At 42.3% G+C, this 144,179-nt stretch overlaps 6 protein-coding genes across 12 annotated transcripts; all 6 read left to right on the top strand.

Annotated features, from left to right (window-relative positions):
• The first annotated feature begins 7,949 nt into the window (after positions 1-7,949).
• On the top strand, positions 7,950-23,667 carry LOC135520460 (uncharacterized). The gene is made up of 2 exons (XM_064946044.1): positions 7,950-8,541; positions 22,284-23,667. The coding sequence occupies exons 1-2, from the start codon at positions 8,170-8,172 to the stop codon at positions 22,434-22,436; spliced, it is 525 nt and encodes a 174-aa protein (XP_064802116.1). The 5' UTR covers positions 7,950-8,169; the 3' UTR covers positions 22,437-23,667.
• Positions 23,668-33,409: 9,742 nt separating this feature from the next.
• On the top strand, positions 33,410-44,660 carry LOC135520459 (potassium-transporting ATPase alpha chain 1). Its single transcript, XM_064946043.1, has 19 exons — positions 33,410-33,563; positions 35,347-35,460; positions 35,791-35,925; positions 36,280-36,397; positions 36,937-37,205; positions 37,298-37,606; positions 37,731-37,865; positions 38,037-38,229; positions 38,983-39,158; positions 40,907-41,043; positions 41,224-41,374; positions 41,469-41,637; positions 41,807-41,961; positions 42,051-42,174; positions 42,394-42,539; positions 43,014-43,147; positions 43,336-43,437; positions 43,545-43,636; positions 43,842-44,660. The coding sequence occupies exons 1-19, from the start codon at positions 33,486-33,488 to the stop codon at positions 43,868-43,870; spliced, it is 2,766 nt and encodes a 921-aa protein (XP_064802115.1). The 5' UTR covers positions 33,410-33,485; the 3' UTR covers positions 43,871-44,660.
• A 1,451-nt stretch (positions 44,661-46,111) lies between these two features.
• On the top strand, positions 46,112-67,530 carry LOC135520455 (glyceraldehyde-3-phosphate dehydrogenase). The gene is made up of 11 exons (XM_064946035.1): positions 46,112-46,211; positions 60,166-60,219; positions 61,353-61,449; positions 61,625-61,731; positions 64,328-64,418; positions 64,684-64,802; positions 64,942-65,023; positions 65,196-65,347; positions 65,604-65,766; positions 65,966-66,063; positions 66,212-67,530. Exons 2-11 carry the CDS (start codon positions 60,191-60,193, stop codon positions 66,279-66,281), a joined length of 1,008 nt encoding a protein of 335 aa, XP_064802107.1. The 5' UTR covers positions 46,112-46,211; positions 60,166-60,190; the 3' UTR covers positions 66,282-67,530.
• Positions 67,531-67,633: 103 nt separating this feature from the next.
• Positions 67,634-71,511, top strand: LOC135520458 (BOS complex subunit TMEM147-like). Of its 5 annotated transcripts, none has more exons than XM_064946039.1 (7): positions 67,634-68,184; positions 68,767-68,883; positions 69,246-69,315; positions 69,704-69,906; positions 70,098-70,182; positions 70,347-70,468; positions 70,865-71,511. In XM_064946039.1, the coding sequence occupies exons 2-7, from the start codon at positions 68,807-68,809 to the stop codon at positions 70,983-70,985; spliced, it is 678 nt and encodes a 225-aa protein (XP_064802111.1). In that variant the 5' UTR covers positions 67,634-68,184; positions 68,767-68,806; the 3' UTR covers positions 70,986-71,511. The 5 variants fall into 5 exon arrangements, with proteins under 5 accessions (XP_064802111.1, XP_064802113.1, XP_064802110.1 ...); XM_064946038.1 differs by lacking the exon at positions 67,634-68,184 and adding an exon at positions 68,191-68,481; XM_064946042.1 differs by lacking the exon at positions 67,634-68,184 and adding an exon at positions 68,998-69,161 and having other exon boundaries at positions 68,810-68,883.
• A 3,655-nt stretch (positions 71,512-75,166) lies between these two features.
• On the top strand, positions 75,167-78,192 carry sult2st3 (sulfotransferase family 2, cytosolic sulfotransferase 3). The gene is made up of 6 exons (XM_064946037.1): positions 75,167-75,414; positions 76,203-76,411; positions 76,635-76,761; positions 76,870-76,964; positions 77,074-77,254; positions 77,419-78,192. The coding sequence occupies exons 1-6, from the start codon at positions 75,276-75,278 to the stop codon at positions 77,532-77,534; spliced, it is 867 nt and encodes a 288-aa protein (XP_064802109.1). The 5' UTR covers positions 75,167-75,275; the 3' UTR covers positions 77,535-78,192.
• Positions 78,193-112,518: 34,326 nt separating this feature from the next.
• Positions 112,519-137,858, top strand: LOC135520454 (neural cell adhesion molecule 1-like). Of its 3 annotated transcripts, none has more exons than XM_064946033.1 (16): positions 112,519-112,683; positions 116,979-117,050; positions 119,140-119,334; positions 119,746-119,883; positions 120,328-120,465; positions 120,607-120,724; positions 121,063-121,217; positions 126,328-126,470; positions 126,602-126,740; positions 129,831-129,998; positions 130,250-130,370; positions 132,012-132,141; positions 132,262-132,427; positions 135,538-135,742; positions 135,874-135,999; positions 136,419-137,858. In XM_064946033.1, the coding sequence occupies exons 1-16, from the start codon at positions 112,623-112,625 to the stop codon at positions 136,456-136,458; spliced, it is 2,115 nt and encodes a 704-aa protein (XP_064802105.1). In that variant the 5' UTR covers positions 112,519-112,622; the 3' UTR covers positions 136,459-137,858. The 3 variants fall into 3 exon arrangements, with proteins under 3 accessions (XP_064802105.1, XP_064802104.1, XP_064802106.1); XM_064946032.1 differs by having other exon boundaries at positions 120,325-120,465; XM_064946034.1 differs by lacking the exon at positions 135,874-135,999 and having other exon boundaries at positions 120,325-120,465.
• Positions 137,859-144,179: the final 6,321 nt, after the last annotated feature.

Here is a 144,179-nt window from a genome sequence, read left to right as displayed (position 1 = left end):
GACTCGGGCAGCGCCGGACAGGTGGGAGACTCCGGCAGCTCCAGAGTGAAGGGCCATTCTGGCATCGCCGGCGTGACAGGCGGCTCTGGCAGCTCCTGGCTGACTGACGGCTCTGCCAGCTCCATGCTGACTGACGGCTCTGGCAGCTCCTGGCTGACTGACGGTTCTGGCAGCTCCTGGCTGACTGACGGCTCTGGCAACTCCTGGCTGACTGGCGGCTCTGGAAGCTCAGGACAGACGGGTGGCTCAGGCAGCTCAGGACAGACGGGCGGCTCTGGCAGCTCAGGACAGACGGGAGACTCTGGAAGCGCAGGACAGACGGGAGACTCTGGCAGCGCAGGACAGACGGGAGACTCTGGCAGCGCAGGACAGACGGGAGACTCTGGCAGCGCAGGACAGGAGGAAGGCTCTGGCAGCGCTGGACAGGCAGGAGCATCTGTAGGGAGAAGACGGAGAGACAGCTTGGTGCGGGGGACTGCCACCAGAGGGCTGTTGCGTGGAGTTGGCACCGGCTAGACTGGACCATGAACGCGCACTGGAGCTCTTGAGCACTGAGCCTGCCCAACCTTAACTGGTTGAATGCTCCCAGTAGCCAGGCCAGTGCGGTGAGGTGCAATAGCCCGCACTGGGCTGTGCTGGCGAACCGGGGACACCATGCGTAAGGCTGGTGCCATGCACACCGGCCCGAGGAGACGCACTGGAGACAAGATGCGCTGAGCCGGCTTCATGGCACCTGGCTCAATACCCACTCTAGCCCGGCCGATATGAGGTGCTGCAATGTACTGCACTGGGCTATGCACGCGCACCGGGGACACCGTGCACTCCACCGCATAACACGGTGCCTGCCCGGTCCCTCTCGCTCTCCGGTAAGCACGGGAAGTTTGCGCAAGTCTCCTACCTGCCTTCGCCACACTCCCCGTGTTCCCCCCCCCAATAAATTTTTGGGGCTGCCTCTCGGGCTTCCAGCTGCGCTGCCGTGCTGCCTCCTCATACCGGCACCTCTCCACTTTCACTGCCTCCAGCTCTGCTTTAAAGGCGGCGATATTCCCCTGCTTGTGCCCAGGGTCCCTTGCAGTCCGAAATCTCCTCCCAAGTCCAGGAGTCTTGTGTTTTCGGCCGTTGCTGCTGCTGCCCGTTAACACGCTGCTTGGTCCTCTTGTGGTGGGTGGTTCTGTAACGGGTGTCGTCGGTGGAAGAAGGTGAGGACCAAGGTGCAGCGTGATAAGTGTTCATGATTTTTAATAATAATCAAAACTGAACACTGAATAAAAAAATAACAAAGTAACAACCAAAACAGTTCTGTCTGGTGCAGACACACAAAGACTGAAAATAACCACCCACAAAACACAATTGAAAACAGGCTCCCTAAATATGGTTCTCAATCAGGGACAACGATAGACAGCTGCCTCTGATTGAGAACCATATCAGGCCAAACACAGAAATAAAAAATCATAGAAAAACTAACATAGACAACGCACCCAACTCACGCCCTGACCATACTAAGACAAAGACAAAACAAAGGAACTAAGGTCAGAACGTGACAATATCAATGATGTTGCTCTTGCTGCGGACGATTCCCTGATCCACCTCTACGCAGATGACACCATTCTGTATACTTCTGGCCCTTCCTTGGACACTGTGCTATCTAACCTCCAAATGAGCTTCAATGCCATACAACACTCCTTCCGTGGCCTCCAACTGCTCTTAAACGCTAGTAAAACCAAATGCATGCTTTTCAACCGTTCGCTGCCTGCACCCGCACGCCCGACTAGCATCACCACCCAGGATTGTTCCGACCTAGAATATGTGGACATCTATAAGTACCTAGGTGTCTGGCTAGACTGTAAACTCTCCTTCCAGACTCATATCAAACATCTCCAATCTAAAATCAAATCTAGAGTCGGCTTTCTATTTCGCAACAAAGCCTCCTTCACTCACGCTGCCAAACTTACCCTAGTAAAACTGACTATTCTACCGATCCTCGACTTCGGCAATATCATCTACAAAATAGCTTCCAATACTCTACTCAGGAAACTGGATGCAGTTTAACACAGTGCCATCCGTTTTGTTACTAAAGCACCTTATACCACCCACCACTGCGACCTGTATGCTCTAGTCGACTGGCCCTCGCTACTTATTCGGCGCCAGACCCACTGGCTCCCGGTCATCTACAAGTCCATGCTAGGTAAAGCTCCGCCTTATCTCAGTCCACTGGTCACGATGGCAACACCCACCCGTAGCACGCACTCCAGCAGGTGCTAAAGCCATCACCTCATTTGGCCGCCTTTCCTTCCAGTTCTCTGCTGCCAGTGACTGGAACAAATTGCAAAAATCGCTGAAGTTGGAGACTTTTATCTCCCTCACCAACTTTAAACATTTGCTATCTGAGCAGCTAACCGATCGCTGCAGCTGTACATAGTCCATCGGTTAATAGCCCACCCAATTTACCTACCTTACCTACCTTTTTTTCCTACTGTGTTATTGACTTGTTTATTGTTTACTCCGTGTGTAAGTCTGTGTTGTTGTCTGTTCACACTGCTATGCTTTATCTTGGCCAGTTGTAAATGAGAACTTGTTCTCAACTAGCCTACCTGGTTAAATAAAGGTGAAATAAAAAATAAATAAAAAATAAAAACCTCACTCAAATTACAAAAATATTGCATTATTGGATTGATATCTGAGAGCCATTTACTATTCACTTTGTTACTTTCACTAGTCTCCATAACCTGTTTCCTTCAACTTAAACACTTCTTCTCTTTCTGTAAGGGGTGCGTACTGGTGGCAGAGAAGTCAGGCGCAGGAGAGCAAAAACTGATTTACAATGGCTCAGTTTAATAAATAAAACCACTTTTAACATTACAATAATCAATGGGTAAAACCCGTCACACACCTGTAATGCACAAGCATTACAATAAACAATTACAGAAAAGGACATGGGTGGAACAGAAGGTTAAATACACAACCCGTAATGATGGAATTTAAACCAGGTGTGTGGGAAGACAAGACAAAACAAATGGAAAATGAAAGGTGGATCGGCGATGGCTAGAAGACCGGTGACGTCGACCGCCGAACGTCGGCTGAACAGGGAGAGGGACCGACCTCGGAGGAAGTCGTGACACATTCCAGTAGAAAAAGAAACATTCTCAATCACTACTCCTAATACAAACGTACCACTCTCAAACAATGTTCTGCTTTTCCCCCTATTGCAAGTGATACAATAAAACAAAACAAACATGATAACTTTCTCCATATCGGAAGTATACCTTCGTATACCTTCAAAACATTGCTCTGTATTTGTATTACCAATCTCTGTTGGATATTCACTTTCTGCTTCTATATTTATTAACCTCTCTCGTGAGATTGCAGAGCGCCAAATTCAAATACAGAAATACTCATTTTGCCCAGCAGACAAATAATTACTAACAGTAACCAGCCAAGTAGAAGAGTTACACAAGTCAGAAATAGAGATAAAATTAATCCCTTACCTTTGATGATCGTCATATGGTTGCACTCAGAAGACATTCGTTTACTCAATAAATGTTCCTTTTGTTCGATAGTCTCTTTATATCCAAAAACCTCAGTTTTGTACACGCCTTTTCTTCAGTAATCCACAGGCTCAAACGCAGTCAAAACAGGCAGACGAAAAAAATCCAAATTGTATCCGTAAAGTTCATAGAAACATGTCAAACGATGTTTATATTCAATCCTCAGGTTATTTTTAGCATAAATAACCTATAATATTTCAACCGGACAATAACGTCATCAATATAAAAGGTAAACAAGAAAGGCACTCTCTCGGGATTGCGCATGAAAAAGCTCTGTGACACTGCAGGGTCCACTCATTTCGACTGCTCTTACTCCCTCATTTTTCAGAATACAAGCTTGAAACCATTTCAAAATACTGTTGACATCTAGTGGAAGGCATATGAACTGCAATTGGAGTCCTAAGTCAATGCATACTTGTAATGGCATTGAAATAGAAAACTACAAAACCCACCAAAAAACTACTTCCTAAATGGATTTTTCTCAGGTTTTCACCTACCAAATCAGTTCTGTTATATCCACAGACACTAGTAGCAGGCGGTTTAATTTGGGCATGCTTTTCATCCAAACTCTATCAGGAGTACAATAAATTGTAGCCTTTTAAGTTTAGATGACAGAAAATCATGTTCAACATTGATTGGTTCTATTTTACAGGGTATGGGCTTATTTCAAAATGCATTGGGGGCAATCTTCTAATAGCTTATAGTTTTTATTGGTTAGGGGTAAGTCAAGACCCGTATAATTCTTGAACCTTATAATTTCTCAAATGATCCATAAAGGGACCACTCTAAACATTTCTCAGAATACTTTTTTCACCACTTGCGAGTGAGTGTGCTAGTTGTATATTATTATTTTTGTTCTATTCTTAGTTCATCAGATAATCATAATAACACATTATACAAATATTATGTTACTTTATCTCTAGTAACTTTCATATGTACATACATTATAACGTTATACATTAAACTCCACCTGTAGATCGAACGGCTGTGTTGGACAGACCCATAGTTAACATTACAGATGGAAAACCTCAGCTCACAGAAATGTTGGGGGCATTCATTAATCTCTTTCACACATGAGCTAGTCCCCTGAAAGCTCTCATTCATTCAATACTTAATAGCTCAATTTCAAACCTCTTACATCCAAATTTCAATCAATCATTTTATTATCCAAATTCCAAAGAGCTTAATAAAACCCACATTTCAATCAATCAGCTTGTTATCTAAATTCCACGACGAGCAAACCCGTATCCGGGAGCGTAATCATAGCCTCAAATGCATTAGCATAACGCAGCTTTTCCTATTCATGAAAATCGCAAATGAAATGAAATAAATATATTCAAACACAAGCTTAGCCTTTTGTTAACAACACTGTCATCTCAGATTTTCAAAATATGCGTTACAGCCAACGCTAGACAAGCATTTGTGTAAGTTTAGCATGGCATAATGCTATGCTAGGATCTGCTGGCAGCAGGCAACATTTTCACGAAAATAAGAAAAGCAACCAAATTAAATAATTTACCTTTGAAGAACTTCAGATGCTTTCACTCAGGAGACTCCCAGTTAGATAGCAAATGTTCCTTTTTTTCAAAAATAATATTTTTGTAGGCGAAAAAGCTCCCGTTTGTTCATCATGCTTGGCTGAGAAATCGTACTTAGTACTATTCCCAAACACACTCAGTATTCTCCTGCATAACTCGGTGTTACCTCCTGTGCATACATATGTATCTTCTGCGGTTCCTCTATAGTCTACATAGTAGCCATAGTCTCTACAGTATCAATGGTACCTGAGCATCAAGCATTAATAGTCCCAATAGCATCCATAGTCCCTATAGGTATAGCAATGGTCCCTACAGCATCTATAGTCTCTCAGCATCTATAGTCTCTCAGCATCTATAGTCTCTCAGCATCTATAGTCCGTCAGCATCATAGTATCAATAATTTATATAATCTTAAATGCTATGGTCTCCATAGACTCTATAGTCTTGAAGCTTCCCATACATATAGAATAGCACCTTGTGCACCTTATGCTATTCTCAGTGGTTCCACAACCGCATAGACACATAAATGCCTAAAATAAGACCTTGTGCTATTACCAGTGGTTCTCAGACCACGTAGACACTTCTCATATAAATGCCTACAGAAAATTGTCAGTGGGGCCTCTCCTGCCCTTACTCTAGCCTTCCTTACATTTCATTATTTACATTTTTTTAAATGTATATACAGATTCATTTAAATGGATTTACTGAAATCAGTTGCCATCCCTCAATTGTTTGTAGAGGATGTGTCTTCTCCTGGGCATATCAAAGTAAGGGTCTGGTCTGGATGGGTCCTCATCCTCTTTTGGTCAGACGGGAATTTCTTTCACGCTTTATAAAATTCGCCACCGGTTTCGCTCGCAGACCCCCACTGGAAAGCTCCGCAGGCAGAATCAATCATGTTGTTCGTTGACTGCAAATTGTCATGGAAATTCTACCATAGGGACACTCAAAGTCAATCTTAAGTTAATCATTGTTTATTTGTCAGCGCACTGAAGAGGTTCCAACCAACTCAATGCATCATAGAACACATGTCAATCAGGAGCACTGCCTGGGCAGACCCAATAGTTGTCTTATGTACGGCTATACGCAGACAAGTTATATTTGCATGATTTGGCATAATTCATGAATCATTACTGTTTTATTTAATTCATGTGACAGACCAATACTGGTTCATAACGGGTGACAGACCAATACCTCACAAGGTTAGGTTTCTTCTCTCTCAGCTGAGACTTTGAAACTGAAATATCTTTCAAAACAAGGTCTGTGCGAACTTGCAGCTACTGATAGTGAGCATTTGTACAGTCAACCACTTGCATGAACACATAAATTGGTTTATAGAACAGCACATGAATAGAACACAGAAATTAGTTATAAGAAAAGCACAAAAACATTAAAATGTCCATTACAGTTACATTATTAAGGCAAAAACAAAAGTAGGGTGGTTGTTCAGGGTGGATGGATGGATGGATGGATAAGGTTACGAGTTTGAATCTCGTCAACAACAACTTTATCATTTTAACTAATTAGCAACTTTTGAACTACTTACTACATTTGAACTACGTATTAGCATGTTAGTTAACCCTTCCCCTAACCTTAACTCTTTAACCTAACTCCTAAACTTAACCTTAACCCTAACCCCTAATCCTAACCTCTAGTTTGGCTAATGTTAGCCTGCAAGCTAACATTAGCCACCTAGATAGAATTGGTTACATATCATACAATTTGCTAATTTATAACATATAGTACGTTTAGCAAATTCGTAACATTTTATATATTTTGCAAATTCCTAAGATATCATTTGAATTGTAATTTGTAACATATCATATGAAATGGGTGATGGATATTCACAAATATTCACAAAATGTAACGTATCATACTAAATGGAGTGTTTCGGATTTACTTACAGAATAATAGCAAGCGCTCTGAGACCAGGATGGTTCCAAAGGCCTAGACCATAATGACTGAACGCAGCCACACCCCATTTTTTCAAACCTGGCAGACAGGCCCGGCAGGACCTACCTACCTGGCCAGCTGGCCGGACCTACCAACCTGGCCGACCGGACAGACCTACTTAACTGGCCGGCAGGACCTACCTACCTACATGGCAGTCAGGCCAGACCTACCTTAATGGCCGGCTTTACCTATCTTTCTGGCCGGCTGACCATACCTACCTACCTGGTCGGCCGACTGGTCTCATCTGGCCATCCGTGCGGTCCTATCTGTCCAGTAGGCCGACTGGACCTATCTATTTATGTTACATTTTCACCTAGGTTACATTATTTTCTGCATTATCAAAATATTACATTGTCTTGTTGCATTGTCATTTATGTTACATTATCTTGTTACATTGTCAATGTTACATTGTCTTGTAGTTTTACTGTTTGTTACATTATGTGGTTATATTGTTATTATGATACTTTATCTTGTTACATTATCATGTGTGTTACATTATCTTGCTGCATTGTCATTTGTTACATTATCTTTGATACTTTATTATATTCTTATTCTTCAATCAACAGTCTTTACTGTTTTTTCCTGTGTTCCCTTACCATAAATAAATCCTTTAAGCATCTATTTTGTTACAGTTTTACCTTATTACAGTATCAAATGTACAGTTTTGCATCATATCAAAGAAAATAAGTATTTGAATTTCTCTGAAAGTTTTGCACTGAAGAGTCATCAATAAGTGCAATAATTCAATGTGACTGTTACTGGTGTAGTTCAAAATATCACCATGGGGTTGCGCCCAACTCCTATGCAGACTATGGACAGCATTTCTGCCTGACTGCTAGACTTGTTATTTGACTCTGGTCAGCTACTCAGTCTTTCCCCACCCCTAACCATTCCCTTTCAGCTCACCCACGCAGGCTTCCTCTAAGCATAACAAGCTGCCAGGGACGGACAGGGGAGGGGAATAGAGAGCATAATTGCTTGCTTTACTCAGCTTGTAGACAGGCAGACAGCTTAGGCAGAGAGACACAGAAGAACACTTTGAGAGATTGAGAGGAGGCACAAAATAAAGAAAGAGAGAAATAAGATAAAAGGGAAACAAATCACCAACAGCAAAAAAAATTGATCCCAACAAGATGCCAAACGCCCCACCACCAGGCTGGAACCCAGATGAGAAGTCTGGGATGGGACAACCAGCTCCTCCACCCTACCAGGACCACCCCTACGCAGGATACCCCGCACCAGCAGGCTGCCCCCCCAATCCCCAGGGCTACGCACCACCGCCACAGTATGGAGGAGCTCCCGGGGCCCCTTACAGCCAGCCATACCCCCAGGGACAGTACTCCCCGGGACACTACCCCCAGTCCACCGTCACAGTTCAGCCTACGGTGTTTGTGACCCGTGGAGCTCTGCCTTACCCTCTGCCAGACTACCTGGGCTACTCCATTTTCACCATGCTGTGCTGCTGTCTGCCACTTGGCATCGCTGCACTTATCTACTCCATCTCGGTGAGTGGGTCTTTTATTGCTGTTTTAAGAGTATTCAAATGTAATGTAGACTAATGTGTTTCTAGTAGAGATGTATCCTAAATAATCCTCAGAACATAACTTGTTTCATTTTGTAGAGTAGTCAGTAGTGTATTTCTCACTCTAGTCTTTTTTTAGCATTATCCAAGAAACCCAGTTACCGGTTTTGTTTAAATAAGGGCCTGTCTCTCTCTATCTCGCTCTTTAGAGTCAGTGATCTGAATTTTGACTTGGTGGTGGGCTGCATAGCTGGGGAGAGGGACATGTTTGTGATAGTTTAGGCCTTACAGTGTTGGTGTCTCACAGTCTTGAGTTCTGTTTTGAATAAGGTCCTGAGGATAGGTTGGTTTGAGGGGATCGGGGGAGAGGAGATGTGGTGCTGAGTAGGAATCAGGGAGAGTGTGTGTAAGAAAGGGAGGGACCCTTCCCGGAATATGGGTGATTAAAAATAGGGACGTGACAATGCGGGTGCCTTGACTGTGAGTGACGTAAGAGGGGGAGGTATTCAACATTTAAAAGGTATTCTGAAGACGAAAGGAGAGCTCCATCAATCCTCCATCTTGTCCTTTGCCAAACCTCACCATCGAATGGACAGACACACTGAGAAGAGGGGTAGGAAAGGGCTGAAAACCCTGAAATATCCCTACATGCTCCAAGTCTATTTCAATTTAAGGGGCTTTATTGGCATGGGAAACATATGTTTAAATTGCTAATGCCAGTTGAATAGATAATAAACAAAAGTTGAATAGACAATAAAAAATGTACAGTAAACATTACACTTACAAACGTTCAAAAAGAATAAAGACATTTCAAAAGTCATTATGTCTATGTACAGTGTTGTAATGATGTGCAAATAGTTCAAGTACAAAAAGGAAAATGAATAAAACGTAAAAAAATGGGTTGTATTTACAATAATGTGTGTTCTTCACTGGTTGCCCTTTTCTTTTGTCAAATCTTGCTGCTGTGATTGCACACTGTGTATTTTACAGATTGTACACTGTGGATTGTACACCGTGTAATCTGAGGGAAATATGTGTCTCTAATATGGTCATACGATTGGCAGGATGTTAGGAAGTGAATCTCAGTTTCCACCTCGTTTTGTGGCCAGTGTGCACATAGCAAGTCTCTTTACTTACTAACTGGGATTACAAACGCATATCAGATTAGGCAGCTAATTGTTGACTGGGTATGACTCATATAGATCAATGTGGGTAATGGAGGAAACATCCGGGTCAAAGCCTGGTAAAGAGAGAAAGGAGGTTGAAGACCTCTAAGATGCTATTATGGGCATCTTCAAATCACAATGAGACAGTGGCTTATTATCAAGTATCAAAACCCAGTGGATGATTTCTAATGTAATAACAACATCAACGGAGGTTGAACAATGTGCTGGTGAATTGACTTCATCCACATCCATCATAGACATAGTCGCTCAGTAAAGTTCCTCCTCTCCTGGGCAAGTCAAGAGCTATTATATACTGTAAAATATTTCATATTTTCATATTTGTATCATATTTGTACTGTGTACTTGAGTTTATGTCCTCAAAAGTGACTACACCTCAGCAACTATATTTGCCAGAAAGGTGAGATGTTAACCTTTCTTTGAGTATGTAGGTTTACTAGTTATTGTTGATGGCCCTCTCATGATAAATAATTACTTTTGGGGCCACATGGAATATTCAATAAATTTGATTTTATATATAAATAAAGACTTGCTAAAGCGCAAATGTTCTGTGTTTTGACCCTTCCCTCTGTGCAGTTTAACCCACTTAATGGCAACATTTCTCACATTTTTCACCATTCTAAAGCTCTAATTATTTTGTTACTTTCACAACGTCATTTTTGTAGATTATTATTTATTTCGTGATTAGTGATTCATTTTAAGTGAAAAAAAACAACAACAACAACAATCCCTCATTTAAAGGTCAAGCCTGTTACTTGAACTGAACTCTTGTTTTAATATGGTGAAACTATTCCTTTTTAAATATTATTTTCAAAAGAAACATTGAACATCTAATAGTCAAATAATAGTGTAAAAGCAGATGATTCCGTCTACTCTTTTTGACCATGTTCTGGTGTTTCGTGGTGGAAAACTGAGTGTGTTGAGCATAATAGGTCGACCCTGTTACACATAGATAGACAGGCTAGAAATGTTTTCACAATAATAATAAACATTGTGAAGCTTGCATTCAATTGCCCCACCCTGTTGAACACAACAACCTTCCATTTCCCCTGCAACAAGGGGATTTATGGTTGATCAACAGTGTTACGAGCATACCTGTTGTCACTTAAAGTATATTAATAGGAACTGTTAGCAGTTGATATTATTCTTCAATAACACAGACCCCAAAGCAAAAAAGAAGAAAAAAATAACACATCATAGTTGTTATGCTGGAAAGTAGATGACAGATGTTCCTTCTTCCCTGTCTTCAGTGATTCACCACAGAACAAAGAGACATGATGTAATCTATATCCCAACCCTTGTCACGTTCTGACCTTTATTTCCTTTCTTTTGTCTTTATTTAGTATGGTCAGGGCGTGAGTTGGGTGGGCAGTCTATGTTTGGTTTCTGTTTCGGCCTAGTATGGTTCTCAATCAAAGGCAGGTGTCGTTAGTTGTCTCTGATTGAGAATCATACTTCGGTAGCCTGGGTTTCACTGTCGGTTTGTGGGTGTTTGTTTCCGTGTTAGTGTTTATCGCCACACGGTACTGTTTCGTTTTTTTGTAGATTTCACGTTATCGTTTTTGTTTGAGTGTTCATTTGTCTTTATTAAAAACATTATGGACACTTACCACGCTGCAGACGAAGAGGAGATCTGTCGTTACAACCCTAGCCTGTGGTTGACGAATTAGAATTCCTTGCAGTAAAATTGGGCCAATGGCCAAATAACAAATACCTCGTGTATAGGCAATTTTAACCAATTAGAATTTGCCACAAGTAGCTATGAGTCCCAGACTGAAATTCCTCCCATGTCTCTGACCCGTTAATCAATGTTTCCCTATTACAGAAAAACAGCTATTTCCATTGATCGTTAATTCCCTCTTCACCTTTAGTCCTCTGCGTTGTTTATTTATCTTAAAATATTCTTACAGCACTTACTATAGTATTTTTTTTATTTAACCTTGAGGTGGGAAAACATGTTTTATATTAAGTTGAACATGTGCTCATTATGACAATGTTAAAATTAGGTTTAAAACATTTTTGGTGGAACGACCCACATCACAGACTAAATCATCTTGGCATGCTCTTGTAATCCCATATCCATGACTCACTGCCATGAAGTTATGTTTCATTTTCCCCTAAACTGAAGCATCTCATATCCATGATTCACTGCCATAAAGTTATGTTTCATTTTCTCATAAACTGAAGCAACCAGAGCTGATTCTTATCTGTGCAACACCCTAAAGTCATTGGGAAAACACATTCATGCCTCCTTATCTTTTGGGTATCAACGCAAACAATAGACTGTTGTTTCTTTTTTTTCCAGTTTTACACAACTGAAAAGGCTATCTGGGGACAGATAGCCTGAAAGCATCCAGAAGATACTCTGGAATCAATCTGTCAGACCTAGGTTTGATTTGGCTCTTAAAACCTCTTAAGGATCTGACCCTTTAAAAAAAGAAAACATCTAAAATGACATACCCAAATCTAACTGCCTGTAGCTCTTGACCTGAAGCAAGGATATGCATATTATGGGTACCATTTTAAAGGAAACACTTTGAAGTTTGTGGAAATGTGAAATTAATGTAGGAGATTATAACACATTAGATCTGGTAAAAGATAATGCACTAACTAGAATAGAAATTGTGATAAATATAATGGGATAATGACCTACTTATAGTAAACAGTTGAGCACCTGTCACATATACGCCAGGAGACAGAAAGCAGGTGCAGAAGTTGATTTTAATAATGAAGAATGCAGATAAACAAAACATGAGAAGTGTACAGACCGTGAATGAAACAAAACCAATACTGCCTGATGACAAAGGCTACAGAGGGCTAAATAAAGGGGAGGTAATCAAGGTACTGATGAAGTCCAGGTTTGCATGACGATGGGAGCGGGAGACCGGGAGTAGGCGTGACCACACCCAGTTCAGACCTGGAGGAGACATAATGGGTGAGTGGTGTATTATCTCTCTAAGAAGCTACTTGACGCTCTGCCAGGAAGCTTGGGCATGACTATCCCACACCGAGCTCTTCCCACCCTGACTCAGTTGCGGCAAGCTGCAGTTGCCAGTTTTTGGTGGATACTGCGTACAGAAGTGACAAACCGCACTGCAAACACGGTTTTCTCTTCTGTCTCTTCCAGTCAGCAGCACTGTCTGATTAGCACATAGACTTAATGACCACTCACATAGAGTACACTACCGGCCCATCTTAAAACTATTCCCAGACAGGGAGAGATACAAAGGAGTTATGTATCTAGGAAAATGTATGTTCCAAGAAATGTGTTACTGTACTGTATATGTAGAAAGAAAAGGAGATATGGAGATATGTCCTGTATGAGAAAGAATTATGACTTCCTATTTGCTACCGGCTACTGTTGTGGAAATGATTCCCTTGGATTACATACAGTGCATTCGGAAAGTATTCAGACCCCTTAACTTTTCCCACATTTTGTTACATTACAGAGTTATTCTAAAATGGATTGAATTGTTTTTCCAGAGAATCTTGTTTTTCATGGTCTGAGAGTCCTTTGGGTGCCTTTTGGCAAACTCCAAGCGGGCTGTCATGTGCCTTTTACTGAGGAGTGGCCCGATTGGTGGAGTGCTGCAGAAATGATTGCCCTTCTGGAAGGTTCTCCCATCTCCACAGAGGAGCTCTGGAGCTCTATCAGAGTTACCATCGGGTTCTTGGTCGCTTTCCTGATGAAGGCCCTTCTTCCTCAATTGCTCAGTTTGGCCAGGCGGCCAGCTCTCGGGAGAGTCTTCCTAGAGCTGGCCGCCTGGCCAAACTGAGCAAACTTCTTCCATTTAAAAATGATGGAGGTAACTGTGTTCTCAGGCACCTTCATTGCTGTATAATTGTTTTGGTACCCTTCCCCAGATCTGTGCCTCGACACAATCCTGTCTCTGAAAAATGCTGCTCTGATATGCATTGTCAACTGTGGGACCTTATATAGACAGGTGTGTGCCTTTCCAAATCATGTCCAATAAATTGAATTTACCACAGGTGGACTCCATTCAGGTTGTAGAAAGATCTCAAGGATGATCAATGGAAACAGGTTGCACCTGAGCTCAATTTGGAGTCACATAGCAAAGGGTCTGAATACTTATGTAAATAAGGTATTTCTATTTTTTATTTGTAATAAATTTGCAAACATTTCTAAACCTGTTTTAGCTTTGTCATTATGGGCTATTGTGTGTAGATTGATGAGGAAAATGTTGTATTTCATCCATTTTAGAATAAGGCTGTAATGTAACTAAATGTGGAAAAAGTGAAGGGGTCTGAATACGTTCTGAATGCACTGTAGATAGTTGCATTCCCTATTTTATTGAGTTTGGATTGTTTGAGGTTAGTTCGAGATCTATGCAGGATATTGTTATGTTTTGATTTATAGGATTTTCCAAGTCTCAGCATGTTTTTCCTGGCCTAACCCACAAGAGGGGGAGTTGCTTTATAGCTGAGCTGAGAGTCTGTTGTGTTTGGGATTCGCGCCAGGTTGTCTGGGAAGGGTAGGAGGAGGGGAACAGTCCTGTGGGAGAGTCAACAGAGGTACAGGCCTGGGCAGGGGATTGCAACTGGAATCTGCCTCTTGGAAATTCAACGTTCACAAAGTGGGGCCTTTCTAACATGGTGGACAAGAGGGCATAATCAGAGAGCAGAAAGAAGCTATTGTGTGCGTGTGTGTGTGTGTGTGTGTGTGTGTGTGTGTGTGTGTGTGTGTGTGTGTGTGTGTGTGTGTGTGTGTGTGTGTGTGTGTGTGTGTGTGTGTGTGTGTGTGTGTGTGTGTGTGTGTGTGTGTGTGTGTGTGTGTGTGTGTGTGTGTGTGTGTGTGTGTGTGTGTGTGTGTGTGTGTGTGTGTGTGTGTGCTCGTGCGTGTGTGCCTTTGCTAGTGTATGTGCTCGTGCTTGTGTGTGTGTGTGTGTGTGTGTGTGTGTGTGTCTGCTCGAGCTTGGTTGCGTGTCTGTGTGTGTGTGTGCTCGTGCTTGTCTATGTGCGTGTGTGCTCGTGCTTGTGTGTTTGTGTCCTCGTGCTTGTGTGTTTGTGTCCTCGTGCTTGTGTGTTTGTGTCCTCGTGCTTGTGTGTGTGTGGTCACGTGTCTGTGGCTGAAAGTGTTTTTAGATTTGTGTCTGTGTGTCGTAGGCTGTGTGTTTTCCAGTCAGTATGTTGTGAAATGTTTTAATGTGATTTGCCATGAAATAAGAACAGGACGATGAACAGATCCCTTTAGGAGATTGCACACAATTTCCTGGTAATTGTCTTCGAAAGAAGTAGCGTGTCTGTTGTTTCCCTTGACAAGTTTCAAGTTCATTTAGTAATCCATTAAGCATATTTTCCTGTCTTTGTAACACTCTGAAGAAAACGGTGCTTAAACAGTTATTATTTTAATACTATTTATACTATACTCTGGCATTATCAGAAAATGATTACACACATTAACTATTAACACCACTTGCTAGGATACCCCAGCCTCCTTTTATGAAGCGGCCCCTATCTAGGCCCCATGGGTTGTTGGGAATGAATAGGGCCATTACCACAGGTCCAAATAGAATGTTGCTTACGCTGTTGGTATTTGCTCTAAACCCTGAACTTCATTGTGAATGTTATCTTTATTGTGACTGTCATGATATGTTGAGAATGGTACTTCAATATTTGGCAATGTCTGAGATAAAACTGTTTGCTTTATCTCAGACATCCGTTTATGACATGTTCTTTTTCATCAGATTTTTTGTGTTTAACGTTACAGAGTGCACTTTGAGGAAACAGAGATGTGTAAAATAAGTTATAGTGGCCATGCCTTACACGAGAAAAACATAAGCAATCACAACTAACAAATCTATGAATTTGAAACATTGTCGAACACAGCTCCTTTCTAAGCAGTACCGTTAGGGGCATGAATCCGCCATGTGTTAAGCTGAACCTATAAGCAACATGTGGTGAAAAGGGAAAGTGGCTGAGAATTAGGTCATTTAAGGGAGAATCATTTAAGAGAGAGCACAGGTGCACCAAACACCACAATGTCTGTGTTCCACTCCCAGTAATTACACAATTAATACAGTCCACACTCCAAATGTTTCTGTCATTTTTTAAGTGTAGAGACTTAGCTGTCAATGAAAATAGCAGCAGCATTGTTTCAGTTAACCCTTCGATAGCCACTTTATCTATCCATCCATTGTTTATACACACTCATCCCTCTTATCCCCATTACTGACAGTACCCTACTGTCACGTCGTGTATGTCGGTGGCAGGGAAGTCAAGCGCAGCAGAATTGAACTTGGTACAATTGACCTTATTTTAGAACCCCCAAAAAGTCATAAATAAAATAAAATGTTATTTGTCACATGCGCCGAATACAACAGGTATAGTAGACCTGTAATTTCCGTTTGAGTCTCCATACGCAGCGTTTACCGTGAGCGCAGTCTCTCTGCAGTCACAGGAACATTGCCTTCCACGCTACGGATTGAATCTAGCCCTAAAAGTACAAATAAATTGCAGGGCTGTTCCAGTTTGGCCTTACAGTTGATTCATTTGGTAAAAATGTCCACACTATCAATGTCATTTAGAGTCACATATTGCCAGATTATGTATAACACTGTAAATGTTAGGTATATATTTTATTTGACTATGTATTCAGTGTTTCTCAACTCTTCTATTTACCAAGGGGTTGTACTTTATCCTTCTCTAAGTGTGTAGTTGATGGAAATAGTGTTTGCCTTGTATCATGTCTGTATGTTTGTGAAAACACAAAGGAAGAGACCATTATAAGAATGCAGATATTTAAACCAAATTTGTTTTAAAATAAAGTTCAGTGTAAATAAAAATCACACACCGACTTCAGAAACTTTTAGATCAAACGGCCTTTTGACTGGTGGCAGGGTACAACTAATAATCCTAGAGCAGGTTTTCATCAAGGATATCTCTGTACTTTGCTCCATTCATCTTTCCCTCGATCCTGGCTAGTCTCTCAGTCCCTGCCGCTGAAAAACATCCCCCCGGCATGATGCTTAAGGTCTTGAGGTGCCTTTTGGCAAACTCCAAGTGGGCTGTCATGTGCCTTTTACTAAGTGGCTTCCGTCTGGTCACTCTACTATGAAGGCCTGATTGGTGGAGTGCTGCAGAGATGGCTGTCCTTCTGGAAGGTTCTCCGATCTCCACAGAGGAACTCATCGGGTTCTTGGTTACCTCCTGACCAAGGCCCTTCTCAACCGATTGCTCAGTTTGGCCGGGCGGCCAGCTCTAGGAAGAGTCTAGGTGGTTCTAAACTTCTTCCATTTAAGAATGATGGAGGCCACTGTGTTCTTAGGAACCTTCAATGCTGCAGAATTGTTTTGTACCCTTCCCCAGAACGGTATTTCGACAAAATCATGTCTCTGAGCTCAATAGAAAATTCCTTCGACCTCAGGTCTTGGTTTTTATTCTGACATGCACTGTCAACTGTGGGACCTTATTTAGAAAGGTGTGTGCCTTTCCAAATCATGGTCCAAGGTGAACTCCAATTAAGTTGTAGAAACATCTCAAGGATGATCAATGGAAACAGGATGCAACTGAGCTCAATTTCGAATTGAATAGCATAGGGTCTGAATACTTAAAAACCTGTTTTCGCTTTGTCATTATGGGGTATTGTGTGTAAATTGATGAGAAAACAACAAATGTAATACATTTTAAAATAAGGCTGTAACGTAATGTGGAAAAAGTCAAGGGGGTCTAAATACTTTCCGAATGCACAGTACAGTACCAGTCAAAAGTTGGAAACACCTACTCATTCAAGGGTTTTTCTTTATTTGTACTATTTTCTACATTGTAGAATATATAATTCTTCAAAGTAGCCACCCTTTGCCTTGATGACAGCTTTGCAAACTCTTGGCATTCTCTCAACCAGCTTCATGAGGTAGTCACCTGGAATGCATTTAAATTAACATGTGTGCCTTGTTCCAAGTTCATTTGTGGAATTTCTTACCTTCTTAATGCATTTGAGACAATCAGTTCTTTTGTGACAAGGTATGGGTGGTATACAGAAGATAGCCCTATTTGGTAAATGACCAAGTCCATATTATAGCAAGAACAGCTCAAATAAGCAAAGACAAAATTACAGTTCATCATTACTTTAAGACATGAACACCGGCTAGCACCACAGCCACTGCTTCTCTCAACCCCAGCACCCAAAATCATCATAACCTTGACCACATACAATAGGTGCAGGTGACAGGCACTTTCCAAAGAGATACATCCCACTGGGGAGACACTGGTTGAATCAACGTTGTTTCCACGTCATTTCAATGAAATGGCGTTGAACCAACGTGGAATAGACGTTGAATTTGTCAGGACCCGGAGTGAGAAACAGTCACTTAACCAACTGAGCCACGAATAGTCAGCAGAACCCAGAAGATGAGGCAGACACAGCAGTACTTAAGACGGTGTATTTAATAAAGTAAAAAGGAGAAGTCCTTAAATACAAAAATGGCAAATCCAAAAGGTGGTAGGAATAGCACAAAAAAGCCTCAAGAGATACTCAAAAACAAAAACAGAATTCCACAAGAGCATCCACCGGAATCGACAAGAATACACAGAACACTAGGGCTGGGTGCTAACATACAAACACAGAGCACAGAACTGAGGGAAACTAAGGGTTTAAATACAATCAGGGGAAACGAGGCACAGGTGCAAATAATAATGGGGAACAAGGGAAAAAACATAAGGTCAAAAAGCACAATGGGGGCATCTAGTGACCAAAACCCGGAACAACCCTGGCCAAATCCTGACAGAATTGACGCCTGTGCACTGTGGGATATATCATAATGTTGTTTATTCATCAATGTTTATGACATACATTTTGAAAAACTACATCTAATGACTTACTTTTTTAAATGCTGCAGAACGGATTGTTTAAATCATTCATTATTTTGCCTGTTTAATTGTATATTTAATATACATAAATAAACACCAAATTATGGACACAAATTGTATTTTGGAATATTTCTAATACATTTCTGAAGGATAGTGTATGTACATTCAGTGTGTATGGATAAGTCATATCAGAGTTTAAAGACAGATTTGACAATGTTATGAGAATGCAGCAGAAAGAGACTATTCTTAAGTCTGAAATGACATGTATTACTGGGTGTCATTACACAGAGTGCCAGTGAGGTTACCACTCACAAGAGTAAACATTTTACAACTCAATGTCAAATATTTACTTCTTGTTACACGTGTATCAGTTTCCTCAATTCAGTGTTCTTTGCTGTCGGCAATGACACAAGCAATATCTAATTCAACTTATTTCTGACAACTGTGGAGACTAAGGCCTACATTCCATCTGTAGCATGGAAGGTCCGTTGTATAGCACGATTGAAATGTTAAGGTAATTTCCAATTGACTCAACATATGCAACATTTACCGTGAATGCAGTCTCCTCGAACGCAGGAACATTTCTTTTTTTCCTTTTGGTACGGATTTAATCTAGCTCTTAGTAAGAGATAGACATCTGTTAGCCAACTAGCTCTGTTTAGCTTAGCATTTTAACTCTCCATAACTCTCCATTTTTTTAATTTCACCTTAACATTTCAACAAAACAAATGTCAGCTGACATACGTGTAGTCTATTAATTGAACTTAATTAGCTAAGAGGTTGCTAAATGCTTATCAAGCGAGCTTGCTCTGATTAGCTTAGCATGTTGCTGCTAGCTTGTTACAATTTACTCTTTGCTTCACGTCTAAGAGATGTTGTCACATTTGTCTGACTACTGTATCACAATAATTATTTCAAAACGTTACAACTTTTAACTCCAAGTTTTATTTACAAGATGCTCAGGTCAAACCTCCGCTATAATTTCAAATTGTGCATCTGTTAAACTCCGCCCATTGACCTTTTAGAAACCAATCGTATTTGTTCTTCCCTAAACCAATCAGATTCTTTCTGCCCTTAGAACAAAGTTGACAAACACGTTGACAACCTTCTCTTCAGTCACAGAGAAGAGCAGAAATCTGTTGATAGTGTTAATCAATAGTAGTCCCGTGTGGCTAAATTGGTAGAGCATGGCACTTGCAATGCCATGGTTCTGGGTTTCATTCCCACCGGGGACCTGTACGAAGTCACTCTGGATAAGATTGTCTGCTAATTGAACCCAAAAAATATACAAATGCTCCCTGGGTCACTCAATGGATGGCCCATTCACCAGTATTTCTGTACTGTCACTGAGAAGGCCCTTTATGTCACAGAGTTTAGAAAGACAGACTCCCACAACGATCTGATTATGTTTGATCTTGGAATTTTCTCACATATCACCCATCTCACATCCTGCCCCTCCCTCTCCATGAGGTCACAAACCAGTTATAGATCCTCCACAAAAAAACAATTCATGAAATGTTCACTTTGTAGTCCGATTGCACTCAACACATTGCTTAGAACATATTGCAGATACAGTATTTTATATTTTATAAAACACTAGAATAACCAGTTAATTGTTCAGAATATTTTATTTAGGTTTTAGTTGGTTTTAAATGTAATGTGGTTTTCAAGGAGCCTGACCCGACAGATTATATTATGATGAGTCATATGGACAATATGCTGCAGTGCTGATATAGACCCATGGGGAAATTAGTATTACGTGGGTAAGTGTGTGGAATCAAGCTTCCAGTAGGTTTCTGGGGTCTCATTTATAAACCGTGCATATATACAAAATATACCCCAAAATGTGCATGTGCAAGTTTTATTTTAAAAAAGTACTTGATGTGAGAATGTACTCACCTCCCTGCAAACTTCAGACCATGCATACTTACATCTGCTAGTGGTTGAAATATTGTACTGCAAGCTTGCAAGTGAGTACTTTGTGCGAATGGGGGATATGATGAAAATAAAACAAATTTAAGAGGAAAACATATTAACAAGAACGCAACTATTTGCCATTAGTGAGAAGAGCAAAAATATGTTTTATTTTCAGAATCTAAAATAGTTAGACATAATCTTATAATTAGATAAAGGAATATTTTTCCTATTTATTTTATTTTCATAACCATTGCAGAATATACAGTGTTCCAGAATACACAGTATTCCAGAATATACAGTAATTCTCACCTTTTCTGGCTGTGATGGTTTCATATTCCATAAAACAAATTACCAAGCACATCTCTCATTCAATTGTCCATAGTAGCCTAGTAAATGGATAGGCTAAATGTATTTCAAGTTTTGTAATATCATGGCAAACAGAGCATACAGACAGACAGATGGGATGGAGGAAATCTTCTGAACCTCAAGGAAATGGAAGAAAACCATTTGGTGGAGTGCCCAGATAATTATTCAAGACACGCAAATACACAAACCCTCAGAAATACAACAACTGTCCAGTGCTGAGAGAGCCAACAAGCCCTTCTCCTCCAACTAGCCGTGTGGAAACAATTATGATCCAGCTGTCAGTAATCAGGAGGAGGGTTTACAATAGCAGGCAGGCCTTCTCACGCCACACTACCCTAAATGAACACAGAACCTCTCTGCCTAAAGCCTTCTGTCAACCCTCGCCCAGCTGTGGAAGCCAACTCAATAATTTTACCAGAGAACAGAAACAGATTGAGGCTATGTTAAAACGTCATGTGACTAGGGGGAGGTTGATTCAATTGAGACTTAAATTAAATTGAGTCAGTCACTGTTGAGTGGGAGAGATCTTATAGGGGGTGTGAGGTCATGTTGTTATTCTTTAAACATAGACAAAGGTGGCAGAAACACTACATTTATTTCACTATGAGAATTTTAGCTCTGCTGCTTACCCAATAATGCTTTGAGTGGGAATTTTGGTGCCTGTTGTTTGTGTTTTACAGCCACTTCATGTTTGGCACAAGACTCTTCCTGACTTGGAGAAAGAAAGTAATCCAAGACCACATGTGACACACATATACTGTTCAACTTTTTCTTAGAGCTTTACTGTTGCTTAGTGTGTGACTCATACTGACTCTTGTAGTCAGCTGCTCGGAGATGTCTATAGTGTAAAGTCAATGGCAAGGAGAGTCACGGACACTGAGACTTCAGTTAGTTGACTCAATGTTTAGCATCGCCTGTCATCTCTTGTTCTTCCCCCAAGAGAAATAATAACAGGTGTCAAAAAATGTCTTACAATATAGCATCATTCTTAAGACTGTAGCTAGGGGAGAGAGCTCCAGGTTTGTGCTCCATCCACAGCTGTTTCAATTTAGTGCTGCTTGGGGTGTGGCCACAGGAAATCATTTTAGTTGTTTTTCATCACTAGTAGGTATTAATATGATATATTATAAATGCTCTGCAGTGAGAGAGAAAAATGTCCCTATTTGTTTTTTATTTTCTGACTTTGTTGGCATGTTGGCTGAGTATTGTGTTTGTGAATTAATACTGCATCTCGTAAAATAACTCCAATCAAATAAGAGCATGGCACTGAATCATCGTTGAACTCTCCGTTGAAGTCTCTTCCTCTTTTTCCTGAATGACGATTACAACAATTACAACTCTCTCTCACTCTCTCCCTCCATCCCTCTGTCCTTCTATCCTTCTGTGCTCCCTCCCTCCCTCACTCCCTCCCTTCCTCTCTCTCTGCTCTCAGACTAGAGACGCCAACAACCAGGGTCATCAGCAGATTGCTGAGAAGAATTCTCGTCTAGCGCGGATACTGAACCACACCGCCCTGGGTATCGGCATCACCGTCATCGTCCTGTACATCGTCTCTGTCATCATCCTGGGCAACCGTATCAACTGATCTGACACCTCAACACCGGCTAGCAGCACAGCCACTGCTTCTCTCAACCCCAGCACCCAAAATCATCATAACCTTGACCACATACAATAGGTGCCGGTGACAGGCACTTTCCAAAGAGATACATCCCACTGGGGACACACTGGTTGAATCAACGTTGTTTCCACGTCATTTCAATGAAATGAAGTTCAACCAACGTTGAATAGACGTTGAATTGACGCCTGTGCCCTGTGGGATATATCATAATGTTGTTTATTCATCAATGTTTATGACATACATTTTGAAAAACTACATCTAATGATTTACTTTTTTTAATTCCGGCAGACCGGATAGTTTAAATCATTCATTATTTTCATTAATATAAATAAATAAACACCAAATTATGGACACAAATTGTATTTTGGAATATTTCTAATACATTTCTGAAGGATAGTGTATGTACATTCAGTGTGTATGGATAAGTCATATCAGAGTTTAAAGACAGATTTGACAATGTTATGAGAATGCAGCAGAAAGAGACTATTCTTAAGTCTGAAATGACATGTATTACTGGGTGTCATTACACAGAGTGCCAGTGAGGTTACCACTCACAAGAGTAAACATTTTACAACTCAATGTCAAATATTTACTTCTTGTTACACAAATGTATCAATTTGCTCAATTCAGTGTTGTGGGCTATCAGTAATGATACAAGAAAGACTCAACGCAACTTATTTTGGTCAACCATGGGGACTAATGCCTAGATTCAATTTGTAGAGCAGAAGATCCGCTGAAATGTAAAGGTAATTTCCGTTTGAGTCTCCATACACAGCGTTTACCGTGAGCGCAGTCTCTCTGCAGTCACAGGAACATTGCCTTCCACGCTACAGATTGAATCTAGCCCTAAAAGTACAAATAAATTGCAGGGCTGTTCCAGTTTGGCCTTACAGTTGATTCATTTGGTAAAAATGTCCACACTATCAATGTCATTTAGAGTCACATATTGCCAGATTATGTATAACACTGTATATGTTAGGTATATATTTTATTTGACTATGTATTCAGTGTTGCTCAACTCTTCTATTTACCAAGGGGTTGTACTTTATCCTTCTCTAAGTGTGTAGTTGATGGAAATAGTGTTTGCCTTGTATCATGTCTGTATGTTTGTGAAAACACAAAGGAAGAGACCATTATAAGAATGCAGATATTTAAACCAAATTTGTTTTAAAATAAAGTTCAGTGTAAATAAAAATCACACACCGACTTCAGAAACTTTTAGATCAAACGGCCTTTTGACTGGTGGCAGGGTACAACTAATAATCCTAGAGCAGGTTTTCATCAAGGATATCTCTGTACTTTGCTCCATTCATCTTTCCCTCGATCCTGGCTAGTCTCTCAGTCCCTGTCGCTGAAAAACATCCCCCCGGCATGATGCTTAAGGTCTTGAGGTGCCTTTTGGCAAACTCCAAGTGGGCTGTCATGTGCCTTTTACTGAGTGGCTTCTGTCTGGTCACTCTACTATGAAGGCCTGATTGGTGGAGTGCTGCAGAGATGGCTGTCCTTCTGGAAGGTTCTCCGATCTCCACAGAGGAACTCATCGGGTTCTTGGTTACCTCCTGACCAAGGCCCTTCTCAACCGATTGCTCAGTTTGGCCGGGCGGCCAGATCTAAAAAGAGTCTAGGTGGTTCTAAACTTCTTCCATTTAAGAATGATGGAGGCCACTGTGTTCTTAGGGACCTTCAATGCTGCAGAATTGTTTTGTACCCTTCCCCAGAACGGTATTTCGACAAAATCATGTCTCTGAGCTCAATAGACAATTCCTTTGACCTCATGGCTTGGTTTTTATTCTGACATGCACTGTCAACTGTGGGTAGCATAGGGTCTGAATACTTAAAAACCTGTTTTCACTTTGTCATTATGGGGTATTGTGTGTAGATTGAGAAAACAACAAATGTAATACATTTTAAAATAAGGATGTAACGTAATGTGGGAAAAGTCAAGGGGGTCTAAATACTTTTCGAATGCACTGTACTGTACCAGTCAAAAGTTGGAAACACCTACTCATTCAAGGGTTTTTCTTTATTTGTACTATTTTCTACATTGTAGAATAATAGTGAAGATATCAAAACTATGAAATAACACATATGGAATCAGGTAGTACCTAAAAAGGTGTTAACTAAATCAAAACATATTTTATATTTGAGATTCTTCAAAGCAGCCCCCCTTTGCCTTGATGACAGCTTTGCACACTATTGGCATTCTCTCAACCAGCTTCAGGAGGTAGTCACCTGGAATGCATTAAAATTAACATGTGTGCCTTGTTCAAAGTTTTTTTGTGGAATTTCTTACCTTCTTAATGCGTTTGAGACAATCAGTTGTTTTGTGACAAGGTATGGGTGGTATACAGAAGATAGCCCTTTTTGGTAAATGACCAAGTCCATATTATAGCAAGAGCAGCTCAAATAAGCAAAGAGAAACGACAGTTCATCATTACTTTAAGACATGAAGGTCAGTCAATGTGGAAAATTTCAAGAACTTTTAAATTTTTTTCAAGTGCATTCTCAAAGACCATCAAGCGCTATGATGAAACTAGCTCTCATGTGGACTACCACAGGAAAGGAAGACCCAGAGATAGCTCTGCTGTAGAGGATAAGTTCATTACATGCTGACCAGACCGGACACGTCGCGTGCACGAGCGTCGCAAAATAAATGGAGAAATCCATGTTATTCAATTATTGCACCCACACTGCTCGCGTGCCAACGAGTGTCTGCGATGCCAAGGGCTAAAATAGAACTCCTTTCTATTTCTGAACCTCATTGATTATACCCATGTAGGTGATTGAAAGACAAAATGTTTTGCCGGTTGTCGTGGTAATACTATGAAAGTGTAGATGCCAATCACCATATAAGTTCAAAGATGAAAAGGTCTGGAAGGAGGAGAGATGACTAGAAATGATTCAGTTGGCCGTTTTATGTGTAGATTAATTGTCGGAGTAGAGGACCTTGTGCATTTCAGGTAAAATAACAACTCAATGTTTACATCCCAGGACAAATTAGCTAGCAACAGCAAGCTAGCTAAATAGGACAAATTAGCTAGCAATTGCAAGCTAACTAGCTAAATTGCCATTCATGTTTAATGCTTTCGAACTGTCCCCAAATTAATGTCATTGGTTCAGAGTTTGTTTTGATATTTTAACCTGTGTGTCTTGATCACGTTTGTTGTAGGGGGACAAAATAAATGTATGCACGATAGCGCACGATGGCGCACATGCGCAGCCGGTTTGTGTTCCGTGTTAGAGTTACCAGCCTCAGAAATTGCAGGTCAAGTAAATGCTTCACAGAGTTCAAGTAACAGACACATCTCAACATCAAATGTTCAGAGGAGACTGTGTGAATCAGGCCTTCATGATCGAATTGCTGCAAAGAAACCACTACTAAAGGACAGCTATAAGAAGAAAATACTTGCTTGGGCCAAAAAATACAATCAATGGACATTAGACCGGTGGAAATCTCTCCTATGGTCTGATGAGTCCAAATTTGAGATTTGTGGTTCCAATCGCTGTGTCTTTGTGTGACTCCTCCATGATTCCCACCGAGTCATTTTTTTTAATACCTGCAGACCGGCTAGTTTATGTATTTTCAGTGTGTATGGATAAGTCATATCAGAGTTTAAAGACAGATTTGACAATGTTATGAGAATGCAGCAGAAAGATACTATTCTTAAGTCTGAAATGACATGTATTACTGGGTGTCATTACACAGAGTGCCAGTGAGGTTACCACTCACAAGAGTAAACATTTTACAACTCAATGTCAAATATTTACTTCTTGTTACACGTGTATCAGATTCCTCAATTCAGTGTTCTTTGCTGTCGGCAATGACACAAGCAACATCTATTTCAACTTATTTTGGACAACTGTGGAGACTAAGGCCTACATTCAATCTGTAGCATGGAAGGTCCGTTGTATAGCACGATTGACATTTTAAGGTCATTTCCGATTGACTCAACATATGCAACATTTACCGTGAATGCAGTCTCCTCGAACGCAGGAACATTTCTTTTTTTCCTTTTGGTACGGATTGAATCTAGCTCTAGAAGTCAAAAGGAATTGCCACGCTGTTCCAGTTTGGCCTTACAGTTGATTAATTTGGTAAAAATGTCCCCACTATCAATTTTGTCATTTATAGTCACATATTGTCAGATTATGTATAACGATGTATAGACATATATTTTATTTTACTATATATTCAGTGATGCTCAACTTTTCTATCTACCTCTTCTATTTTATCCTTCTCTAAAGTGTGTAGTTGATGGAAAAATGTGTTTTGTTTGTGAAAACACAAAAGAAGAGGCCATTATCAGAATACAGATATGTAAACCAAAATATTTTTAAATAAAGCTGCAAGTGTAAATAAATCACACACTCTAATTTCAAACACATTTAGATTAAATGCCTTTTGTCTGGCAGCAGGATACAATTAATAGTCCACTAAAAAACATGATTCATCTTAACACGGAATATTTCTCTCTTTACCCTCTGATTTATGTATATTAGCATTTGTAATATCTATACAGTACCAGTCAACGGTTTGGACACACCTACTCAATCAAGGGTTTAAGTAGGTGTGCCTGGAAAATTGAGCATGCCTGGAAAATACAAAAGGAAAATTAAAAGTTATATTACAGATACATGGATTATCTCTTGAAAATAACGTACTGCCTGAGCAATCAGTGCACTATGAACTGAACAAAAAAGGAGAACCTAAACGTAATGGTAGAAAACAAGCACAGATTCAATACCAGTAAGTCTGCTCACCCACATGGGAGAGTCTATTTACACACAAAGCCACACAGCGTCAATGCCAGTAAGCCTTGCCCAAGGGGTGCAATGCACCCACATGAGAGAGTCCATTGACCTGCTTTGGATGGGGGTGTGTCCTGGTTTATCAGTGTTGCCTTGGCTAACCTCTGTTGGTTTGTGTAGACAACTGTATTGCTTAGCTTGCCAGGTTTATGTGGAAGACATGGCTCGGAACAATACTCACTGCAATAATACTAACTACAGTAAAAAGGAGGAAAAACGTATTTGGGAGATTGCTGCCCCCCCCCAACCTTATTGTTCTGTAGGAGAAAGGAAGTGCAAATATAGAAGTGGAACATGACATGACAGACGTGAGGTTAAAACAGCTTGTAGAGGTTAACCAAGGCTACTGTGTTTGTGTGCACTCTTTCTCTCTCTCTCTCTCTCTCTCTCTCTCTCTCTCTCTCTCTCCCTCTCTCTCTTTCTCTCTGTCTCTCTCTCTCCCTCTCTCTCTCTGTCTCTTTCTCTCTTATACCTCTCTCTCTGTCTCTCTCTCTTATACCTCTCTCTCTTTCCCTCTCTCTCTGTCTCTCTCTCTTATCCCTCTCTCTCTCTTTCCCTCTCTCTCTCTGTCTCTCTCTCTTATACCTCTCCCTCTTTCCATCTCTCTCTCTCTCTCTCTCTCTCTCTCTCTCTCTCTCACACACACTCTCTCTCAATTCAAATAAAGCTTTATTGGCATGGAAAACATGTTTACATTGTCAAAGCAAATGGAATAGATAAACAAAGGGTGAAATAAACAATAAGAAATTACCAGTTAACATTACACTCACAAAAGCTTCAAAATAATAGACATTTCAAATGTTATATGTACAGTGTTGTAACAATGAGCAAATAGTCTCTCTCTCTCTCCCGCTCTCTCAGTTAGTGATAACACAACCTCTGTGATCAGATAGCAGGACAAAGTGCCTGGTAGACTTACAAACTCAGGCCCAGGTCTTACTGTATGTCTGTTTACCCACAGTATGCAGGCTAAAGGAGTCCCCATAGGCCTGCATGGGAGGGGTCACCACCACCTTAGCCAGGATATTCTGACCATTTCACATTAGGTGAAACTTTAGGTGAATGTGCTCACCTATTAGTGAAAAGCCTACATTTCACAGAAATTGTTTTTTAATGTGTTTGCATATATATATATGTGTTTGCATACATATATGACCAACCTAAAATAGAGACATAACAAAAGGAACTAGTGTCATGACGTGACAAACCAAAACTTAACGGAGGAAAACAAACACAGAGGCAATGCCAGTAAGTCTGCTCACCCACATGAGAGAGTCCATTGGCCTGCTTTGGATGGGGGTGTGTCCTGGTTTATCAGTGTTGCCTTGCGTGTAGACAACTGTATAGCTTAGCTTGCCAGGTTTATGTGGAAGATATATGGCTAGGAACATAGGAACAATACTCACTGCAATAATACTGACTACAGTAACAAGGAGGAAAATATTATTTGGGAGTAACATAGATTTCCCCCCCCCCCCCCCCCACACACACACACACACACACACTAATATGCTCTCCCTAACCTTATTGTTCTGTAGGAGAAAGGAAGTGCAACTAGAGAAGTGGAACATAACATGACAGACACGTGGTTAAAACAGCTTGTAGAGGTTAACTGAGGCTACTGTGTATGTATGCACTCTTTCTCTCTCTCTCTCTCTCTCTCTCTCTCTCTCTCTCTTATTCTCTCTCAATTCAATTCAATTCAGAAGGCTTTATTGGCATGGGAAACATTTTTAAATTGTCAAAGGAAGTGGAAATTATAAACAATCAGAAATTACTAGTTAACATTACACTCACAAAAGCTTTGAATTAATAGAGACATTTAAAATGTTATATGTATATGCTCTCTCAGTTAGTGATAACACAACCTCTGTGATCAGATAGCAGGACAAAGTGCCTGGTAGACTTACAAACTCAGGCCCAACTGAAAGTGTGTTTACCCACAGTATGCAGGCCTAAGGAGTCCCCATTTTTTAACCTTTATTTAACTAGGCAAGTCAGTTACAAACAAATTCTTAGTTTCAATGACAGCCTAGGAACAGTGGGTTAACTGCCTGTTCAGGGGCAGAACGGCAGAACCTTTCGGTTACTAGTCCAACGCTCTAACCACTAGGCTGCCCTGCCGCCCCCGAGTTAACATTACACTCACAAAAGGCCTGCATGGGAGGGGTCACCACCACCTTAGCCAGGATATTCTGACCATTTCACTTTAGGTGAATGTGCTCACCTATTAGTGAAAAGCCTACATTTCACAGAACTTGTTTTTTAATGTGTTAGCATATAGTACATTGTATTTAAACATATTAAACTCTACTCACAATTCTGTATTGTCACAGTACCAGTTTGTGCATTTATCCAAGCCATGCAGCTATTAAGTGATTGGTGTAAGTGTGTTCCAAGCGGTGGGCACTCCACTCAGAGCAGTTTATTTTTATATCTCGGACTTGTAAACTAGAACACATTCCAGCTCCAGCCCACTCTACCTTACTGAGATTAGGATGTTAGTGTCCTGTTTGAAAGCAACTCCATGTTGTTTCATGTCGTTCTAAAGACCCAGAAATTTCACCGGACATATAAATGTGAAGCATCCGGTTGGCGTTTCCACTCACTACCAAATATGGTAACAAGAAGAAGCCCAGTGGCTGACAGTGTGATATGATGGAGCTAGATGGATTTTTGCTTACATTTTGCACATTTTCTACATCGGTGAACAGCAGCAGTGTGTGGGTAAAATCTCTGGGGAAGTCCACAAAGCATATTGCATGTAACAGACAGTTACATGACCTAGAGCATGGTCAAGCAAGACCACTAAACCACTATTGATTTAGAACCACAGAGAGTTACCACAAGTCGCAAAGAAAACAGGAGCTGCTTCCCCTATTCCAGTACCATTTCAACCTCATAATATCAACATCATCAAATCACCTCTGCTTAGTCTAATACAGTGACAACTAATATATACCTAAAACAATTTAGTTCAATCAAGGTAAGCTAACTAAGATGTGGCTGTCCATGGTTCTGATTTCTGTGTGCGTGCGACTGTGTTCGTGCAAGTAGAAACTACTGCACTTGTAGAGAAACACCATTGCAATCCTCCTCTCTTTCATGTTGACGAAACTGTCTATCACTCTGTCATACAGTACATGCTTTTATTTTTTGTTGTCCTAGGCTACCTGGCTAAAATTCTTGCTTGCTAGCCTGACTTCCATTCATGGGCAACGTTAGGTAGTTAACATTAGCCTTCTACATCTAGTTACATATTGAACTTGCATCCTGTCAGGGCAGAGGCACAACAATGTATGAATTAATGGTTGGATCAGAGTTGCTTATAATCATTGGCCTGCACAGAGAATTTAGTAACATCACAAGTCCAAATCCCTATCTCCATCAATGGCTAATTTAGGAAAGGGTCCATTTAACCTAGCTAGCTAGCTAGCCTCCAGAGTACAAAAACAAAACAAGATTCAACTATTCAAATTTTTCTGACAATGACGTATGCTCTCAATGGGATTTGATAGGAGTGACGCCAAAATCCAAGCTGGCTTCCCATTACATTTTTTTGTTGGTGTGCCAGGACCATTCACAGTTGAGCTCGCTCAGTTTAGCTCAACACTGATTGACACATTTTTTCTACTTTTCTAGGGAGGCCAAATGCTCGCTGGCTTCCCTTGCCTTCAATGCTACGGGTGGCAACAATTTTATACTCGTTTAGACCAGACAGCATCAGATAGATGGCCAACAGTTAGAGAGACAGAGGGGCATTGTTTCGCTCGCTCGGATGCTTTCTCCTGTGAGATACATTCAGCCTCTTGAGAATTGAAGGAAAATTATGAAACATAGAGACAAAATATAATTTATTAGGATTGCATTTTGTAGACTTTACCCTGTGCCAAAGTTTCTAAAAATTGTGTTGTTTAGAAGGAGTGCAAGGCCGAATGGAGTTATTACACGTGCACACTTCACAGAGCAGGCATTCCCTACGGGAAATATGCAAATAAATGCCAGAATGTGCCAATAGGATCTCACTAGCTCATGCTTGGCTCTGCCCACCTCCTTGCTTGTTCTGCCCCAATGATTCATTTGCTCCCATTGGAAACAACAGGCTCTGGTCTAACTTGGATTAGTTATAAAATTCACCTGTTCAGGGTGCTTACAGTATGTGTCTTACAAACATGATGGAAAATTATTGATAAATTGGCAGATGATAGAATTCACTGTTGAATGGATATTGCCGTTGAATAAACATTATTTCACTTAACACTTAGTTCAATAACAGTAATAAAAGTATTATGTCAGTTCATCTCCTGCCCACTGGTGTCTTTGTGATGGGAACATGGTGCAGTACAAAAGAGGTTGTGATTGTCCATTTGCTTTTAATGTTCAACTGTCTTTTCCTTATAAGGGCAGATGACGCAGCAGTGACGCCAATGTGGAGTGTGCCACCATCACACCTGTCAGCAGTCTGAGGCACAAATAAGTATTTACACACTCTTTCACTGATAAGGGGTTCTCACACAAACCTGAACAGGAAATGTAGAAAAACAGTCTGCATTTTGGCAGGCAGGGTAGCCTAGTGGTTAGAGCATTGGACTAGTAACCAGAAGGTTGAAAGTTCAAACCCCCGAGCTGACAAGGTGCAAATCTGTCGTTCTGCCCCTGAACAGGCAGTTAACCCACTGTTCCTAGGCTATCATTGAAAATAAGAATTTGTTCTTAACTGACTTGCCTAGTTAAATAAAGGTCAAATTAAAAAAATCTAAACACTTACAGCCCTGAAATGACCATACTGCAGAATTTTATTTGAATTGACAATTGCATTTTTTTTACACTGATATACACTGTAAGTTAGGCCCTCCTGGGGGTAGATAATGAACTATAGTATAGACAAGGCATTTGAATGTACTTTTCACTAGATGTGTTTCATTCAATTCATGTCTTATATATCTGTACCAGTCATTGAATGGGATGAACCAGTCATTGAATGGGATGAACCAGTCATTGTCTCAGTGTCAATGTGTCAGTCAATTAATGTGTATCTGAGTTGAGAAGAAAATCACCCTTGATGTAATACTGATTTGTCCTATCACAAGTGAAAGAAGTAGTTGTGACTTTGGTATGGCATTGACGTTCTTGATAGCTTTACAGTTAATCAGGGAACGTAGAAACGTGTGTATTCTGATAAGACAGGTACAAGCCCTACGCACAAGGCCATTGGCACTGATATGAAAGAGCCACCAAAGTGGGTAGGGGACGCTTTGCCACTCACCTTAATAGGGGTGACATTGGCTACTCTTAAAATAACACTGCCATTTTGGGGCGGGTAGAGAAGGTGAAGGTGGTGCAGTAGTATATAAAGCTGAGCCAACAGTCTGGTCCTGCTCTGGAGGTTGGCGATTTTACTGTGAGGAAAGTCCCTAGAGTGGCTAGAAAGACGCTTCCAAGATTTCGGGGGAAAATAGGACTGAGCGTTGGACTTCAATAGATTTGGGCAGGCCCTCCACCATGAGTAAAGGGGTAGGTGACCCATTTATGTGATTTATCAAAGCTAGGATCAAATTGCCATGAATTAAATGAGATTTTCCTTCAATGATCAAGGATATTGTATATTCACCCCCGAGCAAGATGATACAGGATGTCATCTCTTTGTCTCCAGGACTCTTACGACATGTTTGAGATGAATGGAGAGGTGGATGTCAAGATGAAGAAAAAGAAGAAGATAAAGAAAAAGGATAGGCTCGAGGGCATGAAGAAGGAGATGGACATTGTGAGTGTGATTCACAAGACCAGAAGGAGAGAGAGCTGGAGAGAATATGCCAAATTAAATTAAATGGGACAGAATTGCAGCATAAATACATTGCAGCTTTTACAGTCTGTCAATCTTTACAGGATGACCACGAGATCACAATAGAAGAGCTAGAGATGAGGTATACCACCAGTGTAACCAAGGTAACTAAACTACCATGGGGTTTCTGTCTGTCTGTCTGTTTGATGAAACAGACTGTTGCTAATATAGAGTAAATGCCCCCTCTCTCCCTCTCGCTCACTCTCTCCACCCTCCACCTTCCCATTCCCTCCCCTCAGGGCCTGACCTCCAGCAAAGCCGCGGAGGTTCTGGAGCGGGACGGCCCCAATGAACTGCTGCCCCCCAAAGGGACCCCAGAGTACGTCAAGTTTGCCCGCCAGCTAGCCGGAGGGCTGCAGTGTCTGATGTGGGTGGCAGCCGTCATCTGCTTCATTGCTTTCGGCATCGAGTTCTCCAGGGGAACCCTCGGCTGCTTTGACGATGTGAGGAGGATGGGGCGGGGAGAGAAAAAGAGGGAGGAGAGAGGAAGGGTGGGAGGAGGGGGAGGAGAGAGGTGGAGGCAGAGGTAGAGTAAGAGTAGGAGACTAAAGTTACACTGGGAGGGTGAAGGAGATGTTGAAGTTACACTAGGAGGGTGAAGGAGATGCTAAAGTTACATTGGGAGGGTGAAAGAGATGCTAAAGTTACATTGGGAGGGTGAAATAGATGCTAAAGTTACACTGGGAGGGTGAAGGAGATGCTACTGTTACAGTGGGAGGGTGAAGAAGATGCTAGAGTTACACTGGGAGGGTGAAGGAGATGCTAAAGTTACACTGGGAGGGTGAAGGAGATGCTAGTTACATTGGGAGGGTGAAGTAGATGCTAAAGTTATATTGGGAGGGTGAAATAGATGCTAAAGTTACACTGGGAGGGTGAAGGAGATGCTAGTTACATTGGGAGGGTGAAGTAGATGCTAAAGTTATATTGGGAGGGTGAAATAGATGCTAAAGTTATATTGGGAGGGTGAAATAGATGCTAAAGTTATATTGGGAGGGTGAAATAGATGCTAAAGTTACATTGGGAGGGTGAAATAGATGCTAAAGTTATATTGGGAGGGTGAAATAGATGCTAAAGTTATATTGGGAGGGTGAAGTAGATGCTAAAGTTACACTGGGAGTGTGAAGGAGATGCTAGTTACACTGGGAGGGTGAAATAGATGCTAAAGTTACATTGGGAGGGTGAAATAGATGCTAAAGTTATATTGGGAGGGTGAAGTAGATGCTAAAGTTATATTGGGAGGGTGAAATAGATGCTAAAGTTACATTGGGAGGGTGAAATAGATGCTAAAGTTACATTGGGAGGGTGAAATAGATGCTAAAGTTACCCTGGGAGGGTGAAGGAGATGCTACTGTTACAGTGGGAGGGTGAAGAAGATGCTAGAGTTACACTGGGAGGGTGAAGGAGATGCTAAAGTTACACTGGGAGGGTGAAGGAGATGCTAGTTACATTGGGAGGGTGAAGTAGATGCTAAAGTTATATTGGGAGGGTGAAATAGATGCTAAAGTTACACTGGGAGGGTGAAGGAGATGCTAGTTACATTGGGAGGGTGAAGTAGATGCTAAAGTTATATTGGGAGGGTGAAATAGATGCTAAAGTTATATTGGGAGGGTGAAATAGATGCTAAAGTTATATTGGGAGGGTGAAATAGATGCTAAAGTTACATTGGGAGGGTGAAATAGATGCTAAAGTTATATTGGGAGGGTGAAATAGATGCTAAAGTTATATTGGGAGGGTGAAGTAGATGCTAAAGTTACACTGGGAGTGTGAAGGAGATGCTAGTTACACTGGGAGGGTGAAATAGATGCTAAAGTTACATTGGGAGGGTGAAATAGATGCTAAAGTTATATTGGGAGGGTGAAGTAGATGCTAAAGTTATATTGGGAGGGTGAAATAGATGCTAAAGTTATATTGGGAGGGTGAAATAGATGCTAAAGTTACATTGGGAGGGTGAAGTAGATGCTAAAGTTACATTGGGAGGGTGAAATAGATGCTAAAGTTATATTGGGAGGGTGAAATAGATGCTAAAGTTATATTGGGAGGGTGAAGTAGATGCTAAAGTTACGCTGGAAGGCTGAAGGAGAGGCTGAAGTTACACTGGGAGGCTGAAGGAGAAAATACTGTATGTGAAAGAAGGGGAATACATACGAATACAACAAGTATTACAGAGTGAATATAATGTGACTGTTTGTTTCATCACTATTTCTCTGTGACCACACCTGTCTACAGCTGTACCTCGCCATCACTCTGATCACTGTTGTTGTGGTGACTGGCTGTTTCGGTTACTACCAAGAGTTTAAGAGCACCAACATCATCGCCAGCTTCAAAAATCTAGTGCCACAGGTAAAGATATGGAAATACATTATAACTAAATTAATACATTATAACTAAGGAAATACATTATAACTAAAGAAATACATTATAACTAAAGAATACAGTATAACTAGGGAAAGAAATTATACATTATTAACAGACCAGGAAAAACTCCTGGCCCTAAATAGCCATACAACAGTTATTTTGTTATTGTAAGAAATTGTTTACTTTCATGACAAATATATTCCTTTCATCAAGACTGATCATAATACACTCACTACTGCACTGAGGCAAGGCAGTCAGTCCATCAATCAATCATTGAAATACAGGGATTTGGTATAAACATCTATCTCGTTCTAGCAAGCCCTGGTGATCCGTGACGGGCAGAAGAACCAGATCAATGCCATGGACCTGGTGGTGGGAGACCTGGTGGAGATCAAGGGTGGTGACCGTGTGCCTGCTGACATCCGCATCATCTTTGCCCAGGGCTGTAAGGTAGGTACACTAGGCCACCAGTTCCCATTATAGACCACTAACACACTTTCAACCCAGAAGTAATGGCTAAGAGTGTTGAAGCAGGTTGAGCAGGAATGTGAACATAGAGCTAGGATTCCGGTTAGGATTAGTGTTAGGGTTATAGTTAGGGCTGAAGCTAGGATTAGGGTTGATCCAGGATGCGGACATGAAGCTCGGGATAGGGTTAGGTTTACGGTTGACCCGGGGTGTTGGCATGAAGCTAGCGTTAGGGTTAGGGTTAGGGTTAGGTTATGCAGAAGACCCGAGCTTGAACCCTGGTTGGTTTCATATGTTATAACCCTGTCAGTTCCTTGATCTCCTCATCCTCTCCAGGTGGATAACTCATCCCTGACAGGAGAGTCAGAGCCCCAGAGCAAAACCCCGGAGTGTACCCACGAGAACCCCCTAGAGACCAAGAACATCGCCTTCTTCTCCACCACCTGCCTGGAAGGTAGACACATCACCGGAGGCTGCTGAGGGGAGGACGGCACATAATAATGGCTGGAATGGAGTAAATGGAATGGCATCAAACATATGGAAACAATGTGTTTGATGAGTACGATACCATTCCATTTATTCCGGACGATGAGCCCGTCCTCCCCAATTAAGGTGCCACCAACCTCCTGTGCTACCTAAACATACGCACATGAACACACACCTACACATACACACTGCCACCACTGCCTGAAAGGTACTACAGAAGGACACCAGAGGAGGTTGGTGGGAGGAGCTATAGGAAGATGGGCTCATTTTAATGGCTGAAATGGTGTAAATGGAACGGAGTCAAGCATGTTGCTTCCATATGTTTGATGTGTTTGGTAGTATTGGTACCATTCCATTGATTCCACCACCAGCTTCCTTTGACAGACACACCCCTTATTCAATCACACACAGAAAAGATTCACACAGAAACACACATTTGCAAAAACATCAACATAATACTCATAGTGTAATCTAAAATCCCCTTTCCTCTGCTTGGCAACCAACCAGGAGTGGCCACAGGAACGGTCATCAACACGGGTGACCGCACCATCATTGGCCGCATTGCCAGCTTGGCGTCAGGCGTAGGCAATGAGAAGACGCCAATTGCCATAGAGATTGAGCACTTTGTTGACATCATTGCTGGGCTGGCCATCTTCTTTGGCTTCACCTTCTTCGTGGTGGCCATGTTTATCGGCTATGCCTTCCTGGAGGCTATGATCTTCTTCATGGCCATCGTGGTGGCCTATGTACCTGAGGGGCTGCTGGCTACTGTCACTGTGAGTCAACAATGAGGCTCTGGTCTGTCTAGGCCTATATCAAGTTGGTTATTAGCAGTTTTCATCAACCATCTCCCTCTCTCTCCCCCCAGGTGTGTCTGTCGCTGACGGCCAAGCGTCTGGCCAGGAAGAACTGTGTGGTGAAGAACCTGGAGGCTGTGGAGACACTGGGCTCCACCTCGGTCATCTGCTCTGACAAGACGGGCACTCTGACCCAGAACAGGATGACCGTGGCCCACCTGTGGTTCGACAATGTGATCCATGCCGCAGACACCACAGAGGACCAATCAGGTCAGAGCTTTGACCAATCATCCGAGACGTGGCGATCATTGGCAAGAGTGGCAGGACTCTGTAACCGGGCCATCTTCAAACCCAACCAGGAGTCTCTGCCTATTCCTAGGGTGAGCTGATAGACACTAGCCTCAACACACATATTGGCAGACACATTCATTCACAGACACAGCATCAATGAAAAACTATATGATTTATGAGTTACCTTTATTCCAATGCACCTATGTGCAACAGAGAATAGTGGTGGGCGACGCCTCAGAGACGGCTCTGCTGAAGTTCACTGAGCTGGCCATAGGGAATATGATGGAATACAGGGAGCGATTCAAAAAAGTTGTTGAAGTACCATTCAACTCCACCAACAAGTTCCAGGTAAGAGGCCTGATTTTCTGATCTGATTTCAAGTCAGTCTGTTGAAAGTGTTTATATAATCTACCATATGTTGTATAGGTGTATCATGTGACTATGATAAATACTTTAATGGCATGACCAGAATGAGCTATTTGTGTTTGAATTGTACTGTCTCCCCCCGGTGGCAAGTAGCTGTCAGTGCATGAGTTGGAGGACCCCATGGACTTGCGCTACCTGCTGGTGATGAAGGGGGCGCCAGAGAGGATCTTGGAGCGCTGCTCCACCATCCTGATCAGGGGCCAGGAGATGCCCCTGGATGAACAGTGGAGAGAGGCCTTCCAGACCGCATACATGGACTTGGGGAGCCTGGGGGAGAGAGTGCTGGGTAAGGGACAGTGTTTGGGAATAGTGAACTACATGTAATTCAACTAGTAATTGAACTACATTTTGCAGTAACTTGGTGGTAGTTGAACTATATTCAAATCTTGGAAGTGTTTTCAGTAGTTTTACTTTTTTAGTGTTACTTTTTGGGCCATGTAGCTTTGTAGCTAACTACTGGAATTACACTGTACTTTTTTGTCTAAAATAAAATAAGTAGGCAAACATGTCCTTTCTTTTTCAGCATCAGACCTGCCAAATATTCTGTGTTTAATAGGTTAAATGACACATTCTGTTAACATCTGACTGCAAAGTGAACTGTTATTGCAATTTGTAGTCTATGACATTTCAGATTTAGATATGATCATTTATCACAAAGAGGTTATCACGACATTAATTACTTTCTAAGTAACTTTAGTTAAATAAACAGTTTTTATGGTGGCTTTAGTGTAGCTTAACTTAACTATTTTGTAGCTTGGTAAACAATATTTTCAGAGTAGCTTCCCCAACACTGGTAAGGGACCGTACAAGGCTATAGGAAACCATGCACGAATGTTGAAGGAACAAGCAAAGAGAGAAAAGCAACAGGATCAATTGACTACAAGAGAGGATGAGGGGAGAAAAGTCACATCTAGAAAATGTGAAAATACAAGATAGTACCACAGAAGCTTTATAAGCTATCAGGGAGAAAATGGTATCTCTTCTTTGGGCCCATAAATACCCACTAACCCCTCCAATCTGTCCAAACATTTATCTCCAGGTTTCTGTCACATCTATCTAAATGAGAATGAGTTCCCTCGTGGTTACAAGTTTGACTCCGATGAGATGAACTTCACCACGTCTGGTTTGTGTTTCGCTGGACTCATTTCCATGATCGACCCGCCCCGCGCCACTGTGCCTGACGCTGTCATGAAGTGCCGCACGGCTGGAATAAGGGTACGAGGGTAAAATGGGGGAGAGTTTGGGCATAGGAGAAAGACAGAAAGAGAAAAATGGAGAGAGAGAGTTAGAACGTACAGAGCCTTGCAAAAGTATTCACCACCCTTGGCGTTTTTCCTATTTTGTTGCATTACAACCTGTAATTTAAATAGATTTTTATTTGGATTTCATGTAATGGACATACACAAAATAGTCCAAATTGGTGGTGAAATGAAAAACAAAAAGTGGTGTGTGCATATTTATTCACTCCCTTTGCTATGAAGCCCCTGAATAAGATCTGGTGCAACCAATCGCCTTCAGAAATCACATAATTATTAAATAAAGTCCACCTGTATGCAATCTAAGTGTCACATGATCTGTCACATGATCTCAGTATAGATACACCTGTTCTGAAAGGCCCCAGAGTCTCCAACACCACTAAGCAAGGGGCACCACCAAGCAAGCGGCACCATGAAGACCAAGGAGCGCGCCAAACAGGTCAGGGATAAAGTTGTGGAGAAGTACAGATCAGGGTTGGGTTATAAAAAAATATCTGAAACTTTGAACATCCCACGGAGCATCATTAAAACCATTACTAAAAAATGGAAAGAATATGGCACCTCAACACACCTGCCAAGAGAGGACCGCCCAACAAAACTCACGGACCAGGCAGGAGGCCATTAATCAGAGAGGCAACAAGCAGACCATCTCCACAGCGGAGATTGGAGTATCTGTCCATAGGACCACTTTAAGCCATACACTCCACAGAGCTGAGCTTTACGGAAGAGTGGCCAGAAAAAAAGCCATTGCTTAAAGAAAAAAATAAGAAAACACATTTGGTGTTCGCCAGAAGGCATGTGGGAGACTCCCCAAACATATGGAAGAAGGTACTCTCATCAGATGAGACAAAAATGTAGTATTTTGGTCATCAAGGAAAATGGTATGTCTGGCACGAATCCAACACCTCTCATCACCCCAGGAATATTATCCCCACAGTGAAGCATGGTGGTGGCAGCATCATGCTGTGGGGATGTTTTTCATCGGCAGGGACTGGGAAACTGGTCAGAATTGAAGAAATGATGGATGCCGCTAAATATAGGGAAATTCTTGAGGTAAACCTGTTTCAGTCTTCCAGAGATTTGAGACTGGGACGGAGGTTCGCCTTCAAGCAGGACAATGACCCTAAGCATACTGCTAAAGCCAGCAACACCTGAGTGGTTTAAGAGGAAACATTTAAATGTCTTGAAATGGCCTCGTCAATGCTCAGACCTCAATCCAATTGAGAATGTGTGGTATGACTTAAAGATTGCTGTACACCAACAGGAACCTATCCAACTTGAAGGAGCTGGAAAAGTTTTGCCTTGAAGAATGGGCAAAAATCCCAGTGGCTAGATGTGCCAAGCTTATAGAGACATATCCCAAGAGACTTGCAGCTGTAATTGCTTCAAAGGTGGCTCTACAAAGTATTGACTTTGGACGGGTGAATAGTTATGCACGCTCAAGTTTTCAGTTTTTTTGTCTTATTACTTGTTTGTTTCACAATAAAAAAAAATATTTTGCATCTTCAAAGTTGTAGGCATGCTGTGTAAATCAAATTATACAAACCCCCCAAAAATCTATTTTAATTCCAGGTTGTAAGGCAACAAAATAGAAAAGTACCAAGGGGGGTGAATACTTTCGCAAGGCACTGTAGCTTATACAAGGTAACAGGCCATCACAGTCTCACGTCAACCTATATCAAATCATTCCACTGTGAACTCCCTCAGGTAGTCATGGTGACGGGTGACCACCCGATCACGGCCAGAGCCATCGCTGCCAACGTTGGCATCATCACAGAGGGCAGTGAGACAGTAGAGGACATTGCGACCAGGAAACGCATTCCAGTGGAGCAGGTCAACAGGAGGTGGGTCTTGTTCTCCAACACCAACACAGTCTGGCAGGGTTAGGATTCTGACTCTCACTGTGGTTGATGAATCTCCTGTGACAGATTTGACTATTTATACAGAGTTTGTATATCAAGTAAGTGGATTAGACATGTATATTCTATTCTATCATATTCTAATCTATTCAATATGGTCTTCAGGGATGCCCGGGCCTGTGTGATCAGTGGTGGTCAGCTGAAGGACATGAGCAGTGAAGAGCTGGACGAAGCGTTGAGGAGTCACCCTGAAATGGTGTTTGCCCGCACCTCCCCCCAGCAGAAACTCATCATCGTGGAGAGCTGTCAACGCCTGGTGAGCTTACCCTTATTTTTTGTCATGTTATCTCTCTCAAACCCTCTCCTCCCCTCTCTTTCTCTCTCACTCTTTCACATTCTCTCTCACTAAGGGCTCCATTGTGGCTGTGACAGGCGATGGGGTGAACGACTCCCCTGCATTGAAAAAGGCAGACATTGGTATTGCCATGGGCATAGCTGGCTCTGATGCAGCTAAGAATGCAGCTGACATGATTCTGCTGGATGACAACTTTGCCTCCATCGTCACAGGGGTGGAACAGGGTGAGTGAGAGTGTCTTAGCAAATCACAAAACACAACAGCCATTTTAACAGGCTGATTACAATTGAAATGTATCCTGTGAACCAATATTTGGTTTCACAAAGTTAAGCCTTCGTGATATTAAATAATACTGATATTGAGGGATTGATTTCGACCATATCTGACACCAAGGTCGTCTGATCTTTGACAACCTGAAGAAATCCATTGCGTACACACTGACCAAGAACATTCCGGAGCTCACACCGTACCTCATCTACATCACTGTCAGTGTTCCTCTGCCATTGGGCTGCATCACCATCCTCATGATTGAGCTGGCCACTGACATTGTAAGTCTCCTCCTCTTCCTCACCCCTCATTCCCCTGCACTATAAGACCATTCTAGAATGATGCTGATTATCCTTTTTCTATCCTACAGTTTCCCTCTGTGTCTCTGGCCTATGAGAAAGCAGAGAGTGATATTATGCATCTGAAACCCAGGAACCCGCGTAAGGATAGGTTGGTGAACGAATCTCTGGCTGCCTACTCCTACTTCCAGATTGGTGAGGGTTCATGTCTGCTCCTGTAGTATGTACATGTCTGGAAAAGGCCTTTCTATTTCACTCGGCCCTTTGAGTCCAATTGATCCTTGAAGCTGAATGATTTATTGACCAATATTCAAGGTGATAACCTACAAATAGTCTATTAGTACATTTTTCATGTCCAATTTTCTCCTCCCTCCCTCTATTTTGATTTATCTCTCCCCCTCTCCCCTTATCCAGGAGCGATCCAGTCTTTCGCTGGTTTCACAGACTACTTTACAGCGATGGCCCAGGAAGGCTGGTATCCCCTGCTGTGTGTGGGGCTCAGGTCCCACTGGGAGAACGTCCATCTGCAGGACCTGCAGGACAGCTATGGCCAGGAGTGGGTGAGTGTGTGTGGCTTAAGGTAGGATAGATATGACCAGGAGTGGCAGAGAGTGTGTGACTTACTGTAGGATAGATAAGGCCAGGAGTGGGTGGGTGTGTGGCTTACTGTAGGATAGATATGGCCAGGAGTGTTGAGTGTGTGTGGCTTACTATAGGATAGATATGGCCAGGAGTGGGTGAGTGTGTGTGGCTTACTGTAGGATAGATATGGCCAGGAGGGTTTGAGTGTGTGTGGCTTACTGTAGGATAGATATGGCCAGGAGGGGTTGAGTGTGTGTGTCTTACTGTAGGATAGATATGGCCAGGAGTGGGTGAGTGTGTGGCTTACTGTAAGATAGATATGGCCAGGAGGGGATTTGTGTGTGTGTCTTATGGCCAGTACTGTATGAGTGCGTGTAGCTTTACAGCTCCCTTACTTACCTGTAACTCCTGAAAATGTCTATCAAAAATCTCCTGTCTTCTCTGTTCTGCAGACATACGCCCAGCGTCTGTATCAGCAGTACACCTGCTACACTGTCTTCTTCATTAGTATCGAGATCTGCCAGATCGCTGACGTGTTGATCAGGAAAACTCGCCGTCTGTCCATCTTCCAGCAGGGCTTCTTTAGGTCTGTGGATGTTGACTGCATGGAACAAATGTCTCTTACTCCCTACATACAATCATATACTCCATGTTATGCATCGTTCATCGTAGTAGCAGAGAAGGCTTCCAACAAAATTGCTTAGGATGTATCAATCTTGATGGGACTAATAAAACATTGTTTGACCATCCTCCATGTTTTCCCTTTGTGTGCAGGAACAAGGTGCTAGTGAGTGCCATCGTCTTCCAGCTGTTACTGGGTAACCTGCTGTGCTACTGCCCAGGGATGCCCAACATTTTCAACTTCATGCCCATTCGGTACTGTTACACTCTGTTTGACTTGAATGGTTATCGATTAGTCTTCTCTGTCATTGTTTTGATGGCTTTCATGTTGGTTTGTTCATGCGTAAAACTCCCCATTACAGGGGCCAATGGTGGTTTGTTCCAATCCCATACGGAATTCTAATCTTTGTCTATGACGAGATCAGAAAGCTGGGGGTCAGAAGACATCCAGGAAGTAAGTAGCCTTGCTTGCTTCTGTCTTATCCATCCATTCATCTATCCATCCATTCACCTACCCATCCATCTATCTATTTATCATCCATCTATCCATCCATTCACCTCCCCATCCATCTATTTATCATCCATCTATCCATCCATTCACCTACCCATCCATCCATCTATCCATCCATTTCTGATTTATTTCCATTCCCCTCTCACAGGTTGGTGGGACCAGGAGCTGTATTATTGAGAGAAGAGGGCAGATATCTAGACCAGAGCCATAGGTATAAAGATGCAGGTTAGCGTTTTCCATCATGAATCTTGTTCTGGAGGCAGCTCTGCTCTGCAGTGGTCACTAGCTGGCACAGCCACAAAGTCGTAAAATCTGATTTTAATCCTAAATCTAACCACACTGCTAACCCTAGCTAATGGCTAACCCTAAATTTAAATTCATTTTTGTTTTCATGAATTTGTACAATAAGTCCAATTTGACTTTGCAGCAGGCCTATGAGGAAATCGCTCAGTTCTGCCTCGAGGACAAGTCACATAACAATAAACGTCAACCTGTTATACAAACCTTTTCTGGCTAGCAAACTGTCCTCCATCTTGGCCCCAAACATTCCATTACAAACATTGGTGCCATGGTGTCCATTACAATCTAAATATCAAACAAGGTTTGCCAAATTCTATACAAGTGTAGCTCTGAATATCCTAAACCATTTCTGATATGGAACCAAATATTATACATTGAAATAATAACCATACATTCTTTTTTTTTAAAGACACACCTCCATGTTCTAATACAAAAAAATAAGAATTCTTGATGTGAGTTTGTCATATCAATTTTAATTTAGAATTCTTTCCTTTTGTAAATCCAGTATGCATATGTCTGTGTGCGATTGCCTTTTGCTTCTGAATTCCATTGCCTTTTTATGTATGACATCAAACATATTTGCCGTTAAGGGTTCTTTCTTGGTGATAATGTTGGAGGTACAGTAGCTTATAACAATTGTATTTCTGTATTTGTATGAATAAAGTGTGTCAAATATAATGTATTGTATGACTTCATATTCTAGAGAGATATCTGAAATGTTTCTTCACCATACTAATTTCCATTCTAATGAATGAATCACTTTTATTAAAAGCCCGACACTCAGGGGGTTTGTACATTGTGTAGCTCAGTCTACCTCTGGTTGATCTAATCTTATCCTGTCCACACAGATAGTAATATTGCTTTGACACCTCCATGGAGAAAAAAGTTGACCAATATTGAGGGATATGACGTCATTGATGTACTTCCTTTACTTTTGGGTCATTTCAACGCACGATGGCGCCATTGTGAAAAGTAGGCTACAACGTGTTCAAGGTTTGACACAACGACTGTATGGTTTGACAGCTTCCTATACATATATTTTTACGCAACTCACCATATGTGATGTAACATTTAATATACACCATGTTCAGTCAGATTAGAGAGTAATCTAGTCGATTTAAAAACTCAAAAGTTTAGGTAGCATACCACCATAGCGGTTAAGAGCTTTAGGCCAGTAACCAAAAAGTTGCAGGTTTGAATCCCCGAGCCGGGCAGGTGGAAAATCTGCCATTCTGCCCTTGAGCAAGGCAGTTAACCCCAACAATATCTGTTCCCCGGGCGCCGATGATGAGTGAGGCAGAACTCACAACTCTGATTCAGAAGGGTAGGGTTTAATGCGGAAGATACATTTCAGTTGAACACATTCAAATGTGCAACAGTAGGTATCCCACATTCCACAATATATTTATATATTTTAAATGTTTTTTCCCCAGAGATATTATTTTACACTGAGAAATTAGATTAGTTAAATTCGCTATTACATTGAGATCGTGTGTAACTATAATGGATGGATGATGATTCATCAAAATGTGGTCTCATACGGTTTATATCCATGGGGTTTCCACAGAGGCACGCATCATATCTCACGTAGCCCAGCAGCCGGATGCTCTGCAGAACACTAGCCCAGATAGTCACGTGCTGCAGCATGTGGAATTTTCGAGCAGTACTCAGATTTTTTAATCAAATTAGGCAAATTAACGACTTTGCCATTACTGATCCGTTATTATGGTTATGGTTCCGTGTGTGAAAATAATATAAAATACACATTTCAATTTCTGTCCATAAAAAACAAACATTCGTAGCATATTTTGATTATATTTCTGAATACTCTTGCATATTGATGCATTATCAGGCTCCCGAGTGGCGCAGTGGTCTAAGGCACTACAGACACCCAGATTCGATTCCAGGCTATATCACAACTGGCCGTGATTGGGAGTCCCGTTGGGCGGCGCACAATTGGCGCCACGAATTGGTTCATAATTGACTTGCCTAGTTAAATAAAAGTTACATTTAAAAAAAAAATCTGCATTTTGTATCCTCCCATGGTTTGGCAACATCCCCAGTTTCTCTATGGTTTCCATGGCAGCCGTGCCCCAGCAAAAGATCACGTGACGTCATGTTTCCAGGGCGATTAGACCAATGCTCGTGTCACGTGTCTGCTATAAATTCGGAAATTGTACTCTCGGTTTGCACAGACACTGCAGCATCTCCCTTCAAGGTAGGTATGAACGACAAAAAGGGGTTATTATACAACAAAAATTGTAATACTTATTGCTTAATATGTGTCTTTTGAATGCCGTTGTAATGGTGTAGCAGTAGCTACTTTTGAGCCTCTCCTTTCTCTTTAACATTACAAAGCCAGGAAATAAATGATGGAGGCGGGGAAAGATGCGCCCATGGCCTTGTGTAATAATTCGCGTTTCAGTACAACAATTTCTGAAAATAGGAAGTGTAGTTTGCTAACTAATGCATAGCACGTACAAATCTTGAGCATTTCGTGAGAACACCAAGATAATGCATTATTCATTCATTAGAAGGCAAAATGTGCAGAGGTTACGTGACACCGTAGCTTGAACGATGATGCATTTTGCGGAAGACTGTTGTCAACGAATATTGTGGCTTCATGCAACATTTCAGATTATGTCTTCATGAACCTTAAATAGTTGTATCAATTGGTCGATGTAAATCAAGAGTTCTGGCGTAGTTGACTGTACAGGAAATCTCAGAAATGTTGCTAGAGCTACGTGCCTCTCACCACATACTCATGATGAGTTATTTTGATTGCGTCACAGCATTCTAGAACGTTACGGTCGAAATGATAAATCTAAACAAAAAAATGTAGCAAAATTAAGCCGAGTCCACTTTTTTGGATGTTGATTTGTAATTGATACATTCACGTTGACCGTTTTTAATTTTGGGGATGAGATTAATGATGATTGAACATTAATTGTATTGTTCCATTGATGTGCTCTCTCTCTCTGAAGGTGGAAGAAATGGCGTGGTGTGTTGCATCAATGTGCCTACCGATTAGGTTACTCTGTCCGAATTGTTGCAAATTGTATTCGTATCTAAAATATACATACTTTAATCAAGATGTCAACCGTTTGCAAAGACCATTACAACAGGTTTCGGCTCGGTGTCACTAAGGAGGATGGAGAGGCAGCCATCTCCAGATGATGGGATGGCCTTTTTCATCACTGGGATGGTGAAGGTCGTATGATACTGTAAGGTCATTTGACAGACCCGGCCTATTTTCCAGGAGATGCCATAAAGAGTGACTAATTCCCTGCTGCATTAGTTGCCTCACTCATAAAACCCTTATTATATTCTGGATATAAAATTATTCCTCATCTAAAAGGACAGAAAAATGGCATGTTAGAGTTGTTGAAATAATTATATATTTCAAAATGAAGTGATTTTTAAAGTTTAAAATATGTAATGCACATCAGTAAACTGCTCTTATCTAGTTTGGCCTGCTGATATGTGCACTGTGTCAATTATCATTCTGGAAGAATAACTGCTAATGACATTGATTGCATAGGCCTAATGTAAACAAGCTGATGTACTGGTTAGGTCGTGTGACTACAAATAAGGCCTAATCCTATTTTCCTGCTTGAAAGTGCCTGCAGCTAAGAGACTCTGACTCAATGGCCATGTTCGAGTTAATCAAAACTGTGATGTATCATGGGAAAATTTAGACTGACTGATTTACAAATACTATTGAAAAGTTATGTATGATGCAAGTTCATCAGCCAGTCTGCAATGTCGAACACGACCAGTCTCTTCCTGGGTAAAAAGAGGTGGTTCCCTCTAACTCTACTCCCTCTCTCTGACCTGCTCAATGCGCTTTCCTTTTTTTGGTATGCACTTACCATCACCTTGAGGTTACCATGGAGATATTTCCCCCACCATTATTTGCAGTACCCGTGTGTGAAGAATCCTATCCGTGTGTTCTTTATACCTGTATGGCTGTTGAATCAGTTTTATCTGTGAACACATTGTTCTTTACCTGCCTTATGTAGGCCTATTTTTGTGCAGATCCGGCTTGTATAGCGGCGAGAACGTGGTAAGCACTTCTGATGCAACATGCAGCCCATCACTAGCTGTATAACTGCCTGGGTTAATAGTCAACCACACCTCCTGGCTCAACTCGGCTTGACTTTTGCATTTGATTTGTGCTGACAGTCCTCTCTTGACGCTGGGGTTAGCGATAGCTATCGCTGCCCCAAAGATGGCATAAGTAAATGATCACATGGATGTCGTTGTGTTTCTCTTCCCCCACTTGCACAGTTCAGGCAGTCAGACAGAGCACATTCTGGCAGGAGGTGGCCCCTCCTTCATCGATTCACTGCAGTTTGATACAACAGTTAATTTATTCATGGCTGTTCTGTTCTGCAGCGGCCTTTCCCTTCTCTGTTAGGTTTCACAGCTCTAACAGAACACAAAAGTACTTAAATGTGTTGTCGCCTTGAAGATTTAGTCTGACATGACACAACAGGGTGACAACTTGATGTTCTTTTGTCAGCACAGGACAGGTGACTGGCTTATTATGCATTTAGCAGGTGTCTGGTTTTGTCCAGACAAAGCTGACTACGTTAGTCTATTACTAGGCCTTGATGGAGTGATATTTAGTGGCGTGAGTTGACTGGCTGTCTGCAGTCGTGACAGTAAATAGGCAAGGTGCTGAGGCTGGCTGGTCCTGAGGCTTGTAGAGGAGGACTGGATATCATACTGCTCTCTCTGACGACAGCTGTCCAACCATATTAGACTGATAACATTCTCAGATGAGAACCAGTAGGCTACACAGAGGTTAATTGTATGTATTTGAGATTAGCCCACATACTCTAGTTTAGCTGCAGGCAATAAGATCAGATTATTTCCAGACAAATCAGAATGATCTTGAAAAACATGCTTTTGCCCATAAGTGGATTTCTTTTAGGTAATCATGTTTGATGTTTCATAAATACAGAAAAGGTTTGATACATTGATTTACTGAAAATATTATTCTAGATGTAGTTTTGTGAGACTTAATGTAGTTTATTTTCCAAAGGGGCGTGGCAGTCAGTGAGCAGGTTGAATGGTGAATACTGAGCTGTGTCTTCAGTCTCTAGTATCAGGGTCTGCCCCTCATGGCTCAGGTCTCAACAGTGGAAAACTACTGAGCTACAATCAGTACAAGACATGCCTGGGAATGTAGAAAATGCCAGTGAGAGGGTGGGTGTGTGAGGCAGCACGTTTTCATTCTCTCTCTCTGCTGAGGTTATGACAGCTTGTAGAGGTCAACAGAGGTTACTGTGTGCTCTCTCTCTGCAAATGACAACATTGGTTTATAGTATATTTGTTGTTATTACATTGTAAATATCTATATATTGTTACCTACAATTACTCAGCCTGCCTCTTGCATCATATTTGCCTGGTTGTGTCATTCTTCCTGTGTGCAGCACAGTAAATGGACGTGGTGGAATGACACAGCACTTGCTCAAAATGGCTCCCAGGCTCACCTCTGCTAACAGGAATGGTCTCCATCTGCCTCATCCCTCAACACAGCCACACACTGGTTTTTGCTTTGTTTCTTGATGCCAGAATTTCTGTGAATACTGTAGTAAAAGGCCAACTCGTTCATAAACGCTTCCATATTGAGATGCTCCCACACTACACCCACTTTATTTTTGTCCCATTGTCTGGGCCATTTTCTGCCTGTGTGGGTATCTGTATGCCCCTGGGGTGAATGACCCACTTACTACAGGCACCCTGTTTCTCCCCAGTAATTGGGTTGGTGCTGTAGCTGTGGACCATTGCCTGTCTGGGTGAGTGGAGGGGTGGACGGCTGCACCCCAACAGAGGAGTAGCCCCATAGCACTTGACTGATTGGCTAGACAGACTTGTGACAGACAACTACCATGGTGGATGTTTGAAACAAAGTAGTCATTATTGAGATTTGTTACCTCAGGCATTTTTAATACCTTGCTATGAAATATTATTGCTATGGTGGTCAATATACCTGGGATATGACGGTCAGGTCATGGAATTTTGGATGGCGGTTATTGGTCAACCAAATGACCGCTGTCACCAGAATAGATATGACGCACATTTTATCCTGTCCTGGCTGGTTTGTTCTGCTGATGGGAGGGGGGAATCACCTAGACAACCAAAGATTAGTTTGCTACAGCATCTTACTTGATTCAGGAAGGAGCAACAAAGTTGAATTAAGTTGTAGAGTCCATGTTACAGCAGACAGTCAACCGCATGAATGCCCAGCTCTCCTGTTTTCAGTCAGCTGTTTTTTCCAAACACCAAAAACATGTAAATATATATATATATACAGTACCAGTCAAACATTTGGACACACCTACTCATTCAATGGTTTTCTTTTATTTTTTTACTATTTTCTACATTGTTGAATAACAGTGAAGACATCAACACTATGCAATAACACATATGGAATCATGTAGTAACCAACAACGTGTTGAACAAATCAAAATATATTTTATACACTGCTCAAAGAAATAAAGGGAACACTTAAACAACACAATGTAACTCCAAGTCAATCACACTTCTGTGAAATCAAACTGTCCACTTAGGAAGCAACACTGATTGACAATAAATTTCACATGCTGTGTGCAAATGGAATAGACAACAGGTGGAAATTATAGGCAATTAGCAAGATACCCCCAGTAAAGGAGTGGTTCTGCAGGTGGTGACCACAGACCACTTCTCAGTTCCCATGCTTCCTGACTGATGTTTTGGTCACTTTTGAATGCTGGCGGTGCTTTCACTCTAGTGGTAGCATGAGACGGAGTCTACAACCCACACAAGTGGCTCAGGTAGTGCAGCTCATCCAGGATGGCACATCAATGTGAGCTGTGGCAAGGTTTGCTGTGTCTGTCAGCGTAGTGTCCAGAGCATGGAGGCGCTACCAGGAGACAGGCCAGTACATCAGGAGACGTGGAGGAGGCCGTAAGAGGGAAACAACCCAGCAGCAGGACCGCTACCTCCACCTTTGTGCAAGGAGCACTGCCAGAGCCCTGCAAAAGGACCTCCAGCAGGCCACAAACAGACTCCATGAGGGCCCAACGTCCACAGGTGGGGGCAAATTCGCCTCTGTGCTCTTCACAGATGACAGGTTCACACTGAGCACATGTGACAGATTCTGGAGACGCCATAGAGAACGTTCTGCTGCCTGCAACATCCTCCAGCATGACCGGTTTGGTGAGTCAGTCGTGGGGTGGCATTTCGTTGGACTGTGCGGCCCCCATGTGCTCACCAGAGGTAGCCTGACTGCCATTAGGTACCGAGATGAGATCCTCAGACCCCTTGTGAGACCATATGCTGGTGCGGTTGGCCCTGGGTTCCTCCTAATGCAAGACAATGCTAGACCTCATTTGGCTGGAGTGTGCCAGCAGTTCCTGCAAGAGGAAGGCATTGATGCTATGGACTGGCCCGCCCGTTCCCCAGACCTGAATCCAATTGAGCACATCTGGAGAAGAAAGTAAAAGTGCAATATGTGCTAACGTTTAAGTTCCTTGCTCAGAACATGAGAACATATGAAAGCTGGTGGTTCCTATTAACATGAGTCTTCAATATTCTCAGGTAAGAAGTTTTAAGTTGTAGTTATTATAGGACTATTTGACTCTATGCCATTTGTATTTCATTAACCTTTGGCTGTTCTTATAGGCACTTTAGTATTGCGAGTGTAACAGTAGGTTCCGCCCCTCTCTTCGCTCCTCCCTGGGCTCGAACCAGGAACACAACGACAACAGCCACCCTCGACGCAGCGTTATCCATGCAGAGCAAGGGAAACAACCACTCCAAGTCTTAGAGCGAGTGATGTTTGAAACGCTATTAGCGCGCGCTAACTAGCCAGCCATTTCACTTCGGTTACACCAGCCTCATCTCGGGAGTTGATAGGCATTGCGCTGTTTATGACTTTAAGCCTAACGCACAATGAAGTGCTTCTGGCAAAACGCACGAAAGTGCTGTTTGAATGAATGCTTACACGCCTGCTTCTGCCTACCACCGCTCAGTCAGAGACTTGTATGCTCAGTCAGAATATATGCAACGCAGGACACGCTAGATCATATCTACTAATATCATCAACCATGTGTAGTTAACTAGTGATTATGATTGATTGTTTTTTATAAGATGAGTTTAATGCTAGCTAGCAACTTACCTTGGCTTACTGCATTCGCGTAACACACTCCTTGTGGAGTGCAACGAGAGAGAGCCGGGTCGTTATTGTAGGGTTGCAAGATTGGATCCCCCGAGATTTTCACCTTGTCAGCTATCGTTCTGCCCCTGAAATAGGCAGTTAATTCCTAGGCCGTCATTGAATGTGTTCCTCTTGAAACTCCCCATCCCGGATCCGGGATTGTGACTAAGCCTCAGGCTCATTAGCATAACGCAACGTTAACGATTTCTGAAAATCGCAAATAAAATTAAAATAATGCGTTTGCTCTCAAGCTTAGCCTTTTCTTAACAACACTGTCATCTCAGATTTTCAAAATATGCTTTTGAACCATAGAAATTGACTAATTTTGTGTAAGAGTATGCAAAGCTAGCATAGCATTTTGTGTAGCATGTAGCACGCAACATTTTCACAAAAGCCAGATAACCAAATAAATAAAATCATTTACCTTTGAAGAGCTTCTGATGTTTTCAATGAGGAGACTCCCAGCCACATACCAAATGCGCAGTGTTTCCTGAAAGCGTCTGTGTGTAGGAGAAATCGTTCCGTTTTCTACATTGCGCCTGGCTACCGAAACGAACCGAAAATGCAGTCACCTACAACGTGAAACTTTTTCCGGATTAACTACATAATATCGACCGAAACATGGCAAACGTTGTTTGGAATCAATCCTCAAGGTGTTTTTTCACATATCTCTTCATTGACATGCAGTTCGTGGAAGCTTGCTTCTCTCTCTGTGCCCCATGGAAAAAATACTGGCAGGTGACTTTTGCGCACCAATTTCGGCGCAGGACACCGGGCGGACACGTGGTAAATGTGGTCTCTTATGGTCAATCTTCCAACGATCTGCCTACAAATACGTCACAATGCTGCAGACACCTTGGGGAAACGACAGAAAGGGCAGACTCATTCCTCTTGCGTTCACAGCCATATAAGGAGATCATGAAAGACAGAGCCTCAAAAATCCTTGTCATTTCCTGGATGCCAAGTCATCTTGGTTTTGCCTGAAGCTCACGTTAAAGGGCACGCACAGAGAAGATATTTGTATTTCTGGACACGTCAGAGTGTTTTCTTTCGAACAGTAGCAATTATATGCATAGTCGAGCATCTTTTTGTGACAAAATATCTTGTTTAAAACGGGAACGTTTTTCTTCCAAAAATGAAATAGCGTCACCATAAGTGTAAGAGGTTAACTGACTTGTCTAGTTAAATAAAGATTTAAGGTGTTAAAATGAGTGTATGTGTGTATAACTAACAAATTGGCAAAATCGGTGTCCAAAAATACCCATTTCCGATTGATATGAAAACTTGAAATCGGCCATTTCGATTTTAATTGGTCGACCTCTAATCAATGCCTCTCATAAATAAAAGTAGTGACGAAGTCATTCTCTCCTCCACTTTCAGCCATGTTAAGATTGATATGCATATTATTAATATTAGCTCTCTGTGTACACCCAAGGGCCAACTGTAATGCCTTGTTCTGAGCCAATTGCAATTTTCCCTAAGTCCTTTAAAAAAAAAGTTAATTTGTGGAGTTTCTTAATGAGTTTGAGCCAATTAGTTGTGTAGAGGTGGTATACAGAAGATGGCCCTATTTGGTAAAAGACCAAGTCCATATTATTACAAAACTGCTCAAATAAGCAAAGAGAAATGACAGTCCATTACTTTAAGACATGAAACTGTCTCATGTGGACAGCCAATGGAATGGAAGACCCAGAGTTACCTCTGCTGCAGAAGGTAAGATCATTAGATTTAACTGCACCTTAGATTACAGACCAAATAAATGCTTCACGGAGTTCAAGTAAGAGACACATCTCAACATCATCTGTTCAGAGGAGACTGCGTGAATCAGGCCTTCATGGTCGAATTGCTGCAAAGAAACCACTACTAAAGGACATCAGTAAGAAGAGACTTGCAAGAAACACGAGCAATGGACATTAGACCGGCGGAAATCTGTCCTTTAGTCTGAGTCCAAAATTGAAAATGTTGGTTCCAAACACCCATGTCTTTGTGACAGAGTAGGTGAACGGATGATCTCTGCATGTGTCACGTCTTCGTTAAAGGAAGACCAAGGTTTAGCGTGGTGAGTGTACATTTTCTTTTATTTAGTAAAATGTCACCAACAAAAACTACCGTGAATCTTACAAGGGCTATAGTACCCCTAACAAAGACAACTTCCCACAATGACAGAGGGGGGGGGGCTGCTTAAGTATGGTCCCCAATCAGAGACCATGATAGACAGCTGTCCCTGATTGAGAACCATACCTGGCCAAAACATAGAAATACAAAAACATAGAAGGCCCACCCAAATCACACCCTGACCAAACCAAATAGAGACATTAAAAAGGCTTTCTAAGGTTAGGGTGTGACAGCATATGTGGCTCCCGCCGTGAAGCATGGAGGAGGTGTGGGGGTGCTTTGCTGGTGACATAGTCAGTTATTTATTTAGAATTCAAGAGCCAATTAACCAGCATGGCTACCACAGCATTCTGCAGCGACACGCCATCCCATCTGGTTTGTGCTTAGCGGGAGTATCATTTGTTTATCAACAGGACAATGATCCAACACACCTCCAGGCTGTGTAAGGGCTATTTGACCAAGGAGGGTGATGGAGTGCTGCATCAGATCTGGCCTCCACAATCACCCAACCTCAACCCAATTGAGATGGTTTGGGATGAGTTGGACTGCAGAGTGATGGAAAAGCAGCCAACAAATGCTCAGCATATGTGGGAACTCCTTCAAGACTGTTGGAAAAGCATTCCAGGTGACTACCTCATGAAGGTGGTTGAGAGAATGCCAAGAGTATGCAAAGCTGTCATTTTTGTTTGTCTTTACTTTTTTGGTTACTACATGATTCCATATGTTTTTATCATAGTTTTGATGTCTTCACTATTCTACAATGTAGAAAATATGAAAAACCATTGAATGAGTAGGTGTGTCTAACTTTTGACTGGTAGTGTATATATTTTTTTTATGCTTATGAAGATTGTCATGAAAATAAAATCTTCATCAATAACCATCGATTCAACATAATACAATTGTGCCAACCCTAAAAATACCATGGCTCATGCTCCATCTTTTGCTTGAATGACACAATCAGAAAAACACGGGCCTACTCTTTTCGGTGTTTGGAACTTGATCGTGGGGTGTTGGTATGGAGATGTTAATTTTCATCTGACGTTGTGTGTCAGTTTTCAGTAGAACAGGCAGATTATTGGCTGAGTCAGAAGCAGAGGTGGATCCTATAGGCCTGTATAAACACAGTGGCCATTTGTCTGTGCTAAGAGTCACCACCATGTTGCCACCAGCCTGCGCCTGTTGAATTCCTCCACAGTTCAGCTCTTAATTGAGTCGTTTGACATCTTGAGGCATCCAGGACACAAGTCCGGTATTGATTGGTCCCCTCAACAAAGGACTATATTTGTCAGCCCACTTGCATACTCTTGAGTCCAAAAGAGGAGTGGTAGTACTTCAGACAATAGTACACACAGACACAATAAAAGAACCCACCAACACTTTCTTTTGTAGACCACAGCAGCCTTGACAAGACAGGTGTGAGGCTTGTCTACTCTGTTTTTCTCAAGAAACAAAATGGAGGTGAAAGAACTAGTGCAGTGGACTTGATATGTGGATTGGGCCAGACTGCAGCTGAAGGGGGAGAGAGGGAAGGTGTGAACAGAATATAAAGGAGGGAGGAATGTGAGAACGCCATACTAACATGGAGCCTTCTCTGACTGCCTCTCAGCCTGCTTGCCTGTTTGATGCCTGTGTGGCAAGGAGAATTGAAGATGTCATCAAGTTAGACTGTCAGGCCATCTTTTTAATGTACTTATCCAACCGTTCAATGTTACTGAATGTATCAAGCTCCAGACTAGTACTTTTAATTCCCCACTGGTGCGGTGTATGGAGTTGAGGCACAGATGCCATTCATTTGTAGTCAGTGTGACCTCATTAGGTGAGGAGGATTCACTGTGAGCTTGGCCCAGTCGGCTCGTTATTGGCCAGTCAATCCAGTCAGCATACGCAGTGCATTCTGGGGCTCTTTAAAAAGACCACAGGCTGGAGGAACAGGCAGATTAGGATAAGCCATCTGGGTAAATTGCGATGCAGTGGGAGCCACGCATACAGGCACACAAACTCACACAGGCACAGATTATCAAGTTGTCTAATGTTACCAGATGCAAGGGCAATCCTGTGTGTCCTTTCAAAGACAGCGCTAAGTCCTACCTTGCTGCTGCACAGCAGTCTTACATAGAGGCCTACAAGCTGTGGAGAGGGGAGTCCTAAGGAGGTTTTGGACATATTGCTCATAGGAGGATACTACAGATTCTAAGCATATTCAATAAGGTACTTGACCTTATGACACTAGTCAAATTAAATATGTAGCCTATGTAGTGTTGCATAGCTTACTACACTTAATTAACCAGGTAAATAAATCATCTATATTGAGGATATTTTTTTGTTTTACCTTTTATTTAACTAGGCAAGTCAGTTAAAGACCATTCTTATTTTCAATGATGGCCTAGGAGCAGTGGGTTAACTGCCTTGTTCATATGTTGCTTTTGCCTAACCCTCACGTTATAGCCTACACCCAGACAGTTTGAAACGGGTGCTAGACATTAGACAACCGGACAATCTGTTGGAAAAACCTAAGCCTATTTATAGCTATTTTGATTTGATTGTCTAAAGTGTTGCTTCGATTGGTTTGAGGTGTTTTAGCCCCAAGGGCTTTGTCCACACTAGTCTAGCCTAATGCTCTGAGAGTTCAGTACTAGTTCTGTCCCGTGTATGGATTGCTTCTGTGCTTCCATGTCGGTGACCCTCCGCTCAGAGTGGAAAAGCTAATGGAGGATAACTGGGACTCCCTTCATATAGGGTCATGGCTCGACGGGATCCAGCTTTTGTCAAATTAACATCAGATTTGACTTTTCAATAACTAGGTTAGGAGAATTAGGTTAAAGTTAGGGGAATGATTAGAGTTGTAAAATAAATCTACTTTTGATGTTAATTTTACAAAAGCTGGATCCCTTCTAGCCATGTCTCTAATCTAGCCTATCTGTCCAGGGTCCTTCTTTGGACACTGTGTTAACAAACCTCCAGACGAGCTTTAATGCCACACCTCTCCTTCCGTGGCCTCCAACTGCTCTTAAATGCAAGTAAAACTAACTTCAACTGATTGCTGCCTGCACCTGCCCGTCAAGCATCACTACTCTGGACAGTTCTGCCTTAGAATATAATACCAAGGTGTCTGTTTAGACCGTAAACTCTCCTTCCAGACTCACAGTAAGCATCTCCAATCCAAAAATTCAATCTAGAACCGGCTTTCTGTTTCGCAACAAAGCATCCTTCACTCATGCTACCAAACATACCCTCGTAAAACTGACTATCCTTCTGATCCTTGACTTCGGCGACGTCATTTACAAAATAGCCTCCAACACTACTCAGCAAATTGGATGTAATCATTCACAGTACCATCAGTTTTGTCACCAAAGCCCCATATACTGCCCAACACTGACCTATATGCTTTCGTTGGCTGCCCCTCGCTTCATTTTCATCGCCAAACCCACGGGCTCCAGCTGGTATATTTCACTGGTCATCCCCAAAGCCAACTCCTCCTTTGGCCGCCTTTCCTTTACAGTTCTCTGCTGCCACTGACTGGAACGAATTGCAAAGATCACTGAAGCTGGAGTCTTATATCTCCCTCACTAACTTTAAGCATCAGCTGTCAGAGCAGCTTAACGATCATTGCACCTGTACACAGCTCATCTGTAAATAGCCCACCCAACTACCCCATCCCCATGTTTTTTTTGTTTTTTTTTGCTCCTTTGCACCCCAGTATCTCTACTTACACATTCATCTTCTGCTCATCTATCACTCCAGTGTTAATGCTATATTGTAATTATTTTGCCTCTATGGCCTATTTATTGCCTTACCTCTCTAATCTTACTACATTTACACACACTGTATATAGATTTTTCTATTGTGTTATTGACTGTACGTTTGTTTATCCCATGTGTAACTCTGTGTTTGTCGCTTTGCTTTATCTTGTCCAGGTCTCAGTTGTAAATGAGAACTTGTTCTCAACTGACCTACTTGGTTAAATAAAGGTGAAATAAATATAAAATGTTACAGCAAGGCTTGGTTATGGCCTAATGATTTATCCTAACTTGAGAGAAGAAACAAACCACATTTACCATTCCTTTGAACTGGACATGGTCATGGATTATTTTTATATACCTAAATGTTATTTTAGTGCTGTTAGATTGGCCCTACTTGTGCAGCCAAAATCCCTATGTCATGGCAGACTATGACAAATCGATAGTCTCCTTTGATGAGAAAAAAAAATAATTTAAAGTTGAAATTGATTAATAATGGGGCTGTCATTTGGTTTAAATGTCACTTATAGAGCAATACAGATTATGGTAAATATGATGCATTGATAGATCTATAGCCCAGGGCTATGACTTGTTTAAACAGCAATGTTCCTACATTGATATTCACAAGAGTTTGCCACATCAATTTCCAACAAACGTTTTCATCAATGCAAAATGATGAAGCAGGAATTTCCTGATTGTTGCATCACTTTGTGTTAGCCAAGGGTAGTAACTTACTGTTATGCGGTCCATCCTCCATCACGTACCTGACATTGATGTTATTGGCCAACTGTATTTTGCAAGTATTGCCTCAAATGTGTTCAAACCTCTCCCAACCTCCTATTACCTTCAGCATTGCTAACCAACACTTTTTTTTTTTTTTTGCTAGTCTACATAATTTGGTTGAACATTTAATCTTTGGCTTGCTCAAACAGTATGTAAAGACAGTTAAACTATAAAGCCTTATTTGTATAGTCTCATCTTTAATAACTTGCTTTGTTGTTACAGGAAGTGTCTCATATCTATCTTGTTCTGCTTCCTGTGTCTCTGGCTAATGATAATCTTCTCCCTTCCTCCACAAAATATCTGTTTGACTCTTCTCCCTCTCCAGTCCTTATAAGGCTGAGGTTACATATTTGACTATGTTCCAACCCTCCCTCTTTTTGTTTAGTAGACATGTCTGTCTCTCTTACATAACCAATAGCCTATCTCCGTGTCTTTAGAAACCTCAACATGCTCCTGTGCAGCACAGCCACTCACTCTGTCAGAAATACCACACATGCAGCAGCTTGCCCATAAAGGCATGTGCATATGATCATAATACAGACTCACTGAACTAGGCACAACCCAAGGCTCATATTTATACGTTTCCATGCAAGTTGAGCTGAGAACAGAAAAGCATGTCTGTGTCCAATCCTCCGATATGGGACCATTGGCGAAGTCAAAGTAGACAAATGGACTAGTTTCCTATTAAACCAGAATGTTAAAGTGGAAGGCTGTGTTTTATCGTTCCTTACACACCGCAGCCTCTGGAAAGTAATGAGACTGGCCTGACACCACAGGCCTTCAGGCTGGTAATACAGTGAGAGCTAACATTGCAGAGGAGAGATACTGATTGATATCGCCTGTGGATTCAGACAGGCTACAAGGGAGGAGCCCAGAATCTAATGTTTGTTTCATACTGGGCTGGTTTCCCCTGGAGTCTACAGAAAGGAAGTCCTCTGAATAGGAAGTCTGGGCCTGTTGCTTCAGTTCCTCAACTCTGCTCTCTGTCTGGCATGTTAAACAGGCCTGGAGACAATGGAGTCTTCCATAGCCAAGTTAGGGACACATCTAGCCTACACCTCCCAGCACGAGGCCACCTAGTCATGCACTACATAGTAGAACAAGTGTTTGACTTTGCTAACTGCTGTTATGTAACTGGACAAATTAAACTTTTGCACTACTTTCTCTGCTGTTCTAAAAAAAAAGATTGATTGCAGATTCTAGGCACTGTGCTCTGTGGGAATAGATGGTGTGGAAAGCTGTACATTTGCAAGACTTTGCTGTTTCTACAGGGAGGGACACTTGTTGCAATATGCTTCCTAATGTTTTCTAATATCTTCTTGTTTCAGGTTCACAACCCAATCAACAGCAACTATGTCAGACCTCTGTGTTGGAATCAACGGGTGGGTATTATATTCACCTCTAATATACAAATTGTTGCATATTTATCAAAAGAAATGGGTTAAACACACCAACAGAAGTGGGAAATGCACCAACAGAAGACATCCAGGCCCAGTTAAGACTAGTTATGTAATAATAACAGGCTATGAAGCAATATAAAGGTGCAAAACAATTGCAAAAGCTTTATGGTGTAAATCGCATTTGGGAGCAGCAAACACTGAACAGACATTGGTCGTTTTCCTATGGGTATCTGTCAGCCCCCATGGAGCTTGTGGTTGTCATCGGGGGCCAGTTGCACCAGTTGGGTGTTAAAGAAGTTGGCCTTAAATGCTAGTTTGGGCATAGCTACGTCCAACTTTGGGATCAGAATTTAGTCGTAGCTAAGTCCGGGATGAGCAATGGCCGTTCATGAGATTTGATGCTTCATAATGATGGTTGCTAGGATGTTAACATCATCATGACAGTTCTGAACTTTGCGAGGCACGTCCCATCACTTCGCAAAGCCCATCACTATGCATGCATGTTTTCCAAACCACATCTGGATGGGTCAATCAATAATTACTGTGGGAATGAATATCACTAAATGATTAAAATATTGTAATAAAATAGGCTAATGTAAATACTTTAAAGTAACGCTGTGTGTGGTCAACTGTAATTTCATCACCGTTATTATTGGGACAGTGCCATCTCACTGCTCTGAGACAAGCATGGGGACTCGTCTTGATAAATCAATCAGATTTTTGTTTTCACTGTATCTCCATTTGGATATTTGGTGACAATTAGGCTGGGAAAATGTTAGCCAAGTTGAGGTGAGTGTTCATGATGATAATCTTTAGTCTAGTTTGCTCATCTAATAGTGTTATCAGAACATTTTGCTAGCATGTTATGTAGCCTACACTGGCCTAGTATAACGGGGATTATTTTGCTCTTCACTGGCGTCGAGGCCAAGGCTATATCCCCATGAAAAGCCTTTGACTTGTCTGCTCAATCAATGTGATTTTGTTTCACAGAATCTCCGTTGTATACAGTATTTGTTTATTTGATCTCTGGTTGGGCAAATAAGTGGAGGTTGCAGCTCATCTATTCGTTTGCTAATACCTGATCAGACACATTGAGCCTTTCCCTCTCTGTCCAGATTTGGCCGTATTGGCCGCCTGGTCCTCAGGGCCTGCCTGCAGAAGGGAATCAAAGTTGTTGCCATCAACGATCCCTTCATCGACCTGCAGTACATGGTGAGCTGAGTCTCTTTCAGTCCCTCAACCAACAGCCTTCATATAATATGGCACCCTGCCAGATCAAGCTACCGGTGTGCTTATGTGGTAGTATTTATTGTAAAAACGCACCAATATCCCCATAATGTGTAATGAACTGAACCTTGATGTTCTCTGATATTCTCTTTCTCCACAGGTTTACATGTTCAAGTATGACTCCACCCACGGCCGTTACAAAGGTGAGGTGAGCATGGAGGACGGGAAGCTGATTGTGGACGACCACTCCATCTCCGTATTCCAGTGGTGAGTGATGACCTCATCACGTGTGCTCGGGCGTGCTTGCCTGTATGTGTGTGTGTGCGAGGGCCACTGGAACAGCGTTTCTGTACGTCTGAGTAAAGTTCCATTCTATGGGGCTAGGTTGATTTGGGATTCAGCGTGTGTGTGCCCCTTTCTCCCTGGCTCAGAGTATTACCTCAGTGATCTGTAATCCCGCTGGCCATTATCTCCTCAGTGTTGCTATCGGCCTTTGAGGGCTGGCACCACCTGTCTGCAAGGCCCAGCTCACAGCGATAACACTGTGGCTTAAAGGAAATATTCACCCATTTTGAATGTTACTCCCAAAAGTTCCAACGGAATAGACATTGTGTCTATGTACTGTTTTGTATGATGTTCAAATAGTGAAAGTACAAAAGGGAAAATAACTAAACATAAATATGGTTGTATTTACAATGGTGTTTGTTCTTCACTGGTTGCCCTTTTCTTGTGGCAACCGGTCACAAATCTTGCTCCTGTGATGGCACACTGGTATAGAGATCGACCGATTAATCGGAATGGCCGTTTAATTAGGGTCGATTTCAAGTTTTCATAACAATCGAAAATAGGTATTTTTGGAGACCGATTTGGCCAATTTTTAAAAATGTATTGAAATAATAAAAGGTGTTTTTTTTTTTATCTTTATTTAACTAGGCAAGTCCGTTAAGAACACATTCTTATTTTCAATGACGGCCAGGGAACGGTGGGGTAACTGCCTCGTTTAGGGGCAGAACGACAGATTTATACCTTGTCAGCTCGGGGGATACAATCTTACATTTACATTTAAGTCATTTAGCAGACGCTCTTATCCAGAGCGACTTACAAATTGGTATCTTGCAACCTTACAGTTAACTAGTCCAACGCTGTAACCACCTGATTACATTGCACTCCACAAGGAGACTGCCTGTTACACGAATGCCGTAAGCCAAGGTTAGTTGCTAGCTAGCATTAAACTTATCTTATAAAAACAATCAATCAATCATAATCACTAGTTAACTACACATGTTTGATATTACTAGTTTATCTAGCGTGTCCTGCGGTGCGTATTCATGAAAAAGGACTGTCGTTGCTCCAATGTACCAAACCATAAACATCAATACCTTTATTAAAATCAGTACACAGAAGTATATATTTTTAAACCTGCATATTTAGCTAAAAGAAATCCAGGTTAACAGGCAATATTAACCAGGTGAAATTGTCACTTTTTGCGTTCATTGCACGCAGTCAGTGTATATGCAACAGTTTGGGCCGCCTAATTTGCCAGAATTTTACGTAATTATGACATAACATTGAAGGTTGTGCAATGTAACAGGAATATTTAGAATTATGGATGTCACCCATTAGATCAAATACGGAACGGTTCCGTATTTCACTGAAAGAATAAATGTCTTGTTTTTGAGATGATAGTTTCCGGATTCAACCATATTAATGACCGAAGGCTCGTATTTCTGTGTGTTATAATTAAGTCTGATTTGATAGAGCAGTCTGACTGAGCGATGGTAGGCACCAGCAGGCTCCTAAGCATTCATTCAAACAGCACTTTCATGCATTTTGCCAGTAGCGCGTCGCTGTGCTTCAAGCATTGCGCTGTTTTATGACTTCAAGCCTATCAACTCCCGAGATGAGGCTGGTGTAACCGACGTGAAATGGCTAGCTAGTCAGCGGGGTGCGCGCTAATAGTGTTTCAACCGTCACTCGCTCTGAGACTTGGAGTGGTTGTTCCCCTTGCTCTGCATGGGTAACGCTGCTTCGAGGGTGTCTGTTGTCGACGTGTTCCTGGTTCGAGCCCAGGTAGGAGCGAGGAGAGTGATTGAAGCTATACTGTTACACTGGCAATACTAAAGTGCCTATAAGAACATCCAAAAGTCAAAGGTTAATGAAATGCAAATGTATAGAGAAAGTCCTATAATTCCTATAACTACAACCTAAAACTTCTTACCTGAGAATATTGAAGACTCATGTTAAAAGGAACTACCAGCTTTCATATGTTCTCATGTTCTGAGCAAGGAACTTAAACGTTAGCTTTCTTACATTGCACATATTTCACTTTTACTTTCTTCTCCAACACTTTGTTTTTTGCATTATTGAAACCAAATTGAACATGTTTCATTATTTGAGGCTAAATTGATTTTATTGATGTATTATATTAAGTTAAAATAAGTGTTCATTCAGTATTGTTGTAATTGTCATTATTACAAATAAATTGTAAAAAATGGCTGATTAATCGGTATCGGCTTTTTTTGGTCCTCCAATAATCAGTATCGGCGTTGAAAAATCATAATCGGTCGACCTCTACTGTGGTATATTACCCAATAGATATGGGAGTTTATCAAAACTGGATTTGTTTTCGAATTCTATGTGGGTCTGTGCAATCTGAGGGAAATATGTGTCTCTGGTCATACATTTGGCAGAAGGTTAGGAAGTGCAGCTCAGTTTCCACTTCATTATTTTGTGAGCAGTGTGCACTTAGTCTGTCTTCTCTTGAGATCCAGGTCTGCCTACAGCAGCCTTTCTCAATAGCAAGGCTATGCTCACTGAGTCTGTACATAGTCAAAGCTTTCCTTAATATCTCTCTCCCCATTAGTATGAAGCCCCATGAGATCCCATGGGGTAACGCCGGTGCCGATTACGTCGTTGAGTCCACCGGAGTCTTCCTCAGCATTGACAAGGCCTCTGTAAGTAGCAGTACCCAGACACACGAAAGACACTGACACTCGTGTGTCCCCGTCAAGCACTGATAACTATTGCGCTCACCAAGGCCTTGCAACAGCCAAATAAGTGACCCTAATGTACTTTGTCAAAATAAACCTATGAAACTCTAAAGACTTTCAACAGTTCTCAAGTGTATTAGGACCAGTCAGATCTAGACACAAACATTCAATATGATGTGCATGCAAGATTTGAGACTTTCTCAATGTGTTTTCTTTTCTGTTTTCACAGTCCCACATCCAGGGTGGTGCCAAGCGGGTGGTTGTGTCTGCCCCCTCCCCCGACGCCCCCATGTTCGTCATGGGAGTCAACGAGGACAAGTACGACCCCTCCAGCATGACCATCGTCAGGTGAGTCCCTTTATTCCTGACCAATACATGCATGGTCAAAGGGCGAACTCTTCTCAAGAATAGTCAACCTTTAATAACGCTAGTATAATTGATTTATCGGAGGTGGTGATCTATTGTAATTCTCTATGGTCATCCACAGTAATGCATCTTGCACGACTAACTGCCTGGCCCCCCTGGCTAAGGTCATCCACGACAACTTCGGCATCGAGGAGGCCCTCATGGTCAGTGTTTTTCTTCCATTAGACTATCTGTCAATGCATCTTCATGACCAGCATGCAGGGAGCATCTGAATGTCTTTTTGTCCTTTGATCCATATTGATCCACATCCACTGACTCTATGGAACCCATGCTCATCTTTCCCTTCTTTTTCTCTCTCTCTACTCCTCCTCTCAGACCACAGTCCACGCCTACACCGCCACCCAGAAGACGGTGGACGGCCCCTCTGCCAAGGCATGGCGCGATGGCCGTGGTGCCCACCAGAACATCATTCCTGCCTCCACCGGAGCTGCCAAGGCTGTGGGCAAGGTCATCCCTGAGCTCAATGGGTCAGTGTGTGTGTGTCACAGGAGGCCGGTTGAAATGACATCAAACACATGGTTTCCATGTGGTTGATGCCATTTTATTGACTCCATTCCAGCCATTATTATGAGCCATCCTCCCCTCAACAGCCTCCTGGGGTGGGTGTGTTTGCATACATTTATATGATTGTGCCTGCTACTTATCAAAGATGCTGAATGCAGATGTGTGCTTGATGAAAAAGACTGCTTATATAAGTGCTGATGTGAGCCTTCTCTCTGTCAGCAAGCTGACTGGCATGGCCTTCCGTGTGCCCGTGGCTGACGTGTCAGTGGTGGACCTAACCTGCCGCCTGTCCCGGCCCGGTAGCTATGCTGAGATCAAGGAGGCTGTCAAGAAGGCCGCCGAAGGACCCATGAAGGGATACCTGGGGTACACTGAGGACTCTGTAAGTTAATTACAAAATATGTATGTCAACATGAAATATGAGCAGAGGTGCCAGTAGAGCTCAGTTTAACTGGCAATTATATGATGTGTTATTAGCAAGTTGTAGTTTAAAAGCAGGGCTCCTAGATTACATAGATCTCTGTATATTGCAGCTGTTCTGTTGGTGGGTTTCTCACTTTTCATATTTCCTGTCCCACCAGGTTGTGTCTTCTGACTTCATTGGAGACACCCACTCCTCCATCTTTGATGCTGGCGCCGGTATCTCCCTCAACGACAACTTTGTCAAACTCATTTCCTGGTAAGTTCCTCCCTTTAGAATTAGAGTAAATATTCAATCATTCTGCATTCTAATTCTATAGTTTCTCCCCTGCTAACGCTGGACCCCTTTTTGGTTTTTCTCAGCCCTCAACTAAACTATGACTCTCTCTGTCTGTCTGTTTCCCCAGGTATGACAATGAGTTTGGCTACAGCCACCGCGTCGCTGACCTGTTGCTGTACATGCATTCTAAGGAGTAACTTTCCGTCTCCAGAAAGCTGCAATGGGACGCACCCCCCTTTTACATGCACTCACACCCTCCAGTGTCACACCCCTAGTACCCCCAGCCAACAACTTAGTCTCTGTAGTAGGCTGTGTGTACGAGTATTTGTTTTTTCTTTAATGAAAAAGTCCCACTTTGAGACTGTTTTGACTTGACAGTATGAGTTTCTGTGTCTTCCCAGAGCATTGCCGTAGATGTTTCCATACTGGCTGTTACCATGTAATATTGGTGTTAAAGATTTCTAGTTTAAGAGTCAAGTGAGAAAGACAAGCTATTGTAACTAAAAAAATAATACTTCTGTAGAATCTTTACAAATGTCTCTGTCTTGCCTTGTTGTTGTTCAAGTTTCCTGTTTGCCAGTGTTATAAGAACATGTTTTCACACAATGGCAAATAAGTCGTCATCTGCATTTAAGATAATCAACAGGATGCAGAACACGAAGATGATGCATTATAAAGTGACAATTGTATGATAATGTGTTTGTAACAATACTGACACGATAAGACTTAATTTGATGCACATTTGCATCAGTTTGGTGAAAATTATAATGAAACAAATGTTATTCCCTAAACTTCTGTTTTAATAGCTGATGCTTTAGCCAGGCCACAGTTTTAATACTCTGCTGGAACAAAAGTCTGCATACCATGTTGGTACCTAGGACCAGGAGTCAAACATGATTGATATTGAATTTGCCAATCTGGTTGTGCACATTGCACTGGATGACTTCTCAGACAGGTTCTATGACAAAATGTATTTGGTGTAAGGCTATGGAACTGACAGTTTCTCAGTCAAGTGTCAACTCTCCATCGACATATGCAAATGGATTCTGAAAGCTATCTGGAAGTCCACTATTGCAATTTATTTTATCCTGCCCTAGCGGGAATCGCAGGGCAAATATTGTTGCATAAGGTAAACCAAATGACTGGTGGTACATTTTCTGCATTCAACACTGTTCACATGAAAAACCACAACACCCATTATTTTTAGAACGTTATTATAGCATCGTTGTACTTTTTTTACATATTTTTATTTTACCTTTATTTCACTAGGCAAGTCAGTTCAGAACAAATGCTTATTTTCAATGATGGCCTAGGAACAGTGGGTTAACTGCCTGTTCAGGGGCAGAACGACAGATTTGTACCTTGTCAGCTTGGGGATTTGAACTTGCAACCTTTTGATTACTTGTCCAACATCAAATTATTTCTGGGTAAAAATTAAGTACCTTACTGTGATTGTTTCTTTTTGACCATTTTAATTTAAAACAAAGTGTTTCTTAGCAAGAGCAGACAAACTTCATCCCACCAAATGAAGTTGACATTTCAGGCTGTCTTTTCAAACAGCTCTTACACTAAAAGTGCATTATCATAATTTGACCGTTTTCAGAGTACTATTCCAAGCTCATAGTTTGGAAATATTTTTCAAACAACGTTTTTGACTGCACTGGTTCTTTAACTCAATGACGTTAGACTACTACAAATAGTGTGGCACTGCTGCCGCCAGATGGCGCTATTATTGCTAACGTCGTTTGTTAGTGGCGAATAGCGCCTACTTGCGGATGTCCAGGCTAGCTATAGTGCTGCAAATATCCTTAAACTTATAAATTGTCATTAGTTGTATTTGTCATGTCAATGACGATGCAGGAACTATTTACTCATTGCATGAACAACAAAAACCACCGAGTTTTTAAACCTTTTCATACTAAACCATCTTTGCAGAAACTGCCGAAGTCCTGCTCTGCAAATATTAGTGTTAACCATGGTGACTCCGTTCTGTCGTTCCGTCTATTTGCTTTACAAGACCCTCTTTGAGTACTTCTCCTAAAACGCTAGCAAACGAGCGATAGGATCGGAGACATCAAGGGATAGCGGAATCATTTAAAGGTAGGACTTTGGTAGTTTCCGAGTCGTCACTAGTTACCACAGTCACAAAGTTATTAATTCCGCCTATTTCTACAATTTATCTTCTTAAAATCTGACTTGGAACCTTACTCAATCCACACTGCTACTCGTATGCCTAACCCTAAATTAATACCAAAACGCATTTTCTTTGATTTTACGAATTTTCTACGATACAGGCTGTGGTAACTAGTGGACAACTAGTTTCCGTTCTTCATCCAACGAGTTAGCAAACCAGCATTAGCATCTCAATAATCCCTCTGTCAACCTGAGTAAATACAGGTATTTCTGAATGATTCGTGCTGATCTTCATTTAGACGTGTGTTATTTATATGCAGTTAACTTATCTAACAGATTTCAATTTATAATACTTAATTAATAAATATGTTAGGCCTTGCACATAATCAGCCTTTTGAGTGTGCAGGAAGAGAGGACGCTAGCAAGTAATGTTTCCTTTCAGATTATCTGCTCCAATGCTTCATAAATCTTAAATAACTAACGTTAAGTAGCTAATATTGTGTCAATAATTGTTGCTAGCTAATAGCTATAATGTCTCCATTCCTTCAGACTCGTTGGAGAATTCGCCAGTGTTGGACTCCCTGGCAATATGACGCTATTTCATTTCGGGAATTGCATTGCCTTGGCTTATTTCCCCTACTTTATCACCTACAAGTGCAGTGGACTGTAAATATCAGCACCTCTCATACTATATAAACTGCATTAGCATTAGATTAATTTGTTAGTTGACCCCGTACATTTAGCTACTAAACATGTATTTTTGTATGATCTGTTCACTAGCTAGTCACCCTTATTGGGCTCCCGAGTGGCGCAGCAGTCGAAGGCACGGCATCTCAGTGCAAGAGGTGTCACTACAGTCCCTGTTGCCAAATATATAATATATATATATATATATATGAGGGTGAAATGTAATAATCTACATGGAAATGTCAGCAGATTGAGAGGTCAGCCAATCCTCCTGCCACTCTTGGCAACCATGTTCAAACCATTCTAGTGTACAGATGTGTCTTTCTTTATCCATATTATAGGTCAGAATACAATGCATTCTGGAGATGTGTTCAAGCAGGAGCTACCTACTTATTTGTGCAGCTATGCAAGGTGAGCATTGACTGTCCAAACTGTCTGTTTTCTGAAAAGCAATAAAAATATCATCATTCTGTCAAAGGAACTGATGATCGATCACATTGGGATGCAGACTAAAAACTGCTTGATTATTAATGTAGCTTACTAGTTGTTAGTTATTACTAGTATAGTAATATGTATCCTACTAAGGTGGCAGGTAGCCTAGTGTTTAGTAACCAAAAGGTCGCTGATTTGAATACTCGAGCCGACAAGGTGAAAATGTGCCCTTGAGTAAGCCAGTTAACCCTAATTTGCTACAGGGGTGCTGTAATACTATGGCTGACCCTGTAAAACAAGACATTTCACTGCACCTATCCTGTGTATGTGACAATAAAAAATAAAATGAACAATGTCTCTGTTCCAGATGCTATTTCTAGCCACTTTCTTCCCCACATGGGAGGGAGGAGCTGGTGTGTATGACTTTGTTGGTGAGTTTATGAAGGCCACGGTGGACCTAGCAGACCTTCTGGGCCTGCATCTGGTCATGTCCAGGAACGCAGGGAAGGGAGAGTACAAGATAATGGTGGCAGCGATGGGATGGTCCACAGCAGAGCTCGTTATGTCAAGGTACATTCTCTTTCTCTATCTTTCTCTGTCTACCTGCTGTTTCTCTTTCAATCTCTTTGGGTGCATTCCAGATTCACATTCATTTATGTGTAGATTATAGTCATTCACTACCCAAGCTCACTAGTATATTTGCCATTATGTTTATTTGCAATGCTGTCTCTTGTATTTAATCCTCTTGCCCTGTCATCCAGGTGTATACCTTTATGGGTGGGTGCCAGAGGCATTGAGTTTGACTCAAAGTACATACAGATGAGCTTCGACTCCAACATCAGCCTGGTAAATCCCCTTGCACTGACACTTATACTGCTGAATCAAATAGACATTTATTTTGACTTCCAATAAATACTTAGATAATGAATACTCATCACCATTACATTTCCTGTGGAGGGCTTGGAAGATGTATAGTTTCTAAGGAAATTCGGTGTCGCGTTCTCCTTCAGGTGCACTATATCGCCATGGCAGCAGTGGTGTGGATGTTCACGCGGTACGACCTCCCGAAGAGCTTCCGTCTGCCTGTGACTGTACTGCTAGGGCTGTGTGTATACAAGGCCTTCCTCATGGAGTGAGTATCACATACTTCAATGTACCCAGGGAAGGGACCTGTGGAACTGCATACTGTAGAAATGGTCATCCTCACAGAGCTGGTTTTCAGCTCATACTGCTCATCTGTTCTGGGGAGGGAACTGAAGTTTTTCTGTACACCGCTGGAGGTCATTATAAACACTGATAGCTACAGTTGTGTAATGGTCTGGATGACCAACCCCTATTTTTTTAAAGAAACAATACATTATTGAAAAAACCATAACGCCTCCAAGTTCATGTCATAATCCATCGTGATTATATGATGTTAGCAACAATCAGTTACATAGTAGTCAACATATTGGTATCAAACATAGCTACACATCTAGCTATCAAACATAGCTACTCATTTTCTCCTCTGTCCTCTAACTTCTCTCAGGTTGTTTGTCCATGTGTTCCTGCTGGGGAGCTGGACAGCCCTCCTGGTGAAGGCGGTGCTCACTGGATCCATCTCCCTCTGTTCTCTCTTCCTCTTCGTCACACTGGTGCACAGTAACTGAGACTGGCTGGAATCCCAAACAAAGAGGGTCTTTAACACACACACACAGGGCCTTTCAACCAGACTTTGCCTGTAAAGATTAATTTTGTATCGCTCAGAAAGAGGGCAGGAATGTGAGCATTCATGATTTGACTTTTTTTAATGTTATGATACTACTTTTTTATGTATGATTTATTATTGTGCTGAATTAGTACGGTAGATTGAGTATTTATAACAAGTGGATGAAAGTGGATGCCTCTTAAGCGTTGTCATACAGTTACTAAACTACTTTGACATTTAAGCTGATGGTACAATACTGTTGTTACTGTGTGCTCACCTGCATTACTGCAGATATGAAAGTTATTAACTTAATCTCATTCGACATGATGAAATACAAATGTTGGTGCACTTGTCACATGACTGAAGCAGCATAATGGCGTACTTATGTTGTCGTAAGATTACATAAAACATGGTAGCAGTGGGTTATCCTACACTATGGAAACTTAGTGAGGTGTGAGTGAATGGCCAATAAATGACTTAATATGCTACTTTTTATTGAGCACAGTGTGCTTATTACATACGATAGACAATGTTTTAATTTGATTTTGTATAGTATATTTACAGAAGGCAGGAGATAGAGGTCAAATTTGTACTCAACATTGAGGTGTAGTTCGGGCTCCTCGTATGAGAGCTTTATGTGTGGTGTTGTAGGGAGATAATCAAATCAAACCTGACTTGCTGTCACAACTGACCTATTGTTACTACAAACCCTATTTTGTACTGTGGGGCCCAATTCTGCTGATTTCTATGGTGACTTGGTGTCTGTACAGTAGTGGGCATGTCCAGGAATGATGAATAATCTTGTGTCCAGATTCCCACACATATTGCCTTTCCAATTGGAAGAATCAACTGTCCACACCTACCACCGGAATGCCACTTTTAATTCATGCCGGAGATAATAGATTTGTTCCCCTTCTAGTTAGCCTTAAAATGACTAGTCTGGTTTGTATAGAAACCTGTTGACCAGTCTAGTCTGTATATAATCCTGTTGACCAGTCTAGTCTGTATAGAAACTTCATGACCAGTCTAGTCTTTGTAGAAACCTGTTGTCTGCATAGAAATGTATTGACCAGTCTAGTCTGTGTAGACGCCTGTTGACCAGTCTTTATAGAAACATGTTGACCAGTCTAGTCTGTGTAAAAACCTGTTGACCAGTTTAGTCTGTGTAAACCTGTTGACCAGTTTAGTCTGTGTAAACCTGTTGACCAGTTTAGTCTAAAAACCTGTTGACCAGTCTAGTCTGTATATAATCCTGTTGACCAGTCTAGTCTGTATAGAAACTTCATGACCAGTCTAGTCTGTGTAGAAACCTGTTGACCAGTCTAGTCTGTATATAATCCTGTTGACCAGTCTAGTCTGTATAGAAACTTCATGACCAGTCTAGTCTGTAGACACCTGTTGACCAGTCTAGTCTGTGTAAGCACCTGTTGACCAGTTTAGTCTGTGAAGACACCTGTTGACCAGTCTAGTCTGTATAGAAACATGTTGACCAGTTTAGTCTGTGTAGAAACCTGTTGACCAGTTTAGTCTGTGTAGAAACCTGTTGGTTGACCAGTTTAGTCTGTGTAGAAACCTGTTGGTTGACCAGTCTAGTCTGTGTAGAAACCTGTTGGTTGACCAGTCTAGTCTGTGTAGAAACCTGTTGGTTGACCAGTCTAGTCTGTGTAGAAACCTGTTGGTTGACCAGTCTAGTCTGTGTAGAAACCTGTTGGTTGACCAGTCTAGTCTGTGTAGAAACCTGTTGACCAGTCTAGTCTGTGTAGAAACCTGTTGACCAGTCTAGTCTGTGTAGAAACCTGTTGACCAGTCTAGTCTGTGTAGACACCTGTTGACCAGTCTAGTCTGTGTAGAAACCTGTTGACCAGTCTAGTCTGTGTAGACACCTGTTGACCAGTCTAGTCTGTGTAGACACCTGTTGACCAGTCTAGTCTGTGTAGAAACCTGTTGACCAGTCTAGTCTGTGTAGACACCTGTTGACCAGTCTAGTCTGTGTAGAAACCTGTTGACCAGTCTAGTCTGTGTAGACACCTGTTGACTAGTCTAGTCTGTGTAGACACCTGTTGACCAGTCTAGTCTGTGTAGACACCTGTTGACCAGTCTAGTCTGTGTAGAAACCTGTTGACCAGTCTAGTCTGTGTAGACACCTGTTGACCAGTCTAGTCTGTGTAGAAACCTGTTGACCAGTCTAGTCTGTGTAGACACCTGTTGACTAGTCTAGCCTGTGTAGACACCTGTTGACCAGTCTAGTCTGTGTAGAAACCTGTTGACCAGTCTAGTCTGTGTAGACACCTGTTGACCAGTCTAGTCTGTGTAGAAACCTGTTGACCAGTCTAGTCTATGTAGAAACCTGTTGACCAGTCTAGTCTGTGTAGAAGCCTATTGACCAACCTGTTTTCTCCCTCACTTCAAAAAGGTCTCATGCTTTGTGATTGTTGGCGCTACACTATGGTGACCGGGGACTTGGGCTGTATTCAGTGAAGTAAAACATTCCTATATAAATGTAAGAAACTGAGCCAACACGATTACATTCTACCTGACACTATCTTTTCTGTTTTACATAATACATTTATATCTGAACATTCTCTAACCCCTAACTAAAAGTCCTACAAGATTCCTGTAGGATTATTTTGTAAGGTACGCTACACCCTTCTAAACAGGCCCCTGCTAAACCAGAACTTTGTTAATCCTGCATTACACTCATGTAATGTAGCATGCTTTTCAGCCAAGAGGCACATGGTCAATCCTGTAAATGTATGGGAAGAGGAAGCCATTACATATATTTTATTTTTTACAAGGAAGTTCATGCAACAGATTTGAATGTCTTGGTATGTGGCATCTTAACTCTGCCATATTTAAGCTCTTGGGATCAGATCTTCTTCAGAACTGATCTGATTGGTCAAAAGGCCTATTAGTGGAAATTATCAGAAATGGGCTGCTTGTATAAATGTAGCCTAAATTACAGGATGGCAAACACAGGGCCATATCCTATCTCTCAGGCCCTCTCTCTGGCATTCTGCCCCAGACTTATAGTTCTGCCCTGGACAAAGGCTCCATTGAGTGAGTCCTAGTCAGAATGACTGACCTACAGTATCTGCTAGTCAGTTTCAGTTAGGCCTGGCTGCATTACATCACAATACAAGAGCTGTTCAGTTCATACATAATAACATTATTGTGAAGGAACAGGAGTGAGGTGAACTCAGTCTTCTGGACAGACAAATGATAGCTCCTCCTGCAACAATGTAGAAGGCCATGGCGAAACATATCACACTTTTTTAAGCTGTTCAACTGATCATCCCATAGCAGTAAAGGTATTTAAAATATTATGGAGAGTGCTGTGCTTCTCCTTGTTATTCATTGGCCACGTAGACCTATTTGTAATGGTTGCAACATTAGGTGGGATGTCTCATTGTTTGCATACCCTTTCGCTGTGGGGAATAAATTGAGACAGTGACAATGTTTACAAACACTTCTTCCTTTCTTGTATTGGGTTTACTGCTCCTGCAGGGACCATCCATCCCATCAAGCCCTTCTCTGGGTGATTCTGCCCTATACAAAGACCCCATTGCAAGAAAGAGCTACAAGAGGGGGTGGGATTCTTTCCTCTCACATTTGCATTGATGCATTAAACATATGCCTCTAGGTCAGGGCTGAACTGGCAGAACTTTACTGCAGGCTATACCTGAGTGTGTTCCATGGCATCAGACAGGTACTTTCTTCACCATGGAATTTTGTTACCAACTGTGGTTCACAATGAGGAGAGTCTGAAATATGCCAATGATTTCAAAGTTCAGGACAGCGATGTGTTTGCCATTACTTACCCCAAATCAGGTAATGTATGCAACAGATTTCCATATCTCAGTGTGATCTGCCAACTTTGAGGCACCTTCTTCAAATCCAGGGATCAACAACTTGACATAATTTTCATACATTACATAATATTAACCAATTTTGGTGTTGGCACTGCATCTTGGGATGGGTCCAAATCTATCTATTCAACATTTGTATTATTGTATTATTAGTAGTAATATTAGTATGAGCAATTATTTTAATTATTATGAATTACTTATTATTAGTGTATTATTGTCAATGAATAATGCTGCTATCGGCTGAGTGAATTGTTACAATGTTTTGGCATCTGCGCACAAATTGCACAAAAGGAATGCACTTCCCTCCCACTTTACTGACACGCAGACATTGTTTTTTTACCGAAAATTAGCATACTTTACTTTAACTCTGTAAATTGTGTTTAAGTATGGCGAATGATGGAAATTATATCGTTTATCACGGTCTTTTGTGCCCGAAAGAAACTCACTCTTTTGAAAGTTTTAAATACGCGGAGGAAATTAAAGTTGAAGATGAAGATATTTTCTCAGTGACTTACCCCAAGTCTGGTAAGAACATACTGTACTCTAACGTTAGTATGGCTTCATGTCATTTAAAGTTTAGTAGTGGTGGAAAAGTACCAAATTGTCAAACTTGAGTAAAAGTAGATACCTTAATAGAAAGTTACTAAAATAAAAGTGAAAGTCACCTAGTACAATACTAACGTTACTTGAGTAAAAGTCTAAATGTATTTGATTTTAAATATACGTAAGTATCAAAAGTAAATCTAATTTCTAAAATATACTTAAGTATCGAAAGGAAAAGTTTAAATAATTTCAAATTCCTTATATTAATCAAAGAAGATGGCTTTTATTGTTTTTAAAATGTACGGATAGCCAAGGGCACACTCAAACACTCAGACGTTATCTACAAAAGATGCATTTGTGTTCAGTGAGTCAGCCAGACCAGAGGCAGTAGGAATGACACGTGTTCTCTTGATAAGGGCAAGAATTTCAAGATGTTCCTGCCCTGCTGCATTCAAAATGTAGTATTTTTGGCTGTCGGAGAAAATGTATAAAGTAAAAAGTACAATACTTTCTTTAGGAATGTAGTGAAGTAAAAGTTGTCAAAAATATAAATAGTAAAGTACAGATGCCCCTATAAAACGACTTAAGTAAAACATACTTTAAAGTACTATTTAAGTAGTTTACACCAATGCAGTTTAGTCTCCCAGGCATTGCAGTTGGACATTTTTACATCCCAAAAACTTGTCAGAGGAAAGAAAATATGTCATGTGTGTTTTTTATTACTATAATAGGACTTACTTACAATAACTAATTAAGGTAATGTTTCCCAGGCACCACATGGATGCAAGAGATTGTACCTTTAGTCCTAAATGGAGGAGACCTTACTCCAGTGCAAACTATTCCCAACTGGGACCGGGTTCCCTGGCTGGAGGAGACACGAGCAGCCCTAGTTCTGGACCGTCTGCCCTCACCACGGGCAATGGTCTCTCATATGCCCTACCATCTCATGCCCCCCTCCTTCTTCACCTCCAAAGCCAAGGTAGGGCCCTGATCCAGGAACTGAGAGCAACTACTAGACAGTAACAACTGAAGAGACTCTTGCAGTATGTTTAATGGACTGACTTCAGCATTGCAAATGAATAAAACAATTGGAAAAATGTGCCTACATGCAATGTAATTAACTTATAATTTAGCTATCACACTGGGCTCTTGAAAGTTTGTCTATGGATTTCATATTTAAGACTTTATTTGCTTTCATTTAGATCATCTATGTTACCCGGAACCCAAAAGATGTTATGGTGTCATCATTTCACTTCCACAAGATGGCCAGTTTCCTGGATGACCCTGGGACTTTTGATGAGTTTCTAAATAAGTTTCTCTCTGGGCAAGGTGAAAAATGCTAGGATATATAAATAAATGTGATGAACCTTTTGATGCCCATACTAAAGAAGAGGGTAACTGGGTTTGATTGTAATTAACATTTGTTTATCTACACAGTGTTGTTTGGGAAGTGGACAGACCATGTGAAAAGCTGGCGAAATTCAGATCTGGGAGACAGAATCCTATACATTACCTATGAAGAAATGGTCAAGGTAAATCACCAATCAATGCAAACCGCCTCAACCCTGTGGGACCAGACTGATAATGAACTAGGCTAACCCCAGGCCAAACTGCTTACATATGTCTGTTTCTCTCCTGAAGGACCTGCGGGGAGTGCTGGAACGCCTCTCACGGTTCCTTGGTCGGGACCTAAGTGAAGAAACTCTGGATCGTGTAGCCAACCACTGCTGTTTCAGCAACATGAAGTTAAATGCAATGTCAAACTACTCCCTGGTGCCACAGGAGATCATGGATAGCAGCAAGTCCACCTTCCTTCGAAAAGGTAGTGGAAACTGGCAAGATAGGGGGTAATCACTCCCTGCAGTGGGATAGGAACCCAGAATGCTGCTAGTAGTACAATGTTCTCCCATCATGCGCTACTGCAACCACTTTTTGCTTCCATATATTTCACTGTTCAATTAAAGCACATTCACCTTGTTCTTTCAGGAGTTGCTGGAGACTGGAAAAATCATTTCAGTCCTGAGCAGGATTTCAAATTCACAGCTGTCCTAAAAGAGGAAATGAACGGAACAAACATAAAATTCCCATGGGATGAGGAGTGAACAGGTGTGAATGTACCGCCAACGTTTTCTTGACATTGCAGGCAGTTAGACAGTGGAGAATTTAAAACAAATGGACTTTCGAAACGCATCTCTGCATCCACAGCATAAGTGTAATGTCACTTATGCATTTATTCCTCATTATTATTTTTCAATGATTTCTTTTTCTCGCTCTGCATTGTTGAGAAGTAAGCATTTCGGTATTAGTCTACACCTGTTGTTTATGAAGCACGTGACAAATAACATTAGATTTGAAATGGTCCAAAAGTCCTGCCACAGGAATTAGTTGTGGTTAACTGGATATTTTGTAACTTTATTAGTATTTTGATTGAACTCAGTGCTTGTTGGTTAAGTCAAAGACCGGCTTTCAAATCAGTTTATTGGTCACGTATACAGTTCTGCAGATATTATCGCAGGTGCAGCGAAATGCTTATGTTTCTAGCTCCAATGGTGCAGTAATATCTAGCAATACAATAATAATACAAGAACTTTCTGAACTATTCTTGTGTAGTACTTATTTCACATTTCTTTTAATTTTTATATAAACAACTGGTAGTTGAATATATTTAAATTAGCCATAATCTGGTAATAACAGACTTATCATAAATAGTAAAATACTGTAAGTTATATTACACATTGTATACATCTGACCGTCACATGGTACTGTGTCTTGTTTTTTCTTACTGCTGAGGATTTGGCTAAAGGGTTGTGCTCACATAAAAAGTTTGACTTGCAGGCATAGTCTTCAGATGACAAAAGTCCTAATGTAACCATAATACGTTTCTTGTACAAAAACTTGAGGCTCCTCACTGAAACAATTTAATGAACATTTTCATAACAAGGTGCGGAAGACAACACTTTGGGGATCAGCATTCACTTTCCGGCTCTGTTCAGTTAGGAATCTCCTTATTGACTTCACAAACGATTTGGCATTGAACACATGGTTCGCAGAAAGCAGTCATACACCAATCATCGCAAATAGTTCCCTGTCGAAATCAACATATTATTAGGGTGGCTAAGGTGATATCAACATCTCACAGTCCTATGTCGTAGGCCTATAACGATCAGTCCCTAAACCCTGACTAGTGCTGGCCCTGACAGGGTGAGGATGAGACAGATAACACAAAGGGCTGGTTTACAGGACACAGATGACATCTTAACGGCCTGAATGCATGGACAGAAAAGTCCAGAGACCTGTTGGCATGAATGGACAGGCAAGTAAAGGATGAATGAAACCGACCCAATTACACTCCTCTGTAAATGTACCATATATGGACAGTGAAGCTAAAACTTTTTACTTGGCTCTATACTCCAGCATTTTGGATTAGACAAATGTTTTAGATGAGGCGACAGTACATAATGTCACATTTTATTTTAAGGTGTTTCCATACATATCCGTTTGAAAATGAATGCACTTAATGTATTTTACCATATTCATTCAGGCCCAGATTCTGACCCAAGTTAAGCAAGAGTAAATAGAACGTAATCCTCTTTTTATGCGCTTTTCTCTGCATATTCTGACCTTGAATTTAAGTATGAGAATAGCATGCAATTCACCCACTATATAATAAATGAATAAATTAAGGTGTGGCAGAGGTGTGTCTACAGATACGCAATATTCTGACCTTGACTTAATTGCCTAATAATTACACGTGAAGGAACCATGAATAAGGTCCAGCGAACCTACCTGTTCCATGTCTCAGAGGTCTAGGGACAATTCCTTAGACCTCATGGCTTGGTTTTTGCTCTGACATGCACTGTCAACTGTGGGACCTTATATAGACAGGTGTGTGCCTTTCCAAATCATGTCCAACCAATTTAATTTACCACAGGTGGACTCCAATGAAGTTGTAGAAACATCTCAAGGATGATTAATGGAAGCAGGATGCACCTGAGCTCAATTCCTAGTCTCATAGCAAAGGGTCCGAATACTTATGTAAATAGGGTATTTTAATTTTGAATACATTTGCAAACATTTCTAAAAACCTGTTTTCGCTTTGTCATTATAGGGTATTGTGTGTAGATTGTTGAGAAAAAAATATTTAATACATTTTAGGATAAGGCTGTAACGTCACAAAATGTGGAAAAGTCAAGGGGTCTGAATACTTTCTGAAGGCACTGTATATAAGGTCCCACACTAGACAGTGCATGTCACAGCAAAAACCAAGCCACGAGGACGAAGGAATTGTCCGTAGAGCTCCAAGACAGGATTGTGCCGAGGCACAGATCTGGGCAAGGGTACCAAAAAATGTCTGCAGCATTGAAGGTCCCAAGAGCACAGTGGCCTCCATCATTCTTAAATGGAAGAAGTTTGGAACCACCAAGAATCATCCTAGAGTTGGCCGCCTGGCCAAACTGAACATTTGGGGAAAAAGGGCCTTGGTCAGGGAGGTGACCAAGAACCGGATGGTCACTCTGACAGAGCTCCAGAGTTCATCTGTGGAGATTGGAGAACCTTCCAGAAGGACAACCATCTCTGCAGCACTCCACCAATCAGAGAGTAGAGTGGCCAGACAGAAGCCACTCCTCAGTTAAAGGCACATGACAGCCCTCTTGGAGTTTGCCCTCTTGGAGTTTGCACCTAAAGGACTCTCAGACCATGAGAAACAAGATTCTCTGGTCTGATGAAACCAAGATTGAACTCTTTGGCCTGAATGCCAAGCGTCACATCTGGAGGAAACCTGGCACCACTCCTACAGTGAAGCATGGTGTTGGCAGCATCATGCTGTGGGGATATTTTTCAGAGGCTGGGACAGGGAGACTAGTCAGGATCGAGGGAAAGATGAATGGAGCAAAGTACAGAGAGATCCTTGATGAAAACCTGCTCCAGAGCGCTCAGGACCTCAGACTGGGGCGAAGGTTCACCTTACAACAGGACAGCAACCCTAAGCACACAGCCGAGAAAATGCAGGAGTGGCTTTGGGACAAGTCTCTGAATGTCCTTGAGTGGCCCAGCCAAAGCCCGGACTTGAACCCAATCGAACATCGAGAAACTTGAAAATAGCTGTGCAGCGACGCTCTTCATCCAACCTGACAGAGTTTAAGAGGATCTGCAGAAAAGAATGGGAGAAACTCCCCAAATACAGGTGTGCCAAGCTTGTAGCGTCATACCCAAGAAGACTTGAGGCTGTAATCGCTGCCAGAGTGCTTCAACAAAGTACTGAGTAAAGGGTCTGAACACTTCAGTCTAAAGTTTGGACACACCTACTCATTGAAGGGTTTTTCTTTATTTTTACTATTTTCTAGATTGTAAAATAATACTGAAGACATCAAAACTATGAAATAACACATATGGAATCACATAGTAACCAAAAATGTGTTAAACAAATCAAAATATATTTTATTTTAGAGATTCTTCAATGTAGCCACCCGTTGCCTTGATGACAGCTTTGCACATTCTTAGCATTCTCTCAACCAGCTTCATGAGGTAGTCACCTGGAATGCATTTCAATTAACAGGTGTGCCTTCTTAAAAGTTAATTTGTTTAATTTCTTTCCTTCTTAATGCATTTGAGCCAATCAGTTGTGTTGTGACAAGGTAGGGGTGGTATAAAGAAGATAGCCATATTATGGCAAGAACAGATCAAATAAGCAAAGAGATACGACAGTCCATCATTACATTAAAGAACTTTGAAAGTTTCTTCAAGTGCAGTTGCAAAAAACATCAAGCGCTATTTTGAAACTGGCTCTCATAAGGGCCGCTACAGGAAAGGAAGATCTCGAGTTACTTCTGCTGCTGAGGATAAGTTCATTAGAGTTACCAGCCTCAGAAATTGCAGCCCAAAAATGCATCACAGTTCAGCATCAACTTTTGAAAGGAGATTGTGTGAATCAGATCTTCATGGTCGAATTGCTGCAACAAAAAAACTACTAAAGGACACCATTAAGAAGGGACTTGCTTAGGCCAAGAAACACGTGAAATGGACATTAGACTGGTGGAAATCTGTCCTTTGGTCTAATGAGTCCAAATTTGAGATTTTTGGTTCCAAACACAGTGTCTTTGTGAGACGCAGAGTAGGTGAACGGATGATCTCTGCATGTGTGGTTCCCACCGTGAAGCATGGAGGAGGTGTGATGGTGTGGGGGTGCTTTTCTGGTGACACTGTCAGTGATTTATTTAGAATTCAAGGCACACTTAACCAGCATGGCTACCACAGGGGGGGGGGGGGGGGGGGGGCATTTAGTCTATTTAATGTGGAAAAAGTCAAGGGGCCTGAAAACTTTCCAAATGCACTGCTCAATAGAAGAGAATTGTGACTAATGTATTGAGTAATTTTCAAATCATTATTGTAAATAAGAATATAATATGTTTCTGAACATTTCTACATTAATGTGAATGCTACCATGATTACAGATAGGCCTAATCATGAATGAATTGTGAATACGGATGAGTGAGAAAGTTACAGATTCCCCCAAAACATGCTAACATCTCGCCATTACCAATAACAGGTGAAGTCACAATTTTATTGAGGGTATTATAGTTTTGCATCTGTAACTTTCTTACTCATCATTATTCACGATTCATTCATGCTTATCCCTAACCATGGTAACATCCACATGAATGTAGAAGTGTTCAAAGACATATTATTTTCTTATTTACAGTAAAAGTGACTCCAGAATGACACAATACATTATTTACCATTCATTTCTATTGTGCACCACAACCAAAACAACCTGCAAATGCATCCACCAAGTGTGTAGTCACAAGCATGATGTAGTCATTGTGTGCTAGGTATATGGGACCAAATAAGAAACGTTTGACTAAATGTAATACACAATAAGTGAATTTGTCCAAATACATATGACAGCTTCAAATGGGGGTCTAGATAAAATGAAAGCACTAGATAAAGTCCTTTTATTTCTAAATGGTAAAACAGATATGTATGAAAATACCCTCAAATAGAAGGTGACATTCTGTACTGTTGTCTCATATAAGTTAACATGTTTGATCTTAAACCGAAATGCTGTAATATAGAGTCACCTTAAAAGTTTTAGCTTCACTGTCAAAATAAATATGTAGTGTACATCTTGGCTTGTATTAATCAAATAGTATATAAACAATCGAAATGTGTAGGTACCATTCTAGCCATAGTTTACAGACATCTCTGTAGACACAGCAATCCATTGTCCCATCAGAAATGGGGCAGGAATGGCTAATAAATCTGGCTGTACATCTGACTGGCTGACTTACTGCAAATTGAGAAATTATGTGACTGAACTCAACAAAAAGAAGAAGAAACTTCATTATGAAGCCAAGATCAATTATATAAAGAATGATGGAGAAAAAAACGTTGGAGTGTGAAATTATTGGCAGAAAGACAAATTATTTCATTGAATCCGATGGTTTATTCATCACAAAACCATTTGATGGTGCCGATTATTTTAATGATTATTTTATTGGCAAAGTGGGCAAACTTAGGCAGGAAATGAGCAATTATATTCATGCATAAAAAAATGAATAATTTTGCAACAGCTAATAGGGATCCTAATAAAATACCACATACCACTCCAGAGCTCCATGTCTTTTTCTGAATCCCAGCAAACCCAGCTAAAGTCCTTGGTTCTTGTAGTGGCGTCTTGAAATAAGTTGCACATATTTCCTGCAACTACCCTGCTCAATTAATATAAATTAATACAGAAATAATATAGGCCTCCATTTTACTTCTGGCTAGTTAGCTCATCATATGAATAACTAGCTAGTTACTGTGGCTAGCTAGCTTTTATCTGTCAATAGCTAGCTACCTAGCAACAGTAACCAGTTACTTGAGCAAATGTAAATATTATAAAATAATCTGCAAAATAATGCATTTACACGCTTAATGTTCACTCTTTAGTAAACTTTTCTTTTCCATTTCAAAACGTACCTAGAGGTTAACAAACAAACCTAACGTTTCTAGAAAGTTAGTTTATGGCATTCTTTGGTGTTTAGGATGTTACTAGGCATCGATAATTCATAAATTGCATTCCACAGCCAAGATCATCCCTCCATCCATTGCCATTACTATGAAAATGTGTTGAAAATTCTGTGCGAGTATTTCCTCATGTATATTAATCGTACTTTACTTTGTCATTGTTTTAGCAACAAACAATAATCAGTAGTCAAATTGACAACTGTATGTGCAAGAATATAAACAAAAACACATTTATTATGGTTGTGTACTATATACAAAAGTTATGTTATGACCTATTCAATTGGAATTCATCAGATTGTCAAGCCTGATCTGTTTCACCTGCCTTTGTGATTGTCTCCACCCACCTCCAGGTGTCACCCGTTTTCCTCATCAGTCCCTGGGTATTTATTCTGGTGTTCCCAGTTCGTCTGGTCAAGTCAAGTCAAGCAGTGTGGTTGTCCGTGGGTCTGCTTTTTCTTAACTCTCGTTTGCTAGTTCTCCCGGTTTTGACTCTGAACCTGCCTGCCTGACCGTACTGCCTGACCTCGAGCCTGCCTGCCACTCTGTACCTCCTGGACTCTGACCTTGTCATGATCTTTTGCCTGTCCCTTGGATTATAATAAATATCAGTGATAAAGTGTTTTTCTTTTAGTAGGTATGCACAGACCCCCAAAACTCAAATGCCTTTCCATCTCAGGGATTTCCTTTCAAGCACAGGGTCCACAGAACATGCGCCCTGCCCAGTCATCAATTAAGCTGCCCTAGAAATACAGAGGGATGACAAATATCTATATATTTTGCTTACTGGTGACTACTGTACTGTATAAGTACACATAAATCATACAGTCAAACCAAGCTATTAGAAAGTGGCAATTATGTTGTCCAGCAATACCACTGTAATGATAAAAAATAGTTGTTCAACAATACACAGATGTGTTTTAGGTTTGTTGCACTGTACTAGACAGCTATCTCACCGGGATGTTGTATCTCTCTCTCATTGATGTGCGCATCATCATCATAGTTGTTGGCACCAGGGGGAGACAAGCATTCGCCATACCTCTCAACCATCTGACAGGCTAGGCTCGTTGAACAGAAGGTACCACACAAACCTGGAAGATACAAGTTATTATGAAATTGTTGACATTAAAGATTTTAAATAAGATTTGTGTTTGTTATTACAGCCTACACTTAGACTCTCCTGTCAATGCAACAGTCCAGAGTCCTTGGGTTCCACTTTGCCAGAATGTTTGGTTGACTCATTACTTCTCTATCACACATTCCATATCCAGATTTGCAGGCTGAAATAATAATAATAATAAATGTATTGGTTAAATTGAAGACAATTGGGACCTGCAGCAATCATTAGAACATTTAACAGGGCTCTATAGTGCGACCATTTAACTGACATATATGCCTAAATATTTAGGAGCACCAATGAGCCTAGAAATATCAAGGATTGTAGTATTATTACCTCAAATATTTTTTATTTTGCTCCTATATTTCTTTATGTGCACCTACATATTTTAAAGCAAGGCGCACATGTGCTCCTTGTAAAACAAAGGTAATAGTAGCCCTATATAAATATTATATTTATTTTACAAATATTGCCTGTTTGGGGTCATTTTGAACAGGGTAGGGTAGAACTGATACTGTAATCTGAAATACAAGGCATGATTATCCTAGAGCTGCGGTTAGTAGGAACTTTACCTATCATACCAATTAGCAAGAAAGGTGGGTTGTAAGTGTGGAGCTCTCTTGTTATTTTGTTATTATTAGGCCAGGCTATGTTCTCCTCACCCGCCAAAGGGAATCTAGCTTACTGCATTAGGACCGAACTTGTGCAGAGGTCTGAAATGTACTTCCTTCCGAGGAAGGGTTTGTTTGATCGACAATTGGCGAAAAAATAATAATAACTGGTAAGAGCGTCTGCCAAATGACTTAAATGTAAATGTAAATGTAGTTACAAGCTCAATTCCAGTTGCTAACCAGAGCATCATCACAAGTTGAGCTCTAACGTTAGCCTAGTACGATTACAGCGTTATTTCCTAAGGGAGCTTTATTTCAACCACCACAAAACTTTACAAACAATTACTGTAAGCATTCAACAGGCTTGTACTCAACAATGTGTTTCCGTTTTAACTTATTTTTTCTCCATTTGAAATCACTCCATTTGACAACCGAATCAGTGAAATGCCTTACTTGCACATTCTAACACACGTTGAATAATTTACCAAAAATAGATCAAAATATTTGCAATACAATAATGTAGTGTATAGATAATCAAGATGGGCCTACAGAAATTAAATGAAAAACAATTAGTATATTTACTCTAGTATGCAGGCTTGAATAGGTTGAATTATAGCTTGAATAATATATTTTTTCAAATTTTGAAAATGCAGTACAAGTAATTAGTTGAATAGACAATTTGACTGTTTTATTTTTTTAAATTGTGTTTAGTATGCCACAATTTCATTCAATGACTGGGTGTACGAACACTGCAGAAGGCCAACAGTGTTTTTTCTTGGATTTCCGTTTAGGATGTTTCTGCAAAACATTTCCCTCATTTTACACACATCATTAAGCTGGGTGCCTGTCTGTGAAACTTTTAATTTTCAATGAAATATCTGAGATTATGTGAGGAAATAGGGGGGAAAAAACACTGTTTTATGAATGAAAACATTTGTTCATTTTAGAAACATATTGTGTAATGCCCAGCGTAAATCCTATGTACTTTTAGTGATAATAAAGTAGGCTACCTCTGTAAGGTTTGTGTCAAATATACTTTTCCCATTTCTTATATCAAGTACCTACTGGGCACAGACGTCAATTCAACTTCTATTCCAAGTTGGTTCAACGTTATTTAATTGTGTACCCAGTGAGTAAGGTTTCTACTTCACTTTTCTGAACAGATTACAGAATAGGCAAAGTTGAAGAAGTAATAGGCCTTATTATATGTTTATCAGTTAACTTACCTATTTATTTGGTTGTGTCAAAGACCCATTGCTGTTGAACAATACTTTTTGTACTTTACTTTGAGTCTCAGCAGCAACTTAAGCAACTTCTTATTATCAACCCCAGGATTAAATATTTTCTCCTAATTGCATAAATAAAATGTATGATAGATGGCCATAGTGTTTTGTATTTATTTGTATGACATTTGGTTACATGCCCTACTGCACTCTTGCCTCTCTGGATAATACATACGCAACTTCTATTTTGTGGTAACCTCAACATGGTTTAGTTAGTTACAGGATTTTAGTTGGGTTTCCATGGCCGATTGTTTCTGTGTCACTTTGTTTCTGTGTTTCTGTGTTGGAATGAAGCTGGGAATTCTGCTTGGCATATTGTGAGGTTATGCATTATGCTAAAATACTGTCTCTGTGGTGTGTCTTTTAGTTTTAAATGGGCCACATGCAGACGTCATGCATTTCCTTTTTCCCATTTTATCTATATGCTAAATCTATCAAGTTAGTGCCTACAGGAAGTGTGTATCCCTTACGTAATGGATGAGTGAATTTGTGTGCCCTGGTCATAGGCCTACGTGCTTTCCCACCTCCTATATGGAGCATGCGTCATAACTACCCCATTGCAGTGTTTGCGTAACGTTGAGAGTTCACATGTTTTTATTAATAAGTGATGAGGATACCAATTTTACAAAGCATTGTACGTTTGGCCTTATAATACATAAGAAATAGCTTACATATGAATATGCCATCTCGACTGTGAGACTATGGATGTGATAATATAATGTTATTAATATCATGACAAAGGTATAGGTAACTGCTAAAATAAATCAAACACCAACATAGTGTCTTAATAGTGTGTTGGGCCACCTTGAGCCATATATTTGACAAGTTTGGGTGGCACTGTAGCTTAGTGGTTAGAGCGTTGGACTTGTAACCGAAAGGTTGCAAGTTTGAATCCCCGAGCTGACATACTGACTCAACTCCAGCCACTTTAATGATGGGAATTGATGTAAACATGTATCACTAGACACTTAATATAATGTTTACATACCCTACATTACTCATTGTATATGTATTTACTGTACTCTATATCATCTACTGCATCTTGCCATCTTTATGTAATACATGTATCACTAGCCACTTTAAACCATGCCACTTTATGTTTATATACCCTACATTACTCATCTCATATGTATATACTGTACTCTATACCATCTACTGCATCTTGCCTATGCCGTTCTGTACCATCACTCATTTATATATTTTTATGTACATATTCTTTATCACTTTACACTTGTGTGTATAAGGTAGTAGTTGTGGAATTTTAAGGTTAGATTACTCGTTGGTTATTACTGCATTGTCAGAACTAGAAGCACAAGCATTTCGCTATACTCGCATTAACATCTGCTAACCATGTGTATGTGACAAATAAAATTGGATTTGATTTGATTCAAAGTATATTGAAAGCAGGTGCTTCCACATATATGTGGAACGAACATCCAACATCCAATTAGAGACACGTATAAAAATGCTGGGCAGGCCCAGTTGCCCATTATTTTGCCTCTCATGTCTAGAAGAATAGGTCTGAGTGACTATGAAAGAGGATTGATAGTTGGGGTGCATTTGGCAGGAGCTTCAGCGACGAAGACTGCTCAACTTGCTGTTGTTTCACAATATGCCATGGCCATCTCAGTCACCAGATCTCAACCCGTTTGAACACTTACGGGAGATTCTGGAACGGCGCCTGAGACAGCGTTGTCAACACCAAATTATGGAATTTCTTGTGGAAGAATGGTGTCGCATCCCTCCAACAGGGTTCCAGACACTATATATTTTATTTTTATTTTTTTTATTTCACTAGGCAAGTCAGTTAATAACAAAATCTTATTTTCAATGACAGCCTAGGAACTGTGGGTTAACTGCCTTGTTCAGGGGCAGAACAACAGATTTGTACCTTGTCGGCAGCAGCCACTCGATGTTAGTGGTGGCTGTTTAACAGTCCGATGGATATCAGTTTTTCTCTGTGAATGGTTTATCTTCTGACAAATCAACTGTAAATTTCGGTGTTCCTCAAGGTTCTGTTTTAGGACCACTGCTGTTTTCAATATATATTTTACCTCTTGGGGATGTCATTCGAAAACGTAATGGTAACTTCCACTGCTATGCGGATGACACACAGCTGTACATTTCAATGAAACATGGTGAAGCCCCAAAATTGCCCTCGCTAGAAGCATGTGTTTCAGACATAAGGAAGTGGATGGCTGCAAACTTTCCACTTTTAAACTCGGACAAAACAGATGCTTGTTCTAGGTCCTAAGAAACAAATAGATATTCTGTTGAATCTGACAATCAATCTTAATGGTTGTACAGTCATCTCAAATAAAACTGTGAAGGACCTCGGCATTACCCTGGACCCTGATCTCTCTTTTGAAGAACATATCAAGACTGTTTCAAGGACAGCTTTTTTCCATCTACGTAACATTGCAAAAATCAGAAACTTCCTGTCCAAAAATGATGCAGAAAATGTAATCCATGCTTTTGTCACTTCTAGGTTAGACTACTGCAATGCTCTACTTTCCGGCTACTCGGATAAAGCACTAAATAAACTTCAGTTAGTGCTAAATACGGCTGCTAGAATCCTGACTAGAACCCCAAAATTTGATCATATTACTCCAGTGCTAGCCTCCCTACACTGGCTTCCTGTCAAGGCAAGGGTTGATTTCAAGGTTTTACTGCTAACCTACAAAGCATTACATGGGCTTGCTCCTACCTATCATTTTGATTTGGTCCTGCCGTACATACGTACTCGTACGCTACGGTCACAAGACACAGGCCTCCTAATTGTCCCTAGAATTTCTAAGCAAACATTTACATTTACATTTAAGTCATTTGGCAGACGCTCTTATCCAGAGCGACTTACAAATTGGTGAATTCACCTTATGCTGGAGGCAGGGATTTCTCCTATAGAGCTCCATTTTTATGGAATGGTCTGCCTACCCATGTGAGAGACGCAAACTCGGTCTCAACCTTTAAGTCTTTACTGAAGACTTATCTCTTCAGTGGGTCATATGATTGAGTGTAGTCTGGCCCAGGATTGTGAAGGTGAACGGAAAGGCTCTGGAGCAATGAACCGCCCTTGCTGTCTCTGCCTGGCCGGCTCCCCTCTTTCCACTGGGATTCTCTGCCTCTAACCCTATTACAGGGGCTGAGTCACTGGCTTACTAGGGCTCTTTCATACCGTCCCGTGGAGGGGTGCGTCACTTGAGTGGGTTGAGTCACTGATGTGATCTTCCTGTCTGGGTTGGCGCCCCCCTTGGGTTGTGCCGTGGTGGAGGTCTTTGTGGCCTATACTCAGCCTTGTCTCAGGATGGTAAGTTGGTGGTTGAAGATATCCCTCTAGTGGTGTGGGGTCTGTGCTTTGGCAAAGTGGGTGGGGTTATATCCTTCCTGTTTGGCCCTGTCCAGGGGTGTCATCGGATGGGGCAACAGTGTCTCCTGACCCCTACTGTCTCAGCCTCCAGTATTTATGCTGCAGTAGTTTATGTGTCGGGGGCTAGGGTCAGTTTGTTATATCTGGAGTACTTCTCCTGTCCTATCTGGTGTCCTGTGTGAATTTAAGTATGCTCTCTCTATTTCTCTCTTTCTCTCTCTCGGAGGACCTGAGCCCTAGGACCATGCCTCAGGACTACTTGACATGATAACTCCTTGCTGTCCCCAGTCCACCTGGCCGTGCTGCTGCTCCAGTTTCAACTGTTCTGCCTGTGATTATTATTATTTGACCATGCTGGTCCTTTATGAACATTTGAACATCTTGGCCATGTTCTGTTATAATCTCCACCCGGCACAGCCAGAAGAAGACGAGCCACCCCACATAGCCTGGTTCCTCTCTAGGTTTCTTCCTAGGTTTTGGCCTTTCTAGGGAGTTTTTCCTAGCCACTGTGCTTCTACACCTGCATTGCTTGCTGTTTGGGGTTTTAGGCTGGGTTTCTGTACAGCACTTTGAGATATCAGCTGATGTAAGAAGGGCTATATAAATACATTTGATTTGATTTGATGGCCTTGAGATAGCAGCTGTTTTTCAGTCTCTCGGCCCCTGCTTTGATGCACCTGTACTGACCTCTCCTTCTGGATGATAGCGGAATGAACAGGCAGTAGCTCAGGTGGTTGTTGTCCTTGATGATCTTTATGGCCTTCCTGTGACATCGGGTGGTGTAGGTGTCCTGGAGGGCAGGTAGTTTGCCCCCGGTGATGCGTTGTGCATGCATCACTACCCTCTGGAGAGCCTTACGGTACCAGGCGGTGATACAGCCCGACAGGATGCTCTCGATAGTGCATCTGTAGAAGTTTGTGAGTGCTTTTGGTGAGAAGCCGAATTTCTTCATCCTCCTGAGGTTGAAGAGGCGCTGCTGCGCTTTCTTCACAACTCTGTCTGTGTGGGTAGACCAATTCAGTTTGTCCGTGATGTGTACACCGAGGAACTTCAAACTTACTACCCTCTCCACTACTGTCCCGTCGATGTGGATAGGGGGGTGCTCCCTCTGCTGTTTCCTGAAGTCCACAATCATCTCCTTTGTTTTGTTGACGTTGAGTGTGAGGTTATTTTCCTGACACCACACACCGAGGGCCCTCACCTCCTCCCTGTAGGCCGTCTTGTCGTTGTTGGTAATCAAGCTTACCACTGTAGTGTCTTCCGCAAACTTGATGATTGAGTTGGAGGCGTGCATGGCCACGCAGTCGTGGGTGAACAGGGAGTACAGGATAGGGCTCAGAACGCACCCTTGTGGGGCCCCAGTGTTGAGGATCAGCGGGGTGGAGATGTTGTTACCTACCCTCACCACCTGGGGGCGGCCCGTCAGGAAGTCCAGTACCCAGTTGCACAGGGCGGAATCCCTAAATTGCTCAACTGTTTCCTTTATTTTGGCAGTTACCTGTACATTTTCACAGTATTTTTGGGAAGATAAATTGTATAGCAAACTATTTTCAAAATGTTCTTCTTGTGTGTGTGTGTGTGTGTGTGTGTGTGTGTGTGTGTGTGTGTGTGTGTGTGTGTGTGTGTGTGTGTGTATATATGTGTGTGTGTGTTTGCGTGTGCGTGTGCTCTCCTCCTTGGGCATATCACCCAAGGTTCTCAGCCGTACGTGACTTGAGCAGGGTCCAGCTCTGCCAGCTGCAGCCTCGCCATCCACTGATAACACTGATTAACTTCCTGTAATTTCCTCTAATTGCCGACGGCCAGGACTGAGACACCCAGGTTGGGGTGTGTGTGTATATGTGTGTCGGTGAGTGAATGAGAGAGAGAGAGAGAGAGAGAGAGAGAGAGAGAGAGAGAGAGAGAGAGAGAGAGAGAGAGAGAGAGAGAGAGAGAGAGAGAGAGAGAGAGAGACTGTATACATCCATCCATCATACAGTGGCTTGCAAAAGTATTCATCCCCCATGGCTTTTTTCCAATTTTGTTGCCTTACAACCTGGAATTAAAATAGATTTTTGGGGGGGAGTTTATCATTTGATTTACACAACATGCCTACCAATTTGAGATGAAAAATATGTTTGATTGTGAAACGAACAAGAAATAAGACCAAAAAAATGAAACTTGAGCGTGCTTAACTATTCACCCGCCCAAAGTCAATACTTTGTAGAGCCACATGTACAGCTGCAAGTCTCTTGGGGTATGTCTCTATAAGCTTGGCACTTCTAGCCACTGGGATATTTGCCCATTCTACAAGGCAAAACTTCTCCAGCTCCTTGAAGTTGGATGGGTTCCACTGGTGTACAGCAATCTTTAAGGCATACCACAGATTCTCAATTGGATTGAGGTATGGGTTTTGACAAGGCCATTCCAATACATTTAAATGTTTCCTCTTAAACCACTCGAGTGTTGCTTTAGCAGTATGCTTAGGGTCATTGCCCTGCTGGAAGATGAACCTCCGTCCCAGTCTCAAATCTCTGGAAGACTGAAACAGGTTTCCCTCAAGAATTTCCCTGTATATAGTGCCATCCATCATTCCTTCAATTCTGACCAGTTTCCCAATCCTGGATGATGAAAAACATCCCCACAGCATGATGCTGCCACCACCATGCTTCACTGTGGGGATGATGTTCTCGGCGTGATGAGAGGTGTTGGGTTTGCACCAGACATAGCATTTTCCTTGATGGCCAATGGTCTCATCTGACCAGTGTACCTTCTTCCATATGTTTGGGGTTTCTCCCACATGCCTTTTGGCAAACACCAAATGTGTTTGCTATTGTTTTTCTTCAAGCAATGGATTTTTTTATGGCCACTCTTCTGTAAAGCCCAGTTCTGTGGAGCGTACGGCTTAAAGTGGTACCATGGACAAATACTCCAATCTCCGCTGTGGAGCTTTGCAGCTCCTTCTGGGTATTCGTTGGTCTCTTTGTTGCCTCTCTTATTAATGCCTTCCTTGCTTGGTCCATGAGTTCTGGTGGGTGGCCCTCTCTTGGCAGGTTTGTTGTGGTGCCATATTCTTTCAACTTTTTAATAATGGATTTAATGGTGCTCTGTGGGATGTTCAAAGTTTGGGATATTATTTTACAACTCAACCCTGATCTGTACTTTTCCACAACTTTGTCCCTGACCTGTTTGGGGAGCTCTTTGGTCTTCATGGTGCCGCTTGCTTGGTGGTGCCGCTTGCTTGGTGGTGCCCCTTGCTTAGTGGTGTTGCAGACTCTGGGGCCTTTCAGAACAGGTGTATCTATACTGAGATCATGTGACACTTAGACTGCACACATGTGGACTTTATTTAACTAATTATGTGACTTCTGAAGGTAATTGGTTGCACCAGATCTTATTTAAGGGCCTCATAGCAAAGTGGGTGAATACATAGAGTTGAAGTGGAAAGTTTACATACACTTAGGTTGGAGTCATTAAATCTCATTTTTCAACCACTCCACAAATTTCTTGTTAACAAACTATAGTTTTGGCAAGTAGGTTAGGACATCTACTTTGTGCATGATGCAATTAATTTTTCCAACAATTGTTCACAAACAGATTATTTCACTTCTAATTCACTGTATCACAATTCCAGTGGGTCAGAAGTTAACATACACAAAGTTGACTGTGCCTTTAAACAGCTTGGAAAATTCCAGAAACTTATGTCATGGCTTTAGAAGATTCTGATAGGTTAATTGACATCATTTGAGTCAATTGAAGGTATGCCTGTGGATGTATTTCAAGTCCTACCTTCAGACTCAGTGCCTATTTGTTTGACATCATGGGAAAATTAAAAGAAATTAGCCAAGACTTCACAGACTTCATAACTGTTGACCTGAACAAGTCTGATTCATCCTTGGGAGCAATATCCAAATACCTGAAGGTACCATGTTCATCTGTACAAACAATAGTACGCAAGTATATACACCATGGGACCATTCAGCCTTCATACCGCTCATGAAGGAGATGCGTTCTGTCTCCTAGAGATTAATGTACTTTGGTGTGAAAAGTGCAAATCTTTCCCAGAACAACAGCAAAGGACCTTGTGAAGATGCTGGAGGAAACAGGTACAAAAGTATCTCTATCCACAGTAAAACGAGTCCTATATCGACGTAACCTGAAAGGCCGCTTAGCAAGGAAGAAGCCACTGCTCCAAAACCGCAATAAAAAAAGCCAGACTACGGTTTGTAACTGCACATGGGGTCAAAGATCATACTTTTTGGAGAAATGTCCTCTGGTCTGATGAAACTAAAATAGAACTGTTTAGCCATAATGACCATCATTGTGTTTGGAGGGAAAGGGGGGATGCTTGCAAGACGAAGAACACCATCCCAACCGTGAAGCACGAGGGTGGCAGCATCATGTTGTGGGGGTGCATTGCTGCAGGAGGGACTAGTGCACTTCACAAAGTAGAAGTCATCATGTGGGAGGAAAATTATGTGGATATATTGAAGCAACAGCTCAAGACATCAGTCAGGAAGTTAAAGCTTGGTTGCAAATGGGTCTTTCAAATGGACAATGACCCAAAGCATACCTCCAAAGTTGTGGCAAAATTGCTTAATAAGGACAACAAAGTCAATGTGTTGGAGTGGCCATCACAAAGCCCTGACTTCAAGCCTATAGAACATTTGTGGGCAGAACTGAAAAAGTGTGTGCGAGCAAGGAGGCCTACAAACCTTATTCCATTACACCAGCTCTGTCAGGAGGAATGGGCCAAAATTCACCCAACTTATTGTGGGAAGCTTGTGGAAGGCTACCCAAACCGCTTGACACAAGTTAAACAATTGAATGGCAATGCTACCAAATACTAATTGAATGTATGTTAACTTCTGACCCACTGGGAATGTGATGAAAGAAATACAATCTGAAATAAATCATTCTCTCTACTATTATTCTGACAATTCACATTCTTAAAATAGTGGTGATCCTAACTGACCTAAGACAGGGAATTTTTAATAGGATTAAATGTCAGGAATTGTGAAAAACTGAGTTTAAATGTATTTGGCTAAGGTATATGTAAACTTCAACTGTATGCACGCACCACTTTTCAGTTTTTTATTTTTTGAAATTCACAAATTTGGAATATTTTGTGTATGTCCATTACATAAAATCCAAATAAATATCCATTTAAATTACAGGTTGTATTGCAACAAAATAGGAAAAACACCATGGTGGATGAATACTTTTGCAGGACACTGTATATGGCATATTTTGAGGGCAGTGAAGATTCATGGGTTTGGTCAAAAGCCTCTTCCTGAGAGTTGCAAAACATCTATGAAATGCAATGTTCTCCACATGTACTGACTCCGCATGTATTGTCTCTAAAGTCTTGACAGAAACACAAATGACACTGCCAGTGAACGCAAGTTTGTATTACCCTCAGTTAACTGTAAAAGGGATGAGACATCCTGCCTTTCAGACCACTGCTATCTATATGCGTGTGACCGGATGCTACCAGATAAAACATAGCTGTTCAATGGTTGGGCCAGAAGGGAGAAGGATGAGATGAGTGATGAGACATCCTGCCTTTTAGATCACTGCTGGCTTTTAGATCACTGCTATCTATGTGCGTGTGACCGAATGCTACCAGATAAAACATAGCTGTTGGGAGAGGGATGATGGGAGAGGGATGAGATGAGTGAGAGAGAAATCAAAGTTAGACTTGTACCCTGTGACGAGCCATCAGCCATCCTGTAGTCATGGCGGGGTGGGTGTCCTAGGGTGGGTACAGGTCCCAGAGGGTACAAGGGGTCAATGTTTAATTGAATCAGGGTCTCTGGTCTTGGGAGACAGAGAGGGAGGGCTAATACAGTAACACACACATATGCTGTACACACACGCAACATACACACACACATCCAGCCCCTTCAATCTTTAACCCTGCGGACAGAGAGGCAGGCATGGATTCTATGTAATTCAGGCAGCAAAGTTAAGAAAGCATATTTATAGCAACAGGTTTTGCATAAATTATTGTTTACTGTTGTAACTCCAAACTCATTTCACCAAAAAGAAAGATAATTTGCATCATTATTTAAATATCAGTCATTTGCAAAAGCAACCAAGGGCACATGGTTGGATAAAACTCTTTCAGGCATATTTGATCCTAAAACCAGTCTGCATAAAACATCATTGTGTAAATTCACGTCTTTACAAAGGTCAGTGGAAAGTGAAAATGTAATGGTTTTCTTGTGGGGAAAGAGAGGCGGACCAAAATGCAGTGTGGTTAGTTTTGTGCATCTTTAATAAAGATGAAAGTACGACAATCTACAAAACAAGAAACGTGCAAAAACCAAAACTGTCCTATCTGGTGCCACAAAGACAGGAACAATCACCCACAAAACCCAACACAAAACAGGCTACCTAAATATGGTTCCCAATCAGAGACAATGACTAACACCTGCCTCTGATTGAGAACCATATCAGGCCTAACATAGAAATGGACAAACCAGACACACAACATAGAATGCCTAGCTCACGTCCTGACCAACACTAAAACAAGGAAAACACACACGAACGATGGTCAGAACGTGACAGAAAACCATTTTCAAATCTAATTATACCACTATCTCCAGGATATCCTCTTTAGACATCCATGTATTGCTGTTCTCCTGTCCTTCAGCTTAAACTGTTGCCTGTTGGATGTCAGAGCCACAGTAAGAAATTAGATAAATAAATAGTGAAACACAGGTGGGGGTGGTAGGGATGTATTTTCTGTCCAGTTATCTGTGTTGGGATGTGATGTAACGCTGCTGCTTCCTGTCTCTGGCCTGATCTGTTTATTTATTTAGGCTGAGATAGCTGTGTATAGGTTTACAGCCACAGGAGAAACCCAGGCAAAGTAACCTGTGCACAGTACAGGCACAGCACAGCACAGCACAGAAGGCTGCTGTATTTCAGCACTTAATGGGCTTTTAAATCAAATCAAATTTTATTGGTCACATACACATGGTTAGTAGATGTTAATGCAAGTGTAGCGAAATTCTTGTGCTTTTAGTTCCGACAGCGCAGCAATATCTAACAATTCCCCAACAAATAACGAATACATACAATTCTAAGTAAAGGAATGGAATAGGTTTATAAATAATAATATATGAGTGAGCAATGACAGAGCGACATAGGCTAAGATGCAATAGATAATATAGGATACAGTATATATATATATATATATATATATATATATATATATATATATATATATATATATATATATATATATATATATATGAGCGATGAAAGATATGTAAACATTATTAAAGTAGCATTATTAAAATAACTAGTGTTCCGTTTATTCAAGTGGCCAATGATTTCAAGTCTGTATGTAGGCAGCAGATTCTCTTTGTCTTTTTGGCCTTCCTGTGACAATGGGTGCTGTATGTGTCCTGGAGGGCAGGTAGTTTGCCCTGGGTGATGCATTGTGCAGACCGCACCACCCTCTGGAGAGCCCTGCGGGTGTGGACGGTGCAGTTGACATACCAGGTGGTGATACAGCCCGACAGGATGCTGTCAATTGTGCATCTATAAAAGTTTGTGAGGGTTTTAGGTGTCAAGCCAAATTTCTTCAGCCTACTGAGGTTGAAGAGGTGCTGTTGCGTCTTCTTCACCACACTGTCTGTGTGGGTGGACCATTTCAGTTTGTCCATGATTACCCCCGAGGAACTTAAAAATGTCCACCTTCTCCACCGCTGTCCCCTTGATGTGGATAGGGGGTGCTCCATCTTCCTGAAGTCCACGATCATCTCCTTTGTTTTATTGACGTTGAGTGAGAGGTTATTTTCTTGACATCACACTCCGAGAGCCCTCACCTCCTCCCTGTAGGCTGTCTCGTCGTTGTTGGTAATCAAGTCTACAACTGTTGTATTGTCTGCAAACTTGATGATTGAGCTGGAGGCGTGCATGGCCATGTAGTCATGGGTGAACAGGGAGTACAGGAGGGGGCTGAGCACGCACCCTTGTGGGGCCCCAGTGTTGAGGATCAGCAAAGTGGAGATGTTGTTTCCTACCTTCACCACCTGGGGGCGGCCCGTCAAAGTCCAGTACCCAATTGCACAGGGCGGGGTTGAGAACCAGGGCATCAAGCTTAATGATGAGCTTGGAGGGTACTATGGTGTTGAATGCTGAGCTGTAGTCAATGAACAGCATTCTTACATAGGTATTCCTCTTGTCCAGATGGGTTAGGGCAGTGTACAGTGTGATGGCGATTGCATCGTCTGTGGACCTATTGGGGCAGTAAGCAAATTGAAGTGGGGACTTAGTGACAGGTAACAGGGTGACAGCTTTAGGGTGACAGGTAAAGAATAGTGTATATATATATATATATATATATATATATATATATGTTTGTGCCTTTCCGACTAAATTAACTGCATCTTTTATTTATTTCACCTTTATTTAACGAGGTAGGCTAGTTGAGAACAAGTTCTCATTTGCAACTGCGTCATGGCCAAGATAAAGCAAAGCAGTCAACACATACAACAACACAGAGTTACACATGGAATAAACAAACATACAATCAATAATACAGTAGAATAATCTATATACAGCATGTGCAAATGAGGTAGGATAATAGAGGTAAGGCAATAAATAGGCCATGGTGGCAAAGTAATTACAATATAGCAATTAAACACTGGAATGGTAGGATGTGCAGAAGATGAATGTGTAAGTAGAGATACTGGGGTGCAAAGGAGTAAAAAATAAATAAATATATACAATATGAGGATGAGGTTGTTCGGTGGGCTATTTACAGATGAGCTATGTACAGGTGCAGTGATCTGTGAGCTGCTCTGACAGCTGGTGCTTAAAGCTAGTGAGGGAGGTAAGAGTCTCCAGCTTCAAAGATTTTTGCAGTTAGTTCCAGTCATTGGCAGTAGAGAACTGGAAGGAGAGGCGGCCAAAGGAAGAATTGGCTTTGGGGGTGACCAGTGAGATACACCAAATGGAGCGCGTGCTACGGGTGGGTGCTGCTATGGTGACCAGTGAGCTGAGATAAGGCGGAGCTTTACCTAGCAGAGATTTGTAGATGACCTGGAGCCAGTGGGTTTGGCGACGAGTATGAAGCGAGGGCCAGCCAACGAGATCATACAGGTTGCAGTGGTGGGTAGTATATGGGGCTTTGGTGACAAAACGGATGGCACTGTGATAGACTGCATCCAATTTGTTGAGTAGAGTGTTGGGGGCTATTTTGTAAATGCCATCGCCGAAGTCGAGGATCGGTAGTATGGTCAGTTTTATAAGTGTATGTTTGGCAGCATGTGAGAAGGATGCTTTGTTGCAAAATAGGAAGGCGATTCTAAATTTAATTTTGGATTGGAGATGTTTAATGTGAGTCTGGAAGGAGAGTTTACAGTCTAACCAGACACCTAGGTATTTGTAGTTGTCACATATTCAGTCAAAACCGCCCAGAGTAGTGATGCTGGACGGGCGGGCAGGTGCGGGCAGCGATCGGTTGAAGAGCATGCATTTAGTTTTACTTTCATTTAAGAGCAGTTGGTGGCCACGGAAGGAGAATTGTATGCCATTGAAGCTCATCTGAAGGTTAGTTAACACAGTGTCCAACGAAGGGCCAGAGGTATACAGAATGGTGTCTTCTGCGTAGAGGTGGATCAGAGAATCACCAGCAGCAAGAGCAACTGTCACGCCCTGACCGTAGATTGCTTTGTATGTTTCACGTAGATTGCTTTGTTTGAACCCTGCTGCATTTTGGTCCGATGATTCCTCTTCTTCTTCCGATGAAAGCCGTTACAGCGACATCATTGATGTATACAGAGAAGAGAGTCGGCCCGAGAATTGAACCCTATGGCACCCCCATAGAAACTGCTCGAGGTCCGGACAACAGGCCCTCCGATTTGACACACTGAACTCTATCGGAGAAGTAGTTGGTGAACCAAGCGAGGCAATCATTTGAGAAACCAAGGCTGTTGAGTCTGCAAATAAGAATGTTGTGATTGACAGAGTCGAAAGCCTTGGCCAGGTCGATGAATATGGCTGCACAGTAATGTCTCTTATTGTTGGCGGTTATGATATCATTTCGGACCTTGAGCGTGGCTGAGGTGCACTCATGACCAGCTCTGAAACCAGATTGCATAGCGGGTAAGGTACGGTGAGATTCTAAATGGTCGGTAATCTGTTTGTTAATTTGGCTTTCGAGGACATTAGAAAGGCAGGGTAAGATAGATATAGGTCTGTAGCAGTTTGGGTCAAGAGTGTCCCCCCCTTTGAAGAGGGGGATGACCACGGCAGCTTTCCAATCTTTGGGAATCTCAGACGATACGATAGAGAGGTTGAACAGGCTAGTAATAGGGGTTGCAATGATATTGACAGATAATTTTAGAAAGAGAGGGTCCAGATTTGTAGGGGTCTAGATTTTGCAGTTTTTTCAGAACATCAACTTTCTGGATTTTGGTGAAGGAGAAGTGGGGGAGGTTTGGGCGAGTTGCTGTGGGGAGTGCAGAGCTGTTGACCGGGTAGGGGTAGCCAGGTGGAAAGCATAGCCAGCCGTAGAAAAATGCTTATTGAAATTCTCAATGGTTGTGGATTTATTGGTGTGACAGTGTTTCCTAGCCTCAGTGCAGTGGGCAGCTGGGAGGAGGTGCTCTTATTCTCCATAGACTGTACTGTCAGGATTTGGCCAGGGTTGTTCCGGGTTTTGGTCAGTAGATGCCCCCATTGTGCTTTTTGTCCTTATGTTTTTCCCTTGATCCCCATTAATTATTTGCACCTGTGCCTCGTTTCCTCTAATTGTATTTAAACCCTTAGTTTCCCTCAGTTCTGTGCTCTGTGTTTGTATGTTAGCACCCTGCCCTAGTGTTCTGTGTACTCTTGTCGATTCCGGGTGACGCTCTTGTGGTATTCTGTTTCTTGTTTTTGTTTATTTTTTGTGAGTTTCTTTTGAGGCCTTTTTGTGCTTTTCCTACCACCTTTTGGATTTGCCATTTTTTGTATTTAAGGATTTTTTCTTTATTAAATACACCGTCTTAAGTACTGCTGTGTCTGCCTCATCTTCTGGGTTCTGCTGACTATTCATGGCTCAGTTGGTTAAGTGACTGTTTCTCACTCCGGAGACCCAGGTTCGAAACCGGGTCCTGACATGTACAGTCTCCCAGAACTTTTTGGATTTTTTTGTAATAACGGCTGTCGTGGGTTGAAGAAGGTGAAGAGGACCAAAGTGCAGTGTGGTACGTGTTAATGATGTATATTTATTTTAACTCAGAACATTACAACCAAAATAACTAAATTAGACCAACACGAAACAGTTCTGTCTGGTACAGAGACAGAAAACAACTACCCACACCCATAGTGGGAAAACAGGCTGCCTAAGGATGATTCTCAATCAGAGACAACGAACAACACCTGCCTCTAATTGAGAACCATACTAGGCCAAACACGTAGAAATATAACAGAGAAAAAAGAACAGACTACAAAACATAGAATGCCCACCCCAATTCACGCCCTGACCAAACTAAAACAGAGATATAAAAAAGGAACTAAGGTCAGGACGTGACATTTGTACTACAGGATTTCTGTTTGAAAAACTAGCCTTAGCTTTCCTAACTGCCTGTGTATATTGGTTCCTAAGATCCCTAAAAAGTTGCATATCACGGGGGCTATTCGATGCTATTTTAGAATGCCACAGGATGTTTTTGTGCTGGTCAAGGGCCGACAGGTCTGGAGTAAACCAAGGGCTATATCTATTCCTAGTTCTACATTTTTTGAACGGAGCATGCTTATTGAAGATGGTGAGGAAGGCTAACCAGGCATTCTCTACTGACGGGATGAGGTCAATGTCATTCCAGGATACCCCGGCCACGTTAATTGGTGGCAGAAGTGTTTTCGGGAGTGTTTGACAGTGATGAGGGGTGGTCGTTTGACCACAGACCCATTATGGATGCAGGCAATGAGGCAGTGATCACTGAGATCTTGGTTGAAAACAGCAGAGGTGTATTTGGAGGGCGTGTTAGTTAGGATGATATCTATGAGGTTGCCCGTGTTTACGGATTTGGGGTTGTACCTGGTAGGTTCATTGATAATTTGTGTGAGATAGTGGGCATCAAGTTTAGATTGTAGGATGGCCGGGGTGTTAAGCATGTCCCAGTTTAGGTCACCGAGCAGCATGAGCTGGGGGGGCAATGGGGGGGCAATCTATTCACATATGGTGTCCAGTGCACAGATAGGGGCAGAGGGTGGTCTATAGCAAGCGGCAACGGTGAGAGACTTGTTTCTGGAAAGGTGAATTTTTAGAAGCAGAAGCTCGAATTGTTGTCATACATACCTGGATAGTAAGATAGCCTGCAGAGTTCTATCTCTGCAGTAGATTGCAACACCGCCCCCTTTAGCAGTTCTATCTTGGCGGAAAATGTTATAGTTAGGGATGGAAATTTCTGGGTTTTTGGTGGTTTTCCTGAGCCAGGATTCAGACATGGCTAAGACATCCAGGTTGGCAGAATGTGCTAAAGCAGTGAATAAAGCAAACTTAGGGAGTAGGGTTCTAATGTTATTAACATGCATGAAACAAAGGCTTTTACGATTACAGAAGTCAACAAATGAGAGCACCTGGGGAGTAGGAGTGGAGCTAGGCACTACAGGTCCTGGATTAACCGCTACATCTCCAGAGGAACAGAGGAGAAGTAGGATAAGGGTACGGCTAAAGGCTATAAGAACTGTCCGTCTAGCACGTTCAGAACAGAGAGTAAAGGAAACAGGTTTCTGGGCACGATAGCATAGATTCAAGGCATAATGTACAGACAAAGGTATGGTAGGAAGAGAGTACATTGGAGGTAAACCTAGGCATTGAGTAATGAAGAGAGAGAGATAGTCTCTAGAGATGTTTAAACCAGGTGATGTCATCGCATATGTGGGAGGTGGAACAACATGGTTGGTTAAAGCATATTGAGCAGGGCTATAGGCTCTACAGTGAAATAAGACAGTAATCACTAACCAGGACAGTAATGGACATATTGATATTAGGGAGAGGCATGCGTAGCCAAGTGATCGTATGGGTCCAGTGAGTGGTTGGGCTGGCTGGGGACACGGCGATTCAGACAGTTAGCAGGCCGGGGCTAGCAAGCTAGCATAAGTGTCATGCTCGTCGTAATGATTGGACCAAGGCGCAGCGTGAGTAGAGTTCCACATATTTTTTATAAACCGAAACTCAGCAAAACAAACAAGCACAAACGAACCGTGAAGCTACTGGTGCACACAGGTAACTATCCGTAGACAAGATCCCACAAATACAAATGAGGAAATGGCTACCTAAATATGATCCCCAATCAGAGAAAAGGATAAACAACTGTCTCTGATTGGGAACCATATCAGGCCAACATAGACATACAAAAAACCTTGATGACCCACCCTAGTCACTATCACGCCCCAACCAACATAGAGAATAAACAGCTTACTATGGTCAGGGCGTGACAGTTTACCCCCCCAAAGGTGCGGATCACCGACCGCAAAACCTGACTCAATAGGGAAGGGTCCGGGTGGGCATCTACCGTCGGGGGCGGTTCCGGTGCGGGACAAAGTACCCATTCCACTCGCAGATCCGACGTCTTCCTCCATGGTGGCTCTGGTGCGGGGATCATTGCAGGAGGAACCGGACCGTGTTTTGTCGCTGGGGGCACCGGACCATGGCTAGGCACCGGAGGAACTGGACCGTGGATCGTCGCCGGAAGAACCAAACCATGGATTGTCGCAGGAGGCTCTGGACTGAGAACTGCTGCTGTTGGCTTTGGACTGAGAAACTCTGCTGTTGGCTCCGGACCACCGACCATCGCAGGAGGCTCCGGACCGCAAACCGTCGCCAGAAGTTCCGGACTGGGAACCGTCGCCAGAAGCTCCGGACTGGGAACCGTCGCCGGGAGCTCCGGACTGGGAACCCTCGCCGGAAGCTCCGGACTGGGAACCGTCCTCGGAAGCTCTGGACTAGGAACTGTTGCCGGAAGCTCTGGACTGGGAACTGTCGCCGGAAGCTCTGGACCGTGGAGGCGCACTTGAGGCCTGATGCGTAAGGCCGGCGGCACTGGTGGTACCGGGCTGGTAACACGCACCACAGGGCGAGTGCGAGGAAGAGGCACAGGACGTACTGGACTGTGGAGGCGCACTGGAGGCCTGATGCGTAGGACCGGTACAGGTGGCACCGGGCTGATGACACGCACCTCAGGGCAAGTGCGGGGCGGAGGCACAGTACGCACTGGATTATGGAGGTGCACTGGAGGTCTAGAGTGCAGAGCTGGCACAACTCTTCCTGACTGGATGATCACTCCAGCCCGGCAAGTGCGGGAAGCTGGCACATGATGCACTGGGCTGTGAAGGCGCACTGGCGACACAGTGCGTAGAACCGGCGCGGGATATCCTAGACCGAGGAGAAGTACTGGAGACCAGGAGCGCTGAGCCGGCACAATCCGTCCTGGCTGAATGCCCAGTCTAGCACGGCATCTGCGGGAAGCTGGAACAGAGCGCACTGGAGACACAGTGCGCAACACCGCATAACACGCTGCCTGACCGGTCACACGCTTCCCACGGTAAGCACGGGGAGTTGCCTCAGGTCTGAACCCTGACTCCGCCAATCTCTCCGTGTGGACTCCCAAATTGTTTTTTTTTGTGCTGCCTCTCGTGCTTGCTTCCTTGAGCTATCTCCTCGTATCGTCGCCATTCCTCTTTTGCTGCCTCTATCTCCTCCTTCAGACGGCGATACTCCCCGGCCTGCGTCAAGGGTCCTATACCATCCAGGACTCCTCCCAAGTCCACTCCTCCTGTACACGCTGCTTGGTCCATATTTGGTGGGATGTCCTGTCACGCTCGTCGTAATGATTGGACCAAGGTGCAGTGTGAGTAGCTCCACATATTTTTAACAAACCGAAACTCAGCAAAACAAAACAAACAAGCACAAACAAACCATGATGCTACTGGTGCACACAGGCAACTATCCATAGACAAGATCCCACAATACAAATGAGGAAATTGCTACCTAAATATGATCCCCAATCAGAAACAAGGATAAACAGCTGTCTCTGATTGGGAACCATATCAGGCCAATATAGACATACAAAAAAACCTAGATGACCCACCCTAGTCACTATCACGCCCCAACCAACATAGAGAATAAGCAGCTTACTATGGTCAGGGCGTGACAATAAGGGCCTTAGAGAGACGTCACAATGGGGGAAAAGTCTGTTTTTGCCTCCTCGTGAGGTGACGTCAATAGAACGGTTGTGGAATTAGTAGGGTTCCAAGTAGCAGAGGGGTCCAAGTCCAATTTGCAAAATGGGTATAGAGGTCCAAGAAACTGCCCAGTGGATCAGCTAAGTCCAATATGCTATAGATAGCTAGCTGGCCGCGGTTAGCAGAATGGGCCTTCAGGGGACGTTGTGCCTGAAGGGCCTGTTGGGATCCTTTGGCAGATTATGTTGGTATTCCAGTCATGAAGGATCGGCGGGGTTCCGTGCCCAGTACCGGCAGTAGAACGGGTCCGGATATTGTAGCCGAGGAGTGGGCTTCAGGAGTAGCCCAGGAGCCCTAGCCGGGAGATGGGTCTAGAATGGGCTAGCCCCAGGCTAGTTGGTGCTTGCTCTGGGACGGAAACGTTAGCCAGGAGTAGTCAACCCGGGTTGCTGTTAGCTAGCTGCCATGATCCAGAAAAAAAGGGTTCAGAGTTTGCGGTAGGAATCCGGGGATATGGAGAGAAAAATAGGTCCGGTATGCTCTGGTTTGAAACGCGTTGTACGAACTGGTGAGAGCTTTCCGAGCTAAAGGTTAGCTGACTGATAGCTGGTATCTAGTTAGCTAGCTAGCTTCCGTTGAGGTATTCCAGTTCACATTGGGTGAGGTGAGTTGCAGGAGATTATTTTGAAGTTGAGGTCTAGGAAAAATATTAAAAAGAATGCGAAGAAAAATATATAAAAAGATATATACATGGGACAAGACAAAGACGTCTAATCTAGATATAAATGGAAAATCAACAATAAACAATCCAGTGGTTAGAGCATTGGACTAGTAACCGAAAGGTTGCAAGATCGAATCCCCGAGCTGACAAGGTACAAAAACTGTCGTTCTGCCCCTGAACAAGGCAGTTAACCCACTGTTCCTAGCATTTGTTCTTAACTGACTTGCCTAGTTAAATAAATGTAAAATAAAATGTAAAATATACTATGCTTCTGCGTATAACAATGTTCCAAGTTTCACCCAGAATCTAACAGGGTCAAGAGGAACTTGGTGTGTGGAAAGTTACTGAGTGAGAAAAGGGGAAGTGCAGAAAGTTTGTATTCTGTTTAAATATATTATTGTTGAATATGCATGTTCCTATGGAAGGAAGCATGGGACAACAGTGGAGTTTCAGTTCTTGATAAGCAGGTCAGTTGCTGCGGAACCAGGACCATGAGGTATATGGAACTCAACTCGTGACAAGGTCAACAGTTGAAGAGAGAAGATACTGTTAGAAGGGGGTCCACAGGGGCCCACATTGAAGAACATCTGATTACAGTCCTATCTCACACATACATACTCACTTCCACGATCATGAGTGTCCTAAAATTAGACAGGGCCATGACAATACCAGTAAGAGGAAACTACTGTGTTTCTGCCTAACACCAAAGAAGGATTGGTTATCTTAGACATGTCAGGGAGGTGACTCCACCTAGTTGGAAGGATGTGATTGTGTGACTTGTATGTTGTCTTTGCAGCTGTATGTGTCACACGGGACTAGGTGTGCGTGCAGGAATCAGACGCAGAGAGAGAGTAACGGAGTAAAGTGCTTTACTATTGCACACCAAACTGATAAAGCCCAATAAAATACAGGGTGCAGGACACTATACCAGACAACCCAAAACCACAGGATGTCCAGTATAGAAAACAAAATACACCACGACCTAATATGTACACACGTAACAAAAGACAATCCCGCACAAAACAAGGGCGGGTCAAACTACTACATATAGGGAAGCTAATTAAACCAAAATACACACAGGTGAAACTAATAAGACAAAACCAACAGACAAACATAAAAGGGATTGGTAGCGGCTAGTAGGACGGTGACGACCACCGCCAAGCACCACCCGAAAATGCAGGGGAGCCAACTTCGGCGGAAGTCGTGACATTATGACCCAGTGGGTTGAATAAACTTGGTTTGAGCTTTTTCTAGTCGTCCGTGAGTTTTTCTATGTTCGTTCAGAACCTAATAATACAATTCAATAAGACACATGCAATACCATGTTCTCTGCTGTTCACAATCCACATTTACATTTACATTTAAGTCATTTAGCAGACGCTCTTATCCAGAGCGACTTACAAATTGGTGAATTCACCTTCTGACATCCAGTGGAACAGCCACTTTACAATAGTGCATCTAAATCATTTAAGGGGGGTGAGAAGGATTACTTATCCTATCCTAGGTATTCCTTGAAGAGGTGGGGTTTCAGGTGTCTCCGGAAGGTGGTGATTGACTCCGCTGTCCTGGCGTCGTGAGGGAGTTTGTTCCACCATTGGGGGGCCAGAGCAGCGAACAGTTTTGACATTTAAATACTTTGACTCTGTATGTGGTGCCATGTCCCTACATGAAAAAGCATCCATCGTTTTGGCAGTCGTTCTATAAAGTCATTACGACACACCCATATTGTTAGATGACACTCTTTGTCTGTCCTTCTATTAATTGGCGACCTCCATTTTACCCGTTTGAAGTCCTTGGTTTTTATTTGCACGTGCTTGCTAGTAATTACAGGATACCTTTCCTCCTGTTGATATTGTTTGTAGTCTTAACATGAGAGATCAGACAATACTTAGATCAAGGCCACATCCCTCTATTTAATTAATTGCAACATCCACCTTTGTTTAGGCTAGGAATGGATCGTAATCTCTTCAAAACAATAATATAGATGTAATGTAAGTTCAAGGGGGCATGAACTTAATGCCAACACCGATTAGGTGTTTTTTTGTCAAACCTGGACTTCATCCAGGATCTCTATTTCAGTTTGTCAGATGATGTGTAGAGCTGAGTTAACAGGGCTTTAACAGGGCATGTACGGTTCTGTATTTATTTTCTTAGTCAACCTTGTGTTCTGTTTCTTTGTGTTCTAGAACGTAGCACTGTCTTTCATTTTTGTTCATTGATTTCACCTGTGTTAGTTACTCACCTGGTCTCATCAGCTCCTTATTTTGTTCAGTTCATTCTGTTTGTGCCTTTGTTAGGTATTGTTAATTTTTTTACTCTACTAAGCCTTTTCCTAGCTCGATTGTGAGAACAATTTATGGCCCTGAGTCCTAGTTTTGATTCACCTGCCTGTTTCCCTACCTGTGTATGACAATTGCCTGCCTGTGACCACGATTCCTGCCTTCTGTGAAGGCAAAATAAACACCTGCTGCGCTCTCCTTGAGTTTTCATTACCCAGCAGTGCTACCAACTGTCCACTACCTAGGATTCTCTCCAAGCTACTATGTGAACCTAACAATTTAGAAACGTTATTGTTGCATGTAAACAGTCTTACACTATTTGTTTTATGTTTTGTCTGTATATTGTATGCATTTGTCTATGGACCAATATAAACAGTCCCCTTCTATTCTTGTCCTATCCCCTAGGTCTCCATACCTCTTTTTTTCTTTAAGAGATTTCTGGCTCACAAGGGGGACTCTTTCCTTCCTCTCAAATGTATAAATATCTTACTATCTGAATATAACTTACAATATTCACATGAACCAAGCCAAGAATGAAGACAAAGGACTGTGAAATGTTCCTTTGTGAGTGTTACCCATAGATTTGCTGGATGAAAGCTGTTTGCTCTATCAAGATACATTTTTAAGAATGACCGAAATCCTCCCAGTGTCAAGTCAAAGTAAGTGTAATAGTCTAGTCCAGAGAGTCTGAGAGAATACATTTCTATATGTCACTCACCCACACAAATAGCATCTAAGAATAAAGAGGAATTATGTTTTTCTTGAATTCAACAGAACATGATTTAAATTACCTTGTCTATTGTTAACAGTAATGTGGTTGGAGTTGCCAAAGTCTGTGGTCGGTCTCAAGGTTCAATCCAGTTTAGTGTTATGATGCTTGGGCTATAAAGTCATTTTCTGCTGGAAAACCTTTTATACATGTTCATTCATTAACCTCGGTATTAGAGTTGTCCCTACTCGTTACATATTTCATTCTAAAAGGTTCTAATTTTCACAGTAAATAACTCACGGACACTAGAGAAGTTTAACCAAGTTGAATTCTTCCCAAAGGGTCTATACAGCTGTAATTCAGACACAGACATGGCTCCCCTGTGGTAGTATTCATACCCCACTTTGGGTGGAGTCTCCTCCTTATTGCTAAACATTGCATCATCATTGCTAAGCAGGGGGCTAAGTGACATGAGCCTTCAACGGTTTCTCCCGTTACAAGTACTGCCACATGCAATCGTGTTCCCTGCACTCCGCCCCTCCCAAGCTTCAATATGGCACCCCTCATGTCTCTTTTGGAACTAATGTTTCTATACTTCTGAGTATAACAATGTTCAAAGTTTCACCCAGAATCCAATAATGCCCATGGAGGACTGTAACATACACCCTACCCTCAACTCACCCTTTCCCCCCTGTGAATGCAAGTCAAGGCATGTTATGCTACACATTTCTATAATTTTATCTGGTCGAAAGGGATCCAACGGGGAAAAACCAATGCCCCATAGCCTCCTTGGATCCTTTCAAAGACTTATTTTACATTGTAATTGTAATAATTTCAGAGTGCATTCACAGGCTGACAGACAAGTGAGGGCAAGGGGGGAAAAGGAAAACTAACAGCTGTTATGTTTCTCCAGACTCTCCTAAGTTCCTTAACCCTGACTCAACTTTGTAGTTACAGAATTGTTCATAAGCATAATTATGACTCTACATGGGAGATATCTTCCACCCCTGCCTCCAACCCCCAATCCAGTCCAGCCATCTACAAGGCAACAGGAGGGTGTGTGGCAGAAAAGGCTGGTTGGAGGTGCTATAGGAAGATAGGCTCAATTTAATGGCTGGAATGGAATCAATGGAACAGAGTCAAACGTGGTTTCCATATATTTAATGTGTTTGATAACGTTAAATGTATTCCATTCCAGCATTACAATGAGCCCGTCCTCCAATAGTTCCTCCCACCAGCCTCCTCTGGTGTGTAGCCCTTAAATGTCACGAGAGCCCTTTGGCGTCTGTCCCAATTTCCTGCAGTGTCTCTTCACATCTGGGGTTTCTGTTAAGAATGTGTGTGTGTGTGCAGTGTACAGTATGTGAGTGGTGGTGGTATTTATGTTTTTATTATCTAAACCAGCGCTGCAATTCTGGCACCAAAACAACACCCCATTGTTCATCTGGCCATTGTTTGTTTACCAGTATGAGAGGAGGACAAAGAAGGGAACGGTGGCTGGTCTACACTTTGGGGACTGGCGTCATGCGGCATCCCAAAAACATGAGGGTGTGGGGTCCTTGTTTTGGGGAGTGTGCCTTGACTAGCCATTGTCACCTGAGACTGATGGTATTTTACTTATTCATCAACAAAGATCTGGACCCAAGATAATTCAGCTAAACATATTTATATTTGCATATATTTCTCTTCTCAGTCAGCGCTAGTTCATATTCCTTTTCACCTAAAAGGATAGTGGTTTTGGTAGCTGGCTTCATTGCCAAATGTCCCTGTACTTCTCTGAATCAAGGGATGAACATGACAGGAAGGAGGAGTGAGAAAAGAAGAGAGAGGAGGAGGGAACAAAGATAATCACAGCTGGGACCGCCACTTTTTCCCCATTGTGTGCCAACTTTCATAAAGAGCACGCTCCCCTATAATGAGAGAAAATGAGAGGCTGTTGATAATCGCTGTGATAGTTGGCCCTGATGGAAGGGCTGTGTCTCCAATGGCTGAGTGGACCACGGTCCGGAGCCTGCGATTGATTCACTATCAGCGTCGTGGTGCTGGGAAGGGCTGGCTGGCACTGGGGCCCCATGGCTGATATGATGATATGGCTTCAGAGGTGTGGCGGCCTGGTTGAGAACACGAGTGATACTGAGCTCCTACTGGGTGGCGGGACAGATAAAAGGAGGGTGATGATGCTGTGTATGTGTGTGTGTGTGGGGGGGGGGGGGGTTGTGTGTGGACGTGGATAACTATACTTGTGGGGACCAGATGTCCTCACGAGAATAGTAAACAAACAAAAATTTGACATTTTGTTTGTCCTCACAAGGTCAAATGCCTACCTAGAGGGTTTGGGGTTAAGGTTAGAGTTAGTGTTAGGGTTAGAATTAGGTTTAGGGTTAGGAGTTAATGTTAGGTTTAGTGTTACGGTTAGATTTTCGGGTTAAGTTTAGGGTAAGGGGTAAGGGAAAATATGAAATTAAATTGGACTGAATTGTGAGTCCCCACAAGGTTAACAGTACACGTGTGTGTGTGTGTGTGTGTGTGTGTGTGTGTGTGTGTGTGTGTGTGTGTGTGTGTGTGTGTGTGTGTGTGTGTGTGTGTGTGTGTGTGTGTGTGTGTGTGTGTGTGTGTGTGTGTGTGTGTGTGTGTGTGTGTGTGTGTGTGTGTCGCTCAGATATTGCTTGCTAAACTGTGATTACATCACCTACCACATTTTTTAAGATAGCTGTCATGCCAGAGTGACAGGCCAATGCTTTAACCTATATGAGTATGTGAGTGTGCACCTTAAATAGACAAGTCTTATACCAAGATGAAAAGTAGGTAGGTTTCTGGCTTGGCTTGAAACTGAACTGTGTTTTCATAGGATTCTGTGGAAAAATACTTAATTTGCGTCCCAAATGACCTTCATGCTCATTTTACGATAAACACCATGCCCTAGTTTCCAGGATGTTCACAATCAAAGGGGCAGATGCGGTGCCGGAGTTCGCAGATTGTTAATTTGATTGCCAGATTTATACTGAAATGTGTGTACATAATCTCCTCTTAACTCTACATTTGAAGTGAGGGATCCTACTGGGCACAGACGTCAGATCAAAGTCTAGTTCTGATTTACATTTGGTTGAGTTGTCAACGAATCTATACCTTGTGCAGCACACAAGTAACAATTTATTTTGGAGTTGGATAATTAAATAAGTGCTCTCCATAAAATAAGTGCAACTATGTACAATCCCTGCATCTTGAATATTTTTATTCTGAGACATTATTTTTCCATTTATGGCACACTGTAATTTCGGCTACTTTGATTCTATTGTTTTGTCTTTTTTACCTAGTGTTATTTATGCTGAAAACATAAATTATCAACATTTTACATGAGCTTTCCAGAGAAATCGGACACAAAGTGTGACATTTTCTACAAACAGAAATTATGGGGACAGAAAAATGAGGTCAAGAAATGAAAAAGCTTTATTAAATCAAGAATACAGGTTTTATTTGCATAGCTTAATTTCATCACATTATGAATTCAGATGAACTTGCTCTTTAACTAAAACTGATGGAGTCGAGTGATAAAAATATCTTCTTCCATCTCCTCCCTGGGGGAGTAGGGAGTGCAGAGTTCCTTTTATCCGGTGTTTTGGAGCGGAGGCAGGGGCCTGCGGTGGCGCCTGACAGGGTAGGGAAGGCTACTTTCCAGCATTATTTTTCCCCGGTGCATGATCTGAACCGAAAATGTTAAGGGGTGTGGATTTGAGCAGGGGAGGGCAGCATGCAGAGATTTTAGAGATTGTGGGGTCCCTGTCTGCCTCCCTGGTTCTCTCCTCTTGCCTATAAAAGCATGAAATATATGTTTCCACCACTGTTGTTTTCGCGCGCAATTGCATGCAGCAGGTGTCAAGGACTACATCGATCCATTCATTGAGGATAGTGACAAGTTGAGGTAGAAATGGCTGAATCGATGCTCATCTTGAGAATGTGTTCCATAATGCTGGTCCTTGGTTTTTCAGGTGAGAATACAAAATCCTAAACACTTCAAGGTTTGAATATTTCTGTAAATAATCATATTAATTAGGCCTACTTTTATATTTGTTGAGAGTGGGACTATTTTTTGCTTTTAATTGTATTTATTTGATTAATTATTTGTTTATTTGTTCATTATTTGTCAATATGCATTTGCCTATAGTTTAAATAATATAGACACATATAGACAAAAAATGTCACTGTTGGAGTTCATTTCTTTGAATATGTGGTATTTATGCTTCAGTGTAATGACTTTCTTCATTAAAACCCTTGAAATCAATATAGGCTGGTATAGCCTATATCTGATGATCATATCACTGCTACAGATGTAGGATCTTAATTTGATCAACCTGTTGCAGGAGAACTTTCCTGTGATGTAGGACATTTAAAACTTGTGTGTTTAAAAATGTGTGTTTAAAAATCCTTCTGAAGTTTGTAATTTCGACTTTGACATTTCAGACTTGATTTTCTCTTAAAATATATGTATCAACCCGTACAAAAATGTAAATTCATTATAATCCACATAATAATGCACATTTCCTGTTGCTGCAGGATTATTTTCCTGCTGTAGCAAACTGGCTCAAATTAAGATCCTACATCTGTAGGGTTCTCCTCACAGGGAACATGGTTCACAGTTTGTGTTCTGTCATGAGATGCACTGTGCTTGTTTGTCTTACTTTTCAATGACAGGTATTTAATCTTACCTAAGGGATTCAATCCAACTTTACAGAGCTAACTAAAGTGAACATTTTCCTTGCCAATTTTCCCTACATGTAAAATATATAGCACTTTCAACACATTCCTCTCAAGTACATGAATGTGGTGCTACAGCTATACAGCATCCCGAATGCTAGGACATAGGAGAGAATACTGAGTTTGTTTATCTCTTATGTTAAAAAAATAGATTTTCTTTATTCTATCTCTCAGTGTGAGGTGTACCCAGAGCAATGTCCAAGCTCATCTGTTCCTGAGGCTGAATTGTAATAGGAGATAAATGCTTTTTGAATCCACCCTAGCCCATAATTCGGCAGTGATCTTTAAAATGCCAAAAAACAGATGCCAACTAACTACTCTTATTCTAAGTCCACCACATCTAAACTCATCCTAATTAACCCAGCCGGGATTGTTAAGGCTACATCATCCCTCTGCTGTAATTTGGTTTAGGCTCCAAGAGCCCCCTGACCTTGTTTTACAACCAAATTGATGATAGGGGAAAGGAAAGCAAAAGGTTGGAAGTCTATCCAACCATTTCAACTTTCAGTGGCCAACAAAGACAAAAGACAGAAAGAAAGTAAGTTATGAGGGGAAGGAGATGTGGCCATATAAGAGAATTGGGACGCAAACATAGAGCCTGTCTCATCCACAGACATAGAGCCTGTCTCATCCACAGCCATAGAGCCTGTCTCAGCCACAGCCATAGAGCCTGTCTCAGCCACAGCCATAGAGCCTGTCTCATCCACAGACATAGAGCCTGTCTCATCCACAGCCATAGAGCCTGTCTCATCCACAGCCATAGAGCCTGTCTCATCCACAGCCATAGAGCCTGTCTCATCCACAGCCATAGAGCCTGTCTCATCCACAGCCATAGAGCCTGTCTCATCCACAGCCATAGAGCCTGTCTCATCCACAGCCATAGAGCCATTCTCATCCACAGCCATAGAGCCTGTCTCATCCACAGCCATAGAGCCTGTCTCATCCACAGACATAGAGCCATTCTTATCCACAGCCATAGAGCCTGTCTCATCCACAGCCATAGAGCCTGTCTCATCCACAGCCATAGAGCCATTCTCATCCACAGCCATAGAGCCTGTCTCATCCACAGCCATAGAGCCTGTCTCATCCACAGCCATAGAGCCATTCTCATCCACAGCCATAGAGCCTGTCTCATCCACAGCCATAGAGCCTGTCTCAGCCACAGCCATAGAGCCTGTCTCAGCCACAGCCATAGAGCCTGTCTCATCCACAGACATAGAGCCTGTCTCATCCACAGCCATAGAGCCTGTCTCATCCACAGCCATAGAGCCTGTCTCATCCACAGCCATAGAGCCTGTCTCATCCACAGCCATAGAGCCTGTCTCATCCACAGCCATAGAGCCTGTCTCATCCACAGCCATAGAGCCTGTCTCATCCACAGCCATAGAGCCTGTCTCATCCACAGCCATAGAGCCATTCTCATCCACAGCCATAGAGCCTGTCTCATCCACAGCCATAGAGCCTGTCTCATCCACAGACATAGAGCCATTCTTATCCACAGCCATAGAGCCTGTCTCATCCACAGCCATAGAGCCTGTCTCATCCACAGCCATAGAGCCTGTCTCATCCACAGCCATAGAGCCATTCTCATCCACAGCCATAGAGCCTGTCTCATCCACAGCCATAGAGCCATTCTCATCCACAGCCATAGAGCCTGTCTCATCCACAGCCATAGAGCCTGTCTCATCCACAGCCATAGAGCCATTCTCATCCACAGCCATAGAGCCTGTCTCATCCACAGCCGTAGAGCCATTCTCATCCACAGCCGTAGAGCCTGTCTCATCCACAGCCATAGAGCCTGTCTCATCCACAGCCATAGAGCCTGTCTCATCCACAGCCATAGAGCCATTCTTATCCACAGCCATAGAGCCTGTCTCATCCACAGCCATAGAGCCTGTCTCATCCACAGCCATAGAGCCTGTCTCATCCACAGCCATAGAGCCTGTCTCATCCACAGCCATAGAGCCTGTCTCATCCACAGCCATAGAGCCTGTCTCATCCACAGCCATAGAGCCATTCTTATCCACAGCCATAGAGCCATTCTCATCCACAGCCATAGAGCCTGTCTCATCCACAGCCATAGAGCCATTCTTATCCACAGCCATAGAGCCTGTCTCATCCACAGCCATAGAGCCTGTCTCATCCACAGCCATAGAGCCATTCTTATCCACAGCCATAGAGCCTGTCTCATCCACAGCCATAGAGCCATTCTTATCCACAGCCGTAGAGCCTGTCTCATCCACAGCCATAGAGCCTGTCTCATCCACAGACATAGAGCCTGTCTCATCCACAGCCATAGAGCCTGTCTCATCCACAGCCATAGAGCCATTCTTATCCACAGCCATAGAGCCTGTCTCATCCACAGCCATAGAGCCTGTCTCATCCACAGCCATAGAGCCATTCTTATCCACAGCCATAGAGCCTGTCTCATCCACAGCCATAGAGCCTGTCTCATCCACAGCCATAGAGCCTGTCTCATCCACAGCCATAGAGCCTGTCTCATCCACAGCCATAGAGCCTGTCTCATCCACAGCCATAGAGCCATTCTTATCCACAGCCATAGAGCCATTCTCATCCACAGCCATAGAGCCTGTCTCATCCACAGCCATAGAGCCATTCTTGTCCACAGCCATAGAGCCTGTCTCATCCACAGCCATAGAGCCTGTCTCATCCACAGCCATAGAGCCATTCTTATCCACAGCCATAGAGCCTGTCTCATCCACAGCCATAGAGCCATTCTTATCCACAGCCGTAGAGCCTGTCTCATCCACAGCCATAGAGCCTGTCTCATCCACAGACATAGAGCCTGTCTCATCCACAGCCATAGAGCCTGTCTCATCCACAGCCATAGAGCCATTCTTATCCACAGCCATAGAGCCTGTCTCATCCACAGCCATAGAGCCATTCTTATCCACAGCCATAGAGCCTGTCTCATCCACAGCCATAGAGCCATTCTTATCCACAGCCATAGAGCCTGTCTCATCCACAGCCATAGAGCCATTCTCAGCCACAGCCATGCAGCCTGTCTCTGCCTCAGTACAGGAAGGAATAGTGTGCTGCTCAGGAAGTCCATCACTGCCAAGGTCCCTGCTTGTTTTTTCCTGGCCGCCTGTCGGCATGCTGCAATTAGTCCCCAGGAGCCTATTTGTAGGCCTAACTTACTATCTCCAGATTGATGTCTATCTGCAGGGCTTCAGCGTTGACAGGTGCAATTGAGACCTCTATCCTTCTGCAGGTGTCCCAGGTCAAATCAATCAACTGATCTCTCTTATAAATGTATAGTGTTGATGAGTGCATCGTTCCAGTCTGTTCTAGAGATACAGTGTAGAAAATACATGACAGTTGTGGTTTGGTGGTATTTGATTAATCACACTAATATATTCTTAGTCAAGTCGATAGGCATGCCCAAATTTTGGGCTCTTGGTTCTCCATTTCAATAGTTATTCCAGAATATAGAAGTTTCAAGTGGTGTAACTGTTAGGTGTCTAAAAGGTTGTTCTAATATTGATCTTCTTCCTCACTGTGTCAGAGGCCAAAATGGAAATCATCACCAGCAAACCAGATGTGTTGCTGGGTGAGAATGCCATGCTCCTCTGCAAAGGTTGGTACAATATTCTGGCAATATATATATATATATATATATATATATATATATATATATATATATATACAGTTGAAGTCGGAAGTTCACATACACTTAGGTTGGAGTCATTAAAACCCGTTTTCAACCACTCCACAAATGTCTTGTTAACAAACTATAGTTTTGGCAAGTCGGTTAGGACATCTACTTTGTACATGACACAAGTAATTTTTCCAACAATTGTTTACAGCGATTATTTCACTTATAATTCACTGTATCACAATTCCAGTGGGTCAGAAGTTAAAGTGCCTTTAAACAGCTGGGAAAATTCCAGAAAATTATGTCATGGCTTTAGAAGCTTCTGATAGGCTAATTGACATCATTTGAGTCGATTGGAGGTGTACCTGTGGATGCATTTCAAGGACTACCTTCAAACTCAGTGCCTCTTTGCTTGACATCATGGGAAAATCAAAAGAAATTAGTAAAGACCTCACAAAAACATTGTAGACCTCCACAAGTCTGATTCATCCTTGGGAGCAATTTCCAAATGCCTGAAGGTACTACGTTCATCTGTACAAACAATAGTACGCAAGTATAAACACCATGGGACCATTCAGCCGTCATACCGCTCAGGAAGGAGACGAGTTCTGTCTCCTAAAAATGAACGGACTTTGGTGTGAAAAGTGCAAATCAACCCCAGAACAACAGCAAAGGCCCTTGTGAAGATGCTGGAGGAAACAGGTAAAACGAGTCCTATATCGACATAACCTGAAAGGCCGCTCAGCAAGGAAAAAGCCACTGCTCCAAAACCGCCATAAAAAAGCCAGACCACAGTTTGGAACTGCACATGGGGACAAAGATTGTACTTTTTGGAGAAATGTCCTCTAGTCTGATGAAACAAAAATAGAACTGTTTGGCCATAATGACCATCATTATGTTTGGAGGAAAACGGGGGAGGCTTGCAAGCCGAAGAACACCATCCCAACCGTGAAGCACAGGGGTGGCAGCATCATGTTGTGGGGGTGCTTTGCTGCAGGACTGGTGCACTTCACAAAATAGATGGCATCATGAGGGAGAAAAATTATGTGGATATATTGAAGCAACATCTCAAGACATCAGTCAAGAAGTGTCACATCCTGGCCTTAGTTCCTTTTTTATGTCTCTATTTAGATTTGTCAGGTCGTGAGTTGGGGTGGGCATTCTATATTTTGTTCTGTGTGTTATATTTCTAGGTGTTTGGCCTGGTATGGTTCCCAATCAGAGGCAGCTGTCAATCGTTGTCTCTGATTGAGACCCATACTTAGGCAGCCTGTTTTCCCACTATGGGTTGTGGGTAGTTTTTTTCTGTTTTGTGTTTCTGTTTTTGCACCTGACACCTCATTTATTCTCTTTGTTATTTTGTTTTGTGTTCGGTTTAAATAAAAATAACATGAACACTTACCACGCTGCGCTTTGGTCCTACTCATCATCAGACGGAGAAGAAGTTTGTTACAAGAAGTTAAAGCTTGGTCACAAATGGGTCTTCCAAATGGACAATGACCCCAAGCATACTTTCAATGTTGTGGCAAAATTACTTAAGGACAACAAAGTCAAGGTATTGGAGTGGCCATCACAAAGCCCACAAATCCCATAGAAAATTTGTGGGCAGAACTGAAAAAGTGTGTGCGAGCAAGGCGGCCTACATACCTGACTTAGTTACACCAGCTCTGTCAGGAGGAATGGGCCAAAATTCACCCAACTTATTGGGGAGCTTGTGGAAGGCTACCCGAAACATTTGACCCAAGTTAAACAATTTAAAGGCAATGCTACCAAATACTTATTGAGTGAATGTAAACTTCTGACCCACTGGGAATGTGATGAAAGATATAAAAGCTGAAATAAATCATTCTCTCTACTATTATTCTGACGTTTCACATTCTTAAAATAAAGGGTGATCCTAACTGACCTAAGACAGGCAATTCTTACTAGGATTGAATGTCAGGAATTGTGAAATACTGAGTTTAAATGTATTTGGCTAAGGTGTATGTAAACGTACGACTTCAACAGTATATATATATATCCTTAACACATTTTTAAAATATGATACATATAATCACACAACTCCTCTTAGCTGGTGGGGAAGGAGACATCACCTGGCAGAAAGATGGAGAGGATGCTGAAGAAGACCAGATTGAGAAAGTGGATGAGACATCGTCAAAACTGTTCATCAGGAATGCCAAGATGGAGGATTCAGGACGGTACACATGCCTCTGTGAATTTGACACAGGCCACAGAGATGATGCATCTTTTGTCATCTTTGTCTACGGTAAGATGTTTAAAGTAAAACTTTTCACCTGGATAATATGACCAAGAGTCAGTGTTGAAGGGTATTTCTCGTATTGTTTGAGTATTGAGCTAATTAGTGTTGTCTTGCAAGATCAAAGACACCACATAGCTCATATCCCTGTCACACACACACATGTTTGTTTAAAAGTATCCTTGTTTTCCCTGACCCCTAACCCTAACCCTTAACCCTAACCCCAAACCCCCAGCTCTATTCCTAACCCTAAACCCTAACCCTATTTCTAACCCTAACCCTAACCCCAAACCTAACTAAGCCTGAGATATCATTTTTCCTTGTTAGGACCGGTGAAATTTTCCTTGAGGATAGTAAAACCAAAAACACACACACACAATGACCCTTTCGCTCTCTCCATCACTCTCTCAACTCACCCAGAGCGGCCATCCTTCGGGGAAACACCGGCCTACCATGAGTTCCTGGAGGGTCAAGATGCGGTCATCACCTGCATGGTCACTGGCAAGCCGGTGGTGGAAGTCAACTGGGAGAGGGACCATGAGAAACTGCACTCTGAAGGTAGGAGGGGTACCCTCGGTTCTGATTGTTCATGTGGTATGGGGGTCTCTTAGCTTCCTAGCTCCTCGCACTAGCTGCTGCCTGCCTGCCTGTGACCGATGGAGAGGTGGCGATGGTGGACAGGCTGTTGAGGGGCAGAAGGGGTCACATAGCTCATAGGCTAATCCGATTTGCCGTCAAATCGAGGGATGTTTCCCGGACTCTTCCCTGGGAAACATCTGATTCAATCTGTCTTTTTCCAGAGGGACAAAACACACTAAAAATAACCATCAGACAAGCCCCGACCCTGTTTCATTTGAACACCACCATTGCCAACCTTAAAGAGAGAGCTTGATTGCTTTTTGAAGCTTGGTTATATTGATGATTAAGCCGACAGAACGTGTTCCTGACGCTGAGATGGGGCTGATCTTTCTTTTTCCTGTTGCCGTCTTTTGCTCCCAGCAGGTCGGATCACAAGACTAAAAGACAACTCTCTACAGATCAACAACATCAACAGGAAGGATCGAGGAATGTATACCTGTGAGGCTAAAATCAAAGACCGGCCCATTTTCGGAAAGCTCGACATCTCTATCTCCGTCAACGGTAGGGTTACTCAAAGTGCAGTAGGGAATAAGGGATGTTTTAGGATCTTTATTTCGTACAAACTCTGTATAGACCAGAGGATTAGGTGTGTGTTGTTGTTGACTATAATAAATAATGTCTCCTCTGACCCTCCTGCTGTAGTTCCTCCCACAGCGAAGATCCATGAGGAGGTGAAGAAAGTCACGGCCGGACCAGAGACCAATGTCTCCCTCAGCTGCCTGGTCGAGGGAGTCCCCCAACCGAACATCATCTGGACAGTGTGAGTGTGTGTGTGTTTGTTCACACTGATGTGCATGTGTGTAAAGCTAGAGTATCCTGCTCAAAACAGTTTGCAATAACACAGAGATTGAGGGAGCGAGAGAGAGAAAAACTAGTGTGTATTGGAAAGTGTATGTTTGGGTGAAGGCCTCCAGTGTGTCTATATTTATGTGGTCATTTATGTCTCAGTACACCACTAATGTGGCGTGCCATCCTGTCTGTGTGGTTGACTGTGTGTCTCACTTCCTGTCAACTTCCTTATCAGCAGCGTGCTAATGTTCTGTAGCACCAGGCCTCACTTCTGTCTGTCTGTCTGTCTGTTGGCGCTTCCCTCCTCAGCCCAGACTCTTCAGATGAGTCCCGCTACAAGTACAACTCAGACAAGAGCGAGCTCGTTATCTCGTCCGTTGTCAGGAGCGACTACGGAGAGTACATCTGCACGGCCAAGAATAAAATCTCAGAGAGCAGTGCCATGATCATGCTGGATGTCTCAGGTGTGGTTTGTTAGAGAACTCCTGGAAACAAACAGCTTTAGCTTCATAAGACCAAGATAAAAAATGAAATGGCTTGTTATTTGAATACTTCCTTCCAGATGTTTACGTTCCTGATATACAGAGATATCATGGAGAATTTGATTCTGTGTAAGCAACCATTTTCTGTCAGACAGTATAGTGAGCCTGAGCCACTAGAAGCTGTTTCAGAAAACAAACCACTTGATCCCATTCAAACCCATTACCCGTGTAACATTTTGAACCAGGGAAAAGCAGCATTGTGTGTCTCTCATCAGATAATTTATTTTTAATCTTCAGGTGTTTTCAGAAAGATTGATGGAAAGAATGGGCACCTCTGAGGAAAATGGGGAAGGTTCATGATTTTTCAATTACAGTCAAGTTCTAGGTTTAGTATTTTTTTTTACATCGAGTTCTGGGGAGGGTCATGTAATTTGTAATTGATGAAATTCCAATATTTCTTAGAATTTTAAAATTAGTTGATTTTAAGGCTATATATCGATGTGTGCCCGATGCCGCCCCTCATCTCTGATTCTCCACTGGTCACACAATATCAGGTGTTTTGTGTGGTCTCAATCAAATGATCCATAGCCTATAGGCTACAGGCTATGAAATGCATGCTTGCAGAAGCACAGACCAAAGTTATATTTCTACGATAGAAGCTGATTAAACAGCATGATCATTAAACAGGTGCACTTTGTGCTGGGACCATAAAAGACCACTCTAAAATATGCAGTTTTGTCACACAACACAATGCCACAGATGTCTCAAGTTTTGAGGAAGTGTACAATTGGCATGCTGACTGCAGGAATGTCCAACAGAGCTTTTGCTAGAGAATTTAATGTTAATTTCTCTACCATAAGCCGTTGTTTTAGAGAATTTGGCAGTACATCCAACCGGCCTCACAACCGCACACCATGTGTAAGTAACCACGCTAGACCAGGACCTCCACATCCAGATTCTTCACCTGCGAGATAGTCTGAGGAGGGGAAGGGTTGGTGCTGAGGAGTATTTCTGTCTTTAATAAAGCCATTTTGTGGGGAAAAATTCATTCTGATTTGCTGGGTCTAGCTCCCCAGTGGGTGGACCTGGCTCCCAAGTATGTGTGCCTATGCCCTCCCAGGCCCATCCATGGCTGCTCCCCTGCCCAGTCATGTGAAATCCATAGATTAGGGCCTAATTAATTTATTTCATTTTCCTTCTATGAACTGAAACTTACTAAAATCTTAGAAATTGTTGCATGTTGTGTTTATATTTTTGTTCGTATAATTCTATCACTATCGATTGATTAATCAATTCACGTTCTGTGCAACAGAAGACGTTTAAACCCAGACAGCTTTTAGGGAAACACTTGTGACCTTCTCTCGCTGGGCCATTGAAGAAGAGTAGCCAGGAGTTAAAACTTACATTTTTTTCTGTGTCGGTAGAACTACTCTGTCTGGGGGGGAAAGGTAGTCCTACTCTGTCTAGGGTTGAAAGGTAGTCCTACTCTGTCTAGGGTAGAAAGGTAGTCCTACTCTGTCTAGGGTGGAAAGGTAGTCCTACTCTGTCTGTGGGGGAAAGGTAGTTTCTACTCTGTCTAGGGGGGAAAGGGAGTCCTACTCTGTCTGGGGTGGAAAGGTAGTCCTACTCTGTCTAGGGTTGAAAGGTAGTCCTACTCTGTCTAGGGTTGAAAGGTAGTCCTACTCTGTCTAGGGTTGAAAAGTAGTCCTACTCTGTCTAGGGTTGAAAGGTAGTCCCACTCTGTCTAGGGTTGAAAGGTAGTCCTACTCTGTCTAGGGGGGAAAGGTAGTCCTACTCTGTCTAGGGTTGAAAGGTAGTACTACTCTGTCTAGGGTTGAAAGGTAGTACTACTCTGTCTAGGGTTGAAAGGTAGTCCTACTCTGTCTAGGGTTGAAAGGTAGTCCTACTCTGTCTTGGGTGGAAAGGTAATCCTACTCTGTCTGAGGTGGAAAGGTCGTCCTACTCTGTCTGAGGTGGAAAGGTCGTCCTACTCTGTCTAGGGGGAAATGTAGTCCTACTCTGTCTGGGGTGGAAAGGTAGTCCTACTCTGTCTTGGGGGGAAAGGTAGTCCTACTCTGTCTAGGGGGGAAAGGTAGTCCTACTCTGTCTGGGGTGGAAAGGTAGTCCTACTCTGTCTGGGGTGGAAAAGTAGTCCTACTCTGTCTAGGGTTGAAAGGTAGTCCTAATCTGTCTAGGGGTGAAAAGTAGTCCTACTCTGTCTGGGGGGGAAAGGTAGTCCTACTCTGTCTGGGGGAAAGGTAGTCCTACTCTGTCTGGGGTGAAAAGGTAGTCCTACTCTGTCTGGGGGGGAAAGGTAGTCCTACTCCGTCTAGGGGAGAAAGGTAGTCCTACTCTGTCTGGGGTGGAAAGGTAGTCCTACTCAGTCTTGGGGGGAAAGGGGAAAGGTAGTCCTACTCTGTCTGGGGTGAAAAGGTAGTCCTACTCTGTCTGGGGGGCAAAGGTAGTCCTACTCTGTCTGGGGTTGAAAGGTAGTCCTACTCTGTCTGGGGTGGAAAGGTAGTCCTACTCTGTCTAGGGTTGAAAGGTAGTCTTACTCTGTCTAGGGGTGAAAAGTAGTCCTACTCTGTCTGGGGTGGAAAGGTAGTCCTACTCTGTCTGGTGGGGAAAGGTATTCCTACTCTGTCTGGGGGGGAAAGGTAGTCCTACTCTGTCTAGGGGGGAAAGGTAGTCCTACTCTGTCTGGGGGGGAAAGGTAGTACAACTCTGTCTGGGGGGGAAAGGTAGTCCTACTCTGTCTGGGGTGGAAAGGTAGTCCTACTCTGTCTGGGGGCAAAGGTAGTCCTACTCTGTCTGGGGTGGAAAGGTAGTCCTACTCTGTCTGGGGGGGAAAGGCAGTCCTACTCTGTCTGGGGTGAAAAGGTAGTCCTACTCTGTCTGGGGTGAAAAGGTAGTCCTACTCTGTCTAGGGTAGAAAGGTAGTCCTACTCTGTCTGGGGTGAAAAGGTAGTCCTACTCTGTCTAGGGGGGAAAGGTCGTCCTACTCTGTCTAGGGGGGAAAGGTAGTACTACTCTGTCTGGGGTGAAAAGGTAGTCCTACTCTGTCTAGGGGGGAAAGGTCGTCCTACTCTGTCTAGGGGGGAAAGGTAGTACTACTCTGTCTGGGGTGAAAAGGTAGTCCTACTCTGTCTGGTGGGGAAAGGTATTCCTACTCTGTCTGGGGGGGAAAGGTAGTCCTACTCTGTCTGGGGGGGAAAGGTAGTCCTACTCTGTCTGGGGGGGAAAGGTAGTCCTACTCTGTCTAGGGGGGAAAGGTAGTCCTACTCTGTCTGGGGGGGAAAGGTAGTCCTACTCTGTCTGGGGGGGAAAGGTAGTCCTACTCTGTCTGGGGTGAAAAGGTAGTCCTACTCTGTCTGGGGGGAAAGGTAGTCCTTCTCTGTCTCGGGGGGAAAGGTAGTCCTACTCTGTCTGGGGGAGAAAGGTAGTCCTACTCTGTCTGGGGTGGAAAGGTAGTCCTACTCAGTCTTGGGGGGAAAGGGGAAAGGTAGTCCTACTCTGTCTGGGGTGAAAAGGTAGTCCTACTCTGTCTGGGGGGCAAAGGTAGTCCTACTCTGTCTGGGGGGCAAAGGTAGTCCTACTCTGTCTGGTGGGGAAAGGTATTCCTACTCTGTCTGGGGGGGAAAGGTAGTCCTACTCTGTCTAGGGGGGAAAGGTAGTCCTACTCTGTCTGGGGTGGAAAGGTAGTCCTACTCTGTCTGGGGTGGAAAGGCAGTCCTACTCTGTCTGGGGTGAAAAGGTAGTCCTACTCTGTCTGGGGTGAAAAGGCAGTCCTACTCTGTCTAGGGTGGAAAGGTAGTCCCACTCTGTCTGGGGTGGAAAGGTAGTCCTACTCTGTCTGGGGGGGAAAGGTAGTCCTACTCTGTCTCGGGGGGAAATGTAGTCCTACTCTGTCTGGGGTGGAAAGATAGTCCTAATCTGTCTGGGGTGGAAAGGTAGTCCTACTCTGTCTGGGGGGGAAAGGTAGTCCTACTCTGTCTGGGATGGAAAGATAGTCCTAATCTGTCTGGGGTGGAAAGGTAGTCCTACTCTGTCTGGGTGGAAAGGTAGTCCTACTCTGTCTGGGTGGAAAGGTAGTCCTACTCTGTCTGGGGTGAAAAGGTAGTCCTTCTCTGTCTGGGGTGGAAAGGTAGTCCTACTCTGTCTGGGGTGGAAAGGTAGTCCTACTCTGTCTGGAGTGGAAAGGTAGGCCTAACTTCAAGATTCCTCATGATGTCAGAGATTTACTAATTTGCAAACAAGGACAGTTTCATTTAAAACAAGAAATTTGGCATAAAATAAATATGATAAGATGAACATATAGGGACAACTCTCTGTCCATTCTTAGCCTGTAATTTCAGTAGTTTGTGTGTTATTAAAAAATATTCTGCTAATATGTAAAATTAGGTAGAATTGAATGAAACGTTTATAAAAGGCAATTTTCTTCTCGGACTTGCAAATATGATTATAGATTTATGCAATGCTTTTACTATAAAGGAAATCTTTCCACCCATATTCTTGTCCACGGTGGTCTGTGAACCCACAACCTTCTGGTCCCGGGCTGCAGCCCTGTGTGAAATAAAATTTCCTGTGCTGTCATGTAATGCTTACAGGACATAGAACAGTTTCTAAAACTTCATATCTAAGGCTCTGGTCTGTCAAAGAAGTAAGTATAAATGGTAGACAATGTTCCCTGCTATCCACTTAATGTTTTCATTATTATTTGGGGCATAGGGGAGGGTCACATGTTTTATTTTTCAAGCGTTCAGGGAGGGTTTAGGTCAAATATATTTTGCTGAAGGGAGGCCCATCCATTTTCATATCAGAGAGGTCCGTTTTTCTCCATGTAACCCTTATTATAAATAACTTTCACTCCCTAACCAGATACAATGGCAATATCTTGCTGGCTTAACCATACCAATACCTTGCTGGTCTTCGAAGCCATCTGTACCCCACAACAAAATAATTTTTCCTAATTAACAGAAGATGCACAGATATTGTTAATAATTTACAGATATTCTTATCTATTGTAAGTTGTTTGTTATTGTCACACAAAGCACTCAGTTTGTCCGGCCTCTTGTTCTGTGCATGTTTACAGAGCATCCTGTAGCAGTGCTGAGCCAGGAGAAGATGGAGCTGGAGCCAGGCCAGACTCTCTCAGTGTCCTGTAACGTCTCAGGACACCCTATGCCCGCGCTGCAGTGGGTCAGGAAGACCAACAATGACCACCTGCTAACAGTGGTAAGACAGACGATGCATTCACACAGTGGCAATAATTACAACTAATATTTGGGGAGAATCAGGCAGAGAATACATTTTTGTTATATTTCTCTCCTCCGAGTTCCTGTCTGGTTGTGTTTGTGCGGATACAGGACACTGGTGGAGGTCGAGTGAGAATGGAGGATGGCTATGTCCTGGTCGTTGACAATGTGACATCCTCAGATGGAGGGCTGTACAGCTGCATGGCTATCAGTCCTGCTGGCAACGCCTCCACAGACTTCAGCCTGCAGAGTAAGGCCACCCTTGACCTTCCTACTCTGTTATGATAATACTTAGCGCTAACACAACATTCCACTGGACAGAGATGTCAGCTCAATGTGAATTCAACGTGAAATCAACAAAAAAAGTCATTGGATTTTAGGTGAAAAAAGTCATGAAAAAATATGAAATATGAAATTCCCTAAGATTATTAATTTTTGCAAATCCAATCAGTTCTCCACGCTGATTCAACGTCATTGCATTCCATTTTTTGGTTTAAATGACATGGAAACAACATTGATTCAATCAGTTTTTACCTTTCTATAAAGGGACAAGCAGCCACAAACCACTATAAAATTCTAAAACAACTGAAAACAGTGGGCGATTTTAGCTAAAGTGTAGGTACTCTAAACTCAGCAAAAAAAGAAACGTCCCTTTTCCAGGACCCTGTCTTTCAAAGGTAATTCGTAAAAATCCAAAAAGTTTCACAGATCTTCATTGTAAAGGGTTTTAACGCTGTTTCCCATGTTGTTCAATGAACCATAAACAATTAATAAGCATGTACCCGTGGAATGGTCGTTAAGACACTAACAGCTTACAGATGGTAGGCAATTAAGGTCACAGTTATGAAAATTTAGGACACTAAAGAGACCTTTCTACTGACTCTGAAAAACACCAAAAGAAAGATGCCCAGGGACCCTGCTGATCTGCGTGAACGTGCCTTAGGCATGCTGCAAGGAGGCATGAGGACTGCAGATGTGGCCAGGGCAATAAATAGCAATGTCCGTACTGTGAGATGCCTAAGACAGCACTACAGGGAGACAGGACGGACAGCTGATCATCCTCACAGTGGGAGACCACGTGTAACAACACCTGCACAGGATCGGTACATCCGAACATCACACCTGCGGGACAGGTACAGAATGGCAACAACAACTGCCCGAGTTACACCAGGAACGCACAATCCCTCCATCAGTGCTCAGACTGTCCGCAATAGACTGAGAGAGGCTGGACTGAGGGCTTGTAGGCCTGTTGTAAGGCAGGTCCTCACCAGACATCACCGACAACAACATAGCCTATGGGCACAAATCTACAGTCGCTGGACCAGACAGGATGGGCAAAAAAGTGCTCTTCACTGAAGAGCCACGGTTTTCTCTCACTAGGTGTGATGGTCGGATTCGTGTGTATCGTCAAAGTAACGAGCATTACACCGAGGCCTGTACTCTGGAGCGGGATCGATTTGGATGTGGAGGGTCCGTCATGGTCTGGGGCGGTGTGTCACAGCATCATCAGACTGAGCTTGTTGTCATTGCAGGCAATATCAACGCTGCGCGTTACAGGGAAGACATCCCCCTCCCTCATGTGGTACCCTTCCTGCAGGCTCATCCTGACATGACCCTCCAGCATGACAATGCCACCAGCCATACTGCTCGTTCTGTGCGTGATTTCCTGCAAGACAGGAATGTCAGTGTTCTGCCATGGCCAGCGAAGAGCCTGGATCTCAATCCCATTGAGCACGTCTGGGACCTGTTGGATCGGAGGGTGAGGGCTAGGGCCATTCCCCCCAGAAATGTCCGGGAACTTGCCTTGGTGGAAGAGTGGGGTAACATCTCACATCAAGAACTGGCAAATCTGGTGCAGTCCATTAGGAGGAGATGCACGGCAGTACTTAACTTCTTGAAACTCCCCATCCCGGATCCGGGTTTGTGACTAAAGCCTCAGGCTCATTAGCATAACGCTACGTTAACGATTTCTGAAAATCGCAAATAAAATGAAAATAATGCGTCTGCTCTCAAGCTTAGCCTTTTCTTAACAACACTGTCATCTCAGATTTTCAAAATATGCTTTTGAACCATAGAAATTGACTAATTTGTGTAAGAGTATGCAAAGCTAGCATAGCATTTTGAGTAGCATGTAGCGCGCAACATTTTCACAAAAACCAGATAACCAAATAAATAAAATCATTTACCTTTGAAGAGCTTCTGATGTTTTCAATGAGGAGACTCTCAGTTACATACCAAATGCGCAGTGTTTCCTGAAAGCGTCTGTGTGTAGGAGAAATCGTTCCGTTTTCTACATTGCGTCTGGCTACCGAAACGAACCGAAAATTCAGTCACCTACAACGTAAAACTTTTTCCGAATTAACTACATAATATCGACCGAAACATGGCAAACGTTGTTTGGAATCAGTCCTCAAGGTGTTTTTTCACATATCTCTTCATTGACATGCAGTTCGTGGAAGCTTGCTTTCCTCTCTGTATCGCATGGAAAAATACTGGCAGGTGACTTTTGCGCACCAATTTCGGCGCAGGACACCGGGCGGACACGTGGTAAATGTGGTCTCTTATGGTCAATCTTCCAATGATCTGCCCACAAATACGTCACAATGCTGCAGACACCTTGGGGAAACGACAGAAAGGGTTGACTCACCTCTCTTGCATTCACAGCCATATAAGGAGACCATGGAAAACAGAGCCTCAAAAATCCTTGTCATTTCCTGGATGCCATCTCATCTTGGTTTTGCCTGAAGCTCACGTTCTAGGGGACGCACAGAGAATATCTTTGTATTTCTGGACACGTCAGAGTGTTTTCTTTTTCGAACGGTAGCAATTATATGCATAGTCGAGCATCTTTTTGTGACAAAATATCTTGTTTATAACGGGAACGTTTTTCATCCAAAAATGAAATAGCGCCCCCATAGATGTAAGAGGTTAATGCAGCTGGGGGCCACACCAGATACTGACTGTTACTTTTGACCCCCTTTTTGTTCAGGGACACATTATTCCATTTCTGTTAGTCACATGTCTGTGGAACTTGTTCAGTTTATGTCTCAGTTGTTGAATCTTGTTATGTTCATACAAATATTTACACATGTTAAGTTTGCTGAAAATAAACGCAGTTGACAGTGAGAGGCCGTTTCTTTTTTTGGTGAGTTTATTTACATTTGCAGTGTTCACCGTTTTTTATTTCTAATGACAATGTTCTTTTTCTTTCATCTCTGACATTCTCATTCCCTCTTCACCTCTCTGTCTTTGAACTGCTCTGCACCTCCCTCCTTTTTCCCTATTTCCCCCTCATTCAATCCTCTTGTTCTCCATGTTTCTCTCATCTCTCCTCCCCCAGCCTGGCCAGGTAAAGCATCCCAGGTAAGTGGCACCCCAGGGCCCACATCGGTCCACTTCACCCTGGGGGCTTCCCTGGTGGACGGGGGCTCTCCCATCACCCACTTCACCCTCCAGTGGAAGACAGGACGTGAGAACAATTGGCAGGAGAGAGTCATCCAGTCCACAGGTAAAAGCCTGACTCTCAGTGCCCAATCTATTTAATGAAATACTTTAGATGATGTTTGAGACAGTTAAGATGAAGCCAATGAATACGCTGAGGACTAGAAGTCGTATCTGAACACTGATTTCCCTAAAACCAGGGGAGGCCTCTGATGACCATTTTAGTGATATGACTAGTTATGAGTAGTTTGATTAGTTTGAGTGTATACATATATAAAAGTAATATGTGTGTTCATGTACCCTGTTGTTTGTGTGCAGACCCCCTGGTTATCAAAGATCTGAATCCCTACACCACCTACTCTGTCCGGTTTGCCCCACAGAACCACCTGGGTCAGGGAGGCTTCTCCGAAGAGCTCACCGTCCGCACACAGGGCATACGTGAGTGTCACCCTCCTCTTCCTCCTCTCTCTCTCTTCTAACTCCCAATCGCATCATATCTAGGCAAATGCAGTATAATTATTACTAATTGTCAACAACTATCATTGTTCAAACTGCATGACTTGTGTCAACAAGCTACAGTATATCCATATTGCCTACTGTTTTGAGTGTCTATCTACAGTTGGAGTCGGAAGTTTACATACACTTAGGTTAGAGTCATTAAAACTCATTTTTCAACCACTCCACAAATTTCTTGTTAACAAACTAGAGTTTGGCAAGTCGGTTAGGACATCTACTTTGTGCATGACACAAGTCATTTTTCCAACAATTGTTTACTGACAGATTATTTCACCTATAATTCACTGTATCAAAAAAGTATCTAGATCCACAGTATAACGAGTCCCATATCGACATAACCTGAAAGGCCACTCAGCAAGGAAGAAACCACTGCTCCAAAACCGCCATAAAAAAAGCCAGACCATGGTTTGCAACTGCACATGGGGACAAAGATCGTACTTTTCTGAGAAATGTCCTCTGGTCTGATGAAACAAAAATAGTACTGTTTGGTGATAATGACCATTGTTATGTTTGGAGGAAAAGGGGGGAGGCTTGCAAGCCGAAGAACACCATCCCAACCATGAAGCACGGGGGTGGCAGCATAATTTTGTGGGGGCGCTTTGCTGCAGGAGGGACTGGTGCACTTCACAAAATAGATGGAATCATAAGAGAGGAAAATTATGTGGATATATTGAAGCAGCATCTCAAGACATCGGTTAGGAAGTTAAAGCTTGGTTGCAAATGGGTCTTCCGAATGGACAATGACCCCAAGCATACTTCCAAAGTTGTGGCAAAATGGCTTAAGGACAACAAAGTCAAGGTATTGGAGTGGCCATCACAAAGCCCTGACCTCAATCCTACAGAACATTTGTGGGCAGAACTGAAAAATTGTGTGTGAGCAAGGAGGCCTACAAACCTGACTCAGTTACAACAGCTCTCTCAGGAGGAATGGGACAAAATTCACACAACTTATTGTGGGAAGCTTGTGGAAGGCTACCCGAAACGTTTGACCCAAGTTTAACAATTTAATGACAATGCTACCAAATACTAATTGAGTGTATGTAAACTTCTGACCCTCTCTACTATTATTCTGACATTTCACATTCTTAAAATAAAGTGGTGATCCGAACTGAACTAAAACAGCAAATTTTTACTACAATTAAATGTCAGGAATTGTGAAAAACTGAGTTTAAATGTATTTGGCTAAGGTCTATGTAAACTTCCGACTTCAGCTGTATATTGGCTGGAAGAAAAATTAATATGCCATAATTCACTCATTCCACTATCACATGATCATCCACATGACATCATCACCTGCTCGCTGACGGCTATTCATGCTCCCTTATTGCCCTGCTCCTGATGACATCCTCCCATTCCATCGGCATTCGGGCCCGCAGGAGGTAAAGTACTGACGTGACAACTCTGAAAAGTCTGTTTTTCACGGATAACCAACCTCCCTAACATGACAGTAGATTTTACTACAACAGTTTCACACACTGTGTAGTTATAAGCTGGCTGATGCATGAACACCCCTGACCTCTGTACCTACTGTACCAACACACTGCCTCTACCTGCCTGCCTCCCCAGGGGAACCAGACAGCCCGGTCCTGGTGGCCAGCGAGGGGAAGGTTGAGGGCAATATGTTCTCAATCCCTTTAACACAGTTGGACAGCGGAGGCTCCCCCATTACCCACTACACCGTCCGCTACAGAGTGGTGAGTATGCATGTGTTTTTCAGTGAAGAGAAAAGATCAAGACATTACAGAGTATGCAAGACCTTACACTCCCCCCCCCCCCGCCCACACACACACACCCCTCTCCTCTCTCTTTCTTAGAATAAGGTGGACGAGGACTGGAGGGAGAAGGACCTGCCGTCCAACTCGACAGTGATCAACCTCCATGACCTGCAGTATAAATCAGACTACCACGTGGAGGTGCTCGCCGTCAATCCCTACGGCTCCTCCAGCCCCGCCAAGTTGAACTTCAATGTCCCACAGTCTGGTAAGCTGCTATGGCATACTGTAGTACTGAAATAAAGCTTGAGACCTTCCGAGAGGTGGGACAAATACTGGATTGAGCAGAGTAACGTAGTGCTACCACCACCTTTCGATTAACCGGTATGTCAGAGTGAAGGACACACCAGAACTCAACAAAAGTATAACAAACAATTACATACTTTATTAACCATTTCATAAGACAACATGGAGTATCTCACATAGGAGCCCTACTATATTTCGGTTGTCTATGCAAATGAGCCTGAGTAGAAACAAGAAAACTGGTGTAAGGCACACACAAAACTGTGGCGTTCTGCATTAGCATCGAACAGCCCCCGTTATATGCAACTTTTCAGGGAAGTTAGAAACCAATATACACAGGCAGTTAGAAAAGCCAAGGCTAGCTTTTTCAAAAGGAAATTTGCTTCCTGCAACACAAACTCAAAAAAGTTCTGGGACACTGTAAAGTACATGGTGAAGAAGAACACCTCCCAGCTGCCCACTGCACTGAGGATAAGAATCTCTGTCACCACAGATAAATCCACTATAATTGAGAATTTCGATAAGCATTTTTCTATGTCTGGCCATGCTTTCCACCTGGCTACCCCTATCCAGGTCAACAGCACTGCACCCCCCACAGCAACTCGCCCAATCCTTCCCCATTCTCCTTCACCCAAATCCAGTCAGCTGATGTTCTGAAAGAGCTGCAAAATCTGGACCCCTACAAATCAACCGGGCTAAACAATCTGGACCCTTTCTTTCTAAAATTGTTGCAACCCCTATTACTAGCCTGTTCAACCTCTCTTTCGTGTTGTCTGAAATTCCCAAAAGATTGTAAAGCAGCTGTGATCATCCCCTCTTCAAAGGGGGGGACACTCTTGACCCAAACTGCTACAGACCTATATCTATCCTACCCTGCCTTTCTAAGGTCTTCGAAAGCCAAGTCAAGAAACAGATTACCGACTATTTCGAATCCCACCGCACCTTCTACGCTATGCAATCTGGTTACATGTGTGCACCTCAGCCACGCTCAAGGTCCTAAATGATATCTTAACCGCCATCGATAAGAAACAATTTTTTTATTTTACCAGGCAAGTCAGTTAAGAACAAATTCTTATTTTCAATGACGGCCTGGGAACAGTGGGTTAACTGCCTGTTCAGGGGCAGAACGACAGATTTGTACCTTGTCAGCTCAGAGGTTTGAACTCGCAACCTTCTGGTTATTAGTCCAATGCTCTAACCACTAGGCTACCCTGCCACCCAATACTGTGCAGTCGTATTCAAAGGCCTTGGCCAAGGCTTTCGACTCTGTCAATCACCACATCCTCATTGGCAGACTCGATATCCTTGGTTTCTCAAATGATTGCCTCGCCTGTTTCATCAACTACTTCTCTGATAGAGTTCAGTGTGTCAAATTGGAGGGCCTGTTGGCCATGCCTCTGGCAGTCTCTGAGGGTGCCATAGGGTTCAATTCTTGGGTCGACTCTCTTCTCTGTATACATCAATGATGTCGCTTTTGCTGCTGGTGAGTCTCTGATCCACCACTACGCAGACGACACCATTCTGTATACTTCTGGCCCTTCTTTGGACACTATTAACAACCCTCCAGATGAGCTTCAATGCCATACAACTCTCCTTCCGTGGCCTCCAACGGCTCTTAAATACAAGTAAAACTAACCACCTCTCCTTCCAGTTCTCTGCTGCCAATTACTGGAACAAACTACAAAAATCTCTGGAACTGGAAACAATTATCTCCCTTACTAGCTTTAAGCACCAGTTGTCAGAGCAGCTCACAGATTACTGCACCTGTACATAGCCCATCTATAACTTAGCCCAAACAACTACCTCTTCCCCTACGGTGTTTATTTATTTAGCTCCTTTGCACTCCATTATTTCTATTTCTACTTTGCACATTCTTCCACTGCAAATCTACCATACCAGTGTTTAACTTGCTATATTGTATTTACTTCGCCACCATGGCCTTTTTTTGCCTCTACCTCCCTTATCTCACCTCATTTGCACACATTGCATATATACCTTTTTTTTCTACTGTATTATTGACTGTATGTTTGTTTTACTCCATGTGTAACTCTGTGTTGTTGTATGTGTCGAACTGCTTTGCTTTATCTTGGCCAGGCCACAATTGTAAATGAGAACTTGTTCTCAACTTGCCTGGTTAAATAAAGGTTAAATAAAAGAAAAGAAAAAAACATAGGCTTTGAGCTTAATTACACACAAAGGTGGGAACATGTGGTTACATAGCAAACTGGACTTCAAATATTCTTAAAGCATGTGACTTCACTGCAGACAGGAGCTTGGGCCAATTCAAACAGTCAAAAGACCCACATGATAGTGATGAAGGCACATATAGGACACAGCACTACAATAACTGTTCTGTCCTCCCTTCATAACCCACACTGTAATTTAAAAAGGTACTCCTAAAAACTAAACACATTTAACAGGACTCAGCCAACAGAATAGGACACGGACATGACACTAAAAACATTTTAAAACATTTTGCTTGTCTAGCTGACGAGACGCTCCCGTGGGGTCTGAGCGTGTGCATCCTTGCTGAGCCGGCAGGCATGGCAAGTTGCAGGCCGACGGTAGGTACATATCTAAGGTGCACTGAGTAGCCTTAAGCAACAACCCCCCCAAAAAGCTTTCTTATCTGGTTGTGGTCGGCAGCCCTACACAGCAGTGAATAACACCCTCCCACCATTATAGGATGAGTGCAATATAATTGCAAGGGCTACGGAGCCTCACGTTCATCGATGGATCAGCTCCTGCGCTACCAGCTTTCTGCGCTCTCACCTTATAATAGTTTTTCCAGAGTCCCGGGCAGAGCTGGTGAACAGGCACAGGTGCCAGCAATCAGTTCATTATTTGGTGATGTCATTCCTTACAAGCTTTACCACAGTCACATACTGGAAAATGGACTATTGCCCAATAGAGAGGAAAATATCTCTGAAATAAAACAGTTACAGAACAGAATTCCAGGTCAGGATAAAATGTTTTACTGGATTTAAATAGGATTATCTCTCCCTCTCTGTGTCTTTCTCCTCTCCATCCCTTTCATCCCCTCCCTCACTCCTTCCCTCCCTTCTTCTCTTTCAGTAGCCAAGATGAATAAGGGTGGGATGGGGAAAGGGGCTGTGGCAGGCATTGTCATAGCCATCTTCTTGGCGCTATTGATCGCTGTGGACGCCACCTGTTGCTATACCAACCGCTGCGGCATGCTGATGTTCCTGGCTGTCAAGCTGTTTGGGCAGAAGGTCCCTGGGATGAAGACTGTGGAGGAGGGTGACGGCATCTCTAATGGGTAACGCTGTTCTCTAGCCTACTGTCTGCCTGTTCCTCAATGTAACATATTCATAGGGTTGTAGTGTGGTTATGTGTGTTTCTCTATATGAACCCTCCTGAGTCTCAGTTTATGTGTGTCCTTCAATGCAGAGCCTTGAAGTTGAATGGGCTAGGACTACCGAGGGATAGCATCCCAAATCTGCAGACACAAAATGGGGAAAAGAATGGGTTGCAGGCGGAGGTCACGTGCGACAAAGCGCCCCTTACCAAATTCGAGTAGGTGGCCAGGTCCATGATGATGTCAGAGGGGTGGACCCAGCCCACCCTCGCCCTAAACGGGTTGTGAGCCATAAGAAATGGCAAAAAGAGTCACCTCTGCACTTATAAGTGTGTTCGATCACTGACTAATTAAATTAGAACTAATATACCCATGTGAAAAGTGACACCCTTACCCATTTTTTGATACCCATGTTAATTGTTAGGTAGCCACCACCCACTTGCCACTGCTAGAGTCTTTGTTGACTTGAGCTGACAAATACGGGAATGCCCTTTCAGAATTAGTAGGCACACAGTCTCATTTTCCTGTATTTGCATGTGCATATTTAGTTACTGAGCTAATGACTCATTAAATATTTGCATGGCTAGTTGTATTGAGTTGTATTTTATTTCTAACCTGACTTATTATTTCCTTTCAGGAAGACGTCCCCCAATGGAGATCCTGCCACTGAGGCCTGAGTTACTGAACAGGAAGTGACATCCTAGTATCTGAAAAATGGAACCTGTAAATGTCAAAGTAGAAAGGAGGAAGTATTGTGAGTTGAGGGGTCTTAGTTAAATGTTTTTGGAGAGTTCCCAGGACAGTCCATGTTGAGGAAGGATAAGGATTAGGAAAGTGATCTGTGAACTGTAATGTCTAACATTGACAGATTGCTGTAATTTCATCCAGCCTTGTGTAATCTCATGTTAAGTGTTACATTTCCTTGCTTTTATGTTTCAGTACATTCATGTTATGTTTCAGTACATTCATGTTATATTTCAGTACATTCATGTTATATTTCAGTACATTAAGGCGGCTGTAAATTGTCAGGGAGACCTTCGTAGTTCATTAATTGAACCATAACTCATTATTTATTGAAGTCTATATTCACTTTAATCTGCAAAAAAATCTGTAAGTGACATATCATTATTTAATAAGGACATTTTATCCTAACATATTAACAATATACAGCAGGGCTGCCCAACCCTCTTACTGGAGATCTGCTGTCCTGTGGGTTTTCAGTCCAACCATAATTTAGCATATCTTATTCAGCTAGTTAAGGTCTTGTTGAGCAGCTAATTAGTAGAATCAGGTGTGCTAAATCAGGGTTGGACTGAAAACCCACAGGACGGTAGATCTCCAGGAAGAGGGTGGGCAGGCCTGATATACAGTATACAGCATAATCACATTAACAAATAACAACGTGTCAAAATGACATCTCTTCAAGTGTTGTAATCATGCGGAATATACAGGGCTCATATATTACAGAGCTATATGATGTGCTTATTTTTAACCTAATCTGTTGTTAAATTGCAAATTGCTCATATAATAATTTTATGTTAGTATTTGTTTAATTATCCAGGTTTTTACAGTTTATTTTGTACATTGTACACTGTACATTGTTTGTACATACACATACAGTATAACAGCTATGCATTTTGCTATTTAAAAAAATATGAAATAAAAACATGCTGTTTTTCATTCACTTTTCTTGAGTTTACCATACTGTAGGACTTGTGGTCTAGAAATCAAAGTTCTCTGACCACCTCAGTGTGTTTGCAGTTGTCACACCCTGACCATAGTTTATTGGTATGTTTCTATGTTTTGGTTGGTCAGGGTGTGATCTGAGTGGGCATTCTATGTTGGATGTCTTGTTTGTCTATTTCTATGTCTGGCCTGATATGGTTCTCAATCAGAGGCAGGTGTTAGTCATTGTCTCTGATTGGGAACCATATTTAGGTAGCCTGGGTTTCACTGTGTGTTTGTGGGTGATTGTTCATGTCTCTGTTTGTTGCACCAGATAGGGCTGTTTCGGTTTTCCACGTCTGTTGTTTTGTATTGTTCGTGTTTCATCTTCATTAAAGATGTATCTAACTAACCACGCTGCTTTTTGGTCCGATCCTTGTTCCACCTCTTCGTCAGAGGAGGAGTTAGAAGAAACTCGTTACAGCAGTTGGCTGTAGTTAACTGCATCGTCATCCACTGCCTCCTTTTTAAGGGGAACAAGTTTTAGTGCAGAGCTATATTTGTATTTATCTAGTAGTTATTAATAAATTACAGATACTATGTAATGTAAGCCTGTTGTTGCATTGTTGGGGACACATTTTTTGCAAGTTATTATGCAATTGTTTTGATACACATTATTTTCCTTGTGAAATGTACTTTGTGTCTCACTCACTCTGGTTATTTACCTGGGTGAAGGAGCAAGGCTGACATGGAGCTTTGTGTACTTGAGTTCATGTTATCAGGATCATGTCATCAGGATCAGTGATCGGCTTGGCTGACCGTCTCATGTTTTCATAGATGTCCTCTGGTGTACACAATGTTGCTTTCTGTATCTAACAGTCAGAATATAGTCAAAATACTGAGCACTGGCCCCAGGCATAGAATGACTCTCTTGCTACTCATTGGCATACTTTAACTAACTCAAAGTTCAATGGGATTGATTTACATATTTACCATTCACTTTCATGCGAGCTGGTTTTTATTATATAAGAAAAACAGAACAATAAATTACATGTGTAAGGTTTGGTTCGAAATGACAACATAGCCCATTCGCAATGACAACCAGATTTGCAATGACAACCAGAGTAAGACCACTGTTAGTACTGTACTTTCATCTGATCACCGATATGGGGGACTGGTTTGGTAGGAAGCTTCTTCTCTGCCGTGTTCCACTTCTGTCTGTGGATGATAAAACAAAGAGAGAATTCACCCATAAAGGCCAACTAAATAGCCTGTTGTGCTTTTTTAGTAACTTTCTACTGTGGGACAACCAAATCAGCAGTTGGTGGTTGTCAATGCCAGTATGGTATCTCTTTTGAAAGAACATTTGGAAAGAAAGAAGTTGTGTAAGTCTCAGTTGTGACATGATTACGACATCAAGCCTGTAGACAGTGTATTTTCATTTGTATACACAGCTAAATAGGGAGGGGAATGGAATTATGTACATTTCTAAAGAAGATAGGGGAGAGGGGGCCCTTCAATACACTATAATATATGTTTAGTTCTTTATTACGCATTTTCAAAACAATCACCTTTTTAGGTAAATGTTGAGCACCACAATCACTGCTGTGACAAGGAAGAGAGCCCCAAATGCTGCCAGGACCACCATTAAATGGGCTGATTCTGGAACACAAGAGAAAATACACTACTAAATCTGATCAGACTATGGCTTTGTATATAAAATATTCACTCCAAGATATTCCACACACATGCAACATCATATACTGTATACTTCATATCCCTGTCTGCATGCCATTGTTTTGTTGAGATACACAGGACAGACATCACAACAGCGTGACATAAAATAAGTGCAGAAGTGTTGCAGTAACTTTAACTTTCACCTCCAGGTCTGTAGAGTTCTGTGATCCAAGGGCCTTCTGGGCCATACAGAAGTACAGTCCACTGTCATCAGAATCGATTTCGTTGAAGGTGTGTTCTTCCCCGTCCCTAATCTTAGAGTAGTTAGCCGTCCTGACCTCTGAAACCAGGTGTAGGTCTCTGCTGCAGGGTTGGCGTTATTGCTGCAGGTCAGAGTCAGACGACTGCCTTTCACTACCTCGGGGCTCGGGCTGACCTTAACAGAAACGCTCCTTGGAGCATCTGGAAGCAGACGTACAGAAAACAACATTGTTCCGTGTGTATTCATTTGACTGTATGTTAGTAGTACTGCATTTATACATTAATACAGACAATGAATCAACCAAGCCATCTCAGATGTACATTGGCCACTGTGAAGAGAAAACAACACATTGAAGATAGCTGACTACAGCATAAATCACATTTATTGCTGACTTACATCTCACATCCAGAAGTATTGGTGTAGATGTGCCTTGCCCCAGAGCACAGGAGTAGCACCAAGTGTCATTAGGGGAAAGTGGACCTAGAGGACACTGTCCACCATGGACACCAGAGAAACCAGGGAGTGGGAGGCCATCTTTAAACCAGAGGAACTTCATTTGAGGAAGTTTACAGGTGGAGGTGCAGGCCAGGGTGACGTTGTCTCTCTCCTTAACAGGGACATTTTCATTTAACTTTAGGGATAAGACTGACATGAAGAAGAAACATGTATAAACAAATACAAGACATGTTGAGGGTTAATAACTGACCATCCTAGGTTAGGTAATATCTTAATTGTTTAGTCTGATGACATGTACATAAATCTAGGTCCACACCCCATGGGCCTGTATATGCCTGAGGGGCCTGATTCATTTGCATCAATTCCGAAGAAGACTCTGCTGCTGTCATCTTCAGTCACATTGTTGAGTTTCAGTGTGCAGTTATTGTCTTGGTCATAAAACCCTGTTATTCTACTGTATCTTGTTTTAATCAGTCCTGATGTGTTATACACTCCATCTCCTTGCTGTGAGCCGTCTAGTTTTGTATCGACTCTCGGAGTGAACCATGTAATTCTTCTAACTATCTGGGTAGCTGGATATGTACAGTCAAATATATGTATGTACAGTCAAATACCACTGATGAGCCTTTTGATGCACAGATAACGGTAGTCCTGTCCCTGTCATGGTACCAAACAGACCAGGTCTGGGCCAGTGTGCCTGAAAAACGCGATTTAAAACATAAATACGTTCAATCAATCTATCAAATGTATTTATAAAGCCCTTGTCACAAAGTGCTATACAGAAACCCAGCCTAAAACACCAAACAGACAGCAATGCAGATGTAGAAGCACGGCGGCTAGGAAAAACTCCCTAGAAAGGCAGGAACCTAGGAAGAAACCTAGAGAGGAACCAGGCTCTGAGGGGTGGCCAGTCCTCTTCTGGCTGTGCCGGGTGGAAATTATAACAGTACATGGCAAAGATGTTCAAACGTTTACAGATGACCAGCAGGGTCAAATAATAATAATCACAGTGGTTGTCGAGGGTGCAACAAGTCAGCACCTCAGGAGTAAATGTCTGTTGGCTTTTCATAGCTGGTCATTCAGAGTTAGAGGCAGCAGGTGCAGTAGAGAGAGAAAGTCAAAAACAGCAGGTCCGGGACAAGGTAGAACAGCTTCTGTAATAGGGTTAGAGGCAGAGAATCCCAGTGGAGAGAGGGGAACCGGCCAGGCAGAGACTGCAAGGGCGGTTCGTCGTTCCAGTGCCTTTCCATTCACCTTCACACCTCTGGGCCAGACTGCACTCAATCAATAGACCTACTGAAGAGATGAGTCTTCAATAAAGACTTAAAGGAGAAAGACTTCAAATGGAGCTCTATAGGAGAAAGCCCTTTCTCCAGCTGTTTTTTACTTAGAAATTCTAGGGACAATAAGGAAGCCTGCGTCTTGTGACCGTAGCGTACATGTAGGTATGTACGTCAGGACCAAATCGGACAGATATATAGGAGAAAGCCCATGTAATGCTTTATAGGTTAGGAGTAAAACCTTGATATCAGCCCTAGCCTTAACAAGAAGCCAGTGTAGAGAGGCTAGCACTGGAGTAATATGATCAAATCTTTTGGTTCTAGTCAAGATTCTAGCAACCGTGTTTAGTAGAGTATTGCAGTGGTCTAATCTAGAAGTGATAAAAGCATGGATACATTTTATGCATAATTTTTGGACAGAAAGTTTCAGATTTTTGCAATGTTATATAGATGGAAAAAGGCTGTCCTTGAAACAGTCTTGATATGTTCGTCAAAAGACTGTACAACCATCAAGATTAATTGTTGGATCCAACAGAAGATCTCTTTGTTTCTTGGGACCTATAACTAGCATTTCTGTTTTGTCCGAGTTTAAAAGCAAAACATTTGCCACCATCCACTTCCTTATGTCAAAAACAGAGGCTTCCAGGATGGGCAATTTTGGGGCTTCACCATGTTTCATCGAAATGTATCGTCTGCATAGCAGTGAAAGTTAACATAATGTTTCCGAATGACATCACCAAGAGGTCAAATATATAGTGAAAACAATTTAGGTCCTAAAACGGAACCTTGAGGAACACAGAAATGTACAGTTTATTTGTCAGAGGACAAACCATCCACAGAGACAAACTGATATCTTTCTGACAGATAAGAACTTAACCAGGCCAGAATTTGTCCGTGTAGTCCAATTTGGGTTTGCAATCTCTCTAAAAGAATGTGGTGATCGATGGTATCAAAAGCAGCACTAAGGTCTCCAAGCACGAGGACAGATGCAGAGCCTTGGTCTGACTCCATTAAAAGGTAATTTACGAGTGCAGTCTCAGTGCTATGATGGGGTCTAAAACCAGACTGAAGCATTTCGTGTACGTTGTTAGTCTTCAGGAAGGCAGTGAGGTGCAGTGCAACAGCTTTTTAATTTTTTTGAGAGGAATGGGAGATTTGATATAGGCTGATAGTTTTTTATATTTTCTGGGTCAAGGTTTGGCTTTTTCAAGAAAGGCTTTATTACTGCCACTTTTAGTGAGTTTGGTACACATCCGGTGGATAGGGAGCTATTTATTGTGTTCAACATAGGAGGGACAAGCATAGGAAATAGCTCTTCCAGTAGTTTAGTTGGAAAGGAGTCCAGTATGCAGCTTGAAGGTTTAGAGGCCATGACTATTTTCATCAATGTGTCAAGAGACATAGTGTTAAAAAATGTGAGTGTCTCCCTTGATCCTAGGTCCTGGCAGAGTTGTGCAGATTCAGGACAACTGAGCTTTGGAGAAATACACAGATTTAAAGATGAGTCCGTAATTTGCTGTCTAATGATCATGATCTTTTCATCAAAGAAGTTCTTGAATGTATCACTGCTGAAGTGAAAGCCATCTTCTCCTGGGGAATGTTGCTTTTTAGATAGTTTTGCGACATTATAAAAAATAAATGTAGGATTGTTCTTATTCTCTTCAATTAAGTTGGAAAAATAGGATGATGGAGCAGCAGTAAGGGCTCTTCGGTACTGCACGGTACTGTCTTTCCAAGTTCATCGGAAGACTTCCAGTTTGGTGTTGCGCCATTCAATTCCTTTCCAATTTTCTGGAAGCTTGCTTCAGGGTTCGGGTATTTTCTGTATACCAGAGAGCTAGTTTCTTTTGACAACTGCTTTTTGGTTTTAGGGGTGCATCTAGTGTATTACGCAAGGTTAAATTAAGTTCCTCAGTTAGGTGGTTAACCGATTGTTGTACTCTGACGTCATTGAGTAGGTGGAGGGAGTCTGGAAGGGCATCTAGGAATCTTTGGTTTGTCTGAGAATTTATAGCATGGCTTTTGATGATCCTTGGTTGGGGTCTGAGCATATTATTTGTTGCTTTTGCAAACATAATAAAATGATGGTCCGATAGTCCAGGATTATGAGGAAAAGCATTAAGATCCACAATATTCATTCCACGGGACAAAACTAGGTCGAGAGTTTGACTGTGGCAGTGAGTAGGTCCAAGGACATGTTGGACAAAACCCACTGAGTCGATGATGGCTCCGAAAGCCTTTTGGAGTGGGTCTGTGGACTTTTCCATGTGAATATTAAAGTCACCAAAATGTTTATTATTATCTGCCTTGACTACAAGGTCTGATAGGAGTTCAGGGTACTCAGTGAAGAACGCTGTATATGGCCCAGGAGGCCTGTAAACAGTAGCTATAAAAAGTGATTTAGTAGGCTGCATAGATTTCTTGACTAGAAGCTCAAAAGAAGAATATGCAGTCATTTATTTTTTTGTAAATTGAATTTTGGTATCGTAAATGTTAATAACTCCTCCTCCTTTGCAGGATGCGTGAGGGATATTGTCACTAGTGTAACCAGGATGAGAAGCCTCGTTTAACACAGTAAATTCATCAGGCCTAAGACATGTTTCAGTCAGGCCAATCACATCAAGATTATAGTTAATTGACTATAACGGCCTTGGAAGTGAGAGATTAAGTAGCACTATTTTGGGATGTGAGATATCACAATTTCTTTCAATAATGACAGGAATGAAGGAGGTCTTTATTCCAGTGAGATTGCTAAGAGGAACACCGCCATGTTTAGTTTTGCCCAACCTAGATCAAGGCACAGACACAGTCTCAATGGGGATAACTGAGCTGACTACACTGACTGTGCTAGTGGCAGACTACACTAAGCTGATTTATTCATTTTCCACTGATGGATATAATTAACTGAAGCAAAATAAAATGTACCTGGCAGGGAGAGTAGAGTTAACATAGATAACTAGACTGTACTGACAGTGCATAGCGACTTTAGCCCTGTAGGAAAAATAGTTGTATTCCAGAAAATATATAATTAATACAATCTTTGATCCAAGAACGTAGT

The sequence above is a fragment of the Oncorhynchus masou genome, chromosome 29 (assembly GCF_036934945.1).
Source record: "Oncorhynchus masou masou isolate Uvic2021 chromosome 29, UVic_Omas_1.1, whole genome shotgun sequence".
In the NCBI taxonomy this organism is placed as follows: domain Eukaryota; kingdom Metazoa; phylum Chordata; class Actinopteri; order Salmoniformes; family Salmonidae; genus Oncorhynchus; species Oncorhynchus masou.
The sequence above is the reverse complement of the archived record's forward strand: the minus strand, read 5'-3'. Positions and strand labels throughout refer to the sequence as shown.

Excerpts from the sequence above, each read along its gene's own strand:
- LOC135520460 (XM_064946044.1), top strand. The coding sequence starts at position 8,170 with ATGCCAAACGCCCCACCACCAGGCTGGAACCCAGATGAGAAGTCTGGG. Across the intron at positions 8,542-22,283 it reads CACTTATCTACTCCATCTCG|ACTAGAGACGCCAACAACCA; the intron begins GTGAGTGGGTCT and ends CTCTGCTCTCAG.
- LOC135520459 (XM_064946043.1), top strand. The coding sequence starts at position 33,486 with ATGTGGGTGGCAGCCGTCATCTGCTTCATTGCTTTCGGCATCGAGTTC. Across the intron at positions 41,962-42,050 it reads TTGAGCTGGCCACTGACATT|TTTCCCTCTGTGTCTCTGGC; the intron begins GTAAGTCTCCTC and ends TCTATCCTACAG. Across the intron at positions 43,148-43,335 it reads TTCCAGCAGGGCTTCTTTAG|GAACAAGGTGCTAGTGAGTG; the intron begins GTCTGTGGATGT and ends CTTTGTGTGCAG.
- LOC135520455 (XM_064946035.1), top strand. The coding sequence starts at position 60,191 with ATGTCAGACCTCTGTGTTGGAATCAACGG. Across the intron at positions 61,732-64,327 it reads TCCATCTCCGTATTCCAGTG|TATGAAGCCCCATGAGATCC; the intron begins GTGAGTGATGAC and ends TCTCCCCATTAG. Across the intron at positions 65,024-65,195 it reads GCATCGAGGAGGCCCTCATG|ACCACAGTCCACGCCTACAC; the intron begins GTCAGTGTTTTT and ends TCCTCCTCTCAG.
- LOC135520458 (XM_064946039.1), top strand. The coding sequence starts at position 68,807 with ATGACGCTATTTCATTTCGGGAATTGCATTGCCTTGGCTTATTTCCCC. Across the intron at positions 69,316-69,703 it reads TATTTGTGCAGCTATGCAAG|ATGCTATTTCTAGCCACTTT; the intron begins GTGAGCATTGAC and ends TCTCTGTTCCAG. Across the intron at positions 69,907-70,097 it reads GCAGAGCTCGTTATGTCAAG|GTGTATACCTTTATGGGTGG; the intron begins GTACATTCTCTT and ends CCTGTCATCCAG.
- sult2st3 (XM_064946037.1), top strand. The coding sequence starts at position 75,276 with ATGGCGAATGATGGAAATTATATCGTTTATCACGGTCTTTTGTGCCCG. Across the intron at positions 76,412-76,634 it reads TCTTCACCTCCAAAGCCAAG|ATCATCTATGTTACCCGGAA; the intron begins GTAGGGCCCTGA and ends GCTTTCATTTAG. Across the intron at positions 76,965-77,073 it reads CCTATGAAGAAATGGTCAAG|GACCTGCGGGGAGTGCTGGA; the intron begins GTAAATCACCAA and ends TCTCTCCTGAAG.
- LOC135520454 (XM_064946032.1), top strand. The coding sequence starts at position 112,623 with ATGGCTGAATCGATGCTCATCTTGAGAATGTGTTCCATAATGCTGGTC. Across the intron at positions 119,335-119,745 it reads TTTTGTCATCTTTGTCTACG|AGCGGCCATCCTTCGGGGAA; the intron begins GTAAGATGTTTA and ends CAACTCACCCAG. Across the intron at positions 126,741-129,830 it reads CACAGACTTCAGCCTGCAGA|CCTGGCCAGGTAAAGCATCC; the intron begins GTAAGGCCACCC and ends CTCCTCCCCCAG.